The sequence below is a fragment of the Bos indicus x Bos taurus genome, chromosome 9 (assembly GCF_003369695.1).
Source record: "Bos indicus x Bos taurus breed Angus x Brahman F1 hybrid chromosome 9, Bos_hybrid_MaternalHap_v2.0, whole genome shotgun sequence".
NCBI classification, from domain to species: Eukaryota; Metazoa; Chordata; class Mammalia; order Artiodactyla; family Bovidae; genus Bos; species Bos indicus x Bos taurus.
In genome coordinates, this window is record NC_040084.1 from 90,254,159 (window position 1) to 90,398,337 (window position 144,179).

Genomic DNA, 144,179 nt, shown 5'->3' on the forward strand with positions numbered 1-144,179 from the left:
GACAAATGTTTCATGGCTGTGACATGTATGGATCCTATCTGTACTATCTTTTCACTTTTTCTGTAAATCTAAAACTATTCTAAAATAAAAAGTTTAATAAAAAATTTTATGAACACACAACTACCTTTTATTCTCTTACTTTCGTGATAAACTTATTTTAAAAATCATACTACCTTAATAGTAAAAAGCATGCTTTCTATTCCATGGCAGTGTCAATGTTTTCTACTGGCTATCTTTTTTAACTTGGGTTTTAGCTCTGACTCCTACATATATACTTGGCAGATTAACTGAAAAATTCTTCCTATGCTTGGGAATGTTTATTTCCTGTGGAATTTAAATTTTCAAATGATTTCTCTTAAACTTCGATTTAAACCTACAATATTATACACCCACTCACACATCTGCATATACACATCTAAATATATCTGTGTGTGTGTCATTGAAAGAAACATTTCTTGTTTGTAGATTGAGTATGATGTTGGTGAACTGAGAACAGTGATTTTGAATCACATTATTGAACAAAGCAAAGACATATTCATATATTCTTCTGTCTTAAAATGAGCTTGATCGTATTTTTTGAATGAATAATTCAATCAGATTTTTAAAGTACAGTTTCAAAAAAATCTTGGCAAGTGCATTGAAGGCACTTAATGCATTCATTCTTGAAATGGGAATTACTGAGCTAGAGAACTTTGATATAATAATATGTAACACTTCATTCTATGTTTAATTCATTCTCATGGCAATCCTGTAAATTTTTATATTCTTCATTTGAAGAGAAAGAAACAGGTTCAGAGAGGATAAATGATTTGCCCAAGGTCACATGAGACAGAAGTATAACTGGAAGACAAATGTATAACTAAAGCCTGGTATTTGGAAAGAAAATGTATCCCTCTGTGGATTGTTGTGTGTTCCAAGGATACTACGAAGAGTGCTGCAAGGAAGATCTGAAACAAGTTTTTGATATCAGTTTCACTGGTAAATATTTGCAGTTGTAATAACTAAACTTTTTATGGATTGTTTTCTCAGAAGAACAAACATTTTATATTGGTCAGAGATTAAAAACAAAAAACTGAAAAGGGCATACAAAGTGTTTGCAAGTTATATTTTGAAAACTAAGGTCATAAAGTGTCAGTATAAATACAGGTAAAAAAACAATTCTAGAAATATCTTTCCCACTTTTCAAAATAATTTGCCATCTAATGCAAAGTTTTCAAAGCTTGTGTTTGATAGGGCCCTATCCATAGACTTTTTAGGTGGCTTATTTTGTATTTTCTGACTGTATTTTAAATTTCTTCCTTGCATACTTCTTCCTCAAAGCATCTGGTATATTGCCATTTTGTAAATGTAGTTTGTTACAACTACAATATGACATATTTCTTCAATATAAGTTAAAAGTGTATAGAAAAAAAAGGATACATTCAAAAATAAGAATCAGGTATTATTTTAAATCAGCTTAATGGGGTGAAAGTGTATTTTTGCCCCTAATAAATAAATACTATTTACCTATTTCTATAGTCCTTTTGCAAAACTGAACTCTCAGGTAAATACATGATACACATTTCATTCCACACTAACAACCTAGGCAGCATGAAAGGATACTAATAAACACCCCATGCATATGACCAAATATCAACTGGTCATCTTATGTACATATTTTAAGATTAAAAAAAGTGACCACATTACGGTCTTAACTTTTGCACTTCATAGTGTTGATATCAAAATTGTGTTTTGCTATTGTTCTTTTGCCAGTGCACCTACTGAGCTTAGAGCTGCCCTATAACACTGTTGGGATATCTGTATTACCTTTGGGTAACGTAATAACAATTATTCAAAGTAAAGAAGCATCATCCATTCATTTTTAATGTGATCTAAGTTCAAAATGCATCTCTGAACAGATGTCTCCAATTTATATAAATATATATGTATATTTATATATGACCTATATCCTCTACTTTTCTTTCCATTATAGACACATCTGAACTTAGGCATTATTTAAAGAGCATTAACCTCTTTCTGTGTACATTAGCAGATTCTAACAGTATACAAAGATATCTTGGTAATGTAAAACATGAAGTGTACCTTCTAAAGTGCTAATTTTTCCTCAGGGAGGAACTTACTCTCTAGAAAAAAATCAAACTCTACCAAAACAAATATTGTGCTCTTGGAATGGTAGCATAGACACCAGTTGAGGGCTTTTTTGTTTGTTTGTTTGTTTATTATAGCTCTGTAATTAAAACAGAAAGAATTACACCATACTTTAAAAATTGGTAGAGTTGCAGATACATAGACATACTGTTAGATACACTTAAAACATTTTGAAATTAAAAGAGTTGCTCTCCCCTCCCCTGAAAATAGGAATTTAGCACAGAGGTCCTCACATAGTGTGGTTATCGATATTTGATGTGTAAATCTACCCTAGACTCATTCTCAACACATTTCTAGTCAGGTTTCAAAAGGGTATATCAGCTTCAAAATCTGTATTCTACAAATGCCCCGGGTTAGAGATTAGGACTCTTTATAAGGGCCCTATCTTTTACATTTGGTAAAATATTAAAAGTATTGTCAAACAGACAATTCATCTAATAGTCCAAAGTATCTTATAAAGATAACTTATGACTAGCAGGTCACCATCATATATAGTAACAACAAGAATATAAAGTCTACACTTAAAAAATTTGATTCATGCGGTGTATCTTAGTATATTACATATTTTCTAGTCATGTATACCATACATTGTGCCTCAAACACAGGAACAAATGTGATATTATAACATATATGTGTATACATCATTGTAGCATAACAAACTCAACTCTAATCAAGAAAAAAATAGTTTAGGAACAATAAACTTCACGATAGAAGTGATGATTCTTTTAGGTTTTTCTTCACTCGTTAGGAAAAAAATATGACTTTTTGTAAACATCTTCATAGCTCTCTTTTCCCACTATGTTACTGAAAACTATTATTCAAACAGTAAATATTTAATTGACATGGATAAAGCATGTCTTAACACTAACACTTTCAGACAAAAACAGGCATTTGTTAAAAGAAATGTTTATTATAAATATTTTCTATCTTATATTTTAACTACATTTTCATAAAGAATGTATTTAAAAGTGCTGAATACGGTAGGATAGTCAGCAACGCCAGTGTAAACAGAACGCTTTGTTTTCTACTCTGCAAACGTTTTTTTTTTAATCCCATTTTGTCAAACACTGCAACAGTTAAAATATTTGCATAGGGAAGATTATAGCCCTTTTAATCATATCTCCTGAATGCTATACAAATTAGAAAATCAAATTCACATAAAAAAATTCTTGAAATGTTTAACTTTATGGAAAAAGAAAATTACGATGCCAACCTTTCAAGTAAAGTAAATTTTAAAAAGAAAACCCCAAACTTGTTTTTCTTAAAAAAAGTTTAATAAATTAAAAAAATGAGAGGTAGTTAAAAAATGACAAAGGAAACTTATAATTTTAATATCATCCTTAATATAAGGCCAGTATTCTTAGTGGATATAAATATTTTTAAAACTTTCATTTTAGGTTACTCAATATTATACTTATTAAGTTTAAGATTAAAAAAATAGCCTCCAGGGGATATTAATATTCAAATGTAACACTTTGATATAAATATGACACTGTTGTCTGTGTGTGCACGACAGGATACTGTTTCCTTGAATGTCAAAAGTACATGCCAAGGTCAGGCAAGTATTTTTTGTCTTAAAAGATTTAGTGGTACTTATAAAAAAATAATATGGCAGCTAAAACATTTGAGCACTGTTCTGCCTTTCAATTAGGGATGAGAATTAATTGTTTGGTTTTAACATATTTTAAATAAGTTATTTTTAAGATACTACGTGAAAACAGTTAAGGTCTGAAGTAGAGAATTATCTTCTAAAGAACCCCTATAAAACTTTTCTTCGTTAAAAACCTTAGCTTTTACTGGATTTCACTTTCAACGAAAATATGCCACAGTCCAGATGCTATTCATCCAAAGTTTTAAGATGCTACATATAGGCATTCCTTTATTAAATCTTTTCTTTATATTCCAAAACTAAGTTATCAAGCTTTTTTTTTCTTGCTAAAGTACATACTTTATGCAACCATTTTAAAACTGGAGACCCAGTCTTTAATAAATTAATTACAGTATTGGACATCTGATATATACATAGATTCATTTTCTTCTATTACAACTAAAAACAATATCACTCTTTGATTTGTCATTGAGATAGAATATCTTCAAATTGTTTTGTGCTTTTTTCTTTTTTCCTCATATATATATGTATATATTATTTTTTACATAGCAAACTCTTCTGTAATGAAAATGCCACAGTTTTGGCAGTGAACAACCAGAGGAATTCCCCATGAGGATTTTCCAACAAACAGAGATAAATAGCTCTTTTTTCATGTACAGAAATATTGGCTTCAAAGTTAGTGTACTGAACATAGTATATAGCATGTTGACTATCAGAGTTACAATTTTAAAATTGGCTTTTTCTGTCTTAGAGTATATTTAAAAATGCAAACCACAGCCAACTTTGGGGCAATTATTTCTATAAGACCATATTGCACAAAAGTCCTTAAATACAGATATAAGTTATGCCATTTGGATTTAAGTGTTGTGAAAACTAAATGGCAAATGAAGCGGGTTTACTTGGCACATGCAGTCTCTGGGCACACTAGGAGACTGTTCATAGGACTACAAATACAGTTTGCTTGCAAGTAGAATGAATGCGTGTTCAACGAAATAAACTTAATTTGGCAATTCATTGTTTTATGTGGTATTTTCTCCAAAGTAACCACGAATAAACCTTGATAAAAATGGAGCCAAAGACCATATGGTTGTATTTTCACAGTAGCCTGAGGATTGCTAAACTGTAGTTCTCCAGGAACTCAGTTTCAGGTGTTACGTAACTACTTTTATTTCTCATCGCAGCCCTCCAAAATGATTTTCTTTAATAAAAATTAAGATTCAGAAGTAGAGCTGGCAGTACTTTCAACAAATGACTTATAAATTTGAGAGTTCAAAAACCTGGGGAAAGAATCTCTGTGCATTAAGGTATATATCTGGAGTTGGGCATCTTCATACATGTGAGGATTAGGATCCAACAGATTTCTATTGATCACCTCTCTAACTCGAGAATCGAGACTGACCTAAAAAGAAATAAGAGCAGATTTATTAAATAATATTTTTTCAAAAGATCTCAATCAAGTAACTATATGCTCATGACATTTCAGAGAAACCTTAAAGAGTAAATCTAAAAATCTTGAGGTTATGTTTTCAAAGCTCTCATAACCCTGCATACTTTTTTCCTTCAAAAATTGAATTAAACAAAAACCAACTGTAAACCAAAATTTGAGTTCAGATATCTTGGCTTACTTGGATGTACCCCTTCTATGCATTCATTCAGGAGTTTTTGACAATTTCTCTCATTGTTGCAGTGCTAGAGAGTCCCCTAGCTAGAATACAAAGTTGTGTGTGTGTGTGTGTGTTAGTCGCTCGGTTGTGCCTGACTCTTTGTGACCCCATGGACTGTAGTCCACCAGGCTCCTCTGTCCATAGAATTCTCCAGACAAGAACACTGGAGTGGGTTGCTATTCCCTTCTCCAGGGGACCTTCCTGATATTCTCCTGGGTTTCCTGAACTGCAGGCAGATTCTTTACGGTCTGAGCCACCTAGGAAGCCCCTAACCAGAATACAAAGTTACCTCCTCCTATTACATGACTGCTGGGCTGACTCTCTTCATTGAACAAGATAAAAATCTAGCGGAGAGTAGTTCTCTGTCAAAACAACATGTAAATTACATACTGATACCTGACAGTTTCACGTCCCAACAAGTCCTACTGTGTCAGGATGACACCAGGAATGTGGAAGGGCTGAGCAGAGCAGAACCAGAGCACATACTCTTCAGGTGTTACAACTATAGACCTGTTCACACAGAACACGCTCTAGTCCTTCCCTAGGAATACGTCCAAATCACTCTGTACTAAAGATTAGAAGAACAATTTCTTGAAATGCAGTCTTTGAAAGAAGAAATATCAGTAGGAACTCAGAGCACCCATTAAAGTAGCCATACAGTGTTATTTGAAAAGTGTAAAGTCATTTTAAGAAATTAAATTCTGCAAGTGATTCCGTTTTTTGTTTTTGTTTTTTCTCCCTGAATGCTAATCCTGTTGGAACTGGTAGGGTAAGTTGGAAAAGGAATGGGGAGGATTAAATAGCAATAAAGGCATGCTATGGGGAACAGAACTAAGCTCTTTCCTGAAACGAAAGAAAAAAACCCTCCAAGAGGCAAAACACCTCTGAGTCTGATTGGTGTCTGACGTTCTCACTGTTGAACAAAGACCAAGGTATGGTGATCCATAGTTACCCATTTCAGGATGTACTTCTATACAAAGCCTTCATATGTATAGCTAAGGTTTTGTCACAAGCATCTTGCAAAAGCTTTTTTGGTTCTGGCTTCATTTTCCACCCATTCTTTGGATAAGCCTGGGATCTGAGATGGTCCCAATGAGAGAAGCCACTCATATTTTCTGGTGTTCCCAGATTCCTAAACTTTATAGCCCATGTGGAGTTGAGTTCATAGAAACACCCCAGGATGACAGCTAGCGGGGGAAGATACATCAGGAAGTGGTGATCCAGACTAAATTTCTGTGGTTTTGCTAGACTAAGTTATACAAAGACAAAATTAAACGTTTCTTGGCTGAATTATGCGTTATTCTCTCTAGATTCTAAAGAAAAAAAATGTTCTGGAAATGGGTCAAGTTTAATTCTCTGTGTTATTGCCACAAGGATCATCATCAAGTACAAAGTAAAAAAGCACAGAATTTTAAGCTAAACTTCTTATTAAAAAATATTTGTGCCTCTCGCTCAACAGGAAAATGTTGATACTGAAGTTTAAACTGATAGATCTTGTTCTGAAATGTGGTATTATGATAAAGTGAATCTTAACAAACATATTCTACTATTTTTTTTGCAGATGGTGCTTTTACTTTCACACTTGTGTACTTTTTGTTTCATTGTAGAAAGGAACACTAGATTAGTGATAAAGAGATAAAAGAGGTCTTTATTTCGTAAATAATAGCATATTGAATATATGCTATTTAACACATACATTCCCTAACATATATATTTAACATATGATAAACTGATAACAGTTTATCAGTTGCTAGAATGATATTCGTTATCTTAAGACAGAAAGCAAAATAATTTGAATTATTAAATGTGTTGAGTCTTCATTGTATGATTTAAATTTTATTTTCAAACTAAAAACAGTAGTGAAATATCATAGAGAAAGTAATACCATTCAACATTTAGTCATCTGTAACAAAAACACATTTGCTATTTCCATTTAAAAAATAAAATATTTACCTTAATATCTGGTGGTTTGTTTGAAAAGGTTGTCTGTTAGTCAAAAGACGTGTAGAGAGGTCAAATAACAAGGACAAACCCCATGAGTATGGCAATCTATGGTTTCATCTTGTGGCCTCTTTGTGCTTCGATTGTGGAACATCTATAATACAAATTAGTGCGGGTGGATCCCAGCATGGGCCTGAGCCTAGGCCCCCTAGGATTCACCCCTGAGTAGTGCCATCTCATCTGGGGTGAGATGCCTTAGTGCCTAAGGCACCAGGGGATTTCCTGTACAGACATAACTTAAGGGAAAAGAAAGTTGAGTAGCACTAAGACAACAGCTATTCTAGGTAATGCAAATTCTTTTCTTACTCAGTCTTCCCAGACTCCCGTTTAGCGGGGTGAAGGAAACAATGTGTGCTCAGTCGAGCCCCACTCTGCGCAACCCTTTGGACTGTAGGATTTTTCAGGCAAGAATACTGGAGTGGGTTGCCATTTCCTGCTCCAGGGAATCTTCCCAACTTAGGGATCAAACCCATGTCTCCTGCATCTCCTGAATTGCAGACAGATTCTTTACCACTGAGCCACAGGGAAAGGGAGCAAAGCAGTGCGGTAATAATAGAGTAAAAAGACAATCTACTCCCGTGGGGCTGGGCACACGACAGCACTGATAGACCCGGCAGCCCTGACCCAGCAGTCTTAGCGGTGCTGGAAAAGTGGGCGTGTTGAGAGGCGGTAAGTGAAACTAATGGAACCATCCATTGCCACAGGGAGGAGACAGGGAAGAAAAGCACGTGGCTTACAAATATAAAAATATCCACCAGCAACTCCACACGGAGAAGGCAATGGCACCCCATTCCAGTACTCTTGCCTGGAAAATCCCATGGACGGAGGAGCCTGGTAGGCTGCAGTCCATGGGGTCGCTAAGAGTTGGACACGACTAAGTGATTTCCCTTTCACTTTTCACGTTCATGCATTGGAGAAGGAAATGGCAACCCACTCCAGTGTTCTTGCCTGGAGAATCCCAGGGACAGGGGAGCCTGGTGGGCTTCCATCTATGGGTTCGCACAGAGTTGGACACGACTGAAGCAACTTAGCAGCAGCAGCAGCAGCAGCAACTCCACAAACTAGTTGGGAGGAAAATTGAAATGAAAGCTAAAGGTTCAACGAGAGTGTGGGGGTAAAATGGGGAGAATGAAAACAGAAATCTTGTTTTGGTGACTGGGGAAAACCTGGGTCAAACTGAATTATATACTATGCATGGAGCTAATTCACGTGAAGTAGGTGGATATGGCCAAAAGGCAGCACACCAAGTTTTGAGCCTGACTTCCCCTTCTGGTCATAGAAATGCAATGAAAATTTTGATTCTTTGGACATTGTTTTGGTGGAATTATACTGAAAATGAATTACCACAGAAAGTCTTTTATCCTCATAAAGACCCTCCTAAGTTAACTTAATTCCTTGAACATTTTCTTTTTTTACATACCATGATTTAATTTTCCCCCATTTTTTAAATTTTTAGTTTTACTGAAGCCGCTTTATTTACTATTTTTTTCTAAGTAAAATATTGATTAATTTTTTTTTCCTTTGTAAGCCCATGTTAAATTTTTACCAACTATAGCTTCTGCTCCTGGAGATGTTCTCTGTAATTTTAACTAACTTTGGTCTCATGTAAAATTTTGTAAATTTGAAGGCTATCTGATTCTCCTATCTGTTTTAGTACACTTTTTACCACATGCATTTTTAGCCATATTACTTTGTGTCGGTTACTTCTATGGAAAATAATTCTATATTGCAAATAAGACTGACTATTGGAATGCATTTCTTGAAGCAAAGATCATTGGTACAGTAAGGTGGAGTAACCATACTCCTGGTGGCGAATAATGATGGGAAAGTTTATCTTGCTTCTGAAGGACAGTTCAGACATGTGATGAAGGTTGCTAGTTCTCACTGTGTCTCAAGTTCTAAGTTTGGGTTCACAGAAGTCCAGAGTTGTGTCATGAATAGAATACTAAACAATGGAATAACAACGAGCATATTGTAGTTGGAAGAGCTGCACTTGGAATCAGAAGATCTTGGGCTTATGTTCGCTCTCTACCAGATATAATTCTACTGTCCCTGCTTTACTTCTTTGAGAATCAACTGGTTTTGCTATAAAATGGTGCCATCTGTCCTAGAGGCTAAAGGGTTATTGTGAGATTTATACTGTAATAGTATCCATAAGAGCATTTTATCAACAACAAACTTTAAGCCCAATGTAAGATAATAATAGTACTGCTAAGTCGCTTCAGTCGTGTCCGACTCTGTGCGACCCCACAGACGGCAGCCCACCAGGCTCCCCCTTCCCTGGGATTCTCCAGGCAAGAACACTGGAGTGGGTTGCCATTTCCTTCTCCAATGCATGAAAGTGAAAAGTGAAAGTGAAGTTGCTCAGTGGTGTCCGACCCTCAGCGACCCCATGGACTGCAGCCTACCAGGCTCCTCTGTCCATGGATTTTCCAGGCAAGAGTACTGGAGTGGGGTGCCATTGATTGATCATATATATAACAATACCTTTTTCGTCAAACCCAATGCCTTTAGACTTCGTATCAGCTTGAATTTTACCTTCTCAGAGTGACCTTACCAGACTAACCTTATTCTAATGACATCACTTGACCTCCACGCTATCATAATGCTTATCACGATTTTTAATTACTTGTCTTTGACATGATTTGTCTGTCTTCCTAAAATGAAAGCTCCGTAAGGTTCACCATTATATCCCTAATATCTAGGCCAGTACCCGGCTCACAGGAAGTACTCAATGCATATTTTTGAATGATAATATGCATGCACAAAGAAAACTAGAAAGATACAATCAAATGAGTTTTGTTAGGAAAAACTGATTTAAATCATCAAAACTGTTAAATTCACATAATTTTGCATGAAGAGACATCTGTCTGTGTGCACACATGGGACCACATGTCTATCACATATACAATATTTTTAGATAATTCTGGTTTTTAAACAGGCTTTTTGCTTTCTCCTCCTAGATAGCAACTATGAATAGAAGGAGTTTAGGGTGAAATCAGAAGAAAACGGTACCTACTACTATAAAAACTGTCATTCAGCAGAACCTGAAAGTCATAGATTTAGTTGGTTTTAGAGCTTCACCCAGGCCATTATTCTATAAAATGAGGAAGCTGAGGCCACAGAACACTGAAGTGAGTTGCTTAGTGTTCGACAGTTAAGTGGCAGGCCTAGATTACAGCCATGGTTAAGGACAACACCATCACCAGATATCCGAACACACATGCTGCTGCTGCTGCTGCTGCTAAGTCGCCTCAGTCGTGTCTGACTCTGTGCGACCCCACAGACTGCAGCCCACCAGCCTCCGCCGTCCCTGGGATTCTCCAGGCAAGAGCACTGGAGTGGGTTGCCATTTCCTTCTCCAATACATGAAAGTGAGAAGTGAAAGTGAAGTCGCTCAGTCGTGCCCGACTCTTTGTGACCCCAGGGACTGCAGCCTACCAGGCTCCTCTGTCCATGGGATTTTCCAGGCCAGAGTACTGGAGTAGGGTGCCATCGCCTTTTCCCCCGAACACACATAGTTTTCTGTAATTCTGATAAGTCTTACAGTTGTTGCAAGATTTACAATTATCTCTTTGTTCAATAGCTCAATGTTGCTTAAGTTGGTTACAACTTTTAATCAGACTGTTTGATTAAAGTTATTTTGCTGAGCTGATCTTTTCAATACTTAATATGAGCTGCCACTGACAACTGCAATGCATAGCAAGGCTACTATTCATCTTAAATTCCTCTCTATTACTTCCATTTGAGGTACCTTTGAGGACCTCACATAAAAAGAAAACTTACTTTTGAAAGAAATGACATTTTTTGTTTTTAGATTCTTTAAAATTTAAAATGTGGTCATTTCCCCTCTTGAAATGGGTGCTACACCAAGAATGAGAGATATAGTGAGTCCTATACATGTCAACATGTCAACATGTATCTTATAATATAATGTTTAAGTTGTTAAAAATGCATATAACATAATCTTAAAACAACAAAATGTAATTTTCAGCACACTGGCTTCATGAAGGAAATATGCTATGTTGGTAACATTTTAAGAATGGGGACCTCCTCTACATTTAATAGGCTTCTCTGAAGACTCTTGAGAGTCCCTTGGACTGCAAGGAGATCCAACCAGTTCATCCTAAAGGAGGTCAGTCCTGAGTGATCATTGGAAGGACTGATGTTGAAGCTGAAACCAATACTTTGGCCACCTGATGCGAAGAACTGACTCATTGGAAAAGACCATGATGCTGGGAAAGATTGAAGGCGGGAGGAGAAGGGGACGACAGAGGATGAGATGGTTGGATGGCATCACCAACTCAATGGAGATGAGTTTGGTTAAACTCCAGGAGTTGGTGATGGACAGGGAGGCCTGGTATGCTGCAGTCCATGGGGTCGCAAAGAGTCAGACACAACTGAGCGACTGGACTGAACTGGTGGCTCAGTTGGTAAGAAATGTCGGCAATGCAGGAGACTCAGGTCCTGTCCCTGGGTTGAGAAGATCCCCTGGAGAAGGAAATGGCAATCCACTCCAATAATCCTGCCTGAAAAATTCCATCAACAGAAAAGCCTGGCAGGTTACTGTCCATGGGGTTGCAAAGAGTTGGATATGACTGAGCAGCTAACACTTTCCTACATTTAACAAAGGAGAACATGATGACCCAATCAAATTATGGTAAAATGAAAGTCTGGTGAAGAAAACTGAGGTTCTGGTTAAGAATAAAGTCCTGACAACTTGCAGCTATTTAGTTACTACCATTTTACAAATGATTCAAATGTTCACGTTCTTTAAAAAATATTTTAAGTAGAAACCGTTTTAGAGTTTCAGAGGTAGAGCCTGATTATCTAGCCCCAAAGTAGGAAATAGATTCCCGACTCCATTTGGTTTGCAGTGGCTGCTGTGCGGACTGTGTTAAGAGAGATTCTGAGGTTGAATCTGGGTGCAAAAGGCAGGGTCATGGTGTGTATGCATTAGTCTCACAGTCATGTCCGACTCTTTGTGACCCCATGGACTGTAGTCCACCAGGCTCCTCTGTCCATAGGATTTCCCAGGCAAGAATACTGCAGTGGGCTGCCATTTCCTTCTCCAGGGGATCTTCTTGATCCAGAGATCGAACCTGAGTCTCCTGGATTGCAGGCAGATTCATTACCACCTAAGCCACCAGGGACACCCAAGATGACGAGTAAACTGACCATGTCGTTTGCTGGGACACAGGGGCCTTAACAGCTGTCATTCTGGATTTGGTTCACTATCCTCTGTGCCCCTTTATACTTTCAGTTTTGTAAACAAATCAGCTGAATACGGAGGCCCAGATAAAAGTGAATTAATTTATCCCAGGCCACACAATTAAGTTGGAGCTGAGTCAGGACTGGAATCCTATCCATCTGAGTGTTAATTTAGTGTTCTTACTACTATATAGTCAGGGATCTCTGAAGGTGAAATTAATACGCTAGTAAAATTCAAGTAGAACTGATGAGATGCTGAGGGTCTAAAGAGACCAGAAACCTGGAGAGTGTATCTTTAGGATGCAGAATTTTAATGGTGTTAGGAATACAAAGTGGTATCAGTAATACATGTTTGGAGGCTATAGAAAAAATCATCCCCACCTGGTTTCTATGGCTACCTTTCTTTACCTTAATGCAGGAAATAAAAAAATAAGACAATCTTTTGTGTAGCCAATCCAAGCTTTCTCATGCAGAGACAATACTACTGGGGTAGTCGGGAATACCAACGGCACTTATAGAATGACTGATACATTAAAAAAAAATTACTTAGGAATACTTGATGGGAAGTGAAATGGCTTATATAGCATTTCAAATACAGAGTCAATAGACACAGTGAAAGTGAAAGTCACGCAGTCATGTCTGACTCTTTGTGACCCCATGGACTATACAGTCCATGGAATTCTTCAGGCCAGAATACTGGAGTGGGTAGCCTTTCCCTTCTCCAGGGGATCTTCCCAACCCAGGGACTGAACCGGGGTCTCCTGCATTGCAGGCAGATTCTTTACCAACTGCACTATGAGGGAAGCCCAGAGTAGACACAAACTCATCTTTCGGATTTCAAGGTAAGGAGTGTAAGACAGGTTGGGGTCACATCAAGTGTGGTAACACGGCCTGTTTCCAGGGAACATAATAAATGTCTGTGTGCAGGAGAGGGGAGTGAAGGATAGAGTCTGGGGGCAGAAAGTACCAGGTCAGAACGTTTACATGGACAGGTGAAATCACAGTGGATTAAGAGAGATAGAAAAGACAAGAAGAGGGTGACATGCAGAAGAGAAGGCATTCCAGGAAACTCTAAATTCGCATTCCTAAAAGCCCTGGTGGAACTCACTTACTCAGCACTTCAGAGGCTGGGCAACTACGAACCATTCCCCCTCCAAGTGCTTGTAACTCTGGGAACTGGACCCTTTCTCAGGAGCCATTTGATTTTTTAAAAGTTAATGGAAAGGTATTAAACTGATTGTTTGAAATGTTCCTTATTTATTAGGAACATTCTAGCAATGGGAAGAACAGCTTTCACTTAACAGGAACAGGAAAACTAGAACAAGGGAAATGATTACCATTACACATCTCTCCCCCAAGAAGAGTAATGGGGTGATGCCTGCAGGCTCAGTCACTCAGTTGTGTCCGACTCTTTTCAACCCCATGGACTGTAGCCCGCCAGGCTCCTCTGTCCATGGGATTTCCCAGGCAAGAATACTGGAGTGGGTTGCCATTTCCTCCTCCAGGGGAACTTCTTGACCCAGGGAGACCAACCCTGCGTCTCCTGTGTCTCTTGAATTGCAGGAGGATTCTTTACTGCTGAGCCACCAGGGAAGCCCAGTGGGTCATAAATGGTCATTTTTCAGTTCTATAAAAATTCTAATACAAGCATCAACATCAACATGCTTTTCTGAAGCATCAACATTCCCACCCCTCCCCAGACCAGAGGTTTTCAAACAGTAGGTATGTGGGACACTGATTAAAGGTACAGATTTCTGGGCTCTATTTTCCAAAATTCAGGTTCAGAAGTTCTGACTCGGCCTCGAGAACTTGCTTTTCAAACAAATGCTCTAGGAGATTCTCAGAGGGTGACCTGGGGATCACACTTTGAGAAGCATTGCCCCAGTGTAAGTCCTTCTTTTCCATTTTAGTTGAATTCTTGGCCAATTGTATTTACCAGGCTTCCCAAGGTTAGTTCTGAAAAGCAAGTCACCATCACAGGAGTCAGCCAGAGATAAACGATCAAAGCACAGTGGGGAAACCTAACCTTGAAACACCTGCTCAGGTAGATTCTTAGAATGGAATCTAGATTATCTACCCAGATAAATCTTCTAGCCTCTCCACACCCAATGCATTACTCAATTCGGACAGAGGTCCTTTTAAGTTCATCCTTGGTCTTAAGAAGCCCACATCAATCCTTTACAGATTTTTACCTCTTTTGGTGAGAGTATAGAAATGTAATCGTCATATATCATCCTGGCCTTTTCTTCAATTACTTTTTTGTTCTGCTCTTTCTTTAAGTCTTCACAGGCAAGCCAGAAAAGTAGGTTCTCCTCACTGTATTCCGTTCGCAGGAACTCCCTGAAGAGGTTTCTTCCTGCTGGGGCCTTCATCATCTTGTCAAAATTTTGAGACCAGGACAAGACTTCATCTGAAGTGGGGTTTTGGCTGCCAAGACAGAAGTGGGGCATTATCAAAAGCAACTTTGGTGCAGGGATGAGAAGTAGATAGAAATGCTGCCATCTAGTGGTCATATAGACTCAGTCCAGCCTGACCTGGCAAACATCTGCCAGGACTGGGCTAGTTATTTCTGGGTCTTGACAAAAATTATTGTAGGTATAAGCTATGTGTTTGGGAGCCAAGCATTCAAAGCAAGGCTTGATACACACTGAGCACATGGTCATCATCAGTTCAGTTCAGTTCAGGTGCTCAGTCGTGTCCGACTTTCTGACCCCATGGGCTGTAGCACGCCAAGATTCCCTGACCGTCACCAACTCCTGAAGCTTGCTCAAACTCATGTCCATCAAGTCGGTGATGCCATCCAACCATCTCGTTCTCTGTTGTCCCCTTCTCCTCCTGCCTTCAATCCTTCCCAGCAGCAGGGTCTTTTCCAGTGAGTCAGTTCTTCCCCTCAGGTGGCCCAAGTATTGGAGCTTCAGCTTCAGCATCAGTCGTTCCAATGAATATTCAGGACTGATTTCCTTTAGAATGGTCATCAAAGATTCTTAATGAGGCTTGGACATTTTTGAACTATAACAATCTACCGCAAATCTATTACATTACTTTGAAAGGCAAACTGAACTTTTTGTTTGCATCTGATGTAGATCTTAGTTTCCAGGTCATAAGATAGAGTTTCTCTTTTCATCTCTGGTAGCTGTATTTTCACTTTTCACTGAATCAAAAATAAGAACACATTGTGTGCTCTTTCACATATTTACCTAAACTTTAAGAATTATTCTGGTAAATATTATGAGTGAATTGTAACCACTGAATGGAGTTACCACAGCTTTTGAACTGTGGTGTTGGAGAAGACCCTTGAGAGTCCCTTGGACAAGGTGATCAAACCAGTCAATGCTAAAGGAAATGAGTCCTGAATATTCACTGGAAGGACTGATGCTGAATCTGAAGCTCCAATACTTTGGCCACCTGATGCGAAGAGCTGACTCATTAGAAAAGACCCTGATGCTAGGAAAGACTGAAGGCAAGAGAAGAAGGGGATGACAGAGGATGAAATGGTTGGATGGCACTACCAACTCAATGGACATGAGTTTGACCAAGCTCCAGGAGATGGTGATGGACAGGGAGGCCTGGCATGCTGCAGCCCAGGGGGTCCACAAAGAATCACACATGACTGAGCGACTGAACAACAACAATGACAATTAAAAAGCATAGACCATTTACAATGACATCAGGGACTTTTTAGATACCTGTATTCAGGTTTTTTAGCAACTATTTCCCTGCAAAACCTCGTTTGCCTATATATCAAAGAAGTATAGGAGAGAAGCAAAGATAATTTTATGGCTAAATTGATCCTGATTTTGCTTTCCTATGCCTTGGTATGTTTAATAATTTTCCAACCTAAAATACATTAGGTCAGAAAAGTAGTCATATTTATTTTTTCCTTACCTTTTGGACCAAATATTTTAAGTTGATTTACTATTATTCTAAGATGTCTGAACTTCCTCATTTGTTAAAAAAAATTTAAAAGACAGAAAAATCACTATGAAGCCTCAACATTAAAACCTTCTCCTGAGCAGCAGAAAAAGAAAGCACCTGTCATTATACAAATAATCTACTTGTGTTTCAATTCTGTTCTGTAGATGCTGCGTTTCGAATTCTCATTTTGGAGAAAATACTTGGTTAGAGTCTGTTCCAATGGAAATGGGACCAAGGACCAGCTAGGTGCCTTTCTGACTTAGGTAACTTCATAAATCATTTTTTTTTAGACTCTACACCTATAAAGAGAATGACTTAAAAAATTCTTAGAAAGGGAACTAAAGAATTAGGGCAATTTGGGGGGGGCATAGTTAATTCACGTAGCAATCATTATTTTTGGAAAGAGAAGGATAAACTCAAGCAATGTTTTAGCCAATAGTTGAACAGATCTAACAGAAAGAGTGATAAAAAGGAGTTGCAATCACAAAACAAGATCTGCCAGACACAGTGGGCATTCGTTTCCCAAAACTGTTTTGAGAAGTACCAGGAAGCAAGAGACGCTGTTTAAGCCCTGGGAAGAGGTAAACAGCACAGACACCAGACACAATTACAGCACAAGTCACTCACCATTCCTCTAGGACCTGGATACTCTCCATCTTCGTGGTATGCGTGGGTCTTCCTGCATTTTCCCCTCTTTCTTCATTCCTAACAGTGAGGCTGTAATGTAGTATAACACTTTATTTTGTCAAGGGAAAACAAATTATTTAAAGAAAAGAAAAAAAAAGTTCTAGGACAACACTTCATGGAAGAATTTTATTGTCAACTATGTGAGTGTATTCAGAGTACAAAAGGAGCAGCACCATTTTTAAATGACAGGTAAGCCCTCGTCAACGAAGGGAGAGAGAATTACCATTTAATAAAGCAAGCCATAATCTCAAGAATGGGTGCTGTCACACCTTCTGACTTCATCCTTGAAAAATCTGAATTACTTAAAATCTTTGCGACACCCTATGTGATTATATGCCTCAAAATTCTATATATATCATTATATTACTCTTTGGAGTAATGCTATTTTGACTTGTGGTTAGTTCTATTCTGATTTCAGCTGATTCTCCCCCCTTGATAGCTCTGCAGACCAGGCTTTCTGTGACTTCCCATCATTCCTCCACCCACTCAAGTTTGAGTGACAGTATTTGTATTTGACATTTTCTTTGCCCTTTCATCTCTTCAAGCAAACCTACAATAATCCTAGAGGGAAAGCCAGTCACTGAGGGTCTGAATAGGAGAGTGTTGGGTGGGAGGCCTTTCTGTGTCTCTGGGACACAAATTTGGGAATTCTATAGGATTATAGGAACTAGGTTATTGATATTTCTCCCAGCAGTCTTGATTCCAGCCTGTGCTTCATCCAGCCTGGCATTTTGCATGATGTACTCTGCATATAAGTTAAATAAGCAAGGTGACAATATACAGCCTTGACATACTCCTTTCCCAATTTGGAACCAGTCCATTTTTCCACGCCTGGTTCTAACTGTTGCTTATTGACCTGCATACAGGTTTCTCAGGAGGCAGGTCAGGTGGTCTGGTATTCCCATCTCTTTAAGAATTTTCCAGAGTTTGTTGTGATCCACACAGTCAACTGAGGGACTGAACTGAACTGATAGGAACCAGGATAATCCCAGGGGCTTTAGTAACCCAGAACAAGAATAAGATTTCTCTGATTCAGGTAAACTAGCCAAGCAGCATCGTGGTTCTAGGTGTAGACAATGTGATGGGGAGGTTATGGGCAAACAGGAAGAAGCAGGGTGGACAGAATAACTCAGTGGCCTTGGAAAAGTCAAGCTATTGAATCAGCCAATTGATCCCCTCTGTCTAGAAGCCAAGGAGCTTCACAAGAGCCTACCAGAGAGCAAAGGAAGTTGGGATGATATCTCATTCAGTCATTCAGTCATTATTTATTCAATAAGGGGAAACAGAAACCATTACTTCCTAGTGCCTATTACGTGCCAGCCACTGTCGTTTTACCTTAAATTTTACTGTCCCCATTTTATAGATGAGCAACGAGAGGCACAGGGCTGTCTATCAGTCACTCCGTCGTCTCCAACTCTTTGTGACCCCAGGGACTGTAGCCCGCCAGGCTCCTCTGTCCATGGAATTCTCCAGGCAAGAATACTGGAATGGGTTGCCATTCCCTTCTCATTCCTGACTCAGGGAATGAACCTGGGTCTCCTGCATTGCAGGCAAGCTCTTAGCCACCAGTGAAGTCCAGCTGGCCCAAAGGCAGGCACTAAATATGCAGTATGATTGGAATTGGAACCCAATTCTCCTGAACAACCCTATAACTGTTATTGAGTGCCTGTATCTGTTATTATGAACCATGCTCTCTGATAGACACTACAGCAATAGACTCCTTATGTGAATGCAGAAAAGTGTCACTAAATACAGTGGTAGCTTAGTGCATGAAGGCTTCCAGTAATTAGCTGTTATTAATCTGGAACATCTGGGGAAGGAAATGGAGACAATATCTCATTAATTCATTCTCAGGTGCCAGGGTGAAGATGGGAGAATGTAGCAAAGATTTGAAGGCAAAGGAGTCAATCTACAACTGAAAGTGAGACTAGATGGAAAATTCAGTCAGAGAGAACTTTCAATACTCTGAGATAAACGATAATGGAAAAGAATACTAAAAAGAAGGTATCTGTACGTGTTTGCGTGCATGATCAGCCGCTCAGTCATGTCCAGCTCTTTGCGACCTCATGGACTATAGCCTGCCAGGTTCCTCTGTCCGTGGAATTCTCCAGGCAAGAATACTGGAGTGGGTTGCCATTTCCTTCTCCAGGGGATCTTCCTGACCTAGGGATTGAATCCATGTCTCCTGCATCTGTGTGTATGTATATATATAAATCACTTTGCTGTACAGCAGAAATCAGCACAACATTGTGGATCAAATACAATTAAAAAATGTAATCCTCAAAAAAAAAAAAAGTGGACAATCTGGAGAAAAGAGAAACCTATAGGAATTAGAAAGAATTCTTCAGTCAGAAAAAGGACACCTCAATGAAAACAGTCATAATGAAATAAATTCAGTTCTTCTCTATCAACTTCTAGGGCAAGTGGCAGATTTTACTGGTGTAGAAAATCTCTCACAAAGGTGGTGTGGCCCAGGGAATTCTAGCCGATTGTCACTCAAACGTCCAGAAAACCGAGGCATGCCCTGCAGGGAAGCAGCAATTCCTGACCGCTCTCAGCCTTCAGTGTAGGGGAACCCGAGGAAGTGGTGAGGTGGGATTCAGAGAGCCCCCCAGTTGGTTGGGGGGCCGCCTGTGGGCACTGTGAATGGGCTGCAGCTCAGGTATGTGTTGGAGGAGAGAGTCATTAACTTCTCCAAGTGTCTTTGAGGACGAGTGCCTCTCTGGAATTTGACATATTTCCAGCAATGATGGGAAATTATACACCACTGATAATATTACGTGAAATTTCCTGGAAGAAGCTAATGACGGGAAACGTATAAAATATGCAATTTAGGGTGAAAGTGAAAGTCGCTTAGTTGTGTCCGACTCTGCCACCCCATGGACTATACAGTTCATGGAATTCTCCAGGCTGGAATACCAGACTGGGAAGCCTCTCCCTTCTCCAGGGGATCTTCTTAACCCAGGAATCGAACCCAGGTCTCCCCCATTGCAGGTGGTTTCTTTACCAGCTGAGCCACAAGGGAAGCCTGCAAATTAGGAGGGAAATTCTAAATAGAAAGATCACATTTAAATAGAAAATTAGTACTCATCCTGCCAAGCTTCACTGAGCTCTTACGTATGTGTGCACACATAGGGGGGACTATAACAATATTAGGACATGAGGCTGCTTTGCTGATTAAATAAGAAACCCCTTAAGAATTTATTTTGGTTACATTTCCATACCGTGTCCTATGGAGTGTGCTACACCAATGCAGATATCCTTAATTCTCATAACATCTGTGAAAAAAATGTATTTTCCATTGTGTCTTCACTGTAGAGCAACAAATCTGGACTCCACACACATGATTCACAAGTTTCTGAACATGAATCCTGGCTCCTGTATCTGTTTCTGTGATATTTACAAACATCCCAAATGCCAGCATATTAAAGTGATCATTATGAAATATTGGGTTGTGTGTGTATCTTTTATTTCTACAGATGGTAAAATATGGACACATATTTGTACTAAAACTACTTATAACAGACATTCATTCAGTAAGTGCCTAACTGTTCACCGTTTGCTCCATTTCTTTTTTTCATTTTTATTTTAGTTTTGGATGTGTTGGGCCTTAGTTGCAGCAAGTGAGATTTTTGGTCGTGGCACTTGGGTTTAGATTCCCGGCACGTGGGATCCTAGTCCCCCGATCAGGGATCAAACCTGTGTCCTCTGCATTGCAAGGCATATTTCTAACCCTGGGCCACCAGGGAAGCCCCTTGCTCCATTTCTTGATCCGGTATTGGACACAACACAGTCCTGCAGCAAGACATTGACTTTTAGCAATCAATGTGTCCTTTTTAATCAACTGCCCTTTAGGACCATTCTCTGAAAATTGTTTTCAAAGTTCCAATTATCAAGAACTACCGATAATGCCATTTTAAAAGATGAAGAGAAATGGAGACAATGGTAGAAGACTTGATACTAGACTATTTTCCATCTATGTCTTAGACACATCTGTCCCAAATTTCACTAGGTCTTGCTCTAAGTAATACAGTCAGTGTTTCTTTTTTTTTTTTTAGGTAATAAAATACAGGACATATTTGCTGTGAATCAACATATACATATAATACGTGCTTAAAAAAGCTCTAAAAGAAAAAAAAAAAGAGTCATGAGGGGTCACGTGGAGACATGTTCTTTTTCACTTTTACACTGCTCGTAACATTTTAAACTAACATTTGCACTTTTTAAACAACTAAAGCCATTGAAGAGAACAGAATGCATAAACAATGCTCACTGTAGAAGTCTTGATCAAAGCTTAAATGTTTTATGGGAGAAAATGCCGATAGTCTATGCTAATATTAAAATCAGCATATAAAATCCCGTTAGAGATTTCTTCAAATAGTGACTTTAGGAAGAGAAATACATTGGGTGTATTTTAGAAAATAAGGAAGTATGTCCTTTTTACGTGTGGGTGGGTTTTTTGTTTGTTCACCGAGGAGTTTGGATACTGGGATGGGGAAACCTTACATACTGCCCTTGATCCAGTTTACTTCCTGGTTCTTCGTCATGGCAATGTATGGGACCTATTTTGGAAGAAGGTCTACTTTTTAAAGAAAAACTGGTTCTTAGGGAAAATCCTTGAAATGGTTGTAAACAAGATGAAAACTCTATACTAGCCCTGTTAACTCTGAGATAAAGGCTGAGGACAAAATCACATGTGTCTTTACACAAACCATCAACTAGGAATTGATTAGGTGTTTCAACTTAATACAGTATGACATCAGGGCTCAAGAAAGAATCAGTCATTGGTAAAAGGAACTCATTATTTTGACATTCTCACATTGTACTATCAGCTTTTCCTTTTTATGTGACTGTTCTACCTCAAATTTCCTAGTGCAAAAATGGAATCAAGTTCCTTCAGGTTCTGGAAAAGAACTGGTAAGTTATTCTTTAAATGTTTCATTTTTCTCAGTCAAAGCATCATGGTAAATCAATACTACAGATTTACTTAGGAGTCAAAGACAATTTACAAATGTGTATGAGACACCTGATTTATGCAAGAGCGTCTGAGTTGGAAAGTCAAGATGAACAAGACAGATGCTCTGAAACTGAGGCGTTCTGACAGGTAAATAGGCATCATAGAACATTGTACTGAGAGCTGAGTTAGATGTGTTTGCCAGATGGAGACCGAGGCAAAGGGAATTCCAAGCAGAGGGGGAAGAGTTGTGTAGAATTGTGAAAAGGCATGACATCGACATAGAACAAAGTGGGCAGATCAGATGTTTCAAGGTGGGAGCGATAAATTAGAACAGGCAGTGAGGCGTGATTAGGTGCTGAGCCAGGAAAACAATGAGGTGGAATCAGAATCTCAGATAGATCGCCTTTAAGATGATTTTGGCTTTCCAAGCTTTATTTTCCCTACTCACAATGGGAACAAAGACTAAACACTTGTAGCAAAAAGGCAAATTATTACACATGCTTAATTCAGTTCAGTTCAGTTCAGTCGCTCAGTCGCATCTGACTGCGTCCCCATGGATTGCAGCATGCCAGGATTCCCTGTCCATCAATGGAAAGGCAAATTGACTGCGTATTTAAATGACAATTTAAATGACTGCATATTTAAATGACAAGTTTATCCGAGTTTTTCCTTTCAACTTGAGAGAATAAACCTTTACACCTTGCTGTCATTATACAACCCTTTCTCATGCAACACCTTACCATTTCTTCTTCACAACAGTCCTGGAAAGTAAGCAGGATTTTCTTTGTTTTATTAATCATTCCCATGAGTCAAGAGGAAGTACTCGCCAAGGTTGACTTACTGACTGCCCACAACTAAAACACATCAAGCCTAGCACTGGAACTCATGCCTTCTGCCTGGTTTCACACTCATTTTTGCTGTGCAGAGTTTCTTCTCTTGATACAGAGGAATGAATCGTGGTATTTTACCTTTTCAGGTATTTACAAAATGGGTTGCTCTTCAACGTTTGGAAAGGGTAAAACCTCGTATTGCAAACCCTCTCGTCACAGCGCTCAGTCTCTAGGAGGCATTGCCAGGACGACTGAATATGCGATAGATATTGGCAAGGAACAACTTCTCAGCTCCCTGGGACTTGAGACTGCCAGGGAGAAAGGAGCTGTTCTAGAAGCTCTGACAACAAAGCCTGACAAGGGAAGGAAGAGGTGACGCCACTCGTGACTACAGAACCGGGGTCGCTACCGCAAGGAGCCTCCCTGGGAGGCTTTGCTTCCACAAGCTAAGACCACTTTGGGGAGAAGCGGATTGGGAAAGGGGAGAAGCACGATGCATTGCTTAGGAAAGACTATACAAAGGAAGAAAAACGGGAGCCGAAGGGGCATAACCATATACCCTCTACCATTTCAGACAAATACAAATCCAGTGATAATCAAACCTATGACTTGAACCTCATCTCCTTCCTTTCTATACTCCGGTGAAACGACCTGGTTTTGAATGGGGTGTGTGAGGATGGGAACAGTGGTTAGAAATGTGTCTGGAAAGGTTATACCAGACTTGTCCCCAAAAAACATTGCCCCTAGAATTACTCCTCCTATTTTTCATAATGAGGTATCAAATATTGTAAAATAAATGTTTCATCTGGCTTAAGCTTTTATTTCATTAAAACCTGTCAAAGTAAAATAATCTGCTACTAACACTCTGTCCGCTAGAGGGCAGTGTTGCATTTATAAACAATGTTTTCATCACAATAAAAAAGAAAAAAAATGAAGTTTCTGAGTTTATCCTTATTTGGAGAAAAAAAAAGTCTATCCTTATATGTATGGGGTTTTCATAATTACATCTTTCTAAGGACTTTGAAAAGAGTCATCAAATTTTCTGTGAGTGAAATAAACTCAAAAGCGATCAATTTAATCTTGGGCTAAGTTGCTTCAGTTGTGCCCGACTCTGTGTGACCCCATAGACGGCAGCCCACCAGCCTCCCCCGTCCCCAGGATTCTCCAGGCAAGAGCACTGGAGTGGGTTGCCATTTCCTTCTCCAATGCATGAAAGTGCAAAGTCAAAGTGAAGTCGCTCAGTCGTGTCAGACTCTATGCGACCCGACCCCATGGACTGCAGCCCACCAGGCTCCTCCGTCCATGGGATTTTCCAGGCAAGAGTACTGGAGTGGGGTGCCATTGAGGTGTGTACAATTATACCTAGTTTTCCTTTTTGCTACTTACCCTAAGTCATTTAACTTAGGAGTATTTTAGTCTTAAAAAAGGGTCAGGCATAATCCTATTAACATTGTAGTTATTCTTCCCAATGATAAGCTGTTTGAACTCTTAATATGTCTCTTGCTGGGGTAATATGGCCTGAAGATACATTCTTAGAATAAATTAATTAGAAAAGATTTTAAACTACCAACAGGCAGGAAATATTTTTTTTTCCTTAAAATGTGTTCAAAGAGCCATGGTGAAAGTGGATCCCAAAGGATTTCAATGCCAGTTTGTGCTGTATGTTAATCACTTCTTTTGCTGCCAGGTAAAGACAAAATCACTGCATCTTCTCACACGTGGTCTCTTTGTTACCAATTTCTCTCTACACCTGCTTCTGTTTGAAAAGATATGTTTCTAAAACTCTCTTTTTCTATTGGTATTAAATTTTTGTTTCTATCAGTATTAAATATTTATATTAGTATTAAATTTTTATTTTACTTATTTCTATTGGTATTACATTTTTATTTTTATTTCCATGTATTTTAGGTTTATGGACATTCAATTGGTTTGGGATGCCAACTGCATTTAACAAGTTATTACCTGGTTAAAATCTGGATCTACTATGTTAGCTTATGTTTAGTTAAATAACTGAAGCCTCCTATTTGGCATGTAGACAGTTTCTTCCCGCCCCCCCCCCCCCCCCTTAAAATTAAGAGAATTACAGGATTGAATATTTAGATGTATTCTATATAATATATGCCAATTATTAGAATCCTCGACTTCAGTTCCCAAGTTGACTGAAGCCCTATTTTAAGCTCTTCCTTCAGCCCACTGTAATTTTCGCTGTAAGTCATAATTAAGTTAGTGGATGCTTCTGTGGGAAAGCAAGTATCTAGGATGTGAAAAGACCAACTGGACTTTTATTGACTTAGTAGACACTGTTATTAAAATGGCATGTAATCACCCATGTCCTTAAATGCTTCAGTTAAGTTGGAATCAGGCTTCTCGTTTTAGTTAACATGTGTGTCTATTATAAAAAGCAGAATGAAAAGGCTAAAACACCAGCAGCTGATACTCAGAAAAACATCTGCTAGCTGTCACTTACCCATCCATGGCATTCATTCCTTCCCAGGGATTTTCCAGTTACTATGTGTGTGACTATGTGTGGGATTAACAACGATTGAAGGTGATAATCCTGATCTTTGGGGAGACTTGCTTAATCTCAGGCTATGATGAACTTAGAACACTCTGGGTATAAATGAGTGTGTGGTCCCTGCGCCACAGAACTCAGGGAATACTGAGTTCTATCTGTACTCCTTTATACGAGAGTTGGAGAGAAAGGACCAGGGATACCTAATGTAGAAAATAGGTTCTGTTGCATTAACTGAGATACAAATAGAACATGCTAAGCACACAGTGGCCAAATTCCATGAAATCTGAAAATTTCCCATCAGCCTGAGACTTGCAACTAATATCTATCAATAAACGATTATTTAGGGATTTCTTAGAAAGTACTGAACCCTAAAGTAACAGGTATAGGTATGTTGTGAATCCCATTCTTAACAGATGAAGAAACTGAAGCTCAGAGAGACTGAAGTGAAAGTCGCTCAGTCATGTCCGACTCTCTGCGACGTTATGGACTGTACGGTCCATGGAATTCTCCAGGCCAGAATACTGGAGTGGGTAGCCTTTCCCTTCTCCAGGGGATCTTCCCAACCCAGGGATCCAATCCAGGTCTCCTGCATTGCAGGTGGATTCTTTACCAGCTAAGCCACAAGGGAAGCCCCCGAGAGACTGAGAAACTTGCCAAATATTTCATAGCCATATGTTATAAAACCAGGATTCATCCAGGTCTAATTCCAGTGTGGTTTTCTTCCCTCTCCCATGCTGCTTCTTGAAAGTAGGCTTTATATGAGGAAGGCATGTTATTAGAATTTGTGTGTCATCTTTAAATACGGCCAGGCCACATCTATTTTGAATGAAGCACATGGAGTTATTATTTGACTATTACTTATGAAATTGGTTAATTAAAAGTTTCTGTGCTTTTTTGCTTTATACAAAAAAGTAGCAATGAAATATACTTTCTGCTTAGGAGCACATGTTCCCAGGCATGAAAGTGAAAGTGTTAGCCGCTCAGTTGTGTCAGACTCTTTGCGACCCCATGGACTGCAGCCTGCCAGGCTCCCCTGTCCATGGAAATTCTCCAGGCCAGAATACTGGAGTGGGTAGCCATTCCCTTCTCCAGGGGATCTTCCCAACACAGGGATCAAACCCAGGTCTCCCACACTGCAGGAGGATTTTTTACCATCCAAGTCACCAGGGAAGCCTCCCAGGCATGAGATGTATATTAATAAAGACAGGAATTTTGTGGCATTGAAAATGATCATATTTATGAAACCCAATGAAGCAGAAGTATTACACAATCAACTTCATATAGGCAAGAAATGGATTTTATTGTCTTATCTGGCAAGTACTTAGGAATTCTTCTTTTTCTTAGATTATTTTCCATGTGGACCATTTTAAAAATCTTTATTGAATTTGTTACAATATTGCTTCTGTTTTATGTTTTGGTTTCTTGGCCTTGAGGTGTGTGGGTGGGATCCTGGCTCCCTGACCAGGGATCAAACCTGCGTCTCTTGCATTGAAAGGCAAAGTCTTAACCACGGGACTGCCAGGGAAGTCCCAATCAGTCGTTCTTGAGTGAGGTCCTAAGACAGCAGGCAGATTTTAATAGGTTTACCAGGCCTAGATCTAAAGAAGCTAAACCTAAAAGGAATATAAAGAGTTCCATTGAGAGAGACGAAAATAATATTAATTTCAATCAGATGTAGGGAAACTATGACATTTTCCAAATAAGCAAGGGGTAGCAAAAATGTTGTGACTAGTTTTCATATTATTATTGATTTGAAGAGGCTGGGGTGGGGTGGAGGAGACAATTCTTAAATATTGTCCAGGTGGCTAACATATTTGGCTAGGATTTACAGGGGCTAGATTTCATTTTGTTTTAGAAATTGAATAATTTGATTAAATCAGAAAGGGAACCTCAGCTTCCCTCACCTTGAGTCTTCACTCCAAAGGATCAGGGTGTCTCAGAGCCTTTGGAAAGGGGTGCACTCAGCAGTGTTTCTCTCCAAGTTTTTCCTCCTCGTGCACCTTAAAGAGAAGTTTGATTCTCCTAGTTCACTGACCACCTCCCGGTCGAACAGACGACAAGATGTTTTACGATTCTTATCCCTTTGGACTTTCCTGGTGTGTTTGCAACATCCATCTTTCCCCTGTGTGTGAATCTCTCCATTCTCTGGGCTGCTGTGCCAGCCTCGTGGTGTGTGTTGTGTGTTACCTCCCAGACCATCTCTTCTGTCTTCTGCATTTGCAGAACTGTACTGCTCTTCCCTGAAAGGCTGGTTGGTATTTCCCGAGGTTTCAGCCTGTAGTTCATCGCTCTACATGCTATGTCATCTTATCTCCTGTCTACTGTGTGCTGATGACTCCCTGCTTGTTCTACCCAATCAAGATCTGCCCTGCAAGCTTCAGCATCATTTCCACAACTAATCCTCAGGTACCACCAATGGAGCGAGTCCAACTGGGCCTAACCACCTTCTCTTCCAACACGCTCCCCCCTCTCTGAAGGCTCCGTCTCTCTACACCAGCTAAGGCAGCTCCTCGACACCACCACCACGGGGCCAGGTCAGGGTTGGCAGCCCCCACCACAAGCTCTGAGGCTTCTGCCCTCTGACCTTTCCCTCCCCAACCCCCCTTCATCCTCACTCCCCTCTGTGATTCCTCACCAGGCTCCTCACACTTGGATTCTCCCCTCTCCGACTTCCCTTCCACATCATGGGAACCACAACCCAGGTGGCCCCGCAGGCATCCCCAAGACATCCAGCAGGACGCGTGTGTCGCTGGTTCCTCCCTGAGCTCAGGCTGTGAGCACCTGACCTTCCTGCTGGCTCTTGCTTTCTTCTAGCTGGATTTAATCTTCTTTCTCCATTCTTTTTTGGTTCATTCTTTCTACTCTTTTCAACAAGACTGGCTATAATGTTTTCATTGAGTATTTTATTTTCTCCATACCCATCTTTCCACTGACGGTCTAAGCACTGCAAATGTGACTCAGAAAAAAAAATATATACATTTACAGTAAACAAAGAGTTGAAAAGGAATGGATAAAGAAGATGTGGTTCATATATACAATGGAATATTACTCGGCCACAGAAAAGAACAAAAGAATGCCATTTGCGGCTACATGGATGAACCTAGAGATTATCATGCTACGTAAAGTCAGACAGAGAAAGACAAATATTGTATGATACCACTCATTTGTAGAAATTAATTTAAAAAAATGATATAAATGAATTTATAAAATAGAAACAAACTCACAGATTTTGAAAACAAACTTACCAAAGGGGGAATGTTGGGGGGAGGGAAAAATTAGGAGTTTTGGGATTAACATACACACAGCTATTATTAATATATATAAAATAGATAATCAACAAGGCACATACCATATAGCACAGGGAACTCTATTCAATATTCCCTAATAACCTATATGGAAAAAGAATCTGAAAAAGAATGAATAAATGCATATGTATAAATGAATCACTAGGCTGTACACCTGAAACTAACACAATATTGTAAATTAACTATGCTCCAGTACAAAAAAAAAAAACACAAAAAAACCAGAATGGAATGCCTTCAATGGCAAAGGGTCAAGGAACCCTGATTCTGGCAGTTTTCCAACAGATAGCACTCAGAGGTAACACAGACTCGGCAGAGGCAGCATCAATACTAAATTTTTCTGGAGGGTGACCTGGGGATTAAAACCAAATATTCATGTCTAGATTCAACGGCTTATTGAGAGTCTGTTCGCTGTCACACTGAGGCAGGGAAAATCCTGTGAAAGCTAATGACGTCAACAGTACCAGGCAATAATCAGCCTTCAACTTTAAATGAGTGAATGAACAAGGGCATGACTTAGAGAAGGTCCCTAACCCCAGCGCCCACTTTTTGGTTTTGTGTATATGGCCTGGGAAACCTGGGTTCATTCTGGTACAAGTTTTTTGACTGTGTGTGTTTAAATGTTATGATAAGTTATAGAAACTTACTGATAAAATTTACCCATGACATGGTGAGACAGAGTTTTAAAACTAGAATTCTTTGTAAGCGATGTTTTTGATGGTCTGGTTACAAGTCCTTTGGAAGTCCTATGTAGCAAACCTGTGCTCCCACGTGAGATGAATCAGTCTCTGAGGGTGACAGGCAGAGAAAAGACTGCTTTTCTCTGAAATGACTCAACTGGCATGTGTGAGTGGATTTACTTCCAGGGGGATGGTTTCTTTACCATGGAGCAGACACGGATTTTGTTTTTCCTTTCAAAAAATATCCTTTGGCTTTTAAAGCATGCCTTTTAGTATTTCCACTGGCAAAGAGCTAACGTGTGACAGCGTCAGAGGATAAAATAGGACATTATTTTTGCACTGTTTTGAATTATACAGGCTGTGGTACTTGTTAAAAATGGAGGGAGGGGTGACCAAAAGTATGCTGATGAAGTGTTTAAGGTTGACTTAGTCAGATCTGTTCCATGGTCTGGAAACCAATGTGTCAAATGGGATATAATTTTAACTTGCACAAGGCTATTTAACTCATTCATCTCTTGACCAGTTTCTCCTGAGAAGGATGCAGACCATCCAGTGCAGTGGACCAAATACTGCAGGCAGTACCCAGGAGCGCATGGGACTGTGAACTTCATTTGACAAGTCTTAGTTAATATAGTTCTTGAAGAGTTTACAAAGTAAAAAGCTTTGGAAACGGTTCATATCCAGCCTGTAAATGAAAAGTATGGAAGTGTCATCTTATAGTGGACAAAACAATGCATTGGGATACTAAGAGACTTGCATTTTAATCCCCCTACTGTCCTTAAGGAGCTTAATAACAGCAGGCAAGTCTTCAGTTGCCTTATCTGTCAAATCAGACATAGAATGTTCCAAATACTAGCTTTTAGCAGGGCCGTTTTTCTTTCAAACAAAATCCTGTATCTTAATCTGATGAGTGAAAAAGCTAAATAGAGAACCACTCCCTTGGATACTGCCAGTGGGGAGCTTGGGACCGTAGCCAGTGACACTCCCCACCCAAACCCCCCAGAATCATCATCTCACTATCACACAGCAGCAGGAGGAGTCAATGGAACATTCTGGACACATGGTATCTGAAATCTGTGGAGTTCTCATCTTTTATGAGTAAACACAGAAATCAGTGTTGCTTGCTAGGACACCCCCAGGAGTAATGGAGAATTAAAACAGAAGTGGATTAGTACCTCGAGACTTCCTTGAAAAAAAAAAAAAAAAAAAACACCAGTCTGGGTTATTTTAGTGTAGCCTCTGAAGTTAGGTGAGAGTTCATGGAACAATTTGGAAATTAGGTTTAAGCTCGCAGTGCATTCTGAAATCTCTCCCTTTCTACCTCCTTTTTGAGGCACCTTGTTAGCACGATGCAACACGCTTTCACAGGTGTCTGAATGATCTCATGGATTCACACTGTGAGTGGTTTTGTAATGAGCCCACATCTTTAAAAGCATTCTTTCTCATAGAGAAGAGGGAAGGGGGTTAGCTACCTGAAGAGGCAGGTTGCTTTTTTGAATCCTGATCTAAGGGGAAACATTATTTTGACAAACCTGAACCTCTAGACGTGTGGTCTTGACAACACCGTCCTGGTCAGGAACAGCTTGGTCCCCTCTGCAGAAGGGCTTGCAAGTCTATAGGCCGTCTGCTTGATGGCCAAGACTCGGACATCCGTGACTTACTTGTGTAACAAAGCTTAAAGAGGCTAAACCCCATTCCTTTGCTTTCTCTTCTTGAAATGAAGGGCACTGGGGAGAAGAGAGAGATAGATGGACTTGGGGAAGGAACTGAAGTGGTTCTTTGACAAGGACAGAGGACATCGTGAAGAAGTCCTAACTGTTGAGATTTTTGAAGGAAAATATGGGAATATTCAGTAGTTATGTATTTATTCTCTTTATCATTGCCCCAAACAAACCATAGTGGTAATTTATAAGGACAGAAATAAATTTAAGCACGAGAGAGGAGCTGACGATGAAACGCGAAAGAGAAATGCAAATCTGAGGAAAATACTAAGTTGTTTCAAAAAGCTATAACATGGGAGGCTCCAGTGAGGTATTTATATTTATTACTAGACAGAGAAATTGATTTTCTTGGCACTCTATTTCCTTAAAAGGAGGTAAAATCAGCTACATGACAACTGTTCCTACTTAAGAATGACGGTTACGTCAGACTTTGATTTCTAACTTTTTTGTACCTAAATTACATTTTTTAGTGTTTCTTTTTGTTCTACTCCTTTGACCTAGCCTGGAAAATTTGAAGAACACTTCTTTCTATTTTCCCTCTCTAATAAGCTTTGACAATTTCTTGCCCTAAACTCAAAGTATAAAAGTTATGATATTTAAAGAATGGATGGGTAAAGGACATCTCCATTTATGAAGAGTTAACAGTCCCAATTAGCATCCAACTTATCGGGTTTTTTTGTTTTTAAATAGTTGCTTACATTAGAAACTACCTGTGTGAGCTCAGTCGCTCAGTCGTATCTGACTCTTTGTGACCCCATGGACTGTAGCCCACCAGGCTCTTCTGTCCGTGGAATATTTTAGGCAAGAGTACTGGAGTGGGTTGGCGTTTGCTGTTGGAGTGAGTTGTCATTTCCTACTCCAGGGGATCTTCCTGACGTAGGGAATTAACCTGTGTCTCTTGCATTGACAGGTAAATTCTTTACCACTGTGTCACCTGGGAAGCCTCCATACTACCTTGATCTTAGCCAAAAGGCTGAGAGCGATTACATACTATTTATCAAAAAAAGAAGACTTGTATGCTTATGGATTGTGCATTTTACGACCTAGACTTGGGTATCCACGACTCACTCATAGCAAATACAGTTCTTGACAACAATGCTCTCTTGTCTAAAACTAATACAACGCTCATCCAAGGCACCATATGTTTAGGGTCCAAATAGCAGGTTGGCCAAAAGATCACTCCGGTTATCTGTAAAAACCCAAAAGAACTTTTTGGCCAACCCAATACTTGTCACCCTAGAGGTGTGGAGAGTTATTGCAGCTTCCAAAAGCTAATTTGTTCTCCATCCACTGTGTTCTGAGACAATCTGAGGCTCACAAGCTCTCATTGACTATTGTGCTTAATGTGCACCTGAAGAATTAATAAAAGCAAGTCTTGCTAAATATCTGAAGGACAGATAAAAGCAAACTGCACGAAACATCTGTTTGACAACAAAGATTACACAACAAAACTTCAGTGTTTGTTATTTTAATCCTGAAGCAATTCAGAAATGAGTTCCTGCAGGCAAATACACTCATATCCTAATTACTGGAACATGGCATAGAGCAAGTGAGAAATAGAAGTCTAATTCTTAACAGGATGTAACAAAATATTTGCAATGTTTTATACAGACTTTAAAGTAAAACAGTCTTACTTTCCAAAATAATTTTTTTTATTATATCCACAAGCTGACATTTAAAAAAAAATATGCATTATTTGAAGCTGCTACTGCTAAGTCGCTTCAGTCGTGTCCAACTCTATGCGACCCCATAGACTCATAGGGAGCCCACCAGGCTCCCCCGTCCCTGGGATTCTCAAGGCAAGAACACTGGAGTGGGTTTCCATTTCCTTCTCCATATTTGAAGCTAGGTCTTCTTTAAAGAGTTTTTATTTTTCCCATATGAAATGTTCCATAGCCCAGTAACCAACTCTTATTAAATGCACACTATGGGTCAGGCGCTGTTCTCAGCTAGTATGTGTTTTATCTCATTGAATGTTTAAAACGACCTTATTACGTAGGGATTCTTATCACTGTCATCTGATAGATGAGAAATCTGAAGACACTGAGCAACTTGTTGAAGGTCAAACAGACAGTGACAGATGAAGAGTCTGAACCCAGGCAGTCTGACTTGATGCTTTTGAACTGTGGTGCTAAAGAAGACTCTTGAGAGTCCCTTGGACAGCAAAAAGATCAAACTAGTCAATCCTAAAGGAAATCAATCTTGAATATTCATTGGAAGGACTGATGCTGAAGCTGAAGCTCTAATACCTTGGTCACCTGATACAATGAGCCAACTCACTGGAAAAGACCCTGATGATGGGGAAGATTGAGAGAAGGAGGAGAAGGGGACGATAGAGGATGAGATGGTTGGATGGCATCACCGACTCAATGGACATGAGTTTGAGCCAACTAGGAGATAGTGAAGGACAGGGGAGTCTGGTGTGCTGCAGTTCATAGGGTCACAAAGAGTTGAACATGACTGAGTGACTGAACAACAACAAGTCTGACTTCAGAACCACCATATAAAGTTGTTCCCCTATAATTCATGGATTAAGGCCAGAGCTAGATGATCTCCTGAAGAATGAGACAAAAAAAAATTTACACAATCGCACTGAAATACTTTCCTCTTCTAGAACTCTCTTTCTTCCATCTGAAATACTTAATTTACGGCTTAAGGTTGAAAGAGAAAGGAATCATAGCATGACTTTTCCCAACAAGGAACCATCATCTGGGAAGCAATTTTGATCTTTATAAAAACTATTTTAAACCTTCTAGATTGCTGCAGTATGGGATAGTTCTCTGACAATGAAGTCTCCTAGAGAGCTGAGAGTGTGTTCAACACCAAGGCTGCCACTGGAGCATCACGTTTCATCTTCTGTTTTGGTCACTGTGATAATGCCACTAGATCACAGGACCAACCTCCAAGGATGTTGGGAAACTGTAGCGATCATGCACAGGAAGATGACTCCAGCAGCTGGGCATTGCTTTATGTTTTTTAAAAAAATTTATTTATTTTAATTGGAGGCTAATTAATTTACAATATTGTAGTGGGTTTTGCCATACATTGACATGAATCAGCCATGGGTGTACATGTGGGCACATGTGCTTTATGGTTTTGAAACAGGTTGGGGAGATCCAACGGACCATTGCTAACCAAGAAGATCCACCTATGAATTGGATCTTACAGGACCCTGAAACGTGCAGTTCTACGGAAATTTCATTAAGTTTAGTTTGGCCCCTCCAACCTCCCAAGGGATGTCATCTTTGTAAATCTCGGAATTCTGGGTCCCACTGATTTTCTTATTTGAAGGCACTTTGTGGATTTGGAATGGAAACAGGTTTTCTGAAGTGCCCGAATCATGGACATTTAGCACTAGCCAGTACCTTGAGAATCAACTGTAACTCTCCATCACTTTTCTAGTGAGGAAACCACAAACCAGAGATTACAACTTTAATGTCAAAGAAGCTGTCAGTGACAACACTGCATCGGTAGCAGGTTCTCCGGCTCTAAGTTCAGAGTTTTTAACCAACTGGCTTGACCTTCATACCCATCATAGCCCCTGGCCTTTTAGATTTGTGGGCGTGAGTCTGTGGCACTTCTTTATCCTTTTTAGGAGTCTGTGGCTGAGGCTGCCACTCAAATCTGTGACAGAACAGTCAATCTCTCATGAAAGAACATAGAACTAAAACACTACATGGAATTCAATACTGCTAGAGATTACTTTAGTGTTCTTGCACCTTCTATTATGGGAGAATGCTGTCTGCTGTTCAACAAATACATAGCTGCAAATCTTATTTTTACTCATACCTTTAAGAAGCATGGGTGGAAAAAGTCATGATACAAAACAATTTTTCATTCTTTCCTACCAATTTCAGTGTAGATTCTGAGGAAGTATTATATTTTGCTTAGGGAAAGGTGTGCATTAAACCAATGAACATCTCCAATAACTGCTGCTTGTAAAGGGAATAAAAAGACAGATCGACAAGTTTCTATGGTTCCAAGAGCTGACACGCATGTTCACGCCAGTTATGACGCAGCTCAGGTGTGGTATCACACAGATAAGAGGACGTACCAGGAGCAGCTGCAGCAACAGCACCAACAAAAGCAACACGTGTTGTTGGGTCTCTGGTTTCCAGGTGCCTGAGACACAGCAGGTGTTTCTTCATTCTGTGACTGCTGCCTTTTTCGCATTTCAGCTACTGCAGTGCCCAGGTGGCTGAAAGAAGAGAGAAAACATGAGATTGGAAAACATTACGAGGGTAAATTGCCTCTGCGGAAGGAAGCATACTTTAGTTAAGGGGTTGGGGAGAAGACAATTTGAGAAAAGGTAAACACGAATAAGCTTTAGCAGTCAAGTTGCCAATTCTCCAGAAGTTTTTTTAGGCAAAATTCTAAAAACTACCACTATCGGCCGCACACAATCACAGTAAGTGTTGCCACGTAATCAGAATCGGTTGGGAAGGTAAATATGATAAGGTTTGAAAATGTGTTTTCACTTCCTTCTTTACTCAAAGATGACTACACCTGCTTTCCTTTATGGACACCTTTACATGGTTATAGTGGGTGTGAGTGTTTTCTCCACTGACGTTTACACTAAGGTTATAAGTTTACGAATCATCGCTGCACGGTTTCTAACTCTATAACATAGTGAAGAAGAACAGTTTGATTTTAGCCCTCTCTGACCTTTTATTTTTTTCTCATCTCTTTTTAAAACATACAAACTCCTTTGTGGCACTTCTGGCTCACCGTCCCAGGACTTGATAACATTGGCAAAATTCCTTACTCTGGTAGGTGTCCCTGTTGCAAATGCATCAGCTCCCTTTCCTCCAGCACTCAAAATTTATGTTCATTTAGTAGATACTTGTGGAAAAATAAAAAGTTATCAAACCCACAAGAATCATTTTAGTGGAATTTATATATCATGGCAGATAAAAAAATGCTGGGGTACAGACCGTCCTACCAGTGACCTTACTGGTAGGGTGAGTGGCCACATATTTATAAGCCAAGTGAGTTGCCACATATTTATAAGACCAACTCTAATCCAAAAGTTATTTATGATAAAAAATAAAGTTTTATTTTATTAGACTAAAATAAAAGATAGCATAAACTTCTAGAAAAGGGAATGATTCTACTGAATAATATTTTCACTAATATGTAATGTATGTAAACCACACATATATATTATCATATGTATGACTGTAAGCAATATTTGTTAATAACATAAAGTACTTTGGAATTTTTAGCTTTGTGATCTCACGCTTTAAAAAACATTTTCAGCTCTGGATACAATGATACTTAAAAAAATACCATATTCTTTTTTTTATTTTATTATGTTTTACTGGAGGATAATTGTTTTACAATGTTCTGATAGTCTTTGTCATACATCAATATGAATAAGTTATATCGATATACAGATACAGATATCCCTTCCCTCTGGAGTCTCCCCCTCCCCACCCCACCCCCTCTAGGTTATCTCAGAGCACCAGGCTGGGCTCCCTGTGTTACAGTAGCTTCCTGCTAGTTACCTATTTTAAACATGATAGTGTATATATGCCAGTGCTACTTTCTCAAGAGCAACCCTCTCCTTAGACCAGAAACAGACCAGAAAACCACAGTGGTGGATAAACAGGGGTAAAGTCACAGTAACTCTGTAATTCAACTACGGGAACAGAAAGCAGCAAAGGCTCCATATTCTACTGGGGTAAAAAATGCTCCACTGTGAGCAGTGGAAGGCCAGAGTTCAGGTCACCTGAACAAAATCAGGGGGTGGTGGTTCTGTCACTCATAAAAAGATGCTAAAAAAACGATCTGTACTATCAAGGGTAGCTAGTGCCCGGAGTGAGAGGATGCACAGAGAGCCCCCCGACCTGACCCAGGCCAAGCAGCCCACAGGTTCTGTGAGCGGGTTAAGGATATCTCCAAAACCATTCCTGGATGAGAGAAAATCCTGAGATGCCAATGAAAGAGCTACTTTGGACCTGAAGGTCTTGAGGGAGTATAGGAGATAACTGAGAAGCATTATAAAGAGTGAGAGTGAGGAATACACCTCTTAGTGAAAGCACAAAATCCAATGAACACTAAAACCAGAAAGTCACTCAACAATCATGAGATGACTACACTCCTGATCAAATGCGAATAATAGAATCGTCTAAAATTAGTTTAATGAGCATATATTTAACATAAACAATATGACAAAGGAAAAAACTGTTCACGTAAGAGAACAAGAAATTATAAAAACAAATATAGGCAAAAATGAAACAAGAACAGATAAAATAGAAAATGGAGAAACAAACAACATAGCCATTAAAAAGATTCAAATGAAATAATCTCTTCCCATAGCAACCCCCAGAAGAATAAGTATCAAGGACTGTACTCAGAATTCAACAAAGAGAAAAGTTGAAACATATAAAAGGGAATTGAGACAACTATAGCAGTAACACTGAAAGATTCCTGTATGTGTCCAACAAGATTTTTATCATAAGCAAAGAATTAACAGACTGTCAGGGAAGTATTTTCCAGGAAGCTTTATTGGAAGAAAAAACAAAAAAACAAAACCAAAAAGACTTACGATGAAAGAGCATACCACATGCTTTAGCAGGATTAATAAAATCCATACATATATGCATTAAAATATAATCACAGAACTCTAAGATAAAGATATCAGCTGAATTACCCACAGAGGAGTAGCAAGGACTGACAGAAGAATAGCCACAGCAATCAGACAAGAAAAATAAAAGACCAAAATCGGGGACTGACCTGGTGGTCCAGGGATTAAGCATTTGCCTGCCAATGCAGGGAACATGGATTCGATCCCTGATCTGGGAAGATTCCACATGACATGGAGCAACTGAGCCCATGCGCCGCAACTACTGAGTCTGTGCTCCACAATTATTGAGCCTGTGCTCTAAAGTCTGTGAGCCACAACTCCTGAGTCCGTGTGCTGCAATTACTGAAGTGTGTCTAGAGCCCGTGCATTGCAACAAAGAGAAGCCCTCACTCACCACAACTGGCGAGACAGCCTGGGCAGCAACGAAGACCCAGGGCAACCAAAAAATGAAATCCAAATTGGAAGGGAAGAGGTAAAATTGACTACACATGAAAACTACCAGAACTAATAAGTAAATTCAGCAAGGTAAGAATCTGCCTGGAATGCGGGAGACCTGGGTTTGATTCCTGGGATGGGAAGATCCCCTGGAGGGCATGGCAGCCCACTCCAGTATTCTTGCATGGAGAATCCCCATGGACAGAGGAGCCTGGCGGACTACAGTCCATAGTGCTGCAAAGAGTCGGACACGGCCGCGCAACTAAGCACAACACAGCACACAGCAGGATACAAGGTTAACATGCAGAAATCTATTGCATTTCTTTATGCTAACAATGAAATATCAGAAAAAAAAACGCTTAGTTGCATTTGCTTCCTGTGTGCCATGATAAACAGTGATGCTAAAGGTAATTCACTGTGGTTTACCTATAAAGAAAGAAAGAAAAATTTGTATGTCTGTTATATTTTTCTTTGAGTTCACCAATCAAGTTTTAAGCAAAATAAGTCTTATTAATGTTATACAAGTGAAGAAAGAAAAAAAAACGTTTTGCAAAATGATCATATCTATGGACTGAAACTGTCAAATACTTTTGAATATGTGGAGGTCAATCCTTCTTCCTTCTCTTCAACCCCATAGGGAGAAAGACTGTCAAGAGATCACTTACTTTCAAAGATAGAGGAGAATGAAGTAGGAGAAATTCTCCTTTACAAGAACGCACCTGTGCACCGAACTGGGACTTCAGGCTTTGTGAAATGTGCAGCCCCAGGAGGATGCAGGATCCAGGGGCAGAGCAGGGCTGGGAGCAGGTGTGGTGGCATCTCAGATTGCTCCCCTCACACTGGCCAACTTGAAAACATTTCATTTAGGGCTTTCCTGGTAGCTCAGTGGTAAAGAATCTGCCTGACAATGCAGAAGACATGGTTTTCATCCCTGGTCTGGGACGATAATACATGCAGAGCAACTGAGCCTGTGTGCCACAACTGCTGAGCTTGTGCTCTAGAGCCCAGGAGCCACAAATATTCAAGCCCTCGGGCCCTTAAGCTCAGCAACAAGAGAAGCCACTGCAATGAGAAGCCCGCGTACAACTACAGAGTAGTTGTACTCTGCAATAAGAGAAAGCCCTGCTCTCTGCAATAAGAGAAAGCCCATGCAGCAACAGAGACCCAGCACGGCCAAAAGTAAATAAACAAATTAAAAAACAGAAATACTTCATTTAGTTCTCACTGAGGTTCTGCAAATGCTGTTATGGAATAAGATTAATGGCTCCAGCATCTTCATTTCCCCCTCCACGGCTTAGGAAAATTTATTAACCAGGAAAACCCATACATCTATATTGTGATCAGAGAGGGCTTTCCTTCTGTTGTGAATTAATTGTATCTTCCAAGAAATGAAGAGAAAATTCTGATCTCACTCCAGTTGTATACAATTTTATCCCATGTAGCTCCTTCCATTTTTTCTGGATGAGATGCAATGATCAAAACCATCTTTATGCAAAAAAAATCAAAATTCAACATGCAGAACTACAGCAAAACAAAAAGCTCTGCACATCAAAATGAAAGTCAGTCTACAGAATGAGGGAAGTACTTGGGGACAACAGGTCTGATATGGTCCCCAAATATTTCCCCCATCCTTTAGATTGACTCAGTGATAAAGACCCCACCAGCAAGGCAGGGGTCACAGGAGTTGTGGGTTCGATCCCTGGGTCAAGATCCCTGGAGGAGGAAATGGCAACCCACTCCAGTGTTCTTGCCAGGAAAATCCCATGGACAGAGGAGCCTGGTGGGCTGGTCCATAGGGTGGCAAAGAGTCAGACATGACTGAGCGACCGAGAACATATGTCTGATAAAAGGTTAATTTGCAAAATATACAAAGAATTCCTACCATTCAATAACAAAAAGACAAAAAAATATGATTTGAAAATGGGCAGAGGAATTGAACAGACATTTTTCCAAAGGAGGCAGACAAATGGCCAAACAGATGGCAAGATGCTCAGCCTCACTAGTCATCAGGGGAGTGCAAATCTAAGCCACAACGAGATTATCACCAGACACTTGTTAGAAGGGTTATCATCAAAAAGACGAGTGAGAACAAGTACTGTCCAAAAATGTAGAGGAAAGGGAACCCTTTGCAATACTGGTGGGAATGTAAATTGGTTCAGCCACTAAGGAAAACAATATGGAGGTTCCTAAAAAAATTAAAAGATAACCACACGATACAGCAATCCCACTTCTGAATATATGTCCAAAGGAAATGAAAACTGGATATCAAAAAGATACTTGCATTCCCATGTTTTGAAGCATTATTCACAAAAGCCAGGATATGGAGATGACCTAAGTGTCCATCGATGGATGAATGAATAATGTGATATACATATACACATACAAACAATGGAATATTATTCATGGATAGTTCTTGAGGGCATTATGTTAACGGTGATAAAGCAGACAGAGAACAAATATTGTATGACATCACTTATATGTGGGCTTCCCAGGTGGTTCAGTGGTAACAATCTGTCTGTCAGTGCAGGAGAGGCAAGAGACACGAGTTTGATCCCCAGGTCGGGAACATACCCTGGAGGAGGAAACGGCAACCCACTCCAGTACTCTTGTTGGAAACTTTTATGGACAGAGGAGCCTGGTGGGGTATAGTCCATGGGGTCACAAAGAGTTGGACAGGGCTGAGCAACTGAGCAGGCATGCATTACTTATATGTAGAATTAAAAAAAGTTGAATTCATAAAAACCGAGAATAAAATCATAGGTACCAGAAACTAGGGTGTGGGGGAACTGGGAAGATGTGGATCAGAGGGCACAAACTTGAAGTTAGAAGATGAATCAGTTCTTCTTATTCATAGAAGATGAAGAGCTAATGCATGGCACTGTGATTATAATTAACACTACTATATTGCCTATTTTGAAATTGTTAACAGACCTGAGGATGAGATGTTTGGATGGCGTCACTGACTCACTGGACATGAGGTTTGATCAAACTCCAGGAGATGGTGAAGGACAGGAAACCTGGTGTGCTGCAGTCCATGGGGTCACAAAGAGTCAGACACCACTGAGCGACTGATGATGATGAAGAGACTTGATCTTAAATATTTTCACCATAAAAAAAATGGCAATTATGTGATGGGATGAAGGTGTCAGCTAATACTACTGAGGTAGTCATATTGCAATATATAAATGCATCTGATCAACACACTTTACACCTTAAATTAATATTGTTATATGTCAATTATATCTCAGTTTAAAGAACATCTTTACAGTTTGAATAAAGAGTCAAATAAAACAATATAAAATTTAAAAGGATAAATACAAGCATCTAAAAAGCTGCATATGACAAGGATGGGAGAAACATGGCTTAATAGGACCATAACAAGGTAATTTATTGGACAATAAATTCATTATTAATCAACAGTATGATATAAACAAAATCATTTAGAATGCATTAATAAGAATATGGTTTGTAATACAAACTGGTGATAGGTCTTCTCTGGGCTGGTTAAATGATTACGTTCAATTTTGGCCCCCACAACTTAGGAAGGAAAGTGGAATTTGCTCAGAAAATCAGGAAAGTTAAAAAAAAAACTTAAAAAAAATCTCATGAGAATATTACACTTAGAACATAAGTATTTAAAGAAGATTCAGATAATCAGAATCAAAATTACCTAGTATTTGAAGTAACATCCAGTAGAAGAAAATGTCCATCTGCTTGTAAGATCCCTAATGTTAGAAGATGGATTGATAAATAGAAGCAACCGAAAGAGACTTGCTTTCATAAATAGAAAGTCTGTCTGATATTCAGGTTAAAACCTTAATTTACCTGTGAGGTTAGTATCAAGTCAAGCGTTCTTGAACTTATTCAAGCTAAGGCTGGACATTCTGAAAGAGGTTGATGTACAGGGGCCTTAAGTTTACATGGATCGTTAGACTGAGAAAAATGTTCTTAGTTCTAAAGTTGTTATTCTTAAAATGGGCTGCCCAAGCTGAGAACTGTCTTTGAAAATACAGTTGGGAGGGAGAAGAAGAACTGTTTTTCTTTTAAATTTGTTCTCTTGTAGATAGCAATGTCAATTCTTGAGTATGCCCTGATGTTATTCTTTATCATTTTTGCTTATATATTGTTTCCCAATTGAATTATAAAACTCTTATGGGGAAGGAGAGAAAAATATATTTAATATATATTGGTTTTCCTGGAATTTAGCAGTGTTTTCTGTCAACAGCAGATGCTCATGATATTGTATAAGCTATATGTCAATAAAAAACAGTGGATTTTTTACAATAAAAATACAACACAATAAAGTAAAATAAAATAAAAATGTGTATTTTATCCTCTTAGAAACATTCATATCTTATCGTAGGAACACGACTCAGGAATTGAAGCTGGGTCTCCTGCCTTGCAGGTGGGTTTACTGTCTGACCCACCAGGGAAGCCCATATAAAACTTCAGTTCAGTTCAGTTCAGTCGCTCAGTTGTGTCCAACTCTTTGCAACCCCATGAACCGCAGCACTCCAGGCCTCCCTGTCCATCACCGACTCCCAGAGTCCACCCAAACTTAGAAATATACAAATGACAATATCCTCCATCCCTCCTGCTAAGTTGCAGTACAATATGGGGATTAAACCATCTTTGGAGTTGGGCTGTGTCCAGATCTTCCCTCTTGTCATCAACTGTACGCCCTTTGGATAGTTATTTAATCTCTTTGTGTCCAATGTCCATATCTGAAGATACTTATTGATAATTACAGAACATATCAGTATATCATTACTGCTATAAGGGTTAAGTGGATTGAAAATTTAAAATACTTGGGAAAAAACCATCATACATACAGTAAGTACATAAGTCCTTACTTAAGTATGTTGTACTCAAGTCCAATGCTTGAGAGCATTGTACATAATGTCACCAACAAGCTGGTGTGGTAAATATTTTCAGGCTACAGATGCTGAAGATTTCTATCACTTCCTTCCTACTGACAGATCACTCCACTTTATACAGGGCAGATTGTACTGTTCTTGTGTCCACTGGTTAGACTTTTCCTAGATCAGAGATCTACACAAAGGCTTACTCAGTGAAGAAAGAAAACTAATGGTTTGAATTTTCACTTCACCACGAACACTGTAATTTTTATCACATGTAAATGAACTGAGTCTGAAGTGACTCATAGTATCCACAATCAACTCCTTACCCCTCAATCACACTTCATTATAATTGAAGCCGTCTTGTCATGTTTAGTGAAAGCATTCCGTTTTGTCATATAGTTGTTGATTCAGTGTTGAGCCCCAAAAAGGTATTTGCTAAATAAGCCAAATTTGTGAGGCCCTTTTTAGCATGAGGGCGGACAAGAAGCAATTCACCATATTTATTCCTAGTCGTGATATATTTTCCCTGTGAAGGAAAACAACCCACTCCTCAATTTAAAACTTCTGATAACTACCCTGCTTCAGCTAAGCCGGCATATATTTATGTAATGGAGCAAACTTTCAGTGACACCTCCTGTTTCACGACTTATTCTTCTAAAAAGGGTGGTATCCAAAACAGCTTTTCCCCCTTTTTTGAGGAGGGGAGAGTTTTGGGTATGCTTTTTTCAAAACTCACCATTTGGAAAAATCACCATTTTATGATTACATTAAATGAAACATTCAAGAGGTAAACTCTTCGTGCATTCAGAGTGAATAATCACTAGGAACAGGATTCGGTCCACTCTTGGCAGTTAGAATCTAGTTCCATCAGTGAATCCATCCATTCAATTCCTTTTCCTAAGGAAAGCTTGCTAAATGCCACATTATGTTGAATCAGCAATTCTCTCGTGTTCATATTTTCATACATATTTATAAATACATAAATATGTATCATAACATATAAATCTATAAAGACTAGAAAAATTTTCCTCCTGGGCTTTCCTCTACCGTTAAAGTAGAGACCCAGAACCTTGTTAGTCCCCTTCCTCTTTCAGCTCATGAGCATTTTTCAGACACGTTGAAAAGCATTAGTTGATGGAGCTATCCAAAACAGCACCTTGTGCAGCTCAGCTGCTAATTTTTGTCCCCCAGAAGATTCAGTCATTTCCATCTGACAGAACATCACAATTTCTACTCGTGTGATTCTGCACTTCTATCAACTTTCTATTTTCTTCTTTGGACTATGATTTTTGGAGTATAGCGTCTTTGGAGTAAAAGAGATCTGGACTGGAATCACCAAGAGCTGCCTGTGCTGGCTACATGGCATTAACGTACTTAATCTCTGCCTCTGTTTGTAAAACGGAGCATACCCACTTCACAGGTGCTGCAGTGGCATAAAATCTGCCTGCAACGCAGGAGACGCAGATTCAGTCCCTAGTGGGGACGATCCCCTGGAGGAGGAAATGAGACCTCACTCTAGTATTCTTGCCTGGAAAATTCCATGGACAGAGGAGCCTAGTGGGCTACAGTCCATGGGGTCGCAAAGAGTCAGACATGACTGAGCACCCACAGAGACACACACACATATCTGTAATTACAATAATAATAATTGCTGCTACTTTTATTACCTTTAGACAAATTACTGTCTTCATATTTGTTTACAAACATACTCCTGATGATTTCCTTCAAATTGTATGATAGGTTTTTAAAATATAACTGCAAGGATGAGAGATTTACTTAGCAGTTGCCAAGGTTTTCATGCAAAGAGTTAAAACTTGGGTGCTTGCCATCATTCGAAGTGTAGTCTATGGACCAGAAGCATCATACCCCCTGGGAGGTTTTTAGGAAAGAGGATTTCAAGTCCCACATCAGATGTGCTGGATCTGATTTTGCATTTTAACAATACAAAACAATATGGAGATACAAATGATGGGTGTACTTAGAGCCTGGGAAGCACTGGTTCAGGCCACACTAAGCTGTGAACTTGAAGCATCGTGGTTGTCGTGTAGAGGAAGTGTATTCACAAAAGTCAGAAAGACATCGTGTGTTTGAGTGAAGCACCAACTGGAAGGAAAGATCACCAAAGCCTCGTTCAACTGCTCCCCGTCAGGCTCATTCACTTGTTTTCCTCTCTCTAGGGCTTTCTTCCCAAAAGACCCTGATGCTGGCAAAGACTGAAGGCAGGAGGAGAAGGGGACGCCAGAGGATGAGATGGCTGGATGGTATCACCGACTCAATGGACATGAGTTTGAGCAAGCTCTGGGAGATAGTGAAGGACAGAGAAGCCTGGTGTGCTGCAGTCCATGGGGTCACAGAGAGTCAGACGTGACTGAGCGACTGAACAACAACAGGTGCTTTCTGCTCAGTGTCACAAAGAACTGTGTGCCTTCCTCTTTGAGCTATGACTTGTCTACAAGACTGTTTATATGAGAACTGGACTCTGACACCCTAAAGGGTCTCACTATTTTTGGTATCTCCAGCACCTGGTGGGGGTACTTCCTCCAGGAATCTTTGCAGAACTTCCCAGCCTGTGGGAACGTGCCGGGCACTGCTTACACTTCTCTGACCTGTAATTCCATATTGTTTTAGAGCTTTGCCATTTGAGAGCTTTTCTTACAAGACTGTGAGTTCTTTTAGGGCACAGTCCAGACCATTCACCTTGGTACTTTTGATACTCATGAAATAACACTCATGTGTCTTAAGCTTCCACTAAGAACTGGTATTTTGCGAGCTGATGGAGGTCATAGAACCAACCCTCTGTTTTATTCTTAGCGAAAGAGTTAACTTCATGGGGAAAAATTTCTCTCATAAAGTTTATCCCTTTTTTTCCTTCTTCACATGTTGATACCTGCTCATGTTTGTGTATTTTGGAATCTAATATAAGTGAAAGTCACTCAGTGGTGTCTGACTCTTTGGGACCCCGTGGACTGTAGCCCACCAGGCTCCTCTGTCCATGGGATTCTCCAGGGAAGAATACTGGAGTGGGTTGCTCTTTCCTTCTCCAGGGGATCCTCCTCGACCCAGGGATAGAACCCTGGTCTCCTGCATTGCAAGTAGGTTCTTTACTGTCTGAGCCACCAGGGAAGCCCATGCAAAAGTTAGTTATTTGGATGCTTATATTGTCAAAAGGATATGTGGTAAAAGCACCATGTTTTCCAGGAATTTCACCACACACAAAAGCTTGAGAACCAGTAAGGTCGTCAGTGTTTGTTAAATGAGTGAAACAGAGAAAGAAAAGGCTCTTCTAGTGCAAGTGAGTAGGCAGATGCTCTAACAGAGGCCAGAGTTGCAGAGTTAAAATGAATGGAAAGGTTATTCAATTACTGGGTAATTTCAGAAAGTCTAGAAGACCAATACAGACAAAGCAGCACTTTTAAAGGCCCAATTTTTACCTGACTCATTCAGGCTTTGCTTTAGTTTAAAACAGCAGCATTAGCTTAGGGTGAATGTTTTCGAAATGGGACCAAAAATACATCACAGTAAGAGCAACTCTGTCATAAACACTGCCTGGTGACGATGCGACTCCTTAACACGGCCTATTACTGTCATTGTGCCATTCGAGAAAATACCAGGGATTAATATGGAGTCATAATGTGTTTACTTAGGAAAGAACTGATAGCACTTTCCTCTTTGTGACATATTCATTTTGAGATTCATCAAACTGCTTTTCAAAGAGCAGACATGCTCATTATTTCAATCCACATAAAGAAGATAAGCAAGTTAACATGAGGAAAGGAAAAAAGACTGAAAATGTGAAAAGAAAAAAGAACGCAGTACAGAAAACAAAATCACAACATTTGGGAAAAGGGTGTGCCAGAGACAGTGTCTCCGAGCAGAAATTATTCATACAATTATTTAAGATGCTTACACAAGCAGGGATAATTACTATGGAAATTCAACATAGGACACTGTTTATATAAACACGTTAAACCAGAATAGAGATTAATACCATGTGGAAGCATTCCCAAAAGGATCTAAAACATACAAAATATATCCCATTTATGTTTGTGTTTCATGTCATATCTCTGCATGCTATTCAAGTTCTTTTCCACAACTAAGCCGACAGGGGTTCCCTCTGATCTCTCTTGCATTTCGTAACACACCCATATGGAACAATAGTCAACTCACACATACTCAGCATATGAGGTAGTATACTATCTGTTCTTCCAGAAGCTACATTCTGTATATTTTGCTTTATACTCATTAACACCTAAAAAAGAACGTTAAAATATATAATCAGGTAACCAGTAAACTTGCTCAAAAGTCTGTGTTCTACTCAAGGTGAAAATTTGTCAAAGAGAATGATTTGTGGTCATCATTCCCTTCAGTACATTTGCTCAGTCGCTAAATCGTGTCTGACTCTTTGTGATCCCATGGGCTACAGCATTCCAGGCTTTCCTGTCCTTCACTATCTCCCAGAGTTTGTTCAAACCCATGTCCATTGAGTTGGTGATGCCATTCAACCATCTCATCCTCTGTCGCTCCCTTCTCCTCCTGCCCTCAATCTTCCTGAGCATCCGGGAATCTTCCAATGAGTCAGCTCTTTGTGTCAGGAGGCCAAAGGAATGGAGCTTCAGCATCAATCCTTTCAATGAATATTCAGGGTTGATTTTCCTTTAGGATTGACTGGTTTGATCTCCTTGCTGTCCAAGGGACTCTCAGCACACTGCATCTATTTAATCAAAATAATGACTTCCCTTTACTGTCTTTAATATAAGTAATTTCAGCAAACGGATGCCTATTATAAAGTTCATTTCAGTTCAGTCTTTCTTTTTTTCAATAAGAACGCTGACCTCCAGGAAGTACACAAGTGATGGAATCAATTCAATCAGCTCTCTTCAGTTACACAGCAAAACATTTTTACTCATTGCAGGAAGAGTGGGCAGCTGCTATTAGAAAGGCTGAGTACAAGGATGAGGCTCTACTCAGGAGCCCCTGACCTGGCTACTCCCAGTCGCCCACCAAGGACCCTCCGAGATACAGAAAAGAGACAAGAAATAACAGTTTTATTTTGGCAGGGGGTGGGGAGGTGAGGAACCATAATTATTCTTCACCCTCATATATCCATGGAAGAGCACTGGTAATGAGAGAAACTGTTAATTTAATTTTTAACAAAGACTAAATCTGGGGCAAAAAGTGAACACTGGCAGTAATATCCAGAACAAATCAGAGTCAGGTCTAGATCGATATTGACTAATGATAAATGATAGATGATATTGATAAATGATATTTGATAAATGATAAATGATATTGACTTCAAAGTTCTAGGGTTATTATAAAGATATTTAATATTCTCTATACACAGATATATACATAGATGGTATATATACATAGATGGCATATATATACATATGTATATAATACGTATTTTAATATGTACATCAAGATATATATGCATATAAGTATAACATTGTTCAGTCACTAAGTCGTGTCTGATTCTTTGCAACACCCATGGACTACAGCATGCCATGTTTCCTTCACTATCTCCCCAAGTTTGCTCAAACTCATGTCCATTGAGTCAGTGATACCATCCAATCATCTCATCCTCTGTTGCCCACTTCTTCTCCTGCCCTCAATCTTTCCCAGTATCAGGGTCTTTTCCATGAGTCGGCTCTTCACATCAGACGGCCAAAGTATTGGAGCTTCAGCTTCAGCATCAGTCCTTCCAGTGAATATTCAGGGTTGATTTCCTGTAGGATTGACTGGTTTGATCGCCTTGCAGTCCAAGGGACTCTCAAGAGTCTTCTCCAGCACCACAATTTGAAAGCCTCAATTCTTAGGCACTCAGTCTTCTTTATGGTCCAACTCTCATATCTGTACACGACTACTGAAAAAACCATAGCTTTTACTACATGGATCTTTGTCAGCAAAGTGATATCTCTGCTTCTTAATATGCTCTCTATGTTTGTCATAGCTTTTCTTCACGTATACTCACACACACACACACAGACACATATACAGAGAGAGAGAGAGAATCAAAGCAGAAACATAGACACAGTAGTAAGCAGTCAATTATCATCAGCTAGTTACACTGCCATCATAATTACCACTTCATTGGTGACACTTGCCCAGCTTGCTAATCCTCTGGTTTAGAAGAGGGACCCTCGGGACTTCCCTGGTGGTCCAGTGGGAAAGAATCTGCCTTGCAACGCAGGGGACATGGGTTCCATCCTGGTTGGGGAACTGTGATCCCACACGCGGTGGAGCAACTAAGCCTGCACGGCACAACTAAGGCCTGACGTAATCAAAGAAAAATATATTTAAAAAAAAGAAAAAGAGTGACTCTTACATTGTTGAAGGCAAAGAACCAGGGTGTTTTTTGTTGTTGTCGTTTTGTTACTCTGTTTTTAAATTTTCAAATCAGTCTTATAGCAATATTTTTGTCAAATAAAATAAAAAATAAATAATAAAATGAAAAAAATTGTACAAGCCCCAATTAGTCTCTGCTATTAGATTTGTGTATGTGTTAGTTTCTCAGTCGTGTCTGACTCTTTGTGACCCCTATGGACTGTAGCCCACCAGGCTCCTCTGTCCTTGGGATTTTTCAGGCAAGAATACTGGGGTGGGTTGCCATTTCCTTCTCCAGGGGATCTTCCCAACCCAGGGATTGAACCTGGGTTTTCTGCTTTGCAGGCAGATTCGTTACCATCTGAGCCACCAGGGAAGCCCTACTATTAGATTTAATAGATATAAACTCACTCTGTTAAATTGCTGTAAACATTTCTAAATGCTTCCTTTCCATTCCATTAGTTACGTTGTTGGGAACCAATAAGAAATGTTTTGCAAATTAGCACATGGATCACACGTGGCCACACACTGGGTAGCAAAGTTCTAACACTTACTGTCTGGACCAAATGTCAAAACTAGCTTTGCTGCAGGAAGATATTGGGCAAATGATGGCTGTCGTCCAGCAGGGGTTGCTCTGTTGGCTCATATGCATCCTGTGTACTGACTGACTGATGAGAAAATGCACTGAAGTAGTTCACGTATCTTCGCTAAGCATGATACCCAGATCTTGCTGGGAAAGATTGAGGGCAGGAGGAGAAGTGGGTGACAGAGGATGAGATGGTTGGATTGCATCACCAACTCAATGGACAGGAGTTTGAGCAAACTCTGGGAGATGGTGAAAGACAGGGAAGCCTGGCCTGCTGCAGACCATGGGGTTGCTAAGAGTCGGGCACGACTTAGTGAATGAACAATACAACAAGGTAAGATAGAAGTGAAACTCGGATATACCTTAAGAGGTGTGTTAGAATTCAGATGTATTTTGTGATAAGTGTATTAACGTAAGTGTTTCATGTCATTCTTGAGATATACAAAGAAGGAATTTTTTTTCAGGATTTAGAACATTTTTGAGGAGGAAATGAACTCTGCTATTTTCAAGAAAAGAGCTGCCCCTATGTATAAGGCAAATTTACACAATTTTTTATATTTCCAAAACTGATAGTATTTTCTGTATAATTGTTACTGTGTAACAGTTTACTCCTGTCTGTTCAATGACACACAGATAGTACAGCCAAAAGTCAGCAGAGTTCTGCTGCTTGCAAGTCAGCATTTCTGAGTTTTAACACACAGACCAAATTAATTCAACATGAGTGGCATTTCTACTAATAATACATCCCTTTCATTGTGTTTGGCTCTGTGCCCTTTTTTTCAACTAGTCACATAAAATGTGTTAAAAACACTATTCACTTTCAACAGCTTCTGCACAGCAAAACTCCCTGTTAAAGCAGAATGGATGTCAGAAATACTTGAAGTTCTCTAGTAACCATATTGAATCGACTGTGGAGTAGAATGAAAAAAAAGTCTCCTTAGTTCTGTAACTGGGAGGAAAAAGGCTGCCTTCCTGGTTGCCAGGTATATAGATGTTATAAACAGGATGTACTTTATTAGAAACTTCTCCTGTGGCTTAGTTAATTGGATGTTGTGATCAGTCTTTGGTCTCCTCATTAATTGCATTGGCAGAACTTTAAAAAGGATTTCTGTACAGACAGTCATCTATGGTTTATATCAAAGATAGATTTTATTGATTGCCTTTCATATGGAAACCTCAGGTTGGGAAAGGAACTAAGACCCACTCTTTGAACTTTTCTTTTGAAGTATACTGTTAAGAGAGAAAGGGCTTCCCAGGTAGCACTAGTGGTAAAGAACCCACCTGCCACTGCAGGAGACATAAGAAACATGGGCTTGATCCCTGGCTTGGGAAGATCACCTGGAGGAGGGCACAACAACCCATTTCAGTATTCTTACCAGCAGAATCCCATGGACAGAGAAGCCTGGTGCGCTACAGTCCACAGGGTTGCCAAGAGTCAGACATGACTGAAGTGACTTAGCACACAGGCACGTTAAGAGAAAAAGACTTGGAAAGGCAGAGATCATCATCTGTTCCCCTGTTAGTGCAATTCAGCATGAAACCACGAGCTGCCCTCCCTGGATGCCGATCAGAATAAAGAACAAAACTGGGCTGATTATTTCAACTAGATGAATTTACAAAATGATGAATAAGTAACAATATAAAGAAACAAATCTGTACATTTCATTCTGTGCTGTATTTGAGATGACTTACACAGATCAAGTTAGGTGGCCGAGCTTTAAATAAGCTGAAAATAATTTGATTTGTTATTTTGTAAAGTCCATTCTTATTCGTCATTCACAGGTAAACCTAGTTCAACACTGATCCCATGTACAGAGAAAAAAAAATAGAAATTTAGTATAAAGCAAAAATGAAAAGGATGCTTTTAAATTGTATTAGAAGAAATTAATTGCCATTTGGAAATAGATAAAATTAATTAAGAGGTTTACATGAAGTGAAAGTGAAGTCGCTCAGTTGTGTCCGACTCTTTGCAACCCCATGGACTGTAGCCTACCACACTCCTCCATCCATGGGATTTTCCAGGCAAGAGTACTGGCGTGGATTGCCATTTCCTTCTCCAGAGGATCTTCCCAATCCAGAGATTGAACCTGGGTCTCCTGCATTGTAGACAGAAGCTTTACCATCTGAGCCATCAGGGAAGGCCAAGACGTTTACATGCTGCTGCTGCTAAGTCGCTTCAGCTGTGTCCGACTCTGTGCGACCCCATAGACGGCAGCCCACCAGGCTCCCCTGTCCCTGGGATTCTCCAGTACATATGTGGTCTCAAAAGAGTAGGACATGACTCAGTGACTAACAATTATATAGCCGACTGTGTTAGCTGGGTACCCAGGCTAACTTTGTTGGACTTACAAACAAATGGGAGTTACAAACCCGCTCTTGGAATGAAATTTGTTTGTATGTAGGGAAATTAGTGTATATAGTCAAAGTGTTAGTTGCTCAGTCGTGTCTGACTTTTGTGACCCCATGGACTGTAGCCCACCAGGCTCTTCTGTCCATGAAATTCACCAGGCAAGAATACTAGGGTGAGTTGCCATTTCCCACTCCAGGGGATCTTCCCAACCCAGGGATCAAACCTGCCTTCTGTAATTCTGAGTTGAGATGTTTCAAACAGGAGCAATGAAAGCTGTTACGTTTCACTTATACACGGCTTTAGCTGCATTGTAAAAATTATGCTTTTATTTTCATTTAGCTCCAAACATTTCCTACTTCTCTTGTGTTTTTTTGACCCATAGTTTGTTTAGAAGTATGTTAATTACTAAATATTTGAATATTTTTCAGATATTTTTCTTTTGTTAATTTCTAATTTAATTCCACTTTGTACTGAGAACATTTTGTATATATTTTAAAATTTTACTTTAATTTTTAAATTTAATAACTACTTATGGTTCCGCAAATGCTCTATGGTAAAGATTTCATGTGTACTTTAAAAGAATATGCCTTGTGCCACACTTGAATGCAGTGCTTGTAAATTTCAACTGGTTGACAGTGCCATAGAGTCTTTTATATCCTTTCCAATTTTCTATTTGTTCCACCGATTACTTACAGAAGACTGATGAAACCTCCAATTATTATTGCCAATTTTTTCTTTCTCCTGTCCGTTCTATTAGTTTCCATTTGGTATTGTGAAGTTTTCTTATTGTGGCTATACACATTTATCATTGTTATTTCTTTTTGATGAAATGTCCCTTTTTATTTCCAATTATACTCTTTATTCTGAAGTCTAGGTCTCTGATAGTAACATAGATTTCTTATAGTTACTTATTTGACAGTATATCTTTGTCTCTTCATCTACACGTACCTTTAAAGTGAGAGTTTTGAGGTAATATATATAGCCGAGTCTTGCTTTTTTATGCAACCTGAGGATATCTTCTAAGTGGAATGTTTAGACCATTAAAATTTAAAATAATTATTGACATGGTTAGTTTTAAATCTATCATATTTCTCTGTTTTCTGTCTCATCTCTTCTTTCTCCTTTTTCCCCCTTCAGTATATATCCCTTTCATATGCCTCCATTCTTTTTGTTATTATTGTTATACCTTTTATTTTTACATGTTTTAAACCCCATAATAACACTGCTAATATTTTTGCTTTAACCGATCAATAAATATTTAAAGGAAGTGAAAAATAAGAAAAAAGTATTTCATATCTACACACATATTCACCATGTCTGGCCAGCTTCACTTCTTTATTCTGGCTGAATGACTGTCTTTAACACTTCATGTAGCACACTTTTGTATGGCACACATTTTCTTAGTTATTGATTATCAGATTGAATCTTAATTTAGATGTCAATCTTGGAAGATAGTTGGGGAGTGTAAAAATTCTAGGTTGACTTTCAGTATTTTAAAATGTCATTCTATTATCTTCTGACTTGAATAAGGTTTGAAGAAAGTTTGAAGTCATATTCATCTCTGTTTCTCTGTATATGGTGTGTGTGTATGTGTGTGTGTCCTGGTTGCTGTTGTGTGTGTGTGCTAAGTCACTTCAGTTGTGTCCGACTCTTTGGGACCCTAAGGGCTGTAGCCCAACAGGCTCCTCTGCCCATGGGGCTTCTCCAGGCAAGAATAGTGGAGTGGGTTGCCAGGCTCTCCTCCACGTGATCTTCCCAACCCAGGAATCAAAAACATATCTCTTATGTCTCCTGTATTGGCAGGTGGGTTCTTTACCACTAGCACCACCTGGGAAGCCCGTGTTAGGACATCTATTTATTACTAGCTTCCATATTGCTATGTCTGTTAGTGTGATTTATTTGGCTTGATGTTCACTGAGTTTTTTTCTGTGAATTTATACAAATTCATCAAATTGGAAACTTTTAGTTATTATTTAATAACTAATAAATAATAATTAATATTATTATTATTTCTTCAAATATCTTTTGTGCACTGTCTCTTCCAAACTCTGGAATTCCAGTTACGTATATATATATATATATATATATATATATATATATACACATTACATAGCTTGGCATGGAGGTCTGTTCCTTTTTATTTACTGTATGGAAGGCACTGTATTTTTCATCTGTGTGTTCCATTTTGTTATTTTTTTCTATCTCCACTTCTCTTCATTATGTTCATGTTTTCCTTTAACTCTGAATACAGCAAAATAGCAATCTTAACATTTTTTACTAGTTCCATCATCTATGCCCTTTTAAAATTCCGATTCTGATCGTTCTGATATTTCTGTGGGTTATGAGTCATGTTTCATTGTGTCTTTGTACATCTAGTAAGTTTCTCCTGGATGCTGAACACCGTAATTTTATACTGTTTGGTGCCTACATTTTGTTTTCCTTCTTTAATGGGAGCTGGACTTTGTTCTGGCAGGCTATTAAGCTACTTGCAGATCATCATAATCCTTTCAAGGCCCCTTTTAAAGCTGTGCTAGCATGGCTTTATCATTCCAGGGGCAGTTTAGCGCCGCTCCTAATGCCTGATACAACTGGGGTCCCCACTGAATGTTCCACGTGACTGCTGTGAACTATGCATCTACTCTGGCTGGTTCAAGCTCGAGCGGCTTCCTGCCTAGCTGTGAGCTCTGGGAACTGTTTACAATTCTTCCCTCCTTTGTTTGACTGTGGAGTGTCACCTTAAACATATATGGCTTAGTACCCAGCAAAGACCTAAGAAGTCTCCACAGGTTTCTGAAGTTCTTCATCTGAAAAGTTACTTCCTCTATGAAACTCACAAATTCCAGTCTCTCTCTCCTCCAAAATAAGATCGTATCTCTAATTGGATGTTCATATACATTCTGTGTCTCATTTCCAAGGAATACTTTATGAGACTGAGAAAGTTAGCTTCTGTCACTAGTTTTTAAGGAAAAAAATAGATGAAGAAATAGTTATTAGAGCTGTCAGCACAGCTGGATTTAAAAAAATCCTCTTTTGGGAAAATGCTGAAACAGATTAAGGTCTATGCCATGGCCAGCTTTATAGGAGGCAAACGTTTTCTAATTTCTTTTAATTTTTAAACAAATGGATCATTTCCTACAGGCAAGCTTGCAAAAGGAAAAGCTGGCAAAGTGTGAGTCTATTTTTATGGAAATAAGGTCATTAGTACTAATATTTGATGCACACAATTCATTAATTCTTGGACAATCTTGACGGAGGACGAGAGAAAAGAGAAACAAGCAAGAAACAGAACCAGTAAATATTATTCCATGGTTAGAGTTTGGAACTGAAATATAAAAACTGCTACAAAATGAATAAAGTTTAAAACCATAGCACCACTCTTGAACAACGAAAAATCTGAATCACAAGCTAAAATCACTTGAATATGTTGATACTGGAACCTATAAAATGGCACGTTGATTTTGAGAGGACAGTATCAGTTTTACCATATTAAAAACTGTAATATTTATTTCCAGATAAAGGGTTTATATTTTTAAACATGTACACACACATATTAAAAATATCGTGTTAAACCTTGTTATCATGAACTAAGAACATTGACAGTATTCATGCATAACATTCAGGTATGATGTGTGATCTTGGGTTGTGAGAATTAATGATAAATAAACCACTGAACATGCGTGAATGACTAATCTATTTATTTAGCAGAGGGAAGAGATGACTGCATTGAAAAGACTTGGTCTTCTGGCATGAAGGTGGTAGGAGGGTCTGGCAATTCCCAGACGGGAAGAGCAGAGTTTCTACCATCAGCTGGAAGTTCTGCTGCTGTTGCCTCAGCTGGGCCTTCCTCCTGGATATTTAGCTAGAGTCTGTCTCACTGGCCCTCTTAGAAATCTGTGTGCTATTTAAACTCCCTTAACAAATTTGCTTTCTCTTTTATTGTAAAGTGAATCCTGTACCTGAAACCAAGAAAATTTACTGAATTTAGCTACATGGCGGGGGGGGGGGGGGGGGGGGTCAATGACAATCAGATGACAGGCCGTTTGAGTATAGTCCTAGGATGTTGGATTAATTCAGTTCAGTTCAGTCGCTCAGTCATGTCTGACTCTTTGCGACCCCATGAACCGCAGCATGCCAGGCCTCCCTGTCCATCACCAACTCCCGGAGTCCACCCAAACCCATGTCCATTGAGTTGGTGATGCCATCCAACCATCTCACCCTCTGTCATCCCCTTCTCCTCCTGCCTTCAATCTTTCCCAGCATCAGGGTCTTTTCCAATGACTCAGTTCGTCACATCAGGTTGGAGGAGTGTAAATCGCTGTCATGTCTGACTCTTTTGTGACCCTATGGACTGTAGCCCACCAGGCCCGTGTGTCCACAGAATTCTCCAGCAAGAATCCTGGAGTGGATAGCCATTCCTTTCTCCAGGAGATCTTCTTGACTCCCGGAGGGATTGAACCCAGTTCTCCCGCATTGTGGGCAGATTCTTTACCACCTGAGCCACCAGGGTGAGGTACAGACTCAAGGTAAGGAAAGGAAGTCAGTCAGCTTAAACAACTCTTTCAAAAGTTTGGTTGCATTAATCCCGTATTCCTAACTCGTCCTGCCTTGGCTCTCCCCTTTGGTAACAAGTTTGTCTTCTATGTCTGTGAGTCTGTTTCTGTTTGGCACATACATTCATTGTATTATCTTTCAGATCCCACATATAAGTAATACATACAGTATTTGTTTTTTCCTGATATATTTCACTACGCATTACATTCTCAAGTCCATCCATTTTGCTGCAAATTGGAAATCAACTATACTTCAATTTTAGAAGTTTGGTTGTGCAGAGGAGAGGAATGGGAGAGAATAGTTGGAAAAGGATATAGAGTCAAGGGAGGGAATTGTAATTTCTAAAGATGGAAATGAATAAGTCTTCTGAGAAGGATGGAATGTAATACAAAGAACAGCTGGAGGTAGTCTTAGCTAGAAGAAGCTGGTCCTCCTTTAATACAATAGAAGGCTGGAAAGATTGAAGGTAGGAGGAGAAGGGGACGACAGAGGATGAGATGGTTGGATGGCATCCTTGACTCACCAGACATGAATTTGAGCAAACTCTAGGTCAGAGAAGTCTGGCATGCTGCAGTCCATGGGGTTGCAAAGAGTTGGACACGACTTGGAGACTGAACAATAACATAGGTACTGTCCAGGGAAAAGCTTCTTTGATTCCAGAGTGGCTGGAAGTATACAAATATTTGCTCTGGAAGAGCCTCAGCTAGTGCACGAAGAAGGAACTGAGAAGCGCCATAGAAACATTCATTAAAAGACATCAGTCCTGAATACTCATTGCAAGAACTGATGTTGAAGCTGAAACTCCAACATTTTGGGCACCTGATGTGAAGAACTGACTCACTGGAAAAGACCCTGATGCTGGGGAAGATTGAGGGCAGGAGGAGAAGGGGATGACAGAGGATGAGATGGTTGGATGGCATCACTGACTTGATGGACATGAGTTTGAGCAAACTCTGGGAGTTGGTGAAGGACAGGGCAGCCTGACGTGCTGCAGTCCATGGGGTCGCAAAGTCAGACACGACCGAGCGACTGAACTGAACTGATATGGAGAAAAACTCAAAATTTTGTAGCTGTATAACATTTAATTGACTGCATTTGTATGCTATTCGTCATTTATATTCGTGAACAATATAACCACATTATAAAAATTTAGGTAACAGAGGGGGAAAAAAGTCAATGTACAGGCCTCCTAGTTTCACGATGCTTTTAAAATTGCGTTTTTAAAAATTTACGCTTGGTCTTTTGCTTGTTTCCATCTTATGTAGTATTCAGTTATTATTCTAATACTATACTATTTAGTTGCTATAATTTATGTAGCCTTTTCTCTATTGCTGCTGCTGCTGCTAAGTTGCTTCAGTCGTGTCCGACTCTGTATGACCCCATAGACGGCAGCCCACCAGGCTAGCCATGACTGTATCTAAACTTAATCAATGCATAAATGTAAATTATAGCTCTAAGAAGGAGCTCAGGGATTATCAGATGCTACATCCTATTCACATAGAGGAGAAAACGAAGATACAAAGTCGCTGAATATATTCCATCAGAATCACACAGCAAATGAGCAGCCAAATCAGGACCAGACCCCTGAACCATAACACAGACAGAAGGCAGGCTGGCAGAACTGATTGGACCTGCTATACTCTTGCTCAGTGTTTTTCAAAATTCTAGTCTGGAAAATGTTCACTACTGGTCACCCTGAGATAAGGGGCTTATGGAAGAATATGGAGAGAAAAGCATTGATTTATATTTTGTCACTGGTCAGTTACCATCAGCTCCCATATCAGCATCAATCTGTATATCAGCCTTTGAGTAGGACAGTGCTAACTGAAAAATCACTCACAAAATCTCTGGTTCTTTCTATATCTATCACTAGCATTAGTAAATATTATGTTGGAGTTTCATAGCCACATTTAACTTATATCTTTCCTTACAAAATCAAAACAAATGCCCAAAGACTGATGTTTTGAAAACAAAGCACTCATACCTGCTCTGTAAGTATGAGCATGAAGTGTTTACCATGCAGTTTACATGGCTTTAGCTGAAGAGATGCACATCTGAACAAGGAGTGTACAGGAGATGGGCTGTCCTTTTAATCTGGTCCATTTTCTTGTTTGATAATTCAGCAGAGTTCTCGGGGTTCATCTTCTCCTGTGTTCTGAGAGAAGAATATGTGTATTCCTGATAACTATAGGCTTCACTCATCCCTGACCACTACAGAAATAAATATTTCAAGAAATGTTTTATGTATTTAAACACCAAATGCACATGATAACTATAACCTTCCCTCATCCCCAACAGCAGAAAATGATAATACTAAGAACAAACAAACAAAAACCAAAATAAACAAAAAACTCAGGATGGCATGATGCCATGATTCATCAAACATGATGTCAACTGATTTTCAGAACTAATGATGAATTTGGATACAGGGACGGGGGAATATGGTGGGCTTCCATCTTTGGGGTCGCACAGAGTCGGACACGACTGAAGCGACTTAGCAGCAGCAGCAGCAGCAGCAGGTTATACCTGGTTGTGGTAGATAGCATATTTATAGCTACTTTGATTCCTACAGCTCCTCCCAAACTAGGTTATCTGTTTTCAGATGCTTAAGCATCATTATTACCACCGTTAAAGGCAGCACACTGAATATTCTAAATCATTTGTCACAAACATCCTAAGAGGTAGGCACTATTCTTTAACTCTATCATATAAAGGAGAATGGGCTCCAAAATCACTGCAGAAGTGACTGCAGCCATGAAATTAAAACACATCTGCTCCTTGGAAGAAAAGCTATGACAAACCTAGACAGCATATTAAAAAGCAAAGACATCACTTTGCTAAAAAGGTCTATATAGTCAGAACTCCAGTAGTCATGTATCGATGTGAAAGCTGGACCATAAAAAAGGCTGAGTACTGAAGAATTGAGGCTTTAAATTGTGGTGCTGGAGAAGATGCTTGAGAGTCCCTTGGATTGCAAGGAGATCAAACCAGTCAATCCTAAAGGAAATCAACCCTGAATATTCATTGGAAGGCCTGATGCTGAAGCTGAAGCTCCAATACTTTGGGCACCTGATGCAAAGAGCAGACTCATTGGAAAAGACCCTGATGCGGGGAAAGATTAAGGGCAGGAGAAGAAGGGGACGACAGAGGATGAGACGGTTGGATGGCATCACCAACTTAATAGACATGAGTTTGGGCAAACTCCAGGAGACAGTGAAGAATAGGGAAGCCTACCGTTCTGTAGTCCATGGGGTCACAAAGAGTCAGACATGACTCAGTGAATGAATAACAACAATAAAGGAGGAAACTAAATAAGAGAGGTTTGTAACATAACTTGCTCTAGACCAGCCATACAGATGTCAGATGTGAACCCAGGTATCTGGCCTGAGAGCCTGCGCTCTTAACTGCTAACTGATTGTTTCTCAATGATTTAGGATGAGTTAATTCATGACAGTACCTGGAAGTGCAATTGAGCAAATTCCATGGTTCTTTTGATCTTAATAGTCTTCTGAGCTGTGCAAAATGGTAGCTACAAGCCACATGCGACTACTTAAAATTAAATTAATTAAAATCAAATACTATTAAATATTGACTTCTCCAGTCACACAGTTAGTAGTTACTGGGACAGTGCATTTCCATCACAAAGAGTTCCACTGGATGGCACTGGTCTACAGTAACACCAAAATTCTCAACAATGGACCACCTACTTTGCTTTTATATATCTTTCTTTTGTAATGCCCTCTGCAAATAAAGATGGTAGGTAGAAGTGGCAAGGTTTATAGAAGAATAAAAGTCTACCAATGTCTAAGTGACTTAAATCTTTAAACGGTAATTTAGGAAGTGCAACCAAAATATTTTTAATAGGTACATGATAGGTAACAATAAAGTAACTCAGAACTCAGAGTAAAATTAGTGAAAATATAAATATAAAAGTATTCATTATTTTCAAGAATGAAACCCCATTTTTTATAAACATGGGGACAGAGTGGTTTAGGAGACAATACAAATGCAATTGCATTTTTAAAAAATGTTTATTTATTTGGCTGCACTGCATGGCTTGTGGGGTCTTAGTTCCCCAATCAGGGATCAAACCTGTGCCCCTTGCAGTGGAAGTGTGGAGTCTTCACTACTGGACCACCAGCGAATCCCTGAAATAGTATTTTAAAGGACTGTAATATAAACTACTGAATTTCATTCTGTGAGAAAAACTGTAATAACAATCAGGAGACGGTTTCTTTACCCAGAAAAAGTATATTTGAAAGGAAAACCCAGGTCAAGTAAATGTATGGCTTGATAAACCGACTCAAAATAATAAAACTTTCCACAGCAGAAAGATTTATCAACTTAGCATGAGGACAAGAGTCACTTATCCTATCTCTTTTCCTAATTCAGTGCTCATCAAGCAGTTATCATGGACTTCCCTGGTGGCTCAGACTGTAAAGCGTCTGTATACAACGTGGGAGACCTGGGTTCAATCCCTGGGTCGGCAAGATCCCCTGGAGAAGGAAATGGCAACCCACTCCAGTACTCTTGCCTGGAAAATCCCATAGACAGAAGAGCGTGGTAGGCTACAGTCCATGGGGTTGCAAACAGTCAGACATGACTGAGCGACTTCACTTTCTTTCTTTCTTTTCTTTAAGTAGTTATCATAATCAAGAGTGCTTATTTCTATAACAGGTAGAGGAAAAAAGTTCACATTTCACTCCTGTTTTTTAATACCTACAATAAGACAATTTAATAATTAATAAAATAATAAGTAATTTAAGCAGTAATTTAAGCAAAATGTATTTATAGACTAAATATTTTAAAGAAAAATTTAGTATTTAAAATTATCTAATTCTACTTAGTATGATAATCTCTAGGTCAATCAATCATTCTTTTTTATGGCTGAGTAACATTCCATTATGGAGAAGGCAATGGCACCCCACTCCAGTACTCTTGCCTGGGAAGGCTGAGTAACATTCCATTATGGAGAAGGCAATGGCACCCCACTCCAGTACTCTTGCCTGGAAAATCCCATGGACGGAGGAGCCTGGTGGGCTGCAGTCCATGGGGTCACAAAGAGTTGGAAATGACTGAGCGACTTCCCTTTCACTTTTCACTTTCATGCATTAGAGAAGGAAATGGCAACCCACTCCAGTGTTCTTGCCTGGAGAGTCCCAGGGACGGGGGAGCCTGGTGGGCTGCCGTCTATGGGGTCCCACAGAGTTGGACACGACTGAAGTGACTTAGCAGTAGCAGCAACATTCCGTTATACACATACACAAACTCACACACACACACACATACATATATGTTATGTGTGTGTGTGCATGCATGCTCAGTCTCTCAGTCTCGTCCAACTCTTTGCAGTCCCATGGATTATAGCCTGCCAGGCTCATCTGTCCACAGAATTTTCCAGGCAACAATACTGGAGTCGGTTGCCATTTTCTTCTCCAGGAGATCTTTCTGACCCAGGGATGGGACCTGCGCCTCCTGCATTGGCAGACAGATTCTTTACCACTGAGCCACCTGGGAAGCTGTGTGTGTGTGTGTGTGTGTGTGTGTGTGTGTGTGTGTGTGTATGACATCTTCTTTATCTATTCATATGGTACTGGCACAACAACAGAAATATAGATCAATGTAACAGAACAGAAAGCCCAGAAATAAACCCATGCACCTATGGTGAATTAATCTATAACAAAAGAGGCAAGAATACACACAATGGAGAAAAGACAGTCTCTTGAATAAGTGCTGCTAGGAAAACTATATGTAAAATAATGAAATCAGAGCATTCTCTAACACCATATACAAAAATAAATTCAAAATGGATTAAAGACCTAAATGTAAAACCAGATACTATAAAACTTCTAGAGGAAAATATAGGCAGAACACTCTAACATAAATTGCAATAATTTTTTTTTGAATCTCTGTCTTACAGTAATGGAAATAAAAATAAAAATAAACAAAGGGGACCAAATTAAAAGCTTTTGCATAGCAAAGGAAACCATAAGGACAACCTACAGAATGGGAAAAAATATTTGCAAACGATGCAGCTGACAAGGGATTAGTCTCCAAAACAAACAGCTCATATAGTTCAAAACAAACAACCCAATCAAAAAATGGGCAGAAGGTCTACATAGACATTTCTGTAAAGACATACAGATGGCCAAAAAGCACATGAAATTGCTAATTATCATAAAAATGCAAAGCCAAACTACAATGAGGTACCACCTCCCACCGGTCAAAATGGCCATTATCAAAGGCATACAAATAATGTTGGAAAGGGAATGGAAAAAAGGTATCCTCCTACACTGTTGATTGGAATGTAAACTGGTACAGCCACTATGAGAGCAGTATGGAAGTTCCTTAAAAACTAAAAAGAGAACCACCATATGATCCAGCAAACCCAGTCCTGGTCATATATCTAGACAAAAACATAGCTCTAAAGCATACATGTACTCCAACGTTCATTACAGCACTATTTACAATAGCTAAGACACGGAAGAAATATAACAGATTATCATACCAAATGAAATAGGCCAGAAAGAGAAAGACAAATATCATATGAAATAACTTATATGTGGAATCTAAAAAAAAAAATACAAATGAACTTATTTCCCAAAAGAAAGAGACTCACAGGTATAGAAAACACAATTATGGTTACCAAATGGGATGAGATAAATTAGGGAGTTGGGATTAACACATACGTGTGTGTGTGTGTGTGTGTGCGTGCGCGTGGGTGTTAGTCACTCAGTCATGTCTAACTGAGACCCCGTGGACTGTAGCCCGCCAGGCTCCTGTGTCCATGGGATTCTTCAGCCAAGAATACTGGAGTGGGTAGCCATTCCCTCTCCAGGTGATCCTGACCCAAGGATCAAACCCCCAGGTCTCCTGCATTGCAGGCAGATTCTTTACCATCTGAGCCACCAGAGAAGTGCAACATATACATACTATCACTTATGAGACAGATAAAAAACAAGGGCCTGCTGTAGAGCACATATTATTACTCAATATTTTTTAATACTCTATAAGGGAAAAGAATCTGAAATATATATATATATATATATATATATATATATATGTAACTGAATTGCTATGCTGCATACCTGAAATTAACACGATACTGTAAATCAACTATATTGCAATAAAACAATAAAAAAAGAAAGTTATCTGATTTTATAGGTCAAAAAGTCTTTAGGAAAAGAGTTTGGTTTAGAAATAGCATGAATCTGGGATAGATTTCTACTAATTAATCTCACTGTAAAATAATAGTCTCATGTTGCTGCCTAGCAATCCAATCCAAAGCACAACTGATCATAAGTGTGTTCCACTGGCTTATTGAGACACTGTATTCTACTCTTGAACATGAAAAAAAATGGCTGTTTTGGAGGACTGTCATATGGTTTTGTCAAGTGCAAATCCATAAATATTTTTGAGGAAACATCTTTGTTAACAGTCATGGTGCTCTCAGAGCCCCATAATGACATATTAAGCAAAGACACAACTCTGGAAAAACCCAGACTTCAAGTATAATTATTCTAATGCAAACATTTGACTTCAAAATACCGTTTCCATTGAATCTGGTCAATTTGGGGGAACCAAAAAATGAAAATCAATTTTAAATCAGTGTTTGACAAGACATATATTTTTAGATCAAGCTATGAGAGTTTTAGACAAAAAAAAAAAAAAAGAGTGGTTTACGGAAACTGGTTGAAATACAATGCCCGATTCAACTGGAAGTATCCTAAGATGGATGGTCACTACTAGAGTATGTAAAAATCTTAACTTGAGCCGATCATTAAAAAATTTCCCCCAAATTACTGGATTTACTTTTTGCATATTTTTATTTTAAAAAGTCCAGACACAATTTATCTTCTTTTAACCCACAGTATATGATTATCCACTCTGGACCATTCTTGGCTTGAAGAAAATGTTCTCTTTTTGATACAGCTAAACATTAAAGTGTAATTTTAACTTTTTGATTTTCATGGCACTAGTTAGGTAAGACAGGCAACATTTCTATAGGAGGGCCAAAAGGGTCTTGCTGTTCATTTTTCGACACTGAAGCATTTATCAATATCTGTTTTATTAAGATCTCTCCAAGAAACTACAGAATTTTGGTATCAGCATTCTAAAGTAATGCCCCATTAGTTTGGTTGTTTTGTCATGGTCTTCATTCACCTTCAACCCCATCTTTACTTATTCTGCCTTTTAAATAAAAAATGCACAATTATACATGGCCTGGAGCAAAATGGGCTTGGGATATCACAAAATTAAAGCGACACAGTCCTCTTAAAAAAATACCTCTCAGCTAGAAAGTCAAGTGAGACTTGGAAATGCTAGAGGTCAGAACATTGCTCACCAATTATCCCAGTACAATTTAGCTTCTCAATGTTTTAGAATTAGACAAACAGCATCTGATGACTCATATAACTTGTACCTTAAATGTGTTTTGCTGGTGTGCATTCCTTTCAGTCCAAGTACCCCCTGAGGAACAGAGTGTAACAGAAGCAGTTACGGTTTCAATTTCCCCTGTATGATTTGCTTTCATTTGAAAACCAGTAAAAAGTGGGGAGGAGGTTAGGGGAAATGGACTGGCTAACTCGACATTATCAGGGCTTCAGAGTACCAAGTTTCCACTTTCCTTTTATCAGGGGAGAGAGCCCTTCCAATGACAATAAATAACATGGGGAAACCAAGAAATATGACGATGTTACTTAGGAAAAGTTATTATCAACCGTAATTAATTAGTCTTACCAGGTTCTATGTACTTGAGACATTATTTTTTAGTTTTAAAACTATTGCACATCTAGTGTTTCATTTGATTCCAGATTTGGGTTGGTGTCCTTCAACTTGGATATTTTTACGGTATGCTCAAACTATCTACAGGCAGATGAACTGCATTTTAGATTATCAGGGTAATCTGATCCGATTCCTTCTGTATCTCTGAAACTTACTGTTCTTCAGGGAGATCTTCCACTGATATCCAGTATGGTGATTCCTTTGCTAAGTTAATAACGCATGTGTGACTCAAGTGCTGGTTTGGTTCTTCTTTCTTTTTTCTACCAGGAGAAAGTTTACTTTACCTTTCACAAACTCCTTAACTAACAACTCCTAATTACGATCATTCCTCAGCTTTCTCCAAGGGTGAGGAGTAAACAAGGGGCAAGTGGTAGGGACACTGAGACACATCTGGAGAAGGTGATTAAAGGGTAGGATACACGGTGCGTATACTTTACAGAGTCTACAGAGACAGGGAGAGCAGAGAGGTACCCAGAGGGCACCTACGCTCTACAGTCTTGACTTAGAAGGTAAGGGGATGAACATGCAACAAATTTCCATTTATAGCTTTCTGGGGACTCAAAAGTGATCTAGAAAAAGATCACTGGTCTTGGAACCAGAAGACTTGCGCTTCAGCCCTTGGCATACTAAATCACTGGGTAACATTTGACAAGTCTCTTAATGTTACTGTGCCTTGGTTTCTCCATCTGTGAAATAAGGATAAAATCCTCTAGTACCTACAGGGTTGTTCTCAGGTTCAGATGTCCCAGTGTGTATGAAAATGCATTATGTAAATATGATTATGTTTTATCTGGTTTCATCAAGGGATGAGATTTCCTGTATGTGTGTGTGTGTGTGTGTGCACATGTGCTCAGTTGTGTCTGACTCTTTGCGACCCCCATGGATTGTAGTCCGCCAGGCTCCTCTGTCCACGGGACTTCCAAGGCAAGAATACTGGAGTGTGGGTTGCCATTTCCTTCTCCAGGTGAATCTTTCATTTTCTGCATTGGAAGGTGGATCTTTATCACTGTGCCACCTGGGAAGCCCTGACTTTACTGTATGTACTCGTCTACAATGTTCTACACATCCATGAATTGGAAGGTACGTTGAACTATCTATGTGATACCCATTTATAATTGACGATTAGAGAAGAAAAAAAACCCCGTTGTACTAAGGACAACTCCTAGTTCTCTGCGTTTCTGTACCTAATTTCTATGTTTTCGTGATACTTACTCTGAAAACGAAACAAAGAAAATTCAGAGTGCTGAACACAATTAAGGAGGCTGGCTTCTTGTTACTAGAATATAGATGAGCTTCAGTTTAATTACTTTAATTCTTTGTCACATATTTTTTTGTAGCTCTTTGAGATGTTTTCAATATATTGGTAACTTGAAGACTATATAAGCAATCAATGGCAGAAGGGAAGATGTCTCAAAATAACTTTCCAGCCTTCTTTCTTTTCCATTCTTTACCTACTCACAGCTGTATATTTTTAGTGAGGGCTTTTATACCTCTCCCAAATAAAAATATACAATTTTGTTATCAATTAAAGATCTGTTAAAAATTTTAAATTAGGATGCTCAATTTTAAAAAAATAGCCTTTTTAATAATTATCACATTTACATATGAATATAATATTTTCTTTTTTAAAATTTATTTTTAATTTGAGGACAACTGCTTTACAATATTGTGTAGGTTTCTGCCATTACATCAATGTGAATCAGCCACAGGTATACATATGTCCCCTCCTTCTTAAACCTCCCTCTCACCTCCCACCCCATCCCACCCTTCTGGGTTATCACAGAGCACTGGGTTGAGCTCCCTGTGTCACACAGCAAGTTCCCACTGGCTACCTGTTTTATACATGGTAATGTATATGTGTCAGTGCTAGTATTTGTCCCACCCTCTCTCTTTCCCCCGCTGTGTCCACAAGACTGTTTTCTCTGTCTGCATCTGAATTGCTGCCCTACAAATAGATTCATCAGTACCATTTTTCTAGATTATCATATATATGCATTAATACACTATATTTATTTTTCTCTTTCTGACTTACTTCACTCTGTATAACAGGCTCTAGGTTCATCCACCTCACTAGAACTGACTCAAATTAGTTTCTTTTCATGGTTGAGTAATACACATATGAGTGAGCTTCCAGGGTAGCTCAACTGGTAAAGAATCCCCCTGCAATGCAGGATACCCTGGTTCGATTCCCGGGTTGGAAAGTTCCCCTGGAGAAGGGATAGGCTTCCCACTCCAGTATTCTTAGACTTCCCTGGTGGCTCAGATAGTAAAGAATCTGCCTGCAATGCAGGAGACCTGGGTTCAATTCCTGTGTTGGGAAGATCCCCTGAAGCCTCCTTCAGGCTTCATGGCAACCCACTCCAGTATTCTTGCCTGGAGAATCCCCATGGACAAAGGAGCCTGGCAGGCTATGGGGCTGCAAAGAGTTGGACACGACTGAGTGACTAAACACACAACACACATATGAATGTAACTTTGTGGTTAACATAGTCTTTATAAATAAAAAACTCAGTATCTCCAAAAATAGCAATAATAACATAGTATCTAAGATATGTCCATTAATAGTTTGGCATTTATTTGGTATGCTTTTGTGGAAATTAAAGAGTCATCCTACTTTTTAAAGTATGCCTATCATTTTTATCAGTCCATCATGGATATGCTATTTATTTCTGCATAAGGATTCCTATGAGGAGGGCATGGTAACCCACTCCAGTATTCTTGCCTGGAGAATCCCCATGGACAGAAGAGCCTGGCGGGCTACAGTCCATGCGGTTGCAAAGAGTGGACATGACTGAGAGCACAGCACATGGATTCCTCTGTTCTCAGCAGCATGTCTGTTGTGGAGTGTGAAATCAACAATGCAATTAACATGTTTTTTTGATTAAACTATCATCTAAGGGCTATCATCTAGCAGAAAGCTGAACATAAAGTGAGCAATCAATAAATAAACTGAATTAATAATGACAGAGTTGAAATTAGAGCACCATATTTTTGAACTGTTTTCACTAAGTTCTGACAAAAATTTGGAGAAATACTGAGCAACTCTGATTTCATGTTAAACTTTTCCCCAAGGTGAACAAACTTTCAGGTGACTCTTACAACTTGAGTTTTTCCTAAATTTTTTTTTATTGTGGTAAAGTACACAAACATAAAATTTACCATCTTAACTATTTTAAACATCAGTTCAATGGCATTAAATAACATTCATAATGTGCTACCCTTACTGCCATTCTCCTCCAGAACTCTTTCATCTTAAAAAACTGTAACTCCATGCTCTTAAAAAATTATTCTCCATTCTGCCCTCCTCCCTAACCCCTGGCAACTACCATTCTACTTACTGCCTTTATAATTTTGACTACGAGTAATTATTGTATTTTTTCAGAAAAACAAAACAGTTTGGGGAAAATAGAGACTTAATTGACTTGTTCTCTCAGGGAACATAATATTTATGAAATTCAGTCTTGTTCAATTACTGCCAAATTATTCAGAGATCCCGAGTAGAAGAGAAAGAAAATCATCATGTTTGATAATGAAATATATTTTGATATTAAAGAGAGTCTATTAAAAGGAATTTAAGGGGATATATCTTAGCCATTCTGTGATAGGTATTTAAAAAACAACAATAACAACCAAATAGAATAGCGAAAAGGACATGAATAAAATAGGAGAAATATTTCGCATTTCTGAAATAGCATTGTTATATTAATAATTTTAAATATTTCTACTTTGTGTTCTGGAAAAATGTTACAATTTAATAAATAATTTTGAAACTGAATACCAGATGTATTTACTCTAGAAAGATCTATTTCAATATTTAATAACTGAATCTGTAGAACAGCAGGCTTTCAAATTATATACACTATTCTATAGAAACACAGAAATAACGTTCTAAAACTATTCCAAATGATTCTCTGAAATAAGCATTTCAAGAGAGAGGATCTCAAAGTGTTTTTTATTTACCAGAAAGCCATTTCTTCCATTTTATTGGAAGATTATGAAAAATGATCTAATTATATTATATATTACTCGTATTTCCTGAGTCATAAAAGGAGATGCGTAACTCTCCAAATGGAAAGGCACTTGATTATTTAGTCTATGAGAAAGACTTGTAGCTTGGTGTGCAAATAATTACAAACAATACTTAAGGTCCAAATTGTTTCAAGCCCCTGAAAATCTGCATATATCAGCTCAGGTCTTTAAAACACACAGTTTGTCTTAGAATTTAGTTATCTAACCAACAACTGTTAGACATCTTCTACGTCTTAGATAACTGTTAAGTCCAAGAAATATAAATAAGGCAGAGTCTTTAAGAAGCTAATAGTCTTGTGAGAAGAAAGACACATGAAAAGATAATTTATAATAATACAAAATAAGGGCTTTGATAGAAGTGTGAACAAAGCGTTACTAGACTCCAGAGGAGATGGCTGGAATGGTTTGTGAAAAGTACTGACATTTCAGTGTTTTGTGTTTTTTTTTAATCTTTTTAAAAAATATTTATTTATTTTAATTGAAGGCTAATTACTTTACAATATTGTAGTGGTTTTTGCCATACATTGACATGAATCAGCCATGGGTGTACATGTGTTCCCCATCCTGAAACCCCCTCTCACCTCCCTCCCCATCCCATCCCTCAGGGTCATCCCAGTGCACAGCCCCGCACACCCTGTCTCATGCATTGAACCTGGACTGGCGATCTGTTTCACATATGGTAACATACATGTTTCAACTTAAGGATGGGGGGAAGAGACCTACACCAACAGGACTTCCAGGCAGAAGGAACATGAGCAAAGGCACAGGGATGGGAAAGGCATAAGGTGCTGGGGAAACAAGAGCTCAGTGTGACTGGACCTCACTTGCTGTGTAATAGTGAAATGTTATTTAGCCTCTCTGAGCTGTTTCCTCATTTGAAAAACAAATAGGGCTGATGGTAGTAAGACTTACCTCACTACCTTGTTGTGAGGATTTTGTGATGCATGTAAAACGCTTGGCAAAGTGTTTGCTCCCCACTTACATGCTCAATAAGCATTAGTGGCTGTAAACAGGAGATCCTGGGTGTCAACCTGGGTTCATTTCCTTATCACATTAAGCTGCCCATTTAATCTCATTGGGTTGCTCCTTCCTTTCTTTAACAGCAGAAGGATCAAACTAGATGACAGACATTGACCTCTAGTTTTTTCCACGTCACGGATGACTACAGTTATATGGCCACTACCACATAAATAATAGTCCACTTAACATCTAAAACTTAAAATTCTGTTTCTATAAGGAAAATTTTCCTTTATAAAAATTTGACAAGTAAATGGATGCAGAATTGGCTTTCAAGTCTTCAGGTTGAATTGATTAAAACTGAAAACCTCTGATTCTCATGTTTATTTCAGATAAATTTAATTTCAAAATTTATATTATAGTTGATTAACAATCTTGTGTTAGTTTCAGGTGTACAGCAAAGTGATTCAGTTATACATACATGCATCTATTTTTTTCTAATTCTTTTCCCATTAACTTTTTCTTGAAGGATTTGAGAAAGATGATAGAAAGCATCTGAAAAATGTGGCCAAAGGTATAGACTGTCCCTTTATAAGATGGCCTCTTTCTCTATATATAACACTGATGATGGGGAACAATCTAGAATCTGTTTGTTTTGTGGCTGTTTCAACTTAGTATCTTGTTGGATTTTAACTTAAGAATGAAGTGTAACTGTTTAACGGGCACTCTGACTTATTTGTTCCTTGACAAATCATGGAAAAAGCAGTGAACAAGTCAACTGTAATTTGTGGCTTCAGATAAAACATGCATTGTAACTGCATGAGAGAATGGTCAAATGTTTCTTTTTTCTTCATGGAAAATGGTTTTTATTACTCTTGGTCAAAGCAGGATGATACCTGATGGGTTTGTTTATAACATTAAGCACAAAAATAGCTTTAGTATCAAACAATATACTGTTGCAAAACTAAATTTTGGTTTTCTCTCTCTTAAAATGACATTTTTTGGATTACTGGTCTGTTATATTATGTATTTATTTATTTTTTAAATTAATTTTTACTGAAGTATAGCTTCTTTACAATGTCATTAGCTTCTACTGCATAGCAAAATTAATCACAAATGTTTCTTAAAAGCAAAAGCACAAGAGGTGGTATGAATACACAGAACTATACAAAAAAGGTCTTAGTTACCCGGAAAACCACAATGGTGTGGTCACTCACCTAGAGACAGACATCTTGGAGTGTGAAGTCAAGTGCACCTTAGGAAGCATTACTACAAAACCAAAGCTAACGGAGGTGATGGAATTCAGCTGAGTTATTTCAAATCCTAAAAGATGATGCTGTTAAAGTGCCATACTCAACATGCCCACAAATTTGGAAAACTCGGCAGTGGCCATAGGACTGGGAAAGCTCAGTTTTCATTCCAATCCCAATGAAGGCCAATGCCAAAGAATGTTTAAACTACTGTACAACTGTGCTCCTTTCACATGCTGGCAAGGTAACGCTCAAAATCCTTCAAGCTAGGCTTCAGCAGTTTGTGAACAGAGAACTTCCAGATGTACATGCTGGGTTTAGAAAAGGCAGAGGAACCAGAGATCAAGTTGCCAACATTTGGGTCACAACAAACTGTGGAAAATTCTTCAAGTGATGGGAGCACCAGACCACCTTACTGTCTCCTGAGAAATCTGTGTGTGGGTCAAGAAGCACCAATTAGAAGCAGACATGGAACAAATGGCTGATTCAAAAATGGGAAATAAATTATGATAAGACTGTATGTTGTTATACTGTTTATTTAACTTGTATGCAGAGTACATCATGCAAATGTTGGGCCGGATGAAGCACAAGCTGGAATCAAGATTGCTGGGAGAAATATCAACAATGTCAGACAAGCAGATGACACCCCTCTAATGGCAGAAAGTGAAGAGGAACTAAAAAGCCTCCTCATGAAAGTGAAAGAGAAGAGAGAAAACCTGGCTTGAAACTCAATATTGTAAAAACTAGGATCACGGCTTTGGGTCCCATCATTTCATGGTACATAAAGGGGAAAACATGGAAACAGTGACAGATTTTATTTTCTTGGGCTCCAAAATCACTGCAGACGGTGACCGCAGCCATGAAATTAAAAGACGCTTGCTCCTTGGAAGAATAGCTATGACCAACCTAGACAGCATATTAAAAAGCAGAGACAATACTTTGCCAACAAAGGTCCATCTAGTCAAAGCTATGGTTTTTCCAGTGGTCATGTATGGATGTGAGAGTTGGACTATAAACAAAGCTGAGTGCCGAAGAACTGATACTTTTAAACTGTGGTGTTGGAGAAGACTCTTGAGAGTCCCTTGGACTGCAAGGAGATCCAACCAGTCCATTCTAAAGGAAATCAGTCCTGGGTGTTCACCGGAAGGACTGATGTTGAAGCTGAAACTCCAATCCTTTGGCCACCTGATGAGAAGAACTGGCTCATTTGAAAAGACCCTGATGCTGGGAAAGATTGAAGGTGGGAGGAGAAGAGGATCACAGAGGATGAGGTGGTTGGATGGTGTCACTGACTCGAGGGACGTGAGTTTGAGCAAGCTCCGGAGCTGGTGATGGTCAGGGAGGCCTGGTGTTCTGCAGTCCATGGGGTCACAAAGAGTCGGACACGACTGAGCAGCTGAACTGAATTTTACTGAATCCAGTGATGATTTTCTTTTTTTAAAGCTTCAGCAGCCAGGAGTGAGCGGACATGAAGGGTATGAAGGACAGTGAATGGATCAAGTTGTAGCCCCCATGTGGTCAAAAGGTTGCTGAAATCTGGGAGAAGAATGAACACACGATGCAGGCAATACAGTCAGAGAAGATGATGTCCAATATTGAGATTATGGAGGAGGTGCAGAAATTTGCCACGTGTCAGTTTAAGGAGGAATGACATGAAAGTGAGTGTCTAGCACAGGATGGAAAGCAAGATCATTGGGAAAAAGGAGGGCAAGGAACTCAAGGAGGAATCTTTAAAATTATTAAGAACAGAAGGAAGGCTGTGAGAGGGACAGTACACCAACAGTGACCCTGGGTGAGAAATGAGGGGGAGTGATCCAGGAGTTAAGTGGATGAGAGCATTGAGTGGTAGAGGGTTATGTTAACTGATTCCCTTCTGCAGGGGATCTTCCCAACCCAGGGATCGAACCCATGTCTCCCACATTGCAGGTGAATTCTTTACAGCTGAGCCACAAGGGAAGCCCATGTTATCCAATTACATGAGGTTTAAACGTGGAGATTTTTAGGGAGGAGGGGGAGAGACTGGTCTGGAAGGCGAAATGGTGAGCAAGAAGGATGACCCACGTATAATGTTCCTAGGGATAATTATAAGGAAGTGCATCAAGGGAGTGAGAGAAAGAAGGGCCAGAAATACCAGAGTGGGAGATTGTTAGGGGACCCATTCATTCTGATTTGCATGGAACTAATCATATTCACATCTTAGTTCAAGGTGAAAGCCTTTCTAAAATGAAACTAACTTGGATGATAAATTTTATGATTTGATCTAGACACAGTAGATTGCAGAATGAAGGTGAACCCACACACATCCATGTGGCATTTAGTTGAAATAAAAATTTAATTCACTCACTCCCTTGAACACACTTTTCAAATGAAACCATGATTTTTGGAACTTTCCTTCTCCTTCTAGCAGAGTTTAATGAAAAGTGACTTTGTCTTTATTTTTAATATTTAATGTTTATTGATTTACATTTAGGTACTTGCAGAACTCTTAATTAATCTATTTTTTAACATTTAATGGAGAAGATTTGGACTAAATTTTAAATAGCTCTTGGCAGGGGATAAAGTTAAAATAAGTATAATCTGACTTAATTTGAATTATGTTTCTTCTCTCTTATTAGAGAAGCATGTTAAAGGAAACTCTTCTAAAATAGCTGTATCTGTCTTTGGGGAAAGTGTGCCATTCTGTCCACATCAAATTTCTCTCTCATTTGAATCTAAGTTACTTTGGGGACGGCAGAGGATGAGATGGCTGGATGGCATCACTAACTCGATGGACAAGAGTTTGGGTGAACTCCGGGAGCTGGTGATGGACAGGGAGGCCTGGCGTGCTGCAATTCATGGGGTCACAAAGAGTCGGACATGACTGAGCGACTGAACTGAACTGAACTGAAGTTACTTTGTATTTTATAAGTCTCTTTATAAAGAAAAATAAATATGAGATTGGGTGGGGAAAAAAAAAGGTTAGGCTTTTGAACCAGAAGCCTAATCTTTTTTTTTTCCCCCTGGATTCAAATTCTACTTACACCATATATTACTTCAATAACTGTAAGCAGATTACCTAAATTCTCAACACGTTCATTTCCTCTTTTGTCCAATTATTACTCCACAAGGGGAATATGCATGAAAGGACCCATCATAGCACTTGGCACTCAGTTCCTCAAATGTTATTGGGCTCCAGGTGATTCAGTGGTAAAGAATCCACCTGCTAAGGCAGGAGATGCAGGAGACTCAGGTTCAATTCTTGGATCATGAAGATCCCATGGAGCGGGAAATGGCAACCCACTCCAGTATTCTTGCCTGGGAAATCCCACGGACAGAGGAGACTGCCGGGCTACAGTCCACAGGGTCACAAATAGTCGGACACGACTGAATGACTGAACACTCTACCTTCAGCTTCTTCTGTTTAAATCTATAACCCTTTAAGCGAGAACAAGTTTTAATAATATTTTTGAGATGTTACCAGTCCCCATTTATATTCAGGACATTCTTCTTGAGAGGGCAGAAAAGCGAATGAATACATTTTCAATTTGACAGGATTTTTCCCCAAGAAATTAAAGGAAACTTGTTGAGTCTTAATTAACCTAGCAGATCATTTACCTAGAGGCTTCTTTCCCTTGAGTGTTCTGATTAATCAAATTTTTATGTAAAAGTAGTATCAGATAATTTGTGTATTTAAAGACAAAATACTTTTGTGTTTCACATACTGCCATGCTCAGTTGTTCAGTCCTGTCCAAATCTTTTTGATCCCCTGGACTGTTACACCCTGCCCCCAGGCTCCTCTCCATGGGATTCTCCAGCAAGAATAATGGAGTGGGTTGCCATTTCCTATTCCAGGGGATCTTCCTGACCAAGGGATTGAACCCACATCTCCCATCTCCTGCATTGGTAGGCGGATTCTTTACTATATACTGCCACAGTGTATGTATTTTATTTTTTTTTCTGTAAGAGGCAATAATAGGCTCCTATTTGTCATAGTTTATCTGTTCTGTCTTGTTTATGAAAGTGAAAGTCTCTCAGTTGTGTCTGACTCTTTGTGACCCCATGGACTATACAGTCCATGGAATTGACTAGGCAAGAATAATGGAGAGGGTAGCCTTTCCCTTCTCAGGGGATCTTCCCAACCCAGGGATCAAACCCAGGTCTCCCGCATTGCAGGCAGATTCTTTACCAGCTGAGCCACAGGGAAGCCCAAGAATACCAGAATGGGTAGCCTATCCCTTCTCCAGCAAATCTTCCTGACCCAGGAATCGAACCCGGGTCTCCTGAATTGCAGGTGAATTCTTCACCAACTGAGCTATCAGGGAAGCCATCTTGTTTATATTCCAATGTAATTCTCCATAGCAACTTTTCTCTAGAATCAAATGTTATAACTGGGGTTAGAATTCAGAGAGCAAAAAGAAATGGAAATAATAGTTTAAGTACTAATACATATGGGATATTATTGCCTGATGTTTTAATTGACCTAATTTATTCCTTTTAATTCTATCACATAAATAGTCTCTCTACTTTATAAGTGAAAACTTGAACTTCAAAAAATCTAAGTAATTTGCCCATATTCTAAATACTGGAATTAATATTCAAACATAGTCTTGTAGGCTTCAAAGTTCATGCTTTATTCTACTCTGTATGTGACTATATTGTACACTATTGCTTTAAAAGTAATGGCAGATGTTATTTCTATTTACAGCAGAATCTGTTTATAAAATAGAAATGGAGACTATAGGATTGACCTTACCAGTTAATAGTATATGCCACCCTTGGTGATTACTTATGTTGGATGGTTGTGAAGTGGTAACTACCAGTGGAATACAAAATTCATTGTCTGGCTTCCATCAATATAGTGACCTGCCTTTATACTTGAAGACATTTTGCTCCTTTGCAGTTTTCTATCAAGGGGCACGATAACACTAATCACCTAAGTCCTCCAGTAAGTCCTAACAGTGGACAGTAGATGATGCTGTGAAATGTCCAATGGGACACCAGTAGGGAGGACAGGAAATATAATAATGCCAGAGACACACTCTGTCATCTTCTAGAAGGGTAGAGCTGGCAAAACTCAGACCTCTCCCAAGTTAAGCAGAATTACAAATACGACGTGTGTGTACAAACATATGTGAACAAACAGGAAGACTAGTTCTAGAGTTGCTACATTCCTAGAGATATGATTTGGGCTACGAAGAAGTATTATAATGAACTACACTGGAATTTTTTACTGGGTACAAATCTGTAGCCTTTTCTAGTCAAAGAAAAAAATGTCTTTAGCTTCCTCACTGAAGTCATATCCACATCATTCTGTAATCTGTTTTCATTTTTATTTAGGGAAGAAGCATACCCAAATGGAAGCTAATACTCTCATTTTTAACGTACAGATCAAAGGGGGAAAAGAATGGGAGAATCAGTTGGCATGGGCTCATGATTTAGAAGGGCTTTCTACATGTTGATCTGGTTAATCACTTCTTCATAGAAAAGAAAAATGGAAGTAGCTGAATTATAAAGGCTTTGCAACTAGATGAATGGAATCAGATGTCCTGAGTCTAAAAATGTAGATATAGAATCTAATACACGTACACTTGAGTTTGGACTTTGTCCATAACCTATTAAGCACACAGTGAAACCATTAGGATGGACAACTATTCGAGTCCCCTTGAAATGATTCAGGGATAGTTCATTGACATTTTTTTAGTCCATCTCATTCCTGTGGTTATAACACAATGTCACAGACAGCAGTGCCCCTTAGGGTCCCTCCAGACACTCTGTGCCTGTGGAGAAATCTAATCACAGTTGCAACCCAAGGGCTGGCTTATGTAGATGGATGCCCAAATATTTATCTTTCTGAATATTAACTTTCTTTCAAATGCTAATAAGGGCTAAACCCAAAACATTTTGGTGCTCTCCTCACATAAAGGAAAAGTACAATGCAAACATAAGCATTCTATTTTCATTGTGTATGTGTCCTGTTTCATGTGTTCTAAAATATTTAATTTTAGCCGCAGCCCTGACACTTACTGGCTAGTACTTGGTAGAATTTCAACCATAATGGCTGAATGAATACAATGAATTGTGCAATGAGTTTTTCTCGATTGAAAGTCATTATGGACATTTACTACATCCATCTCAGAATTTTTATGGCTTGGTGAGCGAAGAACATGGCTAATGTGTGCAGAATTTCTTGCAATAACCCATATAGCACTCCTCTTTTCCAATTCTGTTCACTGGAAACAAGGACACTACACAAGCCCCAAGATATATAGGAGGATATAATATTTGAGGAATGACCTACTGCTAGACAAGAAACCTGGATTATTTGTTTTCAGTTTAAGAAAAGTGTATGAGGAATAATGGGCTGAAATGTTGCCTATCTTTTGATGACATCTTTAGCAGTAACTTTTTCATTCCCTTTGTGTTTATATTTTATTTAAAGTATAAAATATTACTGCCATTGATGGAGGGCAGTTATGATAAAAGTGTTCTATTTCCATGCCCTTCCACAGAAGGCGTGGTGGAGAATGCTGCTTCGATCTGTGGGTTTCTGCCACAGCCCACTGGCTCCTCTGGGATGACAGAGCCACGTGTACTTTTCAAGTGCAGCTACTACCCTTTTCTCCTAGCAACCATATTATGTTAAAGTGTGGTTGCCGGGGTTGCTAGGATATTCTTCTATTCTTGTCCTCCATGACCAAACCAAAGGGAAGAGAAAGTGTAAACCAAACCAGAATTGAAGATATAGGGAGAGAGACTCAGGAAAACAAAGTGCCCTCCTCTTATTTCGAAGAAAAAAAAACGAGCAAATTACTTTGTGGTTAATGCCTTAAGTAAATTAATAATTTCTTTTCTTTGGGTAAAATCAGAAAAAGTTTAAAGACAACCTACAAAATAATGGCTATTAAATATTTTAAGGTGATGTGACTACTTAAACATTATTTATTGAAGGCCATTTTTTCCCAAATAGAGGAAGAGGGGAAAGTATCTGTTTTTTAAAAACTTTTTGTTTGTTTGGGGAAGGCTGAGCATCGAAGAACTGATGGTTTTGAACTATGGTGCTGGAGAAGACTTTTGAGAGTCTCTTAGATAGCAAGGAGATCAAATCAGTCAATCTTAAGGGAAATCAACCCTGATTACTCTTTGGAAGGACTGATGCTGAAGCTGAAGCTCCAATACTTTGGTCACCTGATGTGAAGAGCCAACTCATTGGAAAAGACCTTGATGCTGGGAAAGATTGAGGGCATGAGGTGACAGAATATGAGATGGTTGGATGGTATGATCGACTCAATGGACATGAATTTGAGTGAACTCTGGGAGATGGTAAAGAACGGGGAAGTCTGGCGTGCAGCAGTCCTAAGGTTGCAAAGAGTCAGACACAAATGAGTGAACAACAACAAATAGCCAATTAGGCCTTACCTGCTAGCTCAGTTGGTGAAGAATCTGCCTTGAGTGCAGGAGATCACCTGCAATGCAGGAGACCCAGGTTCAATCCCTGGGTTGGGAAGATCTCCTGGAGAAGAAAACAGCAACCCAACTCCGGTATCCTTCCCTGGGAAATCCCATGGACAGAGGAGCCTAGAAGGCTACAGTCCATGGGGTTGCAAAGAGTTAGATATGACTTAGCAACCAAACCACCACCATTGCAGATTAACAATGGTATGATCGTTTCAGGTGAACAGAGAAGGAACTCAGCCATACATAAACACATAGAGAGGAAAATATCTTAAAATTGTCAGAGTGATCTGAAAGATTCTGAACTATAATTACCATCATGTTTCACATATGAAAGGTTTGAAATACACACCATGCATCACTGAACTGAAGACATCATCAGCTATATAGTACATACTGATTTCTGAAATGTTAAAATGTGAAAAAGTGTGCATCTTAGAATTGTTGAAACGGCATACTATGCTACTTCATTTGATATTCCAATCTATTCTGAGATAAAACATCTTCCTTATTTATGGAAAAGGAGGCAAATTTTCTCAAGAGTCATATGCTAATAAGCGCTAGAGTCAGAACTCAAATCCCTATCTGTTTAATTATGTTCAAACTCTTCATTATGCCATGCTGCCTCTTTGGCTTTTCACACAGATAATAAATAAAAATAGTTACCAACTAGCATGCTTACAGAAGTTTATAGTTTGTCATATTCCCAGTAATTCATTAGGTATTATTAGCCCTGTTTTTAAAAAAATGAGACAAATTGGACCCAGCAAGATGCAATGACTTGTTCAATGTCACATAATTAGAAAGTGACAGAGCCAGGAGTGAAACCCAAGCTAAATCCCTCTAATCCAAACCATGTTTGACTAAGGTCAGACATTAACTAACCACTAGGCCTGAAACTGAATCATGGACATAAAGTTTATTCAAAGAGAAATATATTTGTTGGATGTACAAGAAGAGCTGTTGCACATATCAAATGGCTTCATTGGTTTATTCAATGAATATTTATTGAACAGCTACTTTGAGATTGGCTCTGATAGCTGGTATATAGTAGTGAATAGATGACATAAAAATCACACAGACTTCTGAGTACTATTTAGAGAAACAAGGTGAAAGAGAGGAGGAGCCTGCAATTTAAAACAGTGGCATAAGAAGGTGTCCCTGAAACATGACATTTGAACAAAGAAAGATAAAGGAGGTAAGGGAGTAAGCCACATGGATATCTGTGGGAAAAACATTCCAGGTAAGAGGAACACAGGGTCTGAGTTGGGAATAGTCTGGCTCACTGCATGAACAGACAAAAAGCTGTTCATGGTTGGGCCAGGGCTTTCCTGGTGGCTCAGTGGTAAAGAATCCACCTGCCAGTGTGGGAGACTTGGGTTTGATCCCTGGGTCGAGAAGATCCCCTGGAGAAGGAAATGGCAACCCACTCCAGTAATCTTGCCAGGAGAATTCCATGAACAGAGGAGCCTGGCACAAAAGAGTCAGACGTGACTTAGTGACTAATCAACGGCAAAAACAACATGGCTGGGCCAAGCAGCAAGGGTGGAGAGCGGAAGGTGATGGATTCTGAGAAATGGGGGGTTGGTGCAGGAGATGTGGACAGATCACACAGGGCCTTGTGGGTCAATGTAAGGATCCAGGGATTTGCTCAGAACAAGAAAATAAAACTTAGGCAGAGGAGCATCATGGAATTTGGAATCTGATCAACTTCAACAGATTGATCCTAGGCATCCCAAGTATGTCTACTTCATCAGGCCATATAATCTTGGGGTACCTGGCAAATAGATGTTACTCTATATCTACCTTGCTACTGGATTACAAAGCATGGCTTATTTCAAAGAGGGTCGACAGATAAGCTTCCCGCTTCATGGACAGTTAATACATAAATACTTATTGGAGAACTTGGGTGGGACATTATTATTATTATTTGTGTGGGACATTTAAAAAAAATCTTCTGCTCCCCTCTAAAAAATTGATCCCTGTTTTCAATAAGCTTATAACCTGGTTGTGAGATCATAAAAGTCTCTACCAAATTTTCATTTGTGGAGGAGTAAGCACAGAATTATGCTGGGGGTAGCTAGAAACAGTTCTATTGAAAGCAATGTGTGAGATTTTCCAAGTAGATAAAGGCAGGTAAAACATTCCATCTAGAGGTAATACTATAAGCAAAACCCAGGAGACTTATAATAGCATGGCCTGTCTTTTAAAGATAGATTCACTCATTGATTCAATGTGACTGGGGTATTAGGTGCCTGAGAAGAAAAAAGCAATCAGGGACAGATAGGCAGGCAGGGAGGAATCAGGAAGAGAGACATGCAAAGTATTTGAATTTTATCTGTAGGTGATAGGAGACAGTGCATGCTTCCTAAGTGTACGGCAGCATCAGGAGTAATATGCTTGCTCATTCTGGCACTGGCGTGGAGGACAGGTGGACAGAGAATGCTGCCAAGGAGTCCAGGCAAGCTGCGGACAGTGAACTGGAAGAGCAGAAATGGGGAATGGGGCAGAAGTAAGAAGTTCCCAAGAGGCAGAGCAAGCCTTGGTTGGGGATAGTTAGATATGAGCAAGGGTGTGATGGCTGTAGTGGGGAGGATCAGTCAAGGCTGATTGCTGGAAGTCCAGTGTGGGTGACTCTGTAGATGCCACTCTTGGATAAGAATGTGGAAACAGAAAGGGTTTGCTCATGGAGAAGACAATGCAAGTGTCTAAATTAAAAAAAAAAAAAAACTATGGAGAAAAAACATAAACAACATGTGTCATTGTTATGATACAGGCAGTTTCCAAAGAAAGAGAGGCCACTTGGAGGAGGCCAGATGAGGGTTCATGAAGGTCTTCAGACTTGGGCTTAGACCTTCAAAGATGGTCAGGATTTAGGAATGTGAAGGGACATATGTACAGCGATCCAGGCAGAAAAATGTCGCGCAAAGGCACAGACGTGGCAGAGCAGAAATCACTTTCTGGAAGTAAGCATATATATTGGTCTTTGCAGGTAGAAGAGTGGGGGAAGAAAGAAAATGAAGACATTCATCCTCAAACAGTGCAGAGTCTGCCTCTGAAATCTTCCTTTAGGAGGAAGCATTCACTACATTGTAAAGCATCCAGATCCATGGTCGATCAGCAATCCCAGATGACTAGTGGGAACCAACATAAATATCGTGATGACATGACAGTGATCTCATCTGAATATTACAGTTCTTAGGCATGCTAGGATTCAGAAGTTCATAAATTAGCTTTACGGCCATAGCTAGGATTCAGTTCTCCAAAATCCCATCTCAAGATTAAACACACATTTTAGCAGTATAGTATCATATACTGTGGAGAAGGAAATGGCAACCCACTCCAGTTTTCTTGCCTGGAGAATCCCATGGACAAAGGAGCCTGGAGACCTACAGTCCATGGGGTTGCAAAGAGTCGGACATGACTGAGCAACACACACACACACACACACACACACACACACACACACACTATATACTATAACCACTGGCATGCCAAGTTTTTTGCAAACACCTCTTAACAGTATTACAGTTATATTTAAAGTGTCAAAAAACAAGTTTAACACAAATGTAATAATTTATTTAAATCGATTTCATTTTACTATGAAGTCTTTAATTGTTCTTTTAAGTTAAACTAGATAAATTATATAATACAATTTTCACATTGTACAAAACAATTACTGATAAAAATAAACTTCTTAAAGTCTGTATTGTATTTTCTATCACATCAGGTACTATGATAATTACATTTTAATTCCTTCCCCAAACACTTAACTTTAAAACGTATTATTTTAAAGTCTCAGCTGTAAAAATATCCCTTCTTCTATTGTTGTCCAGTCACTCAGTCATGTCCCACTCTTGCAACGCCATGGACTGCGGCATACCAGACTTCTCTGTCCTTCACTATCTTGCAAGTGGATATGGAATACTCATGCATTTGTAAAGTCCATCATTGCAAAACAAATAAAACCAACCAAAGCATTAGCTATAGTTACTTATTTTCTTGGAATACATTCAGATTTCTTTGTTTCATTTCCCCTTGGTAACAATCAAATCCCTAACAGCTCTTGATAAGTCTTCATTTCTTGCTTCAATACTATCCTTGAAAACAAAGGCATTCTATGATTCTGTATATGTCATTATGAACCAAAATAAATCACAGATACAAGAGAAGGTCAGATTGCTCCACTTTAGGAAATATTGTTTCTCCCATAATTGGAAACTTTGCATACATGTCAGTTACAGGGAGATCTGCTAAACATCTGTCAAAAAAAAAAAAAAAAGAGTACCATATCCTTCCTTGTAATTTTAAGCTGCCTTTGCTTCTTCTCTGTTACAGCTTTATTCATTTTTATTCACTTTACTTCCATTCTGGCTCCACACACTAAACAGTTACCATATATAATTTTTCCAGGAGCTTAGACACAGTAAAATTGCATTCCTATCTTATTACCTAAATACGCATTTCAGGAACATATTTCTTTTAGCTTTCTACCTCTGTTAAATATGATCTAAATTTTCTGATGCTCCTCAAAATTCTCTATCAGTTCATTATGCTCTGAATTCTCTGAAATGTACCTCAGAGCCCAGAACACAGGGAAGCATGAGCAAATGTGAGAAAGAGCTAAGGGATGAATATAAAACAGCCAGCTCATTCCTGGGAAATTCCTGGAGGGAAGTCAGATTTCTTGACTAAGAAAAATAAGCTCACTTCTCCCCCTGGTGCCCGGAACCTGGGATGCTATCAGCTCGATTTCCTTGAATGAGGGAAGGCAGGAGCATGGACTCTTCTTCCTCTGACCTCTCATTCCAGGGCTTTCTGAACTGCAACTAACGTATTTGGAGTAGTACAATACATTGGTTTGAAATGGACTGATGTCATGTCAGTTTACAAAGAATTAAATGGAGAAAATTCCTTTCATACTTCAGTCTGATATGGTTATTATGCCTTTCAGTTCAGTTCAGTTCAGTTCAGTTGCTCAGTCGTGTCCGACTCTTTGCAACCCCATGAATCGCAGCATGCCAGGACTCCCCTGTCCATCACCAACTCCCGGAGTTCACTCAGACTCATGTCCATCGAGTCAGTGATGCCATCCAGCCATCTCATCCTCTGTCGTCCCCTTCTCCTCCTGCCCCCAATCCCTCCCAGCATCAGGGTCTTTTCCAATGAATCAACTCTTTGCATGAGGTGGCCAAAGTACTGGAGCTTCAGCCTCAGTATCAGTCCTTCTAATGAACACCCAGGACTGACCTCCTTTAGGATGGATCTCCTTGCAGTCCAAGGGACTCTCAAGGGTCTTCTCCAACACCACAGTTCAAAAGCATCAATTCTTCGGTGCTCAGCTTTCTTCACAGTCCAACTCTCACATCCATACATGACCACTGGAAAAACCAAAGCCTTGACTAGACGGACCTTTGTTTGCAAAGTAATATCTCTGCTTTTTAATATGCTATCTAGGTTGGTCATAACTTTCCTTCCAAGGAGTAAGCTTCTTTTAATTTCATGGCAGCAATCACCATCTGCAGTGAGCCCAAAAAAATAAAGTCTGACACGGTTTCCACTGTTTCCCCATCTATTTTCCATGAAGTAATGGGACCAGATGCCATGATCTTTAGCCTTATTTATTTGCAATTAATGGAGGAGCAAAATAAAATATTAATATACATAAACATGTATATACTATATTTTATTAGTATTACACACACACACACACACACCCATATACACAGATATCTATTTGATAACCCAGCTTTACAAAGGACCCTGAATGCCTTACAAAGGATTCCCTTTATGAGTCAATTTAAAAAATCAAAGGTCAAACATATATGCCTCCTAGAGACAGGCATTTTTGTCTGTTTTGTTCTTTAATAAATCTGAATCTCCCAGAACAGAGCCTGTCACTTAATAGATACTCAATAAGTTTGGCCACTGGAAAACACCCTGATGCTAGGAAAGATTGAGGGCAGGAGAAGAGGGCAACAGAGAATGAGATGGTTGGATGCTATTACTGATTCAATGGACGTGAGTTTGAGCAAACTCTGGGAGGCAGTGGAGGACAGGGAAGCCTGGCGTGCTGCAGCTCATGGGGTTGCAAGGAGTCAGACACGACTGAGTGACTGAACAACATTGACAAAGTATTTGTTAAAAGAGAAACTTCACTGGGTGAGTCACACAAAAAGTCTGCTTCTCATTCAGCATCAATCCTCTTCTACTTCACAACTTTTTTTCCAAAACCACTTGTTCTCCATCCCCAGATTATTCCTATAGAAGCCAAATGCAGTGGGACATTAGAAACAACCAACCCCAAGACATTACACAAAGTGAATTTGATTTCTGCTTTGTGGTCTGAAAGACCTGCAGTTAAACACTGATTTCTTCCTTTCGTTTTTATGATCTGAACTTTCATTTTCTGTTTATCTCTCTACTTTTGAATGACAGCTCACTACTCTGCCTTCAAATAAGAGAATGCACATAAACGAAAATTAACCTTATTTCATATCACATTCAAAAGACTGCTTTCCCAGTGAATTTGTGACTTTTAGCACTCATTTTCATTTTGAAATTTGTATTCATAGCTGGTCAAAACTATGGTAATTTACTTTTGCTCATTTCACAAGGCAACACTTACTAGATTGACAGCCCCTTGTGGAACAAGTTAACAAAAAATAAGTAGAAAATTCTTTGTTCACGTTTTTACGAACTTTTTTGACAGCCAAACATTTGGTCAGTTGACTAAATAATACATTTAATATTATGATCAAAATTTCTCATTCAGCATGCAAAGAAAACTAGATTATTATTTTTATTCTGTCTTCTAAGCTGAAAAAACTTTTTGTCATTTTGGATGTTTTCAGTAAAACCATTAGGAAAAAAAGCAATTTCTAACATTTGTTCCAGGACATCTTTCTTCTATCTCTGAGCTAAAATATTAGAGTTGAGAAGATGGTAGAAAAAAGAACCCATTATTTTTGTGGACTCAGATAGTTTCAAGGTACCTTTTGAGCTTATTATGCTCCGTGATTCTAAACCTCCTTGTCTGTCTACAACCTTGGGGAAATTCCACTACTTCTAAAATGCTATACCTGTACCCTAGAGTCTGGAAGCAAAGCCCAAAACGGGGCTCAAATAATCACAATTTCTTTCAAGGATTAGGTCTAACCTTGAATGAATGAAGGATGAATAATATATGCTGTTTTTCAATATCTGCTTTTGTTTTCATATAGAAACATTTTACATTTCTCAGGGATGAATAAAAGCGATGCTCCAGGAAATTTCATAGCATTCCCTGGGAACTTTCTCCATTGATGATTTTGCTTCTCACAACCAGCAAACCTAGTCCTCTCTAAACCTAAAATAAATGTTGAAAAACACTTTTCCTGGGTTCTGCTACCCACCTCGGGCTGCCATGCCCTCTTCTCTATTTAGTCCTCACCTTGCCATAGTTCATTCAAACAACTAGTCTACATTCCTTGGTTCTCAGGTTCACCTTTTGTTGGCTTCAGTCTTAACATCAGTTAGGTTCATTTTCTTCTCCAATACACAGGTGCTTGCTTCTTTCAAAGGGCACCTCTGCTTTTCCATTTGGAAGTCAGTGATCTGATTTATACCTGAGGCAATTATTATGCATTTCTTGGACCACCCACAGACACCTCCCCCAACAGTGACACTTCCCAGCACAATAGGGGTTTTATTGTTAACTGTCTGGAGGGGCAATAAAGGGAGGTATAACTAACAGCAAAGTACTTTTAAGAGTCCTGCGACATTATTTATGCCAAAATAGCAAACAACATTTTTGAAAGATATTCTTCAAAAGTTAAGTGGGTAAAGTTAAACAGTCTCATTTCAAAGGAGAAAAAAAAAGGATTTGCCACAAAGAGTTGGACACGACTGAGCGACTTCATTTTCACTTTTCACTTTCATGTATTGGAGAAGGAAATGGCAACCCACTCCAGTGTTCTTGCCTGGAGAATCCCAGGGACGGCGGAGCCTGGTGGGCTGCCGTCTCTGGGGTCGCACGGAGTCAGACACGACCGAAGCGACTTAGCAGCAGCAGCAGCAGCAGGGCCATTTGTGGGCTTCCCAGGTGGTGCAGTAGTAAGTATCACCCGCTAATGCAGGAGACGCAAGAGACATGGGTTCAATCTCTGGGTCAGGAAGATCTCCTGGAGAAGGAAATGGCAATCCTCCAACATACTTTCCTGGAAAATTCCATGGACAGAAGAACCTGGCAGGCTACAGTCCATGGGGTTGCAGAGAATCAGACATGAATGAGTACGTGTGTGCGCGCCCACACACACACACACACACACACACACACACACACACAGGGCCCTTTGTGCTCTTCCTACTTAAGCTCCTCCCCTTAGAACCTTGATCAATGAATGAATATTCGTGAACATAACATTCATATTAGGAACCTTGCTTCTTATAAGTGGAAAGGCAAGTGTACAGAGAATCTGTGCTCTTCTTCCAAGTCCGAGTGTTCTTAAAATTCCCAGAACAAAATCTGTCATGATGATAATCATCCTTCTCAGCTAGCACTTTAGGGAGAATTTATTCCATTCCCAGAACCACCATTCGTTTAGTTTATCCCATCGATACTGAGCTGAGTTCCTCCCCATCCACAAATCATTCATTCCTTCCACACACGGTGCACCTGCTCTGTTCCTGGCATTTCCCAGTGTACTAATTTGCATTCTCTTTGGCAGAAGGAGGGAGATATGATAAATAAAATAACAGTACAGTAAATGCTGTGGGTTAAATAAAGTAGGCTGTTATTAAAGAATGACAGATCAAGGGAGGAATAAGGATGGGCCAACATTAGAGAGTACAGAAAAGGTCTTTAAAGAGGTGACATTTGAACTGAAGTGTGGGTGATGAGAAAGATCAAGAGGAGAGTTGCTTAGGTCGAGGGAGTGGATGTGCAGAGGACCTGAGGCTTCAGGGCATGTAGTGTCTCCTCTCCACTGTGTTCCTGGAACTACCCTAGAGTCTCCTACTGAGAATGCCCTTCCTTCTAATGCTACCTCACATGCTGATTTTTTAGACTCAGGAGTAACCAGACGCCTGGCTCATCTAAAATTATCACTGCCTTACTGGCTTTTACAGACTTCATCTTAATACTACATACTTGACCTTCAAGGGCTTAAAAAAGAAACTAATTCAAAGCAAGCCAGCATCTGATTCAGCAGCACCATGGTAGTGTAATATGCTACCGTTTCTTAACTGAGAATCCATAGGATATACAACTCACAGAAATTCATGCCAGGGGAAAAAAAAGACTTCTGAAAGACTGTTTTCTTCATTTACCAGTGGGTTCCAGGTAACCTGTCCAGTTAAACCCTATTACTTTGGTGGCTGGAACTTGAGAGCTGAAACTGAGCACTTCCGTTATGACAACATGCCCATCCATGTTCTGGGGCGTGCTTACTGCCCACCCCCGTTTACTTCTCTCTGTGGCTTCTTACCTATATATTGCTTACTTTTCATTGCCCTCTGTGAAAGTGCTTTTGTTTAAGCTGCCCCAAACCTTTTGGAAACAGAAAGTGCGTAAATCATTAATCACAAGTGCTTTCTAGACAATCCCAAGGAATTTCCTGATCTTACCCTCTCTGCTACATGACATAACCAGCTGCTCTTCCTTCCCTGTCTCTTTTCCAATCTTTTTTGGGAGAGAACTATAAATATGAATGAAACTGGCTAAGAGTAATTCCACTTTCTTGATTTCATGGTATATTACAGTGCCTTCACTCTCTTTTTTAAATTAATTTTTACTGGAGTATATTGTTGCTTTACAATGTCATGCTAGTTTCTACTGTACAGCAAAGTGAATCAGCCATATGTGTACATATATCCCCTCTTTTTTGGATATCCTTCTCATTTAGGTCACCACAAAGCCCTGAGTCGGGTTCCTTGAGCTACACAGTAGGTTCTCATTCATTATCTATTTTATATTCAGCCATAAAAAGAAATGAAGTTGGGTCATTTGTAAAGACATGGATAGACCCAGAGTCTGTCATACAGAGTAAAGTAAGTCAGAAAGAGAAAAACGAATATCATTTTCTTTTTAACACCTGTTTTCCCCATTCTGATCATTTTACGAATGAATGTATTGATATATATGTGTGTGTACTTTAGTTTCCTTCTTTTCCCACATGTCCATTCAACACAGATACTCTACAGGATTCTATTCCAGGTTGCTGCTGCTCCCTAAACATTTTTCTTTGGTAATCACTTACTACCACCACCTGTAATAAAAGATTTTCAAGGTTTATCTCTAGCTGAAACCTCTCTCCTGAGTCTATACTCCAGATTCCCCGGAGCCATTTGAACTGAGGAGTCAGAATGAGGCCTTGCTGTTCTTTTACCCTCCAAACCCTTAACTCATCTCCATAACATCTCTGCCAACTGTTTATCCACTGAGCATTTGGCAGTAAACTCATCATTTTTCAAGGCAGCCCATCTACCAAGCCAGCTTTGACTGTTAAACAGTTATTCTCAATAGGATAGCAAAATCTATCTCAATGACACGTGCCCACTGGTTCTAATGCTATTTTTAAGACAGTGATTAAGACAGTGGTAAATACAGTTCATGATGGAAGACTGGTGTGCTGCAGTCCATGGGGTCACAAAGGCTCAGACATGACTGAGCAACTGAACTGAACTGAAAGACAGTGGTTCAGTGGTAAAGAATCTGCCTGCAGTGCAGGAGATGTGGATTCGATCCTTGTGTCAGGAAGATCCCCTGGAGAAGGAAATGGCAACCCACTCCAGTATTCTTGCTTGGAGAATCCCACGGACAGAGGAGCCTGGCAGGCTATGGTCCATGGGGTTGCAAAGAGTCAGACACAACTGAACGACTAAACAACAACTAACAGCTAGGTTACTTAAATGCCAAATTTACATTTGATACAGGGCAATGTCTGTATTATCTCCTTACTCTGCCATGTGGTTTTGTTATTCCCGTTATGTCACTGGGGCAATTTAAAATGAGTCTAATCATTTTGCATGGCTCTTCTCCAAATGGAGAAACACACATATTCTCTAGGGAAACCACTCTACTCTATGTTAAAAAAGTACAAATGCCTCCAATAACCACTTCTCCCATGAATGACTGGTTTCTGTTCATTTTACTATTTGTATCACAAAACTGTAACCAGGGTGTCCAGAAGGAAAGAAATTCAAAACAGCATTCTAGTTGTGGTTTGAACACTGGGACGGCCCAGAGGGATGGTATGGGGAGGGAGGAGGGAGGAGGGTTCGGGATGGGGAGCGCATGTATACCTGTGGAGGATTCATTTTGATATTTGGCAAAACTAATACAATTATGTAAAGTTTAAAAATAAAATAAAATTGGAAGAAAAAAAAAAAAAAAAAGAAAAATGCAGAACAGTACAGAAGTGTCCTCAACTTCCTTCTAGACACTCTGTGCCTCTACTGACATAGCTAAGAGCAGACTTGTTGCTTACTACTGAATCAACCGGGCTTTTAATCAACAACCCTGATAGATCTGGCAAAGCCTTCCTCAAGCTGAATTCAGCCTCTTCATTAGCTTGGTTTCTCCAGGTCTTAATGGCATCTGCATTACCTAGATATACAGGCTCAAATCTACATTGGGTTTAAGGGTCTTTTCACATCTTCTAAATTTCAATGGTGACCAAGTCTTGAAAGCTCTGAGTGGAATAGGTTTTCATGATATCATCTTCCCAACTGCCTTCAGTTAGCCTTTGGATATTTTCCCAATTCAGGCCTCATCTTCTCTCACCTGAAGAGTTGAAATCGTGTTCCTGCTGCCTTCTCCTCCCCTCTGCCCAGACCTGACATGTACAGTCTTCATCCTGTAATGTCCTATTTATTCGATACCCATGGCACTCTGCCCCGATCAAGGACGATGCTAGCTTTTCACTTGGATATTAACACCCACCAGTATCTGCCTCCTTCTCAACTTTATCCTGTGATTTCCTGCCCGTGCTTTGTACTTCTGGAAAACTGTGCCACAAAGTATTTTTCGACTTTCCCTAGTTCTGCGCCTTTCTTTCTTTACATTGTCTCTGAGCCTGGAAGGCCATTCTTTGTCAAATTTCCATCTTTCAGTACTTTGAAAAAATGTTACCACCTCCAAGAAATGTTTACCAGATTCTGGTCTGACCACCTAAAATGAATCGAAAGTTCCTCACAGCATTTTATTTCTCTCCTAGAACAGAATAGTAATAGCAATTTACATACCCATTTTCTTTTTTCAACTAGTCTTTAGGTTCCTTCAGCCTCGGCTATGATTCACTTAATGATACTAAATCCCAATTCTCAGTGGTAAAGAATCTGCCTGCCAATGCAGAAAACGCAGGAGACTTAGGTTTGATCCCTGGGCCGGGAAGATCCCCTGGAGGAGGACAAGGCAACAGACTCCAGTATTCTTGCCTGAAAAGTGCCATGAGCAGAGGAACTTGGCAGGAGGGCTCACAAAGAGTTGATCACGACTTAGCGACTGAGCACACATATTCCCAATTACAGAGTAAGGCTCCAGTGAGTTGCATTAATTGTGAATAAGGAGGCAGGAAACGAAAACGGTGAGAGGGATGAGTAGCTGAATCTGAAGGCTAGTTGGGAACAGAATGCAAACACTTGGAAAACCAGACCCACGCGGGCCATTAACAGGTGCACCAAAAGACCACTCTTTTTCCATCATTTCTGCCTGTTCATAATTTAATTTTTTAGATTGTAGGGTCCAATATCAAGCACAGTTCCAGTTCTTCCTTCTTTTTCCGTGAGATCTAACCAGACTTGACCAGACTTGGACTTTCCTGGGACTAGTGGTCAGGGGCCAGAACACTCAGTGCAACATAGATTTTGGTTGTAATCAGCAGCTTCACTGTAATTACTTTCAGTGTTTCTGCTAAGCCATAAATCCACATTCCCTTAAAAATAATCTCCTCCAAACACACTTGTCACTCCCTCAAAGTCTTAATAAATAGTTTGGACGTTAAGTCATTGTGCTGTCCACTGCTCAATAAAACAATGTGCATTTATTCATTGCTGGTATTTTAAAGCAAAATGTAAAGATCTCTTTGTCACACAAAAAAAGTTAATTTTATGCAAGATGGACTTAGGAGTAGTGACATTTAAAAAGAAAATTTGGAGCAGATTTCCTATCAATGCAGTTGAATTTGAGTATCACCTACAAGAATTTTTAACTATTCAACATAACCTATGTCAAGTCAAGAAAAGTGCTCTACATTTTTTTCCATCCTGGAATTTACACTTATTTGATGAAATTCTACCTCATGAAACACTACTTGTATTACTCAGATGTTCAGTCAATGAAAAAACTGAATTAAGGGGAAAAAAATTACCTTCTTAAGATTAGATCACATGAATTTACAAAACTGGAGGTGGTTACATAATACAGCGGAGTTACATAATAATGTACTGAATGACATTATACCTTAAGAGGTACTAAGTTTGTAGCTAACAGTCTTGTTTTCTGAGCCCAGTCTTTCTGTTTTTTACTTGAGTTTTATTCTTACCTCAGTGTACCTCCCCTTGGATTTTCAAGTATGCATTTTCCCCTCCCAGCATTTGGCTATGACTACACAAGCATCAGGTCAGTTATTTCCTGCTCTCAACTCACAAACAAAAAGGAAAGCCATACCCACATACTCAGACACCGACACTCAAAATCATCTTTTTAAAATATTAAACTTTGGTGACAATTCCAATGTACAAGAATTTCTCTATGCTTGCTTTTCAGCATAAAAAAATATACAGAAATATATAGCATAGCTATGCCTTGCTGCTGCTGCTGCTGCTAAGTCGCTTCAGTCGTGTCCAACTCTGTGTGACCCCATAGACGGCAGCCCACCAGGCTCCCCTGTCCCTGGGATTCTCCAGGCAAGAACACTGGAGTGGGTTGCCATTTAGTGCTTTCAAAAGAGATACTCATTTTCCTTTGGTTTTATCTAGTGAGTCTTGCCCACATGAAACTCATAGGTCATCAGCAAAATGCTGTATAGTAGTTCTGAGTGAAATAAATTGAGAGATAGGTTCAAACCCCAAATTACTACAAATGGTTACTTATTAACAGCCCAATTAAAGCTTTGAAGATAAGTAAGTTAAATCTGCTGGCTGAAATGAGCTTATTTTCAAGTTAATTCATTCATAATGCCAATTCTTTCATTACTATATATAGCTAAATTAACTGTACATTCACAGCATTTTGCTAGGAAGGACTTGAAGCCTTCACCCTGGTTTTACAAATAATATCAAATCATCCTAGATCAAGAAAAATCTAGTTGCTAGACTTAGAAATCATGTAGGTGATTTCAACAAGTAGGTGCTGAAGATGGTTTTCTTTAAAAACAAATTTATTTTTTTTCATATCTGAAAAGAGTATTCTGGATTTCTGGTCAATTGTGTTGTTTTAGTTGCTAAGTCATGTCCAACTCTTTTGTGACCCCCATGGGCTACAGCCCACCAGGTTCCTCTGTCCATGGGATTTCCAAGGCGAGAATACTGGAGTGGGTTGCCATTCCCTTCTCCAGGGGATCTTCCCAAGCCAGGGATTGAACCCAAGTATCTGGCATTGGCAGGCAGATTTTTTATCACTGAACCACCAGGAAGCCCCTCTGGTCAATTTACTATATTACAAAATTTGTTATCAGTGAAAGAACTGCGATCATACTAGGGGAAAAAATGACAATATATTTATCGTATGGGAAATGTGGGTCCTCAGGAAGGGTGGGGTTATCACTTTCTCTATCTCCCTTTGCTTACCCCCTCCCCCAACATACCCAAAATAACATCCCAATTATATATACCCAGGGTAGCCTTTAAGTGGGGGGAGAGGGGTAGGCACAGTACACTTGTATGCAGACAAATGCGGTCACTTTAAAGAGGGAGATTTGGGAGTTGCGGCGGGTCCACAAAGACGGCTGAGCCTCAGGTCTTCTATGGTTTGGACTTGGTGGCTGGTAAATCATCCACCGAGCTCCAGCGAACCACTTCCTATTTTCCCTTCCCCTTATCTGAGCCTCTGCTTAGAGCTTTCTTTAGGAGCAGAGATTTCTACACTTGGAAGTCAATGAGCCTAAAATTCCTAAATCCTCAGGAGATCCTTTCTCATTACTTCCACATCATCTCCAGTTATGACTTGTAAACTAAGAACACCCAGGGCTCAACTGATGCAAACAAAATAATACTAAGTTGAAGAAGCTTCTATGTGAACTTGCAGAAAGAGGCCATGTTTAATCTTTTTTTTTTTTGCATCCAAAATCATATCGCAGGGCCTGGCATATAATATATGCTTGAGAATGTTTATGAATGTTCACTTAACAGGTTGGTTAAACAAGCTGCTCAGGAAAGAATAACACGGCAACATGGCAGACACTAGGGGAACAGCTTTCATATTAATTAAGGACCCATTAGTCAAGACAACTACTGACAAGAAACAAAAATGCCTTTAAGCACTTACCATCTACTGGATGCTTCTTGGGTTTATCTTAATTATTGTAATTATTCTTGGGTTTATTTTTCATTGTTTAACTCTAGTACAGTATCAGAGAAGGCAATGGCACCCCACTCCAGTACTCTTGCCTGGAAAATCCCATGGACGGAGGAGCCTGGTAGGCTGCAGTCCATGAGGTCGCTAAGAGTCGGACATGACTGAGCGACTTCACTTTCACTTTTCACTTTCATGCATTGGAGAAGGAAATGGCAACCCACTCCAGTATACTTGCCTGGATAATCCCAGGGATAGGGGAGCCTGGTGGGCTGCCGTCTATGGGGTCGCACAGAGTTGGACACGACTGAAACGACTTAGCAGCAGTACAGTATATAACAGTTGCATGTGCGTCCTAAGTCACTTCAGTCACGTACTCTTTGTGACCTTATGGTTGTGACCTTATGGACTGCAGCCCACCAAGCCCCTCTGTCCATGGGATTCTTCAGGCAAGAATACTGGAGTGGTCTGCCATGCCCTCCTCCAGGGATCTTCTCAACCAAGGGGTCAAACCCATGTCTTTTAAGTCTCCTGAATTGGCAGGCAGGTTCTTTACTGCTAGTGCTGCCTGGGAAGTCCCATAACAGTTCCATAGTGATTGTCAATACATGACAAATTATAGACATTATTTTATTTAATCACTCAACATTTTTAAGATACATACAATCAGTCTTCAATTTACAGATAATGATAGTAAGACTCAATAATGTTAAGGCTAAATCTCTGGCTGTTTGCATCCAAAGTTTGAACTCTTTGTACCAAATTGCATTCCCTGCTTCTAAAGTCTCTTTCAAGGGGAATTTTCCATATGCTTTTTCACACCCTTTAAATTAAATCACACAGTTGCCACTCTTGTTACAGCAGACTTTCAAATCTTTGTTGATTTTGATTAACTGAAGCCTGAAAAAGGAAAAGAGTTGAGGTAAAAAGGGCGGAGATTTGAGGTAGTTTTCTTAGAACCAAAATGGATTTGTAAAATCTCTAGATTAGACAGCCTGTCATAATATGCCAAAAAACATAAAAACTAAGCCCCTACCATTTATTGAAATACAGACTGTTGTCAACTTTCACAAAAGAATTTTCCTTGAATTTAACTCATGATGCCACTGGGAAGCCCCAAGATAATTAAAGAAATGAAATAAACACTTACCTGCTCATTCATTTATGTCATAATTTCCCCTGGGTTGTGTCTGTTTAATGTAATGCCATGGCTCTTGAATTATAACCTTTGTATTTCAACAGCCAATCAGAAGTTCCTTGAAAAGCCTGTGACCTAATCCAAGGAAGTAAATATTTGCTTTGTGAACCACATTCATTGTCTATAATAAAATTATATTTATTGACACAGAGTTTTTTTTTTTTTTTAATCTCAAACACAAAGTTTAAGGAATTCAGAGAGATTTTAGATGTTTACTACTCATGCTAGAATTTCAAGTATAAAGCACTTACAGAGTTTAGCAAAAAAAGCCTGCGCATCTAGTAAACAGTAGAGCAAGAATGAAAATCCAGTTCTATTTGAAACTTTGAAGCTTTTCTGTTCCACCAGACCTCACTGTTCCTCCTATAGGGGCCTCTTGTTCATTATAAATTCCAGGTTCACACATTCTGTATTACTGAGGCTTTACAATATTTGATAAACTGCAACCAGTAACAATTATAAAAAATTTTACACTCTCTAGGTAGTTTAACAGCTAAGGGGCTTTATAGATTTTCCAAGCTAAATATTTAAGCTTTTGAAACCAATTGTCTATAGACACAGAATTAAAAAATTAAAAACCAGGAACTTATCAGAGCACTCAATCACATGAAACACTACAGCACAGACTCATTAAGGTACCAGATTAATCTCAACTTTTAAATATTTAAGTTTCACCTCCAATTAAAAAATGAAGTAAGTTAGGATTCCAATACGACATGGCCTTATAATGAAACTTACTTGATTTCATTCTGGTGAGAAACTTCAATTAATGCTCTGGAGGACCTCCATTGACTTGCCTATTTCCTTTCAATCTCACTTATCTAGGGAAATCTCAAAAGTTTACACTGGCAACTGGCAGAAACAGTCAATGGAAATCTGAGAACTTGTCGTGTGTTGGGTTGCCACAAAGTTCAGGTTCTTCTGTAAGATACATCTTCTTGTTAGTACGGTGTGAGTGCACATGCATAGTACACAAAAACGATAGACCTCAATGAGTAAGAGGAAATATGTGCTTTGGAAGGCCCAAGCATGGTGGCAAGTGGCGGTAAGTTATGGATACCACAGCAGCCCGAATCACACGGCTGATCCTTCTCCAGCCTTTGGTGATGTTTACTTCACTCCACGTGAGAGGGAGTCAGTTCAACTACAATCATCCCAGTAGTCTGCCACTTGTCTTCTTTGTCACTAAGCACTTGCTTTCTTTCTTTGCTTGTGCCTTGTCTCTTAACATTAACATTAGCATTTCAAATACATAAAATCATTCAGAATACAGTGGACAAGGTGGCAGAAGACTTGAACAAGTGATCCTCAAGACAAAAAAAAAAAAGCTGCTGTAAGCATGTCGAATAAAATTATAAGCATTCTTAGTAACCAAAGAAATAAAAGTTTGAAAATATCATTTTCACACATCAAATTAGTAATGATTTTTTAAAAGATGATATTACTTTGGAGAGATCTAGATACCCTAAGTATCAAGCCTAAAGGGAAAAAATGCCATAAAAACCTATGCCTAAGAATGCACATCACTTAAAACAGTAAAATATTGAAAATAACATAAACATTGAAAGATTAACTAATAAACTGAAATGCATAAGGTGAACTATTTTGCAGTCACTAAATTATATTAAAAATACTGATTTCAGTTTCTTGGAAAATGCCAACAAAGTAATGTCTGTTGTTTGTAAAAGCAAGTATGAAACTCTATAATGTGATTCTAATTCTTTAAAAAAAAAATGCCTGTTGACTCATAGGAAATGAATTGGTCATAAACTGCCTCATATATTCAGTAGCAGTTTTTTAGGCTTTGGAAGACATGCTAGGCACATACCCAGCACTTTATATACACTGTACTATATTTATGCTTGCAAACATCTCAGGAAGTGAGTGTTTATCCTTATTGTCATATCTGAAGAAACTGAGGCTCAAAGCAGGTAAGTAATTTGACCATGGTGACAAAGCTATTAAACAGAGGAGCCAGGACAAAAACTAAAGTCAACTTGCCCCAAAGCTTGTGTTCATCATGCCCATGCCTGCCCACAGGTAATTTAAACTTTAATCAAAGTTTGAAACAGATCAACAATAGCAGTATTATGGCAAAAACACGAATATTCACAAAGTGACAATTCTAAAAATGGCTTCCTCCAAAGATGCAGGACTATGAACATGATCCTTAGACTCTCAAACTAGTATATTTGGTAATGTACATGAGCACTCTTCTAAACAAATGTAAAAATCAAGGAAATCTTTTGTGATCTTTGCCAACTCTGCAAAATTCATTCATTGAATAAGCCCTTATTTAATATTTGCCTGTTGCCAGATATTATGCTAGGTATTGGCACAGCAGCAGGAATAACAAGAGAAAGGAATTTTGGGGGGATATTAGGGAAGTCTCTGGGAGGAAAGTGGAGATGGGAAGAGATGGTGAGGGTAAATATAATATAACATTAAAAGACCTGGCTACCTAAATCTAAGGACTGTTTCATTTCTTTAACACTTCCATAAACATTTATAGTATTTCTGAGGATCCAGGTCACTCCCTGGAAATAACATATAATTTTAAACCTCTATAATGAATTCACGTTTATACTCTACCTGTAATAATCAAGTGAAATAAAATACTTTTTACTATCATGTTACCTGATGGTTCAGTGGATAAAGAATCCACCTGCAATGCACGAGACACAGGAGATGTGGTTTTGATCCCTAGGTCAGGAAGATCCCCCTGGAGGAGGAAATGGCAACCCACTCCAGTATTCTTGCCTGAAAAATCCACAGATAGAGGAGCCTGGTGGGCTACAATCCGAAGGGCTGCAGAGAGGTGGACACAACTAAGCACAGCACATAAGCAACTTTATTCTCATCCACGATGTGTACAGTGGCCCTTGTATTTGCCCTTCTGGGTGGTGCAATACATTTTCACTGTTAAGTAAGCAGAGTTGGGCTATCCGAAAAAGAATTCTCAGCAGAAATGCAGTTGGATAGGTTCCCATCTCTCTTGGCTCCATATTTCCTTATCCATGCCCCCCTTTGACTTTTCCAGAAAAGCCCATGTCTTTTAGCAAATGGGTTTCTAATATGAAGGCCACTATCTCTACAACTGCAAATTAACAGGTAAATGCTTTCTTACTTTTAATCCTCAAGTCAACCAGAATTTTTATCAATTTACTTTTGGATTTGGCTGTGATAATAAGGTCAAACGGGTGAGGATATAAACATTTCTCCTTTTCTTCAAAGGCCCTGGCCCTAGTGGTAAGAAATGTTAAGGAATTTTTGAAAATTATTACTATTATTTTAAAAAGCCTAAGACGTTTAGGACAACTCTTCATGAGCCCACGGACTGTAGCCCACCAGGCTCCTCTGTCCTTGGAATTCTCCATGCAAGAATACTGGAGTGGATAGCCATTCCCTTCTCCAGGGGATCGTCCGGATCCAGGGATTGAACCTGGGTCTCCTACATTGCAGGCAGATTCTTTACCATCTGAGCCAACAAGGAAGCCCAGATCTCTGTAGAAAGATCCCTAAAGGCAGAGAGAGATCTATTTGAGCAGGAAAAGCTGGATGTCTTATTAATGAACAGGAATAGCAAATTAACTCTTTCTGTTAATTCTCTTCCGTAGGGATTAAAAACCAAGGAATAGTTGAGAAGCCAGAGCAAAAGGGTAGAATTTGGCACAACAAACACCTTCTGTTGCTTGTTTTGTAAATTAGGTGGGTCTCTTGAAATGGCAACCCACTCCAGTGTTCTTGCCTGGAGAATCCCAGGGACAGGGGAGCCTGGTGGGCTGCCGTCTATGGGGTCGCACAGAGTCGGACACGACTGAAGCGATTTAGCAGCTTAATCTTTCAGACTACAAATTCAGGAAGAAGGATAAAGTGCCCATGGCTCTGAGATCAGGTGGCATTGTCATGGAGATTCATCTCATTTAATAAATGATACCATCCAATCCTTTGTAAATAAACACTTTTCTCATCTCCAAAAACTGTAAATAAACTACCCTACCATGACTTCTTTAAATATAGTTTTTTAGATTATTAAAATAGTGAATGTCTACTCTCCCATGAGTGTGCTAATTATTGTTTTAGTTAATGCTAACAGAAAAAACAGCTTAATAATAGAAACTTAGTTGGAGGAGGTCAAACGGCTCATTCATTTGAATTAATGAATACAAATCAGCTTTTCATTAGGTATTAGTGCAAAATGTATGTTTCACAGATAACTGCTATTGTTGTCATAAGAAACAATACAATTTACCCAAAGTGTTTCACAGTTTTCGAAAGTATTTAATACACATAATGTCTAGCAGCTATGAAACCAAGACAGAAAGATTATTTCTCATTACAAGAGTGAAAACTGTTTCTCATTTCTCCAATTAAATGATTTTCAGAGAGTTCACCACCCGGAAAACCAGTGTATGTGAATGCCGGAAATGCAGACGACAGTCTCAGAAACGCTTATTGTAAACGGGAATCAAATACAAGATTGCTCTCATTATTATTTGTGACAACCATCCCATGATGGAAAGAGTCTGGCTGTATAACAATTTTTAAAAAGAAAAAGAAACAACTGTGGGAAGACTGCAAAGTTCTCTAGACAAACCTTCGAGTGCCTCTTTTTAAAGAAGGAAACGTTTATGTAAAGGTCAGAGTGGCTAGGAAAACTACTATGCCAGGAGCCAGGGTCAGTCTTGCCAGAGCGACCGAGATTGTCCCAGGTGAGTGAGTGTCCTTTCAGGGGGTTCCGGACGGAGGTGGGGGGCGCAGGGCGTGTCTCCCGCACACTGGGCATCTTTTTTGGCCAAGGCGACCCTTGCTCTGTCTCCAGGAGCCCAGGGACTCCCGAGGCTGGCGCGGGCTGCCGGGGAAGCCCTGCCAGCAGCCTCCCGCTCGCCAGGAGCATCTCCCCATCCGTGGTTTCCGAGACCAGCTCTGTCTCTCCGCCATCCTCAAGTCCTCCGACATTTTTCAGAGACAGGGAGGCAGGGAGTAGAGGAAACGGCCGAGTGTCTGCACCCAGCCTCTGCCGCAGCACAAGAAGAGGCAGAGGAGGAGGAAGGCTGGCGAGTCAGCCGCTATTAAACTGGAATTCTAGCGATAATGGAAAGAATCAGTATCACCTATAGCAAGAGTCCCGGATACACCCACCCGGGCAGCGGCTAGGGGGTTGGTGGGCGTTCCACCTCCTCGCCCCTGGATGGCTGTAAAATCTACCCCAAGCAGTGCACACTGGAACTCCCTTTCCTCTGACCAAAAGGAGGGCAAAGAACAAAAGAGAGGCCCCCATCCCCTACACACACACACACACACACACACCTCAGCTATTTTACCGACGCTCAAGGTATGCATTTTTGCACTGACCCCACCCCCCCTCCCCTTACACCTTCCCCACCTGCATTTTCCCAAAGGTAAAGAAAGAAGAAAATACCACCCCGAGGTGCTCGTTCGATTGGACACTGTTAATTTCACATTCGGTTTGCTAACAAGCAGCCGACCAAATCTACTGGACCTTGCGCCCCCGCGGGGTCTCCCGCCGCCGCCGCCGCCCCCCGGCCCTCGCTTGGATCCCCTAGGCGCCGGGATCTCCGCTGGGGGAACCCGGCTCGAGGTTCCCGGGGCGGGCAGGACACTCGCCCAACGGGTCCGCAGCAGCCGGAGGGCGACGAGCGCACCGCGCCGAGGCTGCAACGCGGGATTCAACTTCCCAGACCCGCGGCGCGGCCCCCGCTTCCTCCCGCGGGGCCCCGGAGCGGCCCAGAGACCCCTCGCGCCGGCCGACTCCCCCCGCCGGCGCACCGACAGTTGCACTCTCCGCCCCCTCTTTCCTTCCCCTCCGCACCCAACCCCTATTACCTTTAAAAAAAAAAAAGGACCCATCGGTGCAAAGCAGACATTTTGATGCCATTGACTTAGCACCGCTCAGGATCGGAAGCAACATCTTACCCAGTCGCCTGGAGGTGTGGGCAGCGCAGCGATGGGTCCGGGGGCGCGGGGCTGAGCGGCTCGGTCCTCTAGCGGAGCCGGTTTGCTGCCATCCGCCCAACTTCAGCACCCGGCGGGCGAGGAGAGAGGGAGCCAGGCGGGGATGAAGGGGCGGGGGAGCGGGGGAGGAGGGAGAGGTGGGCGGGGAGGGAGCAGGCGCCGCTAGGTAGCGCGCATGCGCCCCGCGGGCGGGCGCAGCCCCTCGCCCGGCTCGGCCGGAGGTGCAGCCGCGGCCCCCGGCCGCGTGAGTCACCGCCCCGCCCCTCCCGGGGCTCCGGCCCCCGCGCGCCCGCCTTGCCTCGGCGCCCGCTGCGCTCGGGGACTCGGTGTGGGGCTCCGGGTCGCCGCCCCTGGGGTCCGCGGCTTCGCGGGCACCTTGGGAGACCTGGGAGCCTCCCTGGATGAGACAGGCTCTCGCGCCTAGACGCCTTCCAACTTCAGGTTCCCCCGCAGCCCGCGTTCATTTTGCGGTTTAGATGATGTGAAAACAGAAGCCTGTCTTTTAAGAAACAAAACAGGTGCAAGAAGGGCGGGGGGGGGGGGGGGGAGTGTCCCATTGGAAGCCGTCCTTGGGGGTTCAAAGAAGTATGAGGTTAAATTAAGCAAGTGTTGCTTCCCAGGAGACTCTACTTTTATCAAGGGTTCTTATTTTACTGAAGTCCTCAGCCCCGAATCTCACCCTCTTCCCTAAGAATGATCGCAGGTGCTCTCTCTCGGGCCTGGGCATATGTCTTGTCTCGGACATCAGGACCCCTGGAGCCAGAATTTTGAGTGAGAGAAGCTGATGTCAGGGCAAGAGTCCTGGATTACTAGCTGAGGTGTTGATGCTCAGGCTGGAAGCAGCCTTCCAGGTCAGTTCCATAGCGATTAGGTCTGATAATTGTGCAGTTCGAAAGCGGAGCCCAGCTTGATAGTGAAGGAGCTTTGGGTACTTACTGCATCCTGAGCGTTAGATTGCATCTCCAATGATTAGATTGAAGTGTTTGTGAGGGTGAATTAGGGAAGCGGGTGTCTCTTCAGATGTGACATCTGTGGGAAGAGAAGTGAGTTCCTGGCAGGAATGATTAGGCTTTTTTCCCCCCTCATTCTTATTTAAAATGGATTGCCTGTAAATATGGGCTTCCCAGGTAAATCAGCCCGTAAAGAATCCGCCTGCCAATGCAGGAGATAGGAGACCCGGGTTCATCCCTGGGTGGGGAAGATCCCCTGGAGTAGGACATGACAACCCACACCAGTATTCTTGCTTGAAAAATTCCATGGATAGAGAAGCCTGGCAGATTACAGTCCATGAGGTCATAGAGTTAGACTGGACTGAGCACCCTGCACACTTGTAAATCTGTATGGTTTCCCATTGCTGTGTGTTCATACATTCAAACACTGTTATCATTATATCAGGCTCCTTTACTGAACACCAACCTAGACTCCCCCATCTCCACCCCCTTCTCCACTGAATTGTGTCTCTGCTTGCTCCAGGGCCTTCCTCTCTAGCTAATCCTGACTTTGAGTACTAGTGCTCTTCACAGGGTATTCCCTGGGCTTGTGCTGGTCTGCAGATTGTTCCATATTCATCTGTGGTGAGAGCTACCTATAGAAATTGAGAGGAAGAGCAGAAACTGAGAAGAAAATGATAGCAATTTGGTATTGCCTTGGCATCCAAGCACATTAGTTAGTTGGACTTTGTTTTATTCGTAAAGGTTTTGTTGAATTTTCCTAGAATATTGGTCCACACGGTGCATCGAAAAGAAAAAAGTCCTCCTCCAAAAATTGGTTTGAGCAGCACCACATTCTATATAACTTGCAGATTTATATCTCCATCTGACCTCTCACAGAGCTCTTTTACATCCTCAGCTACTTTTACATCATTGTGTTTGTGCTTGGTCACTCAGTTGTGTCCAATTCTTTGCAACCCTGTGGACTATAGGCCTCCAGGCTCCTCTGTCCTTGGGGATTCTCCAGGCAAGAATCCTGGAGAGGGTTGCCATGCACTCCTCCTTTTACATCTCTGCTAAGTCACAGTCGTGTCCGACTCTGTGCGACCCCATAGACAGCAGCCCACCAGGCTCCCCCGTCCCTGGGATTCTCCAGGCAAGAACACTGGAGTGGGTTACCATTTCCTTCTTCAATGCATGAAAGTGGAAAGGGAAAGTGAAGTCGCTCAGTCGTGTCTGACCCTCAGCGACCCCATGGACTGCAGCCTTCCAGGCTCCTCCGTCCATGGGATTTTCCAGGCAAGAGTACTGGAGTGGGGTGCCATTGCCTTCTCCTTTTTACTCCTAGATCCAATTAATTAACAAGTCCTGTCATCTCTAAAAGGTGTCCCCAGTTCATCTACTTCTCTCCCGTCCCATTGCTGTAGCCTCGGTCTAAGCCTCTGTCAACCCATTCTCCAAACAGTAGCCGGGTAGTTTTTAAAAAATATGACCAGGTCACATCATGCTTCTCTTTAAACTCTCCAGTGAGAGTTTGTTGCACTTTAAATACAAACCCTAATCCTTACCACAGCAGAGAAGTTTCTATTTAATCTTGCCCTAGCCTGATTCTCTTATACCATGCTCGAATAGGCCATAGCTTTGAGTGCTAGAGCCACATTGCCCTGTGACTTTTACTTTCCTGAATAAGTCTACTTGCTGTTCCTTTTGTCTGGATGCCTCTGCACCCCCGCTACTCCTTTACATAGTAGGCTCCTAAATATCCCACAGGTCTCTGCTGAGATATCACTTACTCCAATAGGCTTTATCTAACCAACTACCCAGTGTAATGTACCCCGGCATTCTTCTCTGTTGGATCCCCTTGCTTTATTATCTTCCACACATTATTCACTCTCTGAATCAGCTTCTATTTGTTTACTTGTATATTATCTCCTCATTCCCCTCTAGAAGAGAGTCTTTCATTGTTTTAACAAGATTTGACACATCCTACATACTCAGTATTTAGTGAATGAGTGCATGATTGAATGAATAAATAACACACTGAGGAAGAATATTCTGTTTTCCCTGACACTTCATCTTGGGTCCTCCTTGCTGCTGGTCAGAATCTCTTGGGTCCCAGAAGTACACAGATAGACCGTTTTGTTTCCCCTGTCCCCTCATCAAAGACAGCTCCATGGAATGACATGCGTTTCAACTCGATGCCGGAGTAGCATTCCTAGAACCAACTTTAATGCAAATATACTTGATAAGAAAAAGATCCTTGCTTCTGTGAACTTCCCTAAATTGTAATCATGGCTGTTTGGGCAGTTGCTTGCACCTGGGACAACTTGACTCTTCTGCTGATCATTCATTGCTGAATCCTAATGTTACCGCTTGGTGACTTCCTTTCCTAGCTGTCGGGTGTTATGTCATCCTTTATATGTTAGCCAGAAGCTTCAATGACAGCACTCTAGGAACTGGATGAGTTGCCACATTCTAAGTGTTAGAGAAAATGAGTGGAACCAGCCACTTCTTAATGACTTTCATCACTTACAGTGTGTATGTCTGGGTCTTAAGAACCATCCAGAGCGCCAGTGATAGCAAATGATGGCCAAGTCAATATTTCAATTCAATAAACTTTATTAAGGCTTATCATAGCCTGAAATTATGTTTTCAAGTTTATTTCACAAAATGTTGTGTAAAATGATTATAAATGACTCAGAAATGGATTTCAGTTCATTTTGGACATAGAGAAGCCTTCTCTTCTTTTTATATGGAATTTCAGAGCTCCCTTGGCTTAGCATCATTAAACAGCTGTGTGGTAAATATGAAAAGCAGCATTTGATCATGAATATTTCCATGACATTCTGCACGTGTTTTTCAGTGAATCTGGATACAGCAGCAGATTTTGGTATGGGAGGCACACAGGAGATTTGAACACAAGGTATTTGCAGACAGGAGGAATTGGAAAAGTACAGAGCATCAGACTATTTACAGTTCATTTACTCACAATTAGGAATCTCAGTTAATTTGGTATCCTTCAAAGGTTATTTCAGAAGGAAATTATGCAGTATCTTTACATTTTATTCTCTTTTTTCTCCCATGCTTGTTTATTTAATGATTGCTTTTCTTTTGAAAATGGAGGGAAGAGGGAGAAGTTTTGCTTGAATTTAGGAAACCCTGATTGTTCCATTCAGACAAACTTCTCCAGAGTGGATTGTTTCATCCAGACAAAATTCTCCAGAGTGGAATGTGGAAGGATAGTTTGTCTGTTTAAATACATTTTTTCTTTATTTTTAGTAAATGGGGCTCATTATGTTTCTTTAACTAGTTTTGACCAAACTTCAGAGACATCCTCTTCTTAGGGAACTTATTTCGGATGGAAACCGAGTCACTGTGCTATACACCTGAAACTAACACACCATTGTAAATCTACTATACTTCAGTTGAAAAAAAGTGAAGTCATAAAGTTAAAAAAAAAAGAAGTGTTTAGGATGAATCAGAGAAGACAAAAAAATACTTGTATTTCTTTGATAATATTTGGAGATGAGTAAAAGGGAAGAAGACAGTCTGCCTCTCAAATATATAAATGAGATGTAGAGTTACGCATTTCATATATATTTTATTTTTTAAATAAATCATTGGTTGTTAATATCCCTTTAATTGTTTAACTGACCATTATTGAACTTAGAAGGCTCAATAATATTCTTTCAGAGTAGCATGAGTGAATTTATATTTCAGTGCCATTGAATGAGTCCACAGAAGTAGATATTAACACCTTCATGTGGTTTTTGTCAGTTATGCCCAACTGTGCACACCATATATTCCCACAATGGCTTGGCAATATAGAGTTGTTTTTGAGTCATAATATCAATAACCTCAGATATGCAAATGATACCACTTTTATGGCAGAAAGTGAAGAGGAACTAAAAAGCCTCTTGCTGAAAGTGAAAGAGGAGAGTGAAAAAGGTGGCTTAAAGCTCAACATTCAGAAAACGAAGATCATGGCATATGGTCCCATCACTTCATGGCAAATATATGGGGAAACAGTGGAAACAGTGTCAGACTTTATTTTTTTGGCCTCCAAAATCACTGCAGATGGTGATTGCCGCCATGAAATTAAAAGACACTTATTCTTTGGAAGGAAAGTTATGACCAACCTAGATAGCATATTGAAAAGCAGAGATATTACTTTGCAAACAAAGGTCCATCTAGTCAAGGCTATGGTTTTTCCTGTGGTCATGTATGGATGTGAGAGTTGGACTGTGAAGAAAGCTGAGCGCTGAAGAATTAGTGCTTTTGAACTGTGGTGTTGGAGAAGACTCTTAAGAGTCCCTTGGACTGCAAGGAGATCCAACCAGTCCATCCTAAAGGAGACCAGTCCTGGGTGTTCATTGGAAGGACTGATGCTGAAGCCGAAACTCCAATACTTTGGCCACCTGATGTGAGGAATTGACTCATTGGAAAAGACTTTGATGCTGCAAGGGATTGGGGGCAGGAGGAGAAGGGGACGACAGAGGATGAGATGGTTGGATGGCATCACCAACTTGATGCACATGAGTCTGAGTGAAGTCCGGGAGTTGGTGATGAACAGGGAGGCCTGGCGTGCTGCGATTCATGGGGTCGCAAAAAGTCGGACACAACTGAGCGACTGAACCGAACTGACTGAAGTACTTTATAGAAGTTCTCAGTAGATGAAGCCCGCATACTCACATTCTGTTTGGTACAACAGATCTCTCGTGTAATGTTGGACAACAGTCCTCTGCTCCACCACGGAAAAATAGTCAAGTGTTTATCTCACTTAGAGCACATGATAGTCATCAATTATTACAGTTAGATCCTTTGTGGATGGAGAAAAGTTCCAGAACTTAATGGTCTATGTTGTATTATTGTGAGATTTTTAAAAGTCTCTAAATAATGATTGCCTGATTGGGGAATAGGCTTCTGCTTTGTCAGACCTACTTCCAGAGCTTGATGAAGGAAGAGGGGAGAGAGGCAGTGATTTAATTTCTCACCATCTTTTCTAGGTTTGGCTCATGGCAGGGCAAGATCAGAGATGCAGAAAGTCAACACAGATCTTTCTATTTATGTGTATGGAGAGGAGTAGTTTTCTAAATGTGTCTAGTATTCAAAAGGGTCCAAGTGATTAAATTTTGAGTCCCATATTGAAATATACTTAAGTTGCAGATCAGAAAATCTATGCTCACATTGCCAAAGGCTTCTTAAAGTCTCCATGATTTCTTGATTTTCTTTGAACTAGTTTTATAGTGTGGATATGTTGCTATAGTATTGAAAATCCTGTACAGTCTCACCTGTCTTCACATTTGAATATTAGTATCATTTACCTAATGCTAAATGATTGCCTATTCAAGTTTCTTCCATCTAATCATTCATTTATTCATTCACCCATTCACTTAAAATGCTCTTTGAAAACATCTGTACTGGCATCATGGGGAATAAAAATACAGTAGGAAATATTGTAGTGCTCAATGAGAATTTATAATCTAAGTGAGATAGGCTTTACTTCCATGAAGTTACCAGAAGAAATCAATGAAAGCACTTCATTTGTTTTTATCTTTTATCCAGGAGGGAGACAAGAGAACGATGAAAAAGGAAATTGTATGTTTTACAATCAGAACTCTCAACTGCACAGCATAGAAATGACACAGGATCAAAGTAGCCCATTGAAATGCACCTGGAGAACTTTCTTTGTATGGCCCAGGACTGGTTTTGAATGGTTCTCATATTTACAGTAAGAATCCAAAGGAAGGATTGAGAATATAACATATTTAAATAGAAAGTTACTTGATATACTTTTGGTTGACAGCCACTTAGAAAATATTAAGCACCTTCAATACGAGAGGCCCTGTGCAAGGCTCTGTGAAGGTTGTATAGATGAATCAAAACATAAGAAATGAAGCGGTGATCATGCTGGGGAGCTGAAGGGTGACTGTGGCCCTTTGAATAACTAGGAAAAATCAGAGACCATTGGCAATATATGCTGAGATGTGAAGAAGGGTATTTGGGTTAGAAATCACAGTATGGTGAGAGAGGGGTTAAAATCTCAGATGTGGCAAATTCATTTTATCTCCACACCAACTCTAGTTAACATCTGCTAGTATTGTGTTGTACGGAGAAGGCAGTGGCACCCCACTCCAGTACTCTTGCCTGGAAAATCCCATGAAGCCTGGTAGGCTGCAGTCCATGAGGTCGCTAAGAGTCGGACACGCCTGAGCGACTTTACTTTGACTTTTCACTTTCCTGCATTGGAGAAGGAAATGGCAACCCACTCCAGTGTTCTTGCCTGGAGAATCCCAGTGACGGTGGAGCCTGGTGGGCTCCCGTCTATGGGGTCACACAGAGTCGGACACGACTGAAGCGACTTAGCAGCAGCAGCAGCAGTATTGTGTTGAGTAGAATTCTGAGGTCACATCTAAGATTAAGGAAGAAATATGATGGTAATTGTTAGCAATATCTGGTATGTTTCTAATATGTTACATCTGTCTGGTGTTTGAAATCCCTGTTCTAGTCAATAGGGAGTCCAATGAATCTGAAAAAGGGTAGCTGTCTATATTCAGGATAATAGGTCTTGAAACTCTGAAACTGTTATTTTCCTTTTAACATTGGTACTTGGGAAACAATGAATTCACTTGATAAATAAACTAGGATAATGGAAATTGATCTCTAAATTTCTTTCTTGGGATTTGGCAAATACATATTAAAGGCTTTGAAAAGTTTCTTAACAAGGAAAAGAAAAAATAGAAATCCCTAACCATGGAGCTTGGAGAAGGCAATGACACCCCACTCCAGTACTTTTGCCTGGAAAATCCCGTGGATGGAGGAGCCTGGTAGGCTGTAGTCCGTGGGGTCTCTAGAGTCGGACACGACTGAGCGACTTCACTTTCACTTTTCACTTTCATGCATTGGAGAAGGAAATGGCAACCCACTCCAGTGTTCTTGCTTGGAGAATCCCAGGGATGGGGAAGCCTGATGGGCTGCCGTCCATGGGGTCGCACAGAGTCGGACACGACTGACGCGACTTAGCAGCAGCAGCAGCAGCAGCAGCAGCAGCAGCAGCAGCAACCATGGCTTATATTCATAATGATGGAGACAAGCAAAAATCAAGGTTAATAAAAAAAAATGTATGGCAAGTTAGACAACTGTAAGGGGAAAGCTTAAGAGGACCTGTGATTGTGTGAGGACATCTGAGTTGAAAAGGATTGTGAAATTGTACACAGGGTAAAAAAAAGTCCTCACTAAGGAAGTGATATTTGAGTAAAGACATGAAGGGAGCAAGAAATTGAGTTAGTGGATCCCTGGAGAAAGAACATTCCAACAGAGCTATCAACCAGCACAAAGGCCCTGAGGTGAGAGTGTGTGTGTCACAGTCACAACAGCAGTGAACACCCCGGGGAGGGCGGGCTGGGGGGTTGTGAGAGATAAGGTTAGAGAGAGAAAGAGAAGGTAATCGTGTCCTGCCTTGTAGCTCAGGATGTTGGCTTATACTTTTGGAGAATTGAAGAGCCATCAAAGGATTTTGAATAGTGGAATGCTGTGAAAGAAGATTGTTTGCAGTGTGTATATAATACAACATCCTAAAAAATTGTTGTTGTTCAGTCACTAAGTCATGCCCGACTCCTTGAGACCCCATGGACTGCAGCATGCAAGGCTTCCCTGTCCTTCACTCTCTCCCGGAGTTTGTTCAAACTCCTGTCCGTTGAGTCGGTGATGTCATCCAACCATCTCACCCTCTGTCTCCCTCTTCTCCTCCTGCCCTCAATCTTTCCCAGCATCAAAGGATTGCTAATTATCAGTAAGAAAATGATAACAACCAAAAAAAAAAGAAAAAGACAACAATCAAATAGAAAATGGGGCGAAATGAAAATAGGACCACTCTGGCTATGACCTAGGGAGCCAGGACAAAAGCAGAAGCCAGGAGGGGGGTTAGGGAACAATTGTATTCAACTCCGTGAGGGATGATGGTGACGTGGACCAGAGTCACCATGGAAGTCTGTAGGAGTAGTCAGAGGTTTGACACATTTTCAAAGCAGCGCTTATAGGATTTGCTGACTGCCTGGATGTGTGGTATAAAAGAATTTGAGGAATCAAAGATGACTCCACTGGTTTTGGCCCCATCACAGAAACTTTCCGTTAATAATAATGTGCCCAACTTCCTGCTTTCATAGCCCGCCTATCCCCACAGCTGAGACCAATAAATTGCTATAAACAGGCTTAACCGACAGTTCCTGTGGGGCCTCTTGGTTCAAAGAGCAGAAGGAATTCCAGAAAGAGGCAATCCAGAGAGACCTGTAGGCACAGCCCGTGGGCTCTGCACCTATCAGAGCTCCCCAAGGTGCAGTTGTGACCTTGGATCCTGGCCTCAGATCACCTCCTTTTGCTTTGCTCCTACTGCCTCTGAACGCCTGCTTTGATCGTCTGGAATGGAAGGGCCACTCTGTTATCCAAGTGCTTAACAGCAATGAGGTCCCACTTTAGTGCTGCATGACCGGCTACCTGCTTCCAAAGCCCTTGCTGCCAACCACCTGCCTGCCTGCTTGTCCATCCGTTTCCCATTGCCAGATCCTTGACACCAAGATCTGCCTAGCTGCCAGGACATCTGCCTGTTGCCTACTGTTGGACCTCTCTGGTGCCGGCAACTTGCCATTCTGGCCTGGACCTTTGCCTGCTCCCCACTGTCCCCAACTCCTAAAGTTCTGTGGCTTTTCCCATGTGTTCACTTCTTTCCGGTTCTTAGGAGAATTCATTCATATAAGAATTCGTTCATTCATATCTGCATTCATGCATTCAAATTAACATTTAATCAGTGCTAACTCTGAGTCATCTATCTGTTGGAGACTGTAGGTAATAAGTGAATAATACATAAGCTCTATTTCCTATGTCATAGAGAATCTCCCTCAGAGAAGGCAATGGCACCCCACTCCAGTACTCTTGCCTGGAAAATCCTATGGACGGAGGAGCCTGGTGGGCTGCAGTCCATGGGGTCGCTGAGTCGGACACAACCGAGCGACTTAACTTTCACTTTTCACTTTCATGCATTGGAGAAGGAAATGGCAACCCACGCCAGTGTTCTTGCCTGGAGAATCCCAGGGACGACAGAGCCCGGTGGGCTGCCGTCTATGGGGTCGCACAGAGTCGGACACGACTGAAGTGACTTAGCAGCAGAGAATCTCCCAGAGTCTAGGAGGATGTGGACTGATGAGGGAGAGTCATGTAAACTATATTTATAGAAAATTGTGATAATTGCCCTCCATCTACCATCATCTTTTTAAAAATGGGATCATTTTGCTGCTATCCAAGAGTGTCGTGGAGCTTCCCCTGGCTCAGTTAGTAAAGAATCCGCTTGCAATGCAGAAGACCTGGGTTTGATCCCTGGATTGGGAAGATGCCCTGGAGAAGGGATTGGCTCCAGTATTCTGGCCTGGAGAATTCCATGGACTATATAGTCCATGGGGTTGCAAAGAGTCAGACACGACTAAGCGACTTTCACTTTCACTTTCAAGAGCATCTTGCAGTGTTTTACAGCCTGGGGTACAAGTTCATATGATGGAGACTGGGGTTTTTGCTCTCCCCATCGTTAGCTGGGTGACACCGGCCAATAGATTTACCTCTGTTACTTGAGTTTTTTCATCTTTGAAATGGGAATAATAACTCAATGTCTTACAAGGTTGTTGTGAGGATTATGTAAGACCTTCTTGGAAAGTGCTTTATCATAACTTTTGACACAGACTAAAGCACAGTCAGTTTTATCATGTCTTCCTTTTTTTCTCTTCCTTCTCTTGCCTCTCCTAGGAATCTAAGTGGGAGTGACAGGAACCAGGAAGAGAATCCTTGGCTTGAGGGAAACATTCTCTGATCCCACGGGTTTAGATTAGAAGTCTAGGACTCTCAGGGCGCCCTGTACTGATCTGAGTTCTAATACTGTTTAGTCATTACCTATTTATTTGGCCATCTCCCTCGAAGACTTTCACTCTTGTGGGCAAGGACTTTGCTTCCTCAGCATCTTGCTCAGTGCCATGTATGAAGACAGACCAGTAAATATTTGTTGACCTTGAACAAAAGGATGCCAAGTCTTCCCAGTGGTGGTGCCAATTGCATTAAATTTGAAAGAAGGCATTTATCACATGAAAGAGGAATACGACTGTTTCAAGCATTAAGAATAATGTGAGCAGAGCTCTGTGACAGGGCACCTCTAATGTATTCGGGAAATCTCAGGTCATGCTGGAGTCATCTATTTATCTGTCTGTGCATGGCATATGCTTTTGAATTTTGAAAAGTGGGCAGAAGCCAGGTCTAAAAGGACCTTGTATGTATAATAACTGAAAAGTTTGGACCTTTTACTGGGTTGCAGAGCATGGAAGGATATAAAGAAGGGCCCTTGAGGCTTTTTGTGATCTAGTCCTCATCTGTCTTTTTCAGACTTGTCTCTTTGACTGACAGCTTAAACACGAAAATATTTGTACACCATCCCTTCCCCACCCCTGAAACATCACAATGCTTCTGTTTCCTGCTTTCTTTGCTTATACTGTTCTCACTGCCTGGAATCTCCCTCTCCTCCTGTTCCCCAAGGCTTCCAGGGGCCCCTCTCTGCAGGCTAAGCATTATTCATCCTATAGCCCAGAAGTCACCATTTCCAGAAAGTCTTGCCAAGTTCTGAGTTCCCTAACTCTCAGGCAGTTACTGAAGTTCACATTCAATGAGCACACACTACATGTCAAGCACCCTGGTGTCTACTTGGTGTCTATAATTTGATTTAATCCTTACTAGTCCCACCCTAAATACTATAAAATAGATGCTATTCCCTTTTGTTAGAAAACTGAGCAAACTGATATACTTTTGGGCGGATTTAGTCTACATTTTTAGATGAGTAAAAAAAAAGCTTAGATAAATTATCTAGGGTTCAAGAGTGGCTGAGTCACAACACTAGATGTAAGGGCTATACTCCCCACTGTCTTTGAACTTGAACATGACACTTGGCTACCTATGTATTTTTTTTAAGCAGTATCAAGTTGGTGGAATATTCAGTTGACACAGCTTTCTTTTTTCAGTTACAGTCTTAAAACTTTCTGTGTCAAATCCCTTCTCCCTATTCCTTGATGATATCTTAGGCAGGTTCTATAATTACCTGGTCGCTTTCCATTATTAAACTGACCTCCGCCCAGTTTTAGTTTTCCATTTATCTTTTTCAAAATCTTTTTCTTCCCATTGCAGGACAGGCTCTTGGCACAAAGGACCCGGAATGAAGACTGGGCATGGTCTGCTCAGTCACTGTCTCCACACTTCCTCTGTCTAAGACCCAACTTCACTGGGTTGGAGGGAGTCAGGGAGAAGAGTAGAGAAAAGGGCTCACGTCTCTTGACTACTGGTCTTGGCTCTCCTTGTTGACTGGATGTGCTTTGGAGACAGATACAAATGGGCTCGCATTTTCATTTGTATGGCACACATCCAGTCACTGGTTGTCTGTGAGCACACACGTAGGTTCTTAGGAGGTCGATGCAGGGGCACCCACATACAATTCCCTTATATTTGCTCCAACACCTCCACAAGTCCTCTAACACCAAATCCTGCCACTCATGGTCTCCCCACAGGCTCGTGTGGATGGAATGTTCTCATTGAGTGGGCAGTCCTCTTAGCTTGGATGCCAGCAAGTTGGCTCAAACACAGGGAAGTTTCACAGTGTCCACATGATCATGAGAAATTCCCATGACCTTGTTATCCTCAAGGGCAGAACATGCAGAAAGGTATCCTAGCAATAACTCAGGTTTTTATCCATCTAGTCATGGGGTTGATGAACAAATCTACCACCTTAGCAGGTGTCCACTCAGGGTGTGAAGTGATGCCCTGCCTATAGCATCACCCCTCACCTATGACTTTGCCTTTAAAAACATTCTTACATATAAAATATATCATTCATAATAAGGTGTCTGCACAATTTAGTGAACAATAGTAAAAATAATGACTGCCTTGCATTTACCATTTTGAGAATTAAAACGTGGCCTAGTACCTCAGTTGTCCTCGAGTATCCACTCTGATTGTGGGGTTTTGTTAATTCATTCTTACACATTAAAAAAAAATCTTAGCACAGACATATTGTATTCATTTTGTTTTGCTGACATAGTAAACTAGCACAGACTCACTCGTGGCTTAACAAATGTAATCTGTAGGTTTGGAGTCTGACATGGGTCTCGCTGGCTATAAAATCAAAGTGTTGATAAGGCTGCTTTTCTTTCCAGAGGCTCAAGGGGAGCACCCATTTCATGCCTTTTCCAGTTTCTAGAGACCACTCGCATTCCTTGGCTCATGATCATCTTCCATCTTTAGAGTCAGTGATGTTGCATCTCTGACTTTCTTCCTTAGTCACTCAGTCTCCCCCCAAGTGACTCAATTGCTTTGTCTCCTTCTGACCACAGTGAGAAGAGACTCTCTGTCTTTAAGGATTCATGTAATTATTGGCTGGGTCAAAAATTTCATTTGGGTTTTTCTGTAAAATGTCGTAGGAAAATCCGAATGATCTTTTCTGGTCAACCCAATAGCTGAATCTACCTGAATGATCCACCCATTTCAAGGTCCTTAATCACATCCTCAAATCTCTTTTCCCAAGTAAGATACATATTACCAGGTTTTGAGGATTACAATGTGGACATCTTTGGAGGGAGCATTATTCTATGTACCACATAAATATATTGCTGAAAAACATTTTGTATAGTTTTACCTGTTTTCACAGTTTATATAAACAAAATTAAACAGTATGTATTCTTTTATGAGGCTTCCCTGGTAAGGGAAGAATCTGGTAAAGAATCTGCCTGCAATGCAGGAGACCCTGGTTCGATTCCTGGGTTGGGAAGGGTCCCCTGGAGAAGGGATAAGGTACCCACTCCAGTATTTGTGGGCTTCCCTGGTGGCTTAAATGGTAAGGAATCTGCCTGCAATGCCGGAGACCTAGGTTTGATCCCTGGGTTGGGAAGATCCCCTGGAGGAAGGCATAGCAACCCACTCCAGTATTTTTGCCTGGAGAATCCCCTTGGACAGAGGAGCCTGGTGGGCTTCAGTCCATGGAATCAAAAGAGTCGGACATGAGTGAGTGGCTAAGCAGAGCACATTCTTTTATGACTTGCTTTTTCTCTTAATATTAGGTTTTGGGTTTATCCACATTGATTCAGGAGATATAGAACATTTATTTTTGTTACTATGTAGTATTCTATTGTAAGAATATACTGTGCCATGATATGTACCATTTATGTATCAGTTCTACTGCTAATAGATGTTTTAGTACAGTTGTCCCTCAGTGTCCGTGGGGGATTGATTCCAGAATCTCCATAGATACCGTAATCCATAGGTGTGCAAGTTCCTTCTGTACAATTATACCTCGTTTCTCATTTTGTAGTGCTTTGTTTTATTGCACTTCTCAGATACTGCATTTTTTTTTTTTTTTACAAACTGAAGGTTTGTGGCAACCCTGCATTAACCAGATCTGTTGATGTCATTTTCCCAAACAGCATTTGCTCACTTCCTGTCTCTGTGTCATGCTTTGGTTTGGTAATTCTTGCAATATTTCAAACACTTTTGTTTTTCACTATGCTTGTTATGGTGATCTGCAATCAGTAATTTTTGATGTTACTATCATATTTGTTTGGGGGCACCACGAACTGTGTGCATACAAACTGGGAAACTTGTTTTGTGGGTATTATGACTGACCCATTCACCAGCCATCTCCCATCTCCTTTCCGCAGCTCCCCCTATTGCCTAAGACAAATCAGTACTAACATTAGACCAATTAATAATCCTATTGTGGCCCCTAAGTGTTTAAGTGAAAGTTGCATGTCTCTCACTTTAAATCAAAAGCTAGAAATAATTATGTTTAGAGAGGCAGGCATTTTGAAAGGTGAAATAGGCTGAGAGCTAGTCCTCTTGAGCCAAACAGCCAAGTTGTGAATGCAAAGGAAAAGTTCTTGGAGGAAATTAAAAGTGCTACTCCAGTGAACACATAAGTGATAAGAAAGTGAAACAGCCTTATTGCTGATTCAGAGAAGGTTTTAGTGGTGTGGATAGAAGATTAAACCAGCCACCGCATTCCCTTAAGCCAAAGCCGATTCCAGAGCAAGTCCCTAACTCTCTTCAATTATCTGAAGGCTGAGAGAGGTGAAGCAAAGTATGAAGCTGCCAGAGGTGATTCCTGAGATTTAAGGAAAGATGCCATCTCCATAATGTGAAAGTGCAGAGCGAAGCAGCAAGTGCTGATGTAGAAGCTGCAGCAAGTTATGCAGAAGATCTAGTTAAGATCATTAATGAAGGTGCCTGTACTGAACAACAGATTTTTTAATGTGGGTAAAATAGCCTTCTGTCAGAAGATGTCATCTAGGACTTCCGTAAACAAGAAATCAATGCACAGCTTCAAAGGACAAGGTGACTCTCTTCTTAGGGGCTAATGTAGCTGGTGACATCAAGTTGAAGCCAATGCCCATTCACCAATCCCAAAATCCTAGGGCCCTTAAAAATTGTGCTGAATCTGCTCTGTGCTGAGTCATGTCTGACTCATTGCAACCCTATGGACTGTAGCCTGCCAGGCTCCTCTGTCCATGGAATTATCCAGGCAAGAATACTGGAGTGGGTTGCCATTTCCTCCTCCAGGGGATTTTCCTGACGCAGGGATGAACCTGCGTCTCCTACACGGGAGCCCAAGTCTGCTCTACCTGTGCTCTAGAAATGGAACAACAAAACCTGATGACAACAACCTGTTTACAACATGGCTTACTGAATATTTTAAGCCCACTGATGAGACCTACTGCTCAGAAAAATAGATCACATTCAAAATATTACTGCTCATTGACAAAGAACCTGGTCACCCAAGAGTTTTGATTTAGATGTACAGTAAGGTCAATGTTGCTTTTATCCCTGTTAACTCAACAGCCATTTTGCAGCCCATGGATCAGAGAGTAATGTTGACTTTCAAGTCTTACTATATAGGAAACACATTTTGTAAGGATACAGCTGCCATAGGGTTCCTCTGGTAGATTTGTTGTTGTTCAATTGTTAAGTCATGTCCAACTCTTTGTGACCACATGGACTGAAGCGTGCCAGGCTTCCCTGTCCTTCACAGTCTCCCAGAGTTTGCTCAAACTGGTGCCATTGAGTCAGTGATGCCATCCAATCATCTCATCCTCTGTCGTCCCCTTCTCTCCCTGCCTTCAATCTTTCCCAATAGATGTAGACAGAGTAAACAAAAAACTTCTGGAAAGAACTCACCATTCTAGATGCATTAAGAACATTTTTGATTCATAGAAAGAAGTCAAAATACCAACATTAACAGTGGTTTGGAAGAAGATGAGTCCAACTCTGCTGGATGACTTTGGAGGATTCAAGACTTTGGTGCAGGAAATAACTGTGGATGTGGTAGAAACAGCAAAGAACTAGAATTAAAAATGGAGCCTGAAGATATGACTGAATTGCTGCAATTTTATGATAAAACTGTAATGCATGAGGAGTTTCTTCTTATGGATAAGAAAAGAAAGTGGTTTCTTGAGGTGGAAGCTACTCCTGGTGAAGGTGTTACGAAGACTGTTGAAATGGCAACAAAGACTTTAGAAGATGATGTAAAACTTAGTTGATAAAATAGTGGCAGGGGTAAGAAGATTGACTTCAGTTTTGAAAGAAGCTTTGAAAGAATTAAAAAGCTATCAGACAGCTTTGAGTGCTACAGAAAAATTGTTCATGATAGAAAGAATCAATTGTTGTGGCAAGCTTCATTGTTGCCTTATTTTAAGAAATTGTTACAGCCACCTCAACCCTCAACAATCACCACCTTGATCAGTCAGCAGCCATAAACAATGAGATAAGACCCTTTACCAGCAAAAAAGATTGCAACTTGCTGAAGGCTCAAATGATGGTTAAAGTTTTTTAGCAATAAAGTATTTTTAAAGTATGTACAGTAATTTTTAGATATATGTGCACTGGGAAGCCAAAAAATTCATGTGACTTGGTTTATTTCTATACTCGCTTTATCATAGTAATCTAGAACCAATACACAATATCTCTGAGATATGCCTGTAAAATGATGTAATGGTTGGCCCTTTATATCAATGTGTTTTGCATCCACAGGTTCAATCAACTGTGGATCTATAACTGTGGATGCAGAGGACCAACCGTATTTTTAAGTTTTGGGCTATCATATACATTACTGATATGAATATTCTTATGAATATATCCTGATTTATGTGAACACATAGGTCTTTAGGGTTTTCTTTATGTGTGAAATTGAAGAAATTTCAAATATTTCTGTTTCATATTTGCTCCTGAGAAGTCAATCATCATCAGTCTATTAGTCATTTTTCTTTTATGTTATCCAATTTTTTTTCTGGATTCTTTTAAGAATGTCTCTTGTCATTATTTTCCTGCAATTTTACTACAATCTTGCTGTGTTTTTTTTTTTTTAATTTACATGTTTGAAATTAATCAGATTTTTGGAGCTGAGAAAGGCTGAAAACAAATATGTTAATTTTATCCTTCAAAATGTTATGAAAAAGAACAACATAATCTGAAGAAAAGCAGAGGAAGAAATTACTAAAGAAGTAAGCAGAAATAATTAAGCCAGAACAAATAAAAAGTAAAACAAATTAAAAAACTGATAAAAATCATTAAAAAAATCAAAAGTAAAATTAATGACTAAAAATAATGTGCAAATACTAAAAATAAGGAATGACAGAGAGAAAACCATCAAAACAAAATGAAGTTTTATAGATCACAAAAGATGTCTTTGTACAAGTTTATGAAAATAAATTTCAAAATCTAACCAACTGAAAAATGATTAGACAGTTTTTGGCAAAATTATAGATAAGGCACAGTGAATTTATTAAACTGTGCATTTAGGCACTTTTTAAAATTTGTGATAAATGAAACAATAGCATATATATGTGTGCTTTGACAGTGTAAACACATCTGAATTGACAAAAAATGTAGGGCTGAATGGGAAGAGAAGTTGGAAAAGGAATGAACACACAAACTTCTTCCTAAATAATAATAGAGAACGAAAGACCATCATTTAAAATGACAAATCAAATAGCAAAGATCTGACCATATTTAAGTATAGTGCTGAGCACTAAAAAAGACAATGAGTACATTAGATGGTGAAGGAAAGGAGGGAAAGACTAGAAGAGAATTTTATTATTTCTAGTTATATAAATGTCCACACACACATCAATATACTCAATAAAAAACTAAATTGTATAGCACATTTGAGACTCAAAAGGGCTTTCATATTAATACACGTAAATAGAATTATCATTCTTATCACAAGAAAAGATTTCAGGTTAGATCATGCAGCTGCTGCTGCTGCTGCTGCTAAGTCGCTTCAGTCGTGTCCGACTCTGTGCGACCCCATAGATGGCAGCCCACCAGGCTCCCCCATCCCTGGGATTCTCCAGGCAAGAACACTGGAGTGGGTTGCCATTTCCTTCTCCAATGCATGAAAGTGAAAAGTGAAAGGGAAGTCGCTCAGTCGTGTCCGACTCCTAGTGACCCCATGGACAGCAGCCTACCAGGCTCCTCCATCCATGGGATTTTCAAGGCAAGAGTACTGGAGTGGGGTGCCATTGCCTTCTCCGGGTTAGATCATAGTAAACCCCAAATCTGAGATATATGCTAACTACATGACTGAAACCGAGATATTAAAAAGATAAGGAACATATAAAGTAAACTTATTAAAATGAAAGGGGGTGTCTCAAACTTGGCATTGGACAAAATAGAATTGAAACTGAAATGCACTGACTGAGACAAAGAAGGGTACTATATAAAGCTAAAGAACAAACTCAAAATCAGTTCAAATAGCACAGGATTATTTTTAATGCTACAGAAATTATAGAAAATGTAAGAAAAATATTTTGAAAAAGACATTAAGAATAGTAACTTAAATCAAGATAGGAATCAAAAAGTGAGCAATCAAAAAGCAATCAAAAAGATTTATTTTTATTATAAATATTTGAGCTCATAAATTTTATATTAAAGATTGCTGAAGTGATGTCCCCAACATTAGAGCAATTTTTATTCTATTTTTTCTATTATAGCAATTATAATTTAAATTTCTATTTCCCCTTTGAAAAAAAAGAATTTGTAGGTGAAAAAGCCTTTTTGTACACTAATATTGTTATCGATAGCATCACTGACTCAATGGACATGAGTTTGAGCCAATTCTGGGAGACAGTGAAGGACAAAGAAGCCTGGTGTGCTGCAGTCCGTGGAGTCACAAAGTCTGACATGGCTTAGCAACTGAACATCTGTTATCAATTGTGTCTTACTGCCTTATGATAAAAGACTGTTTTCTATAGTATTTATTTTCAATATATTTTTCATTTCTTAAAAATAATGTCTGATTTATATTATCCGAGCTACTGTGTTGATTATGTCAATATAAAATGTCTTTCATCGTCTCTCGTAACAGTTTCAAGTCTATTTTTTTCATGTTACAGCCATACATGGTTTTTTTTTGGTTCTTCTTTGCATGGTATACATTTTTTCCATCCTTTTACTTTCAAACTATTTATGTTTATAAACCTGAAGTTTATTTCTTATGGACAGCATACAGTTGGATTATTTTTGAAAATGTATTTTGCCATCCTTTGCTGTTTAATGGAAGAGTTTAGTGCATTTACATTTAAAGTAATTACAGATATGGTAGTGTTTACATCTTCCGTTTTGCTATTTCTTTTCTCAGTGTCTTATATCTTTTTCGTTCCTTACTTCCTCCATTACTGTCTTCATTTAGTGTCAAACAGATACTTACTAATTAAAATTTCCATTGGTTTTAAATTTCTTTTACTATTTATTTTTGAGTTATTAGTGATTGTCCTGCAGATTACCATTAATATCTTAATTTACAGCAATCTAGTTCAGATTAGTATCAATTTCAATAATATTTCTAAAGTATGTTGTTGTTGAGTTGCTAAGCTGTGTCTGATTCTTTGTGACCCCATGGTCTGCAGCTTCCCAGGCTCTTCTATACTCCACTGTCTCCTGGAGTTTGTTCAAACTCTTGTCCATTGAGTCAGTGATGCTATCTAACCAACTCATCCTCTGCAACTCCCTTCTCTTTTTTGCCTTCAATCTTTCCCAGCATCAGGGTCTTTTTGAATGAATTGGCTCTTCACATCAGGTGGTCAAATATTGGAGCTTCAGCTTCAGCATCCGTCCTTCCAATTCAGGGTTGATTTTCTTTCGGATTGACTGTTCGGATCTCCTTGCTGTTCAAAGAACTGTCAAGAGTCTTCTCCAACACCACTATTCAAAAGCATTAATTTTTTAGCACTCGTCCTTCTTTATGGTCCAACTCTCACATCTGCACATGACTACTGGAAAAATCATAGCTTTGACTATACAGACCTTTGTTGGAAAATTGATGTCTCTGCTTTTTAACATGCTATCTAGGTTGGTCATAGCTTTTCTTCCAAGAAGCAAGTGTCTTTTAATTTCATAGCTGTAGTCATTATCCACAGTGATTTTGGAATGCAAGAAAATAAAATTTGTCACTATTTCCACATTTTCCCCATCTATTTGCCATGAAATGATGGGACTGGATGCCATGATCTTAACTTTTTGAATGCTAAGTTTTAAGCTAGCTTTTTTACTCTCCTCTTTCACCCTCATCAAGAGGCTCTTTAGTTCCTCTTCACTTTCTGCCTTTAGAATCGTATCATCTGGAAGTCTCAGGTTGTCAATGTTTCTTCTGGCCGTCCTGATTCCGGCTTGTGCTTCATTCAGCCTGGCATTTCACATGATAACTCTGCATATAAGTTAAATAAGCCAGGGAACAATATACAGCCTTGACCTACTCCTTTCCCAGTTTTGAACTAGTCCGTTTTTCCTTGTCTGGTTCTAACTGTTGCTTCTTGACCTGCATACATATTTCTCAGGGGACAAGTAAGGTGGTCTGGTATTCCCATCTCTTTAAGAATTTTCCACAGTTTGTTGTGATCCATGAAGTCAAAGGCTTTCATGTAGTCAACGAAACAGAAGTTGATGTTTTTCTGGAATTTTCTTGCTTTTTCTCTGACCCAACAGATGTTGGCAATTTGAACTCTGGTTCCTCTGCCTTTTCTTTTTTCTTTTTCTTTCTTTCTTTTTTTTTTTACTTTACAATATTGTGTTGGTTTTGCCATACATCAACATGCATTCGCCATGGGTGTACATGTGTTCCCCATCCTCAACCCCCTTCCCACCTCCCTCCCCATCCCCTGCCTTTTCTAAATTCAGCTTGTACATCTGGAATTTCTCAATATCTGTTCTGCTGAACCCTAGCTTGAAGGATTTTGAATGTTACCTTGCTAGCATGTGAAATGAGCACAGTTGTATTGTAGATTGAACATTCTTTGGTATTGCTTTTCTTTGGGATTGGAATCAAAACTGACCTTTTCCAGTCCTGTGGCCACTACTGAGTTTTCCAGATTTGCTGGCATATTGAATGCTGCATCTTTTTTTTTTTTTTTTTAGGATTTGAAATAGCTCAACTAGAATTCCATCATCTCCACTAGCTTTGTTAGTGGTAATGCTTCCCAAGGCCCACTTGACTTCACATTCCAGAATGTCTGACTGTGGATGAGCAGTTACATCCCTGTGGCTCTCTGGGCCATTAAGTCCATTTATGTGTAGTTCTGTGTATCCTTGTTACCTCTTCTTAATCTCTTTTGCTTCTATTAGGTCCTTACTGTTTCTGTCCTTTATTGTTGAGACAGGTAACCAATTTTAATAGCATTGGAATTATCTCCTGTTAGCCCAACCTCCAGCTTTCACTGAGTGGTTGACCTCCCTGACCTTGCAGTCATTTCACGTTTCACCTGTTGCTTGTAGTACTTAAGGTTTTAGGCGTTGTGAGAACGTCCCAAGTTGCATGTGTTCCTTCTGCATTTGAGTCCTAACTTCTCTTTTCTCCAGGGAATTAACAATTATGGTCAGGAAACATTATTGGCCCAAGAACAGTTATAAAAACAGTGAAATAATCTTCTACTTTAAAAATCTAGAAAAACAAGAGTAAAATAAATCAAAAGTTACAAGGAAAGAAATAATAAAGTTTAGACAGAAAATCTAGAGAAGGGAAAACAATAGAGAAGACCCACAATAGCAAGAACAAGAATTTTAAATTCATCAATAATATTGATAAGCTTCTTCTTTCATGTCTTAGCAATGAAAAATGAGAGAAAACAGTTATAAAAATTAAAATGGAAAGCTCAGATAAATTTTTCAGATGCACAGCAATTAAAAGGATAATGAAGGAATGTAACATGATTTTTTCCCAATAAATCTGATAGCTCAGATGAAATGGACAATATCCTTGAAAGACACAAAATATCTAATCATACATAAGAAGAAATTAAAAATCAGGACCTTCCTATAATTTATGAAACAATCTAATATGTAATTAGAATTTTCCCCCCAAATAAAAATCTTTGCCCAAATGGCTTCACCAATGAATTTTACAAAATCTTAAGAAACAAACAATTCTAAATGTTTATCAATGCTTTCAGAAAATAAAGGAAGATTTTCCTCTATTTCAAACTGATTTAAACCTACTGATTTTCCAACTAAAGTAAGCCTACTTTGATACAAAACCATGATTTTGTTTAAGAAAAAATACAATTACATGCCAATAACACTCATTAAATGTAAAGAAAATATTGTCAGTAACATTATTAATATATCAAATCACCAACAAATAAAAGGGATACATAAGTCCAACAGTTTATTTTAGGAAGGTGAAGTTGTTTCAACATTAGAAAAATCAATATAATTTACCATATTAACAGAATAAAGAAGAACAAACAGTCGTCTAAAGTTGAGATAAAGTGTTTGAAAAAAATGCAACACGTGTTTATGATTAAAAACTCTTAGCCAACAAGACAAAGTGAAGAACTTCCTCAGTTTTACAGGAGATTCTGTGACTATTATGGCGAAACTGTAAATGCTTTCCTCCTAAGATTAGACTTCTCCTTGTCCTCTCTTCTTCTTCAGTCTTGTTTTCTTCCTCTTCTTCTTTCTTCTCCTACCCCATTTCAGTTTTTCTTTTCCAGAACCACAAGTGGTATCCATTGCTTCTGTCCACGTCCATGTGTTACATGGACCCAATCTAAATGCACACGAGCTGAAAAATTCACCTGCTGCACATTTGAGCTTTTTTTTTTTTTTCAGTGAAATTCTCTTTGAACACTTACTACTTTTTCAATTTTTATGTGTAGAAATTCTTTATATACTCAATGGACATGAGTTTGAGCCAACTCCAGGAGATGGTGAAGGACAGGGAAGTCTGGCATCCTGCAGTCCATGGGATCACAAAGAGTCAGACATGACTGAGTGACTGAACAGCAATATACTCTGATAAATACATTATTGCATATTATATATATTTCAAACATTCCCTGGTCTATTGTTTGTTTTTTAATCTTGCTTAGAGTTACTTTTGTTATATGGATATGGTAATTTTGTACTGGATTTTTCTTTGTAATTTGCGCTTCCTATGTCTTAAGAAATTTCTTCTTGTCTTGATGTCATGAAGATATTCTGCTATATTTTCTTCAAAGAGTTCTAAATTATTTAGTTTGTTTTTGCACTTGCTTATTTAAATCCATTAGGGATGATATATTAAATTTTCCTGTGACCTAGTTTGTGATGCCACTTCTGCCATATGTCAAGTTTCCATGTTATGAGCAGCTTCAGTTTTTGTTTCTAGTGTTTCCGAAGTCACTTCCATTGATATATTTGTATATATCTATGGAATAAAATGTTTAGTTACCATAGTTTCAAAATAAGTCTGATTCCTCATTTTTCTGTTTATTTTTTAAACTTCTTGGCTATTTTCCAACATTTACTTTCTCATGTACATTTTAAAATCTATTTGTCAGTTTTTAGCAAAAATTCTATTAGTATGTTGATTTCAATTACATTGATCTCTAGATAAATTTATAGAAAAGTTAAACACACATCATATTGCATCCTCTCTTTTAGGATATTTTTATATCTATTTGTATTTTTATGTCTTTAATGATATTTACCAATTTTTTCCAGGTAGGTGTTATTTACTATTTGTTTGGTTGATCCTAGGCTATTCATGGACTTCCCAGGTGATGCTAGTGATAAAGAGCCTGCCTGCTAATGCAAGAGATACAGGAGACGTGGGTTTGATCCCTGGGTTGGGAAGATCCCTGGAGGAGGGCATGGCAACCCACTCCAGTGTTCTTGCCTAGAGAGTCCCATGGACAGAGGAGCCTGGGGGTTATAGTCCATAGCGTCACAAAGAGTCAAAGAAGACTGAAGTGACTTAGCAGACACACACGCACGTGAGCTATTTATACATTCATATCTGGGACGCAACTTTTAAATTCCGTATTTTCTTTCTGGATTTCAATATTTGCAGGCCCCTTATTTTATTGTATATGTTATTCATGTACCCTATTGTTTCCTGGACTTTTAAAAATTATAATATTTTATCCCCAAAATTATTTTTTGGTAAAGGATATGTTTGTTAGTAATCTCTTTTATTAAGATACTGTAGATAAACAGCTTAGAAAAGTGCCTGATATAGAAGGGGCTTAATAAATGTTGCTGCTGCTGCTAAGTCGCTTCAGTCGTGTCTGACTCTGTGTGATCCCATAGACGGCAACCCATCAGGCTCCCCCGTCCCTGGGATTCTCCAGGCAAGAACACTGGAGTGGGTTGCCATTTCCTTCTCCAATGCATGAAAGTGAAAAGTCAAAGTGAAGTCGCTCAGTCGTGTCTGACTCTAGTGACCCCATGGACTGCAGCCTACCAGGCTACTCCGTCCATGGGGTTTTCCAGGCAAGAGTACTGGAGTGGGGTGCCATTGCCTTCTCGCTGTTAGATAGTATTATAATTGTTATCATTACTACTGTTTTTTTGGAACATGAACTTTTCACCTGCAAATAATGACATATTTTTCTGTAACATTTTGTAGTTACATCCTGTTTCTTTTTCCTGTTATATTGTGTTAGTTTGGAGTATCCTGAGTGATAGTAGGAATTCACCTATATTTCAATCTGAGATGATTTTTGCTGTGATTGTTTTATCAGGTTAAGGAGGTCAACTTCTATTTCTTGTTGGCTAAGAGCTTTGAAACAATCATGAATACTGGTTGATTTTTGCAGACATTTTTGCATCTATTGAAATGATTTCTCCTTTGGTATGGTAATATACAAACTCCATTGCCAATCACTGCAATACAGGAAGATAAGCTTGAGGGAGACTGCAGTGGGTGTTGAGTGAACGTCATTCTCTGCGTGGTGCACCTCTTTGGTTTTCAATATTCAACTTCTACCCATCTTCTAATATTTAAAATTGCAAATAGCCTCACAGTAACTCCTAAGTGCTACTGTCTAACATAATATATTCATTCCTGTACTAACAAAAACAAATCTCTCTGAAAGCGATGGCACAAAGTCTCATCAGTTCCTGCATTAATTTCTGCTTTATGTTCATTCTTCTTTTAGTTCACAACTTAGCAGCATCTTTATATCCTGTAATCTCTGCACTGAGGAACCATTACTCACACATCCTGTATAGTATCATAGGTAAAAGTGAGAGTGGAAAAGAAAAAAATCATATGCAAATATGAACATACCAGAACAAAGGAAAAATATGGGTAATCACTATGGACTTCATTTACAAAGCTGTGCAAAAGGTCATATTTGATACATAATATTTATTTCCCAGGTTACCCTAGTGGTAAAGAACTGCCTGCCAATGTAGGAGACATCAGAAACTTGAGTTTGATCGCTGGGTCCAGAAGATGCCATGGAGGAGGATATGGCAACCCACTCCAGTATTCTTGCCTGGAGAATCCCATGGACAGAGGAGCTTGGTGGGCTGCAGTCCATAAGGTAGTTAACAGTTGGACGTGACTGAAGCGACTTAGCACACATTTATTTTCTGAACTACTCCGTTTTCTCCTTTGCTTTTAGCCATTATCTTAACTGGGAAGTTTCTGTAGCTGACAGGTGATTTAATTTGTTTTCCTTAGAGATTTGAACTCTTGACAATCCCCCCTGTTATTAGGGTGCTGGGTTATTTCTGTCTTTTGTACAACTGTATGTGGGTGCATTGTGGGTGGTGGCAGGCCCAGCAGAATCCCCTGAATAATGAACATATCCCTCCTTATGGTATCTTTAAAAACCCAAAACACATTTAGTTACACTTTTCTTCAGGTTATCTATGTCCATTTATCAAGCAAAGATGAAAGTATTTATATTGATTGATGCTTAGAAACACCTTTATTTTGATTTTCTTTATTTGTGGTAAATGAGAAACTCCAAGTGATGTACAATAACTGACCAAAAAAATCCTGAGCACCACTCTTTGTTAGAGAATGGCTTGAATATTTACAAGCGAGCTAGTGACTTATCACAGCCATTTTCTTTCAGATAAGCTTTTGAAGGACTCTGTGTGTGTGTGTGTGTGTGTGTGTGTGTGTGTGGTGTGTGTGTGAGCACGCATGCGTATATTGCTCAGAGTTTCTCAGATATCTCCTACACTTCGCTGAGAGCAGAACCCCTTATCACTTAGATGTTTTCTTTGCAACCGAGAGGCTTGGGAGTTTCCTGCTTTTGTTCCATAGCGCTTGTGGTCAAGCTCAAGAGAAGAACTGAGATGGAGCTTTTTGAGTATAGCGAATCAGGTGTTGCATTTTTCTTGGACATGGTTAGGGGCAGTCTAACTATATCACTCACTTAGATCCTAAAAGAAACCCAAAGGAGAGGTTGTAGGGTAGTCTTGCATTCCATCATTCCATTTTCTGGGGTCAGTCTTTCAGATTCAGACATGGCTTAAGCATTTCTTGTAGTATCAAAGACAAATATGACTCTAAGGTTGCATTTTTGTTGCTTATTTTGTTGTTGTTTATAAGACTACACATGCTATCAAGGAACTGAAATGTTTATATACTGTCCAGAAAATAATAAATCTCTTCATTGGTAGCAAGTCTAACTGAGAGAAGAGTACAATGCTTGTCAGTTTTTAAGATCAGCTATTTCTACCTATTTTCTGTCCTCTTAGTAAATGTTCTGTTAATTACTTCCACTATTATTTAAAAAATTATTAAGAAGAGGCATTATTAGGGTTTTCTGGACAATAAATATTCCCAACTTTAATTAACAGCTAGCACACTTAGCTATTTATTAAAAACTATTAATTAAAACTTCCCCTCACCTTATTCAAAGTTAGAGCTGTACAAGAATCCCTCCCCATATTACTAAAATGACTCATGTGTGAGTGTATATTTTGAGAGAGGAGTTTTTTTCTGTGTATTTTTCAGGATTAGTATCAGTTTAATCCTCCAGAAGGAGATGGAAGTGAAGCAACCCACTCCTGTTTTCATATCACAGGGCATATATCCTTTTCACATTCTCAGTGTGTCTATTTCCACGCTTTTGAGTGGGAGAGATCTGTTGGTGAGCATGGCTTGTTGGAAACAGACAAGAGAGAAAAACTTAAAGACAAATTGACAATCCTTTTCCTAAATGACTCCGTTAAAAAAAGAGAAAATAGAAAAACTCCCGTTACTCCTTATTTTAGAACTTTTTATGGAATGCTATTTAGAAATGAGAAATGTTTAATAGTCATTGGACTATTGAATATAATTTAGTCATAGTACATACATGGATCCATTACTCATTTTTTTTTCTACACTAATGTGAGTTAGGAAATAAGAACAGGAAATAGCAAATTAATATATACTTTTATGGTGAATATATTGTGAAAATAAAATAAAGTATTTGGAAAGAACTTAGAAATAATCTGCGTCTTATTTGCAGCTTACAGAGTACAGAATTTAATGCTTCAGAACCACTGGATATCTAAATTGTAGGTTAATTACCGATATCATCTTTAAAATCACTTTGCTTATGTTTAAAATATGATAATTAATTCTTATGTTGCCATATCCAACTGCTCTTAGAAAATAGATTTCAATTTTTACACTGTGAGAAAAAATAACAATATAAAAACAGGAATGAATTAAAAAGAGGATTAAGTAAGAAGACAGGCAAATATTTTTATTTACGTCTTACAAAGTCATGTAGATCAGGTAACATTCTGAAGTTATTTTAAAACAAAGTTATGTTTTTAAAATAAATGGCATATAGTTTGATAAACAGGACTTCCCTGGTAGCTCAGATGGTAAAAACTCTGCCTGCAATGCAGGAGACCCGGGTTCAGTCTCTAGGTTGGGAACATCCCCTGGAGAAGGAAATGGATACCCACTCCAGTACTTTTGCCTGGATAATTCCATGGACAGAGGAGCCTGGTGGGCTACAGTCCATGGGGTCACAAAGAGTCAGACATGGCCGATAAACTTCGATAAACAGATAATTCAAGGAAAAGTTTCTTTACAAAATATTTTAAAGAATCTCTCACAGAACTAGAACAGTTTTTATATATTATTTAAATCAAATGAATAAGAACCTTTAATTAAAGAGTTTAAAAATATCTGGACATTGAATATGTTCTCTGCTGCTGTCAGTTTTGTTTGAAATGCTCCATGTTGTTGAGAATACTGTGAAATCAGAACCTTCATACATTGCTGGTAAGAATGTAAAATAATGTAGCCACAGTGGAAAAATTTGATATTTCCTCAGAAAGTTAAACATAGAATTATCAAATGATCCAGAAATTCCACTCCACTTTTGAACAATTGACAAGGACTCGGATACATGAATAGCAATATTCTTTGCAGCATTATTCAAAGTAGTCTAAAGGTGGAAACAAGCCTACTGTTCGTCAACGGATGGATGGATAAAGAAAACATTATATACATATATAAGGAATATTATTTAGCCATAAAAATGAATTAAACCTTGATATATGCCACAACATGAATTAACCTTGGAAATAATATTATGTTAAGTGAAAAAAAAAAAAGACACAAGATGGCAAAACATTGTATAATTCCATTCATATGAAATCTTTAGGCAAATTCATAGAGACAGAAAGCAGACTAGAGGGTATCAGGGGATGGAGAAGGGAGGAGTGGAAAGTTATCATTTAAAGAATACCATTTGGGGTGATGGGCTTCCCAGGTGGTGCTAGTGGTAAAGAACGTGCCTGCCAACGCAGGAGATGTAAGAGATGTGGGTTTGATCCCTGGGTTGGGAAGATCCCTTGGAGGAGGGCCTGGCAACCCACTCCAGTCTTCTTGCCTGGAAAATCCCATGGACAGAGAAGCCTGGAGGGCTACAGTCCATAGGGTTGCACAGAGGTGATGGGAAAGTTTTGAAAATATTGGTAGTGGTTGCATAACACTCGCAGTGTAATTAATGCCACTGAATTATGCATTTTAATATGGCAAATATTGTGTTATGTTTTACCATAATCAAAGTATTTAAAAATAAATTTGCTACACCTAGGTTTAAATGAGAATATTGTTTTTGTAAATGTTCATTCTCAAATAAGGAAACAGTATGAGAATGTAAGGATGAAAAATAAGAGTTGAGCCCAGGTTGGGGTTTAATTTCTATAAAGATACTGTTCTTCCTTACATATGACAATATTTTCCTATGCTATTCTCACATGTAGCATGAAAATTTCCTTGAGACATTTAACTGGATTCTATCTGAAAATATTCTATATAGGAAATGACAATATGTACCTCTAAAAGTATATATCTCTAAAGCTGTGCTTATGGTGTTCTTGATCCCCATCCCTTCCAAACTGTTCTTACAGCATAAGGCAGAATTCATAAAGAGAACTTGCATCAACAAACTCTGGTTTTAATAACTTTAAAAGTAAAGAACATTTATGTGGTCATGAAATACTAAGCATCTGATACCGTGTGAGTCCTTGAAAGTTTATAAAATGTAATAACAGGGAAGAGTTGAAAGAAAAAAGTTTAGTCTGTTTCAAATTATCTGCATAGTTGGAGCAGGTAACAGAACAGATAATCTTAAATGGATGATAATACACAAATCGATTAACTTTGGTATGGTGTTTCTGAATTTCCCTTTGAATATGAGTGGATCTGGCAGTCTGGATGTAAATACATAATGGAGCCAAGTAAAAGTATGGCACCCAGCTTTCCCATCCCACGCTCTGTAATAAACAGTACATCAGTTATCCAAATTTGCATTGATTTGCAATGATTCTTTCAGCCCGCATCATTGCTTGTCTGTACTGTTGCTTTCTAAGTTCTCTTCTCTAAGTCTTCTCTACTGAGATCTTCGTTTTCCACAGCTGAAGTCAGGATATTCTCATGGCCTTGATAAACAGTGCTCAGTACTAAGGTCTAGAGTGGTGGAAGAGTAAGGAGTGGTGGTGGGTTAGTACACAAAGAAACGGCTGGTTCTCTTGTCTTAGGCTCCTATTTGCCTGAGTTCATTGAAACAAGCTTTGAAATGATTTTGTGCTCTTTACTCTTGAAGCCACATTCAAATCCCCCTTACCCCTGAAAGGACTTTTCAAAATACCTACATGATAATGCCATTTGTTTAAAATTATTTTCATAAATCTCTGTAATGCTATATTGTTATGCATTCTATTTAAGATAATAGGAAAATAATGGAGGGATAAAAATTATCTCTGATGTGTCTGCCATTCTAAATAGAGGCACTTTCTTTCCAAAATTAAGCTTAATGCACTTTAAGATATATTGAAAAATCAAGTAGACATGCTGGTTACTATGAAGCTACCACTAGGATCAACTATGCTAGACATATCTTAATTTTTATCTTGCACCACCTCTACTTATTGGATGATCAATGTAAATAGAGCAGGGCAAAAAGAGGAAGTTCTGAAATTTTAGGAGAATCTCATGTGATGACGTCAAAGACTCAATTTTCGTAAAATAAGTCAATTTGCATATCCCCATGTGCCTTTGAGAGAAGAATCTTCAGCAAGATTCCTGAAATTTATACCAGTCTTCTTGCAACATGATTTCTGAGATCACCCACTTGGTTTCCATGTCTGTTGTTTTTTATTTCTCCTTCCAGAGTTTCAGCAGTTTCTTCACCAATTGTGAAATCTGTAGAGAGACTGGGGCTAGGGTTTTCCCAGTGTACATTTCAGAAAAGAGGCAGTGCTCTTTCGGTTGTAATAGTCCTTCCAAAAATATGTGGCCTACGCTTGCTAATATTTCAGACTCCATAATTATATAGCACCGACTGCGTTTCCTCTCCTAAAGCCTCCGTCCTCCCCAGAAGACTCTGTTACCTCAGTTTATAGTTCTTTTCACACCACCCCAAGGATATAAGGCTACTGTCTGTTTTCAAGCAATGTTTTACTTATAAAAATTTGTATTTATAATAGCACTGTGACTTTTACAGGCATAGATTATAATTTGGGGATTATTTTTCAAATTAATGCACCATCTCTTGGTTTCATTGGTTAGAACACATGAAAAAATACTCATGATCATGACCCAAGCCTTGAACAAGTTGCCTTTAATGGGAAACCATGCAGCCTAATATGAAAACAATTCTTTATTGTACATTCACACTCTCTCTAAGCATGCAGCCAAGGTGAAAAATCCTTTTTGTCTCCTGTCTTGTGAAACGAAGGGGGAAAAAAATCTACATGGTCCTAAATGGATCAGGGAAAATGGTAAAAAAAGACTCCAGTGACTGGTATTATGAAATTGTCCTTTTAAGCTCTTGGTGACTTAGAGTCCCAGCTGGAAGTCAGAGAGGGAGAGTCTTTAATCACTAGTACTCAAAAATGTTGATGGCCACAGTCATTTTGTGGAGCAAATCTGTACATATTTATAGGAAATGGTTTAGAAATTATAGTAATTTGATGTTGATTTTTATCAACATTATAAATTAATATAAATATCTTGTGCTATATGTTTGTTTTGCTGGAAGGCACTTGTTGGAAATTAAGTGCTGAATCATAGAAACATCTGGGCAAGAGTGTGGATGACTCAGGACAAACTCATCACCATTATTGAAATTTAAAGAGCATGGCTTCCTGACAATGAGTCACGAGCATCAAATTTTCATACAGAGGGCAGGGGTCTCAATTACTTCTTTACACCTCCCTCACCCACTCTCTGCATCCCATCCCTCCTTGAATTATTAGAATTGATTTGTGGACTTCACTTGTAGAAGGAAAACATGCCATTTTTATATATTTTTTCTTGCATTTCTTGCATTGATATTTGATGACTTTATACAGCAGGAATCACAGAAATCATATCACACAAATGATACTGATAAAAAACATAAAATAGAAGAACCATGAATAATAACATGGAATAGTCCCTTTGGATTATTGCTTACCTTAGAAGTTCAAGAAGGAACTGAAAAATGATGAGCCATTTCATTTCAATGAAATTCTAATTTATGAAACTTGCTAGTCTCAACAAAAATTAATGAAAATCTGTCTTTTCTATGGCTAAGCCATAGTTTTTGTGATGATGGTTACACCTGAAGTTAATGAATACTGAGGTTAATATAATATTGTATATGAACTATATACTTATATAGTATATCATATATACATATCATATGTACATACACACATATGCACATAGCATATCATACATATATATCAACTACATACATGTAGTATATCAACTATACTTCAACAAAAGAAAGAGAGAAAATAATATTACCTACATTCCTTTCAAATTAAGTCAGATAGAAAATTACATTAATATATCTTTCAGAGACTCTTGCCTTGAATATGTTTTTAATTATATAGTACTCCCAGGCCTGCAGTGGTCAAACCACATGTTTAAATCAAAGAGTTTCTAGTGAAGGATTAGAGCCACTTATATTCCATAGAGTGCTGGCTTTTTTCTTTCTTTTCCTTTTAGAGCTTGTCACTATTTGGCACAGGCTGAACCTTTGATGTACATATAAGGTTTGGTTTTTACTTTAATGTTTTAGCTTGTGATCTATTCTGTAGATTGAAGATGACATACTGGAGTTAGAAAAATGGTAAAGTCTTTTCTAGAACAAACAAAATTCTCCAGCCTGGTGCAGCCATTTGGAAATTATTTAGTTGCTTTAAGAATAACCTTAAAAACATTAGGTCATTTGTCAGATGGTATTCCCAGAGGTGAACAGCCAATTTCCCAGCAAGAACCACCTCATCTAGGATTGACATTGCCTCAGTATCAGAAACACAGAGCAGTTCTGAGCCATGACAGTTCCTATTAACCAATAGTTTGGAGAAATCTGAGTAGTTTTCCATGTGATGCCTGGCACTGGGAAGGTTGGTTGCTATATGTCCAGACTGACGTTTCAAGTGAATTTAGCCAATTTAATACTGTCAAAGAATTCTAATCAAACAATGTACCATTAATTCCTTTAAAATGTGAGAAAAATAGAAATAAAAATATAAGAAAATGTAGACACTTTGACAAGTCTGCTAATAAAAGTAGAGAAAAAATTGTTCAGAACTGTAAAATAGTACTATATTTAGAAACATGAAAACACTGCAACTGAATTTTGTGTGTGATCATACTTCATCGGCAAACAAAGTATTACACATCTAGAGTTGCAGTAACTCTCTAGCATTTAATGAGGACTTACTATATGATCACTGTTGCAGTGATTTTGCTGGTATAATTTCTCTGCCATTTAGTATTGGGAGGTGGATCCTGTCCGTGGGTCTGCATATTTTTGTCTTCCTGTTCTTTATTTTTTTTAAACTAGCGGACTTTTCCAAGTGCTTCCTGGTTCTAACCCGAGGATGTTCAGGGAGCAGCATTGCTGCGAGCTGGGACACGTGGATCACAGGCTTCAGACTTTAAATCTTATTTGTATTTGGGATTTCAGGGTCAACTTTTCAAGTTGTCATTATGGTCTTTGACCAACTAACCCAAATATGGATGATCATTGGCATATTCAATGAGAGCAATGGCCAGACTGACCAAGAGGAAAGCTACTGTTGAACTCCAGGATTTTTATTCAGTAGCTATTATTTTTATGATCATAACACATATAATTTATAACCTATTTATTCACTAAACTTTATTTTAATGAATAAATATTTATACTATGTGAAGAAATATTTATTAATTATTTAATAAATGAATATATGAATAAATATTTACACTTATTTTATACTATGTGTCCAACACTGTTAGACAATTAGAATACAAAAATGAGTATTAACAGACATGGTCCTGGCAATCGCAGAACATGCTGAGGGGTGAGGAAGGTGAAGAGCACAGAGAAGGACAAAACTTAAAAAAAGAAATGAATATAAAAGTGCACCTCTGACAAATATCAGAAAATGTTATCCACAATACTAGGACAGTCTTAACTCTGGGAAGTAACCTAGTGAGCAAGGACAGGAAAGACTATTTTGAGATAACGATGAGATCTGAAGGAAGATTAGGAGTTAAGTAGGCAAAATGTGGGACAAATTCATGGAGAAGAACATGTGCAAAGGCCCTTTGGCATGGGGAGCATATGGTGGAAGGTACTGAAAGAAGGCTGAGTAAATAGCTACAGAAGAGAGCCTGGAATAAAGGATGTTAGGTGGAATCTGGGTATCGCAAGTCTTCATAGTTCAAGCTAAAGCATTTTGTCTTGGTCTTAAAAATAATGAGTATTAAAATGGAACGTTTTTTGCTAGATGTGAGAGGATAAAGTGGTTAGACACACTTTTTTCCCCTCCACAAGATCACATTTGAGGGAGACCAGAATGGATGCAGGTAGGCTTGTCAGTAATTGAAAACAGTGGTCTAATTGAATTTTGTTGGTAGCATTTATATCTAGTTTATGAAAAGGTCTATGCTTCATTAAGCATAAATGTGAAATATAACAGTTTTGTTTTCTCCTCTTATTTTCTTTAAATAAACCCTGTCAGATGTTGATTTTCCATCCTTTAGTGACATCTGAACAGATGCAAACCTTTTGGACACATTTCAGTCATTTGGTCCTGTTTACACTGGCCTCATTTAAAGCTTCAATCCGTTGTCAGCCTCTCCTCCCGCTTTGCTCTCAGCATTATCCACGCTTTGGTCAGAAGAACTTCCAGTGATGAGGGGGTATTGCCTGTGCTTTCACACCGTTCTCTCCCCTTTCTGTTAGCGATTCGCCTATTGGTATGTTGAGAATCTGGAGACGAGATTAAGAGAAAAGGGACCAAATGCCTTTTCTTTCACCTGATGATGGTGCCATCCTCCCTTGACCATCATTGATTCTCCAGTGAATTCAAACGGACTGAAGACATTCCCTTTGGAGCAGACTTCTAAATGCCATTCTCGTTGATGAAATACATGTATCAGTTCTTTACAGAGCATTTTTAGATCCTCCTCACTACCTAGCTGCTTCACTGCTCCTTCTCCCCGTCTGGTGTCCCATTCACATCTTTCTGCTGCTGGCTTTGTCTTGCCCAACAGCAAGTCCTCCTGCATAAGGTTCTGGCTAGATGACTCACACCCACGTCACTTCCGTGGTGTTTACTGGACCCTGGGACACTTACTCATCTTTACTCTAACAAATGCGGAAATTCAAAACAAATGTGGCTGCACCTCTGAAATGACATCCTTTTCCGGTTCTTTTTTCTCTTCACTCAAACAGTCACAAGTAGCATATAAGTCAGAAAGAAAACAACAAACACTGTATATTAACACATATATGTGGAATCTAGAAAAATGGCACCGATGAACTTATTTGCAGGGCAGGAATAGAGATACAAATGTAGAGATGGACATGTGGACATGGAGTGGGGGATGAATTGAGACTGAGGTTGAGATATAAGGTATATGTATGATTTGTTTACTGGTGGGAACCTGCTGTAGAGCACAGGGAACTCAACTCGGTGCTCTGTGATGTCCTAGATGAGTGATATGAGGTGGGGTGGGAGGGATGACCAAGGGGGAGGGGATATATGTATACACATGGCTGATTCACTGTGTTGTACAGCAGAAACTAACACAGCATTGTAGAGCAGCTATACCCTGATTAAAATGAAAGAGAAGCGTATAAACAAGTCTACCGGTAGAAGGGAAGCCAATGAGAAACCATTGTTCGATCTAGTCACCTGACTTGTCGGAGGTGGTGATGGTGTTGGTGGGGCCATCAGTGGTTCACAAAATTACAGAATTCTCCCTTGCCCTCCTCGTAGCCATCTCCTTTGTAGACTGGAGGGAGACAGTTAAGTTCATGGCTGTAAGTTCCAACAGGTCTGGATTCTTCTTAATAAACCCCAAAGAGGTATCTGGATACCATATGTTTTCTAGTGTCTTTAGAATATGGAATAATCTTTACTTTGTATTCCCAATTTTAGCTCCTGCTTTGATCTATTCCAACGAGAACCATCTTATTTGGACTCCCAAATGGTTTCAGTTATAGGGCCTCTCCAGATATTCAGTGGTAAAGAATCTGCCTGCAATGCAGGAGACATGGGTTTGATCCCTGGGTCAGGAAGATCCCCTGGAGAAGGGCATGGCAACCCACTCCAGTATTCCTGCCTGGATAATCCCATTGACAGAGGAGTCTAGGGGGCTACAGTCCATGGGAGTTGCAAAGAGTTGGACGTGACTGAAGCAGCTTAGTGGCAACAGCAGCATGGTTTCAGCTGTAATGGAGTTAAAGGAAATGGAGATGATGGTTAACCAGAAAGAGACATGATAAATTATCCAGCACTTCATGAGAGATTGGTATTGAGGATGAAGGGGAAGGAAGAAGAAAAGGTGACTCAGATTTGTCTTTATACTTCTCAGTATGTGGTGGTATGAGAGAAACTCTTGAAGAAGACCAAGGTTCCCCTTAATTTCAGCTTGCCCCAAGGGAAGAGGAAGAAAGATGAAAACTATGTGTTCAGCTTGAGAAGATATCAAACAGACAAGCCCAGAACTCAGAGGAGATGTCAGGGCTAGAGATGTACACCTGTGAGCCACCTTTTGTAGGTAATAAAGGAGGACAAGTAGGGATGATGTTGCCAGAGAGAGAATTTAGGGTGAGAAGAGTCCATTAAGGTATCCATGTATACATATGTATGTACAGATGCGCATATACACACACACAGAGGAGGAATGGGAACACAGAAATCTACAGGAACTCACAGAAGTTAGGATGACTTTTGATGAAGTTTATAAATTGCTGTCATTATGTCATAGTCACATATACCATTGCTCTCTTTCTCTCCATATCAAACGGGACATGGTTTATCCTATGAATAAAAGTGTAGCCACTCAATCTTGTCTGACTCTTTGTGATCCCATGGACTGTAGACTCCTGGTTCATCCCATAAACTCATGTAGACTGTTGAGAGGCCCACTTGGTTCCCATAGAAACAAAAGATGCATAAGTTCATTTGACAAGCAACGACTTCAACTAGATTATTTGCTATGTTCAGTGTTCAACTCTCTGAACACTGAATATAGTGTTCAGAGAGTTGAAGAGGAATGGGAAATATAACTAATTGTCTTGAAAAATATGGTTGGATCATAAATCTAGCTTTTCTAGGAGGTTACGCTGCATACATCGGTGAACTTGGGGTAGAAGATTCAGGGATTTTGATAGAGACCATCCAAAAAACAAAGAGTATTCTGAGAATTGAAATTTTTTTTTTGTCATTGCTAATACACCTTTTCTTCCTGAAATAATTATTTTTTATCAAGGTAGAATCACTGCAAGCACGTTTAGAAGTTTAAGAATATGTGCACAATGAATAATAATGAAAATAATGCACAAAATTAATATTCCTTATTACGAAGTGAAAGTTTTGCCCTCTTAGCAACTGTAGTACGGTAAGGTGGCCTGGTGGCTCAGATGGTAAAGAATCTGCCTGCAATGTAGGGGACACAGGTTTGAATCTCTGGGTCAGGAAGATCCCCTGGAGGAGGGCATGGCTACTTACTCCAGTATTCTTGCCTGGAGAATCCCACGGACAGAAGAGCCTGGTGGGCTACAGTCCATAGGATCGCAAAGAGTCAGACACGACTGAGAGACTGACAGAGGATGGATTTCCCTCACAAGTGGCTGTGCCTGTCACATTGTAGTCCACATAGGGAATTGTCTGTGATGGCAGGTGAGTGATTCTGGACAGCCTCAGCAGAGTAGCCACACCTGTGACCTCTTGGGATCCATGAAGTTGCTCTGGTGCTAAAGTGTAAATCCCAAGTGCTCCAAAAACAGCCAAGAAATGACAGCTTTGTCTTGAAAACTCAGGCTGTCCAGAGAACATTTCCTAATGCTTTATTAATAATCCTCTCTTACTCTAGGAAAGAAACATCTTACTTTAATCAGCCCTGGGTTTGAGTCATTTGAGGTACTCAAAAAGCAGTGTGTGTGTGGCTGAGGAGTGCATCTGTGCTCTGCTTTGCATGTTTAAGGGGTTTTCACACTCTTAGGACCTGGCTGACTCCCTGTTAGAGATCTGTCTTTTCTCCCCCTTAGCATTCAAAAGCACTGGAGATTGGAAAATAATTACTTGCTCTAGTGGTTTTCACACCGTTTTTCAAGAATAGAAGAGTCTAAAAGAGGTCAATTAAATGTTTGGCCAAAAATATCTAAATTAGCCAAAGCATGCTAAGTGCTCAGTCGTGTCCGACTCTGGGAGAACTGTAGCCTGCTAGGCTCCTCTGTCCATGGAATCTTCCAGGCAAGAATACTGGAGCGAGTTGTCATTTCCTCTTCCAGGGAATCTTTCTGACCTAGGAACTGAACCCATGTCTCCAGCGTCTCCTGCATCGGCAGGCAGATTCTTTACCACTGAGCCACCTAGGAAGCCAAACCAATGGATGAGATTTCTTTCTTTTTTTAATATAAATTTATTTATTTTAATTGGAGGCTAATTACTTTACAATATTGTATTGGTTTTGCCATACATCAACATTTAAGCCATAGGGCTTCCCCCCCACCCGGGGGTAGGGGTGGGGGAAGGGTTATTTTACATTGTTATAAAATGACTTGATTTTTGTCATGTAATAGTTTCACTAAAAGCAGTTCATCCTCCTAAAAATTTGTGACAATTTTCCTGGCTTCCACTTTATTCAGTGGAGTGAAGCCTCAGCTGTCTTAAAGATCCCTTAAATGTCTAGCGGGGAGAAGTGGGCAGGTTGGTGCCAGAGTCTCAGTGGGGTGAGGTTCTTGCACATGTGAGTTACCAGGTGGCTTTGGTTACCCAGGCAACCAAAGAAAGGTGTGAACCTTTCAAGGCTCCTTCGCTCCTGCCCTCACTGCTCAAATTAGAGAACCTAGGATAGAAGGCAAGGGCACCCCACTCCAGTGTTCTTGCCTGGAGAATCCCAGGGACAGGGGAGCCTGGTGGGCTGCTGTCTATGGGGTCGCACAGAGTCGGACATGACTGAAGTGACTTAGCAGCAGCAGTAGCAGCAGGATAGAAATGGAATGCTTTTGGCTCCATGCCTTCAACATTGTTGTTGAGTCACAAAACATCAAAAATTCTTCTAGAGAATACGTTTTCCCAACTCACACAAAATAAGTGGGGACAAATTATTCTATTTCCAGATGGTGTAGAATGAGTTTCCAAATAAATATCACTATCAAGAAGCTTTTCTGTCACTCCACTTCTCAAAATAATAATAATAGAGATAACTGTAATTGCAATAGCTATCATTTAGTGAGCATCTAGTGTATACCAGCCTCTGTGCTAGATGCTTGACCTGCACTATCTCCACTCTTAACAATAACTTTGGAAGGTAGATGTTATTACTATTTTTATCTTTAAAAAAAATATGAGGATCAAGGAGGTTCTGTGATTTTTTCTTCAACTTACACAACAGATGTGTGTAGAACTGGAATTCAGAAACAATTTCATGTGACTTAAAAGTTTGTATTTTTGCTTCGGTGCTAAACTGTGTAGAACCAGTTTATCCTATGGAAATCTAGACAGGAAATCTACACTGAACTGAACTGAAATGGTTCATTGCTAATTTTGTCTCAATCTACTATTTGCATGGTATTCCAGGAATTAACCATGTTTTGTTTTTCTGAAGGAACATTTCCTTTTGCATTTACACCATCAATGGAGAATTAGGAAGTGTGTTGTCATTCCATCACTCATTCTTTATCTACAGCTTTGCTCAGAGCTTACCTTCTGGTTGAGACGTTCTATAAACACCATGTTTAAAATTGCACCACCCACAAAACCATTCCTTACTTTTCTCCATAGCACTTATTACTGCCTGAAGCATCTTGTCTTATTTATTGTGTTTGTTATCCATTTATGATCACTGGAATACAAATCCCATGAGGGCAATATTTTTGTCTGCTTCATTCACTACTATGTCTCAGATCTTAGAGCTTTGCCTGCTCCACAGTAGATGCGCAGTAAACATTTTTTCACTCTCTGAGAACAAAGCAAGCAGATCCTTAAGATCAAATCCATGTTACTGAGAACACAGTCAGCAATGGTAAATTGGCTGTAGGTGAGTGGTTATCTGGATCATGGTTATCTGGATCATGGAGATTTTTTTGTATAGTTCTGTGTATTCTTGCCACCTCTTCTTAATATGTTCTGCTTCTGTTAGATCCATACCGTTTCTGTCCTTTATTGTGCCCATCTTTGCATCATGGTGGTGTGATCACTCACCTAGAGCCAAACATCCTGGAGTTCGAAGTCAAGTGGGCCTTAGGAAACATCACTATGAATAGAGTTAGTGGAGGTGACGGAATTCCAGTTGAGCTATTTCAAATCCTAACAGATGATGCTGTTAAAGTGCTGCACTCAATGTGCCAGTAAATTTGGAAAATTTAGCAGTGGCCACAGGACTAGAAAAGGTCAGTTTTCATTCCAGTCCCAAAGAAAAGCAATGCCAAAGAATGTTTTAATAACTGCACAATTGCACTCATCTCACACACTAGCAAAGTAATGCTCAAAATTCTCCAAGCCAGGCTTCAACAGTATGTGAGCTGTGAACTTCCAGATGTTCAAGCTGGATTTAGAAAGGGCAGAGGAACCAGAGATCAAATTGCCAATATCCATTGGATCATTGAAAAAGCAAGAGAATTCCAGAAAAACATCTACTTCTGTTTTATTGACTATGCCAAAGCCTTTGACTGTGTGTATCACAACAAACTGTGGAAAATTCTGAAAGAGATGGAAATACCAGACCACCTGACCTGCCTCTTGAGAAACCTATATGCAGGTCAGGAAGCAACAGTTGGAACTGGACATGGAACAACAGACTGGTTCCAAATAGGAAAAGGAGTACGTCAAGTCTATATATTGTCCACCTGCATGATGCAGAGTACATCATGCAAAGTGATGGGCTGGATGAAGAACAAGCTGGAATCAAGATTGCCGGGAGAAATATCAATAACCTCAGATACGCAGATGATACAACCCTTATGGCAGAAAGCAAAGAACTAAAGAGCCTGTTAATGAAAGTGAAAGAGGAGAGTGAAAAAGTTGGCTTAAAACTCAGCATTCAAAAAATTAAGATCATGGCATCCGGTCCCATCACTTCATGGTAAATAGATGGGTAAACAATGGAAGCAGTAAGAGACTTTATTTTTGGGGGCTCTAAAATCACTGCAGATGCTGATTGCAGCCGTAAAATTATAAGACGCTTACTCCTTGGAAGGAAAGTTATGACCAACCTAGACAGTATATTAAAAAGCAGATATATTACTGTGCTAACAAAGGTCCGTCTAGTCAAAGCTGTGGTTTTTCCAGTAGTCATGTATGAATGTGAGAGTTGGACTATAAAGAAAGCTGAGCACTGAAGAATTGATGCTTTTGAACTGTGGTGTTGGATAAGACTCTTGAGAGTCCCTTGGACTGCCAGGAGATCCAACCAATCCATCTTAAAGGAAATCAGTCCTGAATATTCATTGGAAGAACTGATGCTGAATCTAAAACTCCGATCCTTTGGCCACCTGATGTGAAGAGCTGACTCATTTGAAAAGACCCTGATACTGGGAAAGATTGAAGGCAGGAGGAGAAGGGGATGACAGAGGATGAGATGGCATCACGAACTCGATGGACATGAGTTTGAGTAAGCTCCGGGAGTTGGTGGTGGACATGGAAACCTGGCATGCTGCAGTCCATGGGCTCACAAAGAGTCAGACATGACTGAGTGACTGAACTGAACTTGCATGAAATGTTCCCTTGGTATCTCTAATTTTCTTGAAGGCATCTCTAGTCTTTCCCATTCTGTTGTTTTCTTCTATTTCTTTGCACTGATCACTGAAGAAGGCTTTCTCATCTTTCCTTGCTATGCTTTGGAACTCTGCATTCAAATGAACCATTCAGGAAAGAAGAAAATGCATAAGTGTTTGGTGCTAAAT

The 144,179-nt window shown here is 39.5% G+C and overlaps 1 protein-coding gene across 4 annotated transcripts; it reads right to left on the reverse strand.

Annotated features, from left to right (window-relative positions):
• Positions 1 to 3,656: 3,656 nt before the first annotated feature.
• On the reverse strand, positions 3,657 to 102,173 carry RGS17 (regulator of G protein signaling 17). 4 transcript variants are annotated; one of them, XM_027551895.1, is made up of 6 exons: positions 102,020 to 102,173; positions 35,295 to 35,438; positions 17,176 to 17,265; positions 14,826 to 15,060; positions 7,375 to 7,516; positions 5,070 to 5,156 (listed from the first exon to the last, which is right to left on the reverse strand). In XM_027551895.1, the coding sequence occupies exons 2-5, from the start codon at positions 35,411 to 35,413 to the stop codon at positions 7,415 to 7,417; spliced, it is 546 nt and encodes a 181-aa protein (XP_027407696.1). In that variant the 5' UTR covers positions 35,414 to 35,438; positions 102,020 to 102,173; the 3' UTR covers positions 5,070 to 5,156; positions 7,375 to 7,414. The 4 variants fall into 4 exon arrangements, with proteins under 4 accessions (XP_027407694.1, XP_027407693.1, XP_027407696.1 ...); XM_027551893.1 differs by lacking the exon at positions 7,375 to 7,516 and having other exon boundaries at positions 3,657 to 5,156; positions 17,176 to 17,253; positions 102,020 to 102,172; XM_027551892.1 differs by lacking the exon at positions 7,375 to 7,516 and having other exon boundaries at positions 3,657 to 5,156; positions 102,020 to 102,170.
• Positions 102,174 to 144,179: the final 42,006 nt, after the last annotated feature.

Bases quoted from the DNA above. Each gene is read 5' to 3' on its own strand.
- RGS17 (XM_027551892.1), bottom strand. From the start codon at position 35,413: ATGCGAAAAAGGCAGCAGTCACAGAATGAAGAAACACCTGCTGTGTCT. The intron at 17,266-35,294 runs GTACGTCCTCTT...ACTACATTACAG, and splicing joins TGTTGCTGCAGCTGCTCCTG to CCTCACTGTTAGGAATGAAG. The intron at 5,157-14,825 runs GTAAAAATCTGT...ATTTCTTTTTAG, and splicing joins CTATACTCTCACCAAAAGAG to GTCAGTCTCGATTCTCGAGT.